Raw genomic sequence first — 143,318 nt, forward strand, 5'->3', positions numbered from 1 at the left:
GACAAGAGAAATGTAACTTATATGTTTTTTGAGTTTTGAATTCAGATAATATAAATCGAAGATCATGCCTGTCCACAAATTTCATTTCAAACGAACTACTGATTATTTTTTTTATATATTGAGTGTAATTTTTATACAACTATTGTTATATAAACCAAATATTAACGAATGTTTAACAAAACTGGTGAATCTTTGCGACATCAAAATTAGAATGTAAAGGCATATTTCATATTGGCCACACGTATGAACAACGATTATATTAAGCGTGTAGATTCGTATCAGCAATATTTATACATATGGTAAGTATGAAAGTTGTTCTTGACTGTGGCCACACTTAATTTTGGGAAAATCTGTCGAAAAATCGCCATTTTTGAACGTTTTTATGAAACCGTCGCATCTTCAAACCACCGCACGTGCCTAACAGCGCATTATTTAACAAAATGAGTTAGGTAAGGAAAAGAAGTATGTTGTCCTCTTATAATTAACGTATAATACCGGCCGTGAATAGAAACTCGATTTTTGTGAAAAACACAGGGCCAGATATGATGATTCGTGGCTTTACCTCTTTGGAATTTTGATTTACTATGGTGAAAACTTTGGAACTTTGATTCACTATAATTGTAAGAACTTTGGAACTTTGATTGACTATGATGAAAACTTTGGAACTTTGATTGACTATGGTGAAACCTTTGGAACTTTAATTTACTATGGTGAAAACTTTGGAAATTTGATTTGCTATAGTAAACTATAGTTAACTAAAGTTTACTTTGGTACTTTTTTCGTTAGGGGACTGTTTAGACTTTTTATGGGGGAAATCTACTAGCAACTGCACAGCGACCCGTTGTTTCCTTTGTTCTTACTTAGGCAACGTGAAAACCAGACCCTATGAAACTTCCGTCAACTGTTACAAATTTGCAAGAAATGCATTTCGTCTACAAATACTGAAAATCAATGTGTATACCTTAAGTGCATTAAATGGTACAAGAAGATCGTTGACAAACTTGTCGTCAACAACTCGCACGTGTTTTTGGCTTTTTAGCATTTTTCTGATATGACATCATACATTTCACGGCTGAGTAATTCGGAACACCGATTTTAATGCATGGTAACCAAGATTCTCATCTGACCAATTTTTATAGTTTAGGGTCATGAGGTGAAAGAAAATTCCCATATTATGTTACCCTGCGTTTCTCTTTCCTTTCAGTGTACATGTACAATGTACTTATTTTACAATTATCTATGATGTTCGCAAATAAATCAATTCATGCAAGATTTCGGTCATAATTTAGGTTAATTAAACACTAGCTGACCTCATCAGGATGTTTAATTCACATCACCAACAATGGAATGAAACATATAGGGTAATATAATTAGAAGGTTAATTACTATCGCTGCTACCGAGTACTAGTATTTACGATAGGTTCTTTTATCAGAAATAACCCTGCGTCTTATAGAAAAAGGTCCGAAGATTACAACAAAGTATATGTAAATATCGATTGCAAACAAAAAAGATTGAATGACTTTTTTTAATGTTGTTTGACGAACTTTTCGAGAATTTTTCGCTCATAGAGGGATGTCAAATTTAGACATTTACTTGGCTTTCTGGATCATTTAGCGGTGATGATTCTTAATATTGCACTAAAACTTACTAGGAACCGAAGCTTTGGTTTTCAAAGTTCAATCAGAATTGTCAATAATTTTCATTCAGATGTATGCCTGTTGCGTCTAGGGTTTGAAACAACAACCTTCCGATCAAGTAGAGAGCGATCTACCGACTGAGCCACCATTACAGTTAACAAATGACAAAAATTATCTGACAACAAAAGGAAAAATTCGTATTCAAACAGAAAATAGAGAATTTCTTATGAAAAGGTCATTTGAAATGACAAGATTTTTTTTCTCAAACATGCAAGTACATACATCACTCTTTTGGAATTCCCATGGGTACCAATTGCGCTCCGTTATTAGCAGTTCTATTTTAATATTCATATGAAGCAAAATTTGTGCAAAATCTTATGCGTGAAAAGAAGAAACCACTTGCTGTGGCCTTCAACTCGACATTTAGATATATCGACGACGTATTGTCAATTAACAATGGTAATTTCCATTCCTGCGTCGATAAGATATATCCTGGTGAGCTTGAGATAAAAGATGCCAAAGATTCTGACACATCTGTTTCATACTTGGATATTTTACTCGAAAAAAGACGTTAATGGTAATCTTACAACTAAGCTTTATGATAAACGTGATGACCTTGACTTTTCGATCGTCAACTTCCGTTACTTAATCATGCAGCAATATATCTTCATCACCTGCATACGGAGTATATATATCTCAGTTCATTCGATACGCGAGAGCATGCTCTACGTATGAACAATTTCTAAAGCGAGGTAAATTATTGACAAGCAAGTTGATGAAACAAGAATACCAGCAGTCTCGTTTAAAGTCATCATGCATTTCGTAAGTTCTATGGTCGATACAATGACCTTGTCAGCAAATACAATTTATCATTGAGTCAAGTGCTAACTGACTTTTCATACTAATTTTTAGTCCATTGTTTATACATTGAATTGACAACGGATTTTTCCGTTATTTCCCGATCATGACAGGGAACACACGGCGGATGTGACCGGTCAGCAGGGGATGCTCACTTCTTCATGCATATGGCACCTGTGAAGTTTTGGAGGTCCGTGTTTGCTCTGCTCCTGTTTTGTATTGTTTTATGGACTTTGATATTGAATGTTGTTCGTTATCTCCATATCCTTTTCATAAATATCATATAAAAGATATGCATATTGAGACTTTTCATTAAAACATAGGGTACGTGCCTTATTTGCGCAGGAAAAAGGATATTAGACAATGAACTATCTGTGAGCAGAAATCACTGTTGTTTACTTACATTGGGAAAATTAATGAAAATAATTAATTAAATGTCTTACTCTTGGTTTTATATAATGCTAGAAATATTTTAATCTATTATAAATCATGTAATTAAGGGTAAATAATAATTTTATTCATCTTACATCTAGGGGCAGATCACTCTAATTGCATAAAACTACCCAATAAACAGAGGTCTTTAGTGTGCAGTGTTTAGAGCGTCATTAAAGTCATCATTTCGTAAGTTCTATGGTCGATACAATGACCTTGTCAGCAAATGCAATTTATCATTGAGTCAAATGCTGACAGACTTTTCATACTTATTGTTTTTTTTTTTAATTCTGCGGCCAAATGTAGTAGAACCACTAGCTTTTTATCATTGATGTAAGTGGAAACAGAACACTATCTATTTCTTTTCCCAAATAAACCGGGGGGTATTGAAGTTTTTACTATGCTATAAGTCTGTATAATTTAAAACTATCAACAGAAAATGAAAGATACTTTTTATAAAAGTATTGTAAGCATTAAAAATGAATTTACCCCGCGGTAAAGCGCGATATATTCTAGTTTTATGCCCTGTTCACACGGAGAGTTTAATTCGCAGTAAATTAATGCGAAGTAAACTAATACGAATTAAAATAATGCGAATTAAATTGCGTTCACACGACAGCTAATTCGAAGTAAACTAATGCGAATTAAAATTTTACTTCTGCAGCCCGGCGTCAGCACGGCTATTATGACGTCATTTGCAGATCACGTCACCTTATGCAGAAGCAGATCCATTTGACATAATGGCAAAGTGTCTGTATGCACATTTTGATGATTAACAAAATTTTCCTTAGTTTTTCACTCAAAAATAGCACAAGTACCTATAGCTGACCAACGACAAGTGACATTTGACTAAATTTTGCCATTACGCATGCGTCAGAATTTAATTCGAATTAGCTTCGCTTAGCGTTCACACGGAGCTAATGCGAAGTAATTTAATGCGCAGTAAACTAATTCGAATTAAACTAATTCGCATTAAATTCTCCGTGTGAACGCTAAGCGAAGCTGATTCGCAGTAAACTTACGTTTAATTCGAATTAAACTCTCCGTGTGAACAGGGCATTATTTATCTTTACTGAACACGGATAATTAGCTATCGGAAAACTTAAGTGACATTAGCATTGGAAAGGGGGATTGTCACTACATGTAAACCTCATCTCCCCCCAAATATATATCTGTTCATGGTAAAAACGACACCAAAATTAGCTTTCCGAAAAAGCAAAAAGAAAAAAAAACAAAAAACAACAAAACAAAAAAAAACCCACAAGCTTCAGGCTTCGCCTCCACTATGACAGCCGCCGGTTTCACCCATTTTGTGGTGGGACTTCAAGATGGCTCAAAGTTCCATGCTATATTGCATAGCTTTATTTTCTTCTACAATAATCTTTATTTTCTCTCTCACGTAGACGATTGTCATCTATGGAGTATTTATCATCAGCACAGAATTATCTTTCCTACAATGATATCTACATGTATACCAATGCTATTAACATATAGTGATATTAATACAGCAATGTACTGGAGATCCGTGTTTGCTCTGCTCATATTTTGTGTTGTTTAATGGACTTTTTATTTTGAATACTGTTCGTTATCTCCATATGTTTTATTCATGAGGGAGTAGTCCCAGAATAACATTCATTTTTCAGATTAAAATCCCTAGGTTTGGGAAGTGGTAGCTTCTTGAAGAAATAGGCAGTTTTATAGTATTAATTTTATACAGAGAAACAGCAATAAAGGTATTATAATAATATTTATTATTCACTGTATTTATTCTTGATTTATCATAATATTCAAGTTCTCTTCCATATTTACTCGTTTCGAACATTAAAGTGTTATAAGTATCGCTCTTTGTTGACATGATGAAATAAGAAAAAAAAAACAAAAAACCTTTTATTCTATTTTTACGTGTACTCGCAGTTTTTAAAGAAAGATTTGCGTATTATGTTTTGAAGCTCCTCTGTGCAATAGAATTTATCTTAAATTTAGGAATTATCAATTTTACCATGGGGGTCAATTGTAAATAGAATTTAAAATTCTTGTTCCAAAGTCTAGCTAATGCTTTTTTCCATTTTTTTTCTTATAATATTAACATTTCTCCCGGTCTCTTAAAAATATTTCACTTCATTCTTTAATTTATGACTAGTAATCATTCGTTTATAATTATAATCACTTGTAATGTGGATGCAATGAGAGTGATCAACGCGTAGACCTGTCCTCATCATATTTGCAACAACCTTTACTCTGTACTTTTGAAACTTAAACATAGCGTCGCCTGAGAATTATAAGGTTCTGTGTGCCAAAATGGTCAAAAATGAGTTATGCATTTCTTTGGAATCGGCTCGCTGAGATCTATCTCGCTATGAAATCCTTTTGTTCCTTTGGACAAAAATGAAGAAGATATTAACAGTAATTTTTGGTTCTATCTCCATTTGATACAAATTTATAAATATTAGAGAGTTCTATCTCCATAATGTCCAATCAAAATTTTTACTTTTGGTCACGTGATCTTATACTTGAAAAACTTGATTGGGGAAGGGGGGGGGGGGGTTCACTGTAAAGGTATTTAAACTTATTCATATTTACTCTAACATGTTTCAATTAATAATATGACAATAATAATCAAAGAAGTGTATTTCTGAATTCAGAGTGAATAATGGTCACCTGAGAATTATGAGTTTTTATTTAAAGCTATTGCCAATTTAGTACAAAAGAACTGCACCTCTGGTCTCACAAAGTTAGTTTTGAAAGGCTTATATAATCACTTTTATGCAGCTTTCCTCTAAGAAATTAAGGCACACTGTATAATAAATTTCAATGCATGAACACTTTAGCCCCACCCTGAGGCCTGAGCGCTGGATACAAATGACATAGGTTTTAAAATTTTAAGAAAGGAATTAAGTACTTATTTTAATTAACAGTTGCCCAGATTGCAATTGGGACTAAGTGCTGGTACCAAGAGCCATACATTTTACAGTTTTTGTTAAGGAAACTACATGTGCAACATTTGTCTTGTACATGTGCATGAGTAAAGAAAATTTTTCAATATGTAAATCATTTCAATTTAAAACCAGTTTAGTCCTATCCTAAGGTCTGAACAAGAGGCTATATTTTTTAGAGGGCTAAGTGTTTATAAAAATCATATTAAAAGCTGCCTGTTTATGTCCATCTTGTAATATATTTGCAATATTATACTTTCATGTAAATTACTTGAATCTGATTCGTCGAGAAACATTTTTAAGAAAAACACTATTACCCGCTGAATAATGAAACCACGCCCTCCTGCGTAGCAACAGTCAACATTGCTTGACGACGGGTGGTATTCCAAAAAATAGCGACTGCGCGGAATTTATGCGCGAACGGTTCACTGTAATATGTATTTGTATAAAACATTCAGTATAATATAATAAATATTGCATGTAGTTGAGTGTAACATTGAAAATTTTCACCCCTCGAAAACCATTGTCAACCTCGGCTGCGCCTCGGTTGACAATGGTTTTCTTGGGGTGAAAATTTTCAATGTTACACTCAACTACATGCAATATTTATATAATATATAACCAATGACAACCATAAAAACTGAAAAAAAACATTGACCCAGGGACCTGGTTTCCACAGTTTTGGTAAAGAACTAAGTACGATTTATAGTTAGCAAACATTTGCCCTGTTAGATGTCAATTATGAAAGGAGAAAGGCTTCTTTAACAACCTTCTCCGTCATCTATTTCCATTGAACCCAAGTATGTCAGAGGCCATGAAAAATCGCAATTATATAATTTGTATGATTTAATATTCAAACCTGTATATTTTTTATTCATTGATAATATGCTATTATACTAAAATTGGTTGAAATGCATTGGCATTGCTGTTCAGGAGTACTCGTAGAAACTGAAAATATTTAGCAATTTATTGATGGAGTTACGGACCAGAACAATGGAAACAGCTGCCAGCAAAACGCACCTGAGAATCTCAGGTGATTTTCTGTTGTTGAACTTACAGAATGTAGCCATTCTAAAATTACTTTTTATCTTTTCAAAAAGGATCAGAGATTTTCTTTCTCCTTTTATTGTGATTTCTTTTGTTGTAAAATGACGTTTCTATACAATCAAAAATGCGCAATTGAAATTTATTGTAAAATATTCAATTGATTGCATTCAAAAAAAACTTTTCTTTAGAGAAAAATAATTTGATTCTGAAGGGGCTGGCAGTTTTTGGAAATGAATAAACTGTCCTCGAAAATGTTGTAAATAAATAATCTGTCCTCAACTTAATCTGTCCATCCCCCGGAAATAAGAGTTTTGGACTTTTAGTATGGAACGCCGTCACTGCCTTATAGCAGAACACTACTATTGCATTGTGTCAACCTTCCATTACATTATGTCAACTCTTTATGACATTAACCCACACTACTATTGCATTGTGTCAATCTTCCATTACATTATGTCAACTCTTTATAACATTAACCCACACTACTATTGCATTGTGTCAACCTTCCATTACATTATGTCAACTCTTTATGACATTAACCGACACTATTATTGCATCGTGTTAACTTTCCGTTACATTATGTCAACTCTTTATGACATTTACACATACTACAATTATATTTCGTCAACTTGCATTTCGTTATGTTTACTTTTCATGCGAACGTAGTTTTTATTAACTGATGTGAAAAGCTCATGCCATACTGTGCGCACTCTTCTACATTATGTCGATTCACTATTACGTTATGCGAACACGGGTATCCTCGGCCTTTATATGAGCATAACGTATTTTCCGCGTTCCGCAAGCACTAAAAATGGCGGGAGAAAAACTGTCGTAGAAGAGATTCTCAGCGACAAATGATTGATGTGCAAAGCCTTAACACTGCGACTGTGAATTAAAGTCACGTCGAAATTCAGTGGTGTTTACTTTAATGTCATAATTAAATAAATCAAATATTATGAGTCGTGCAGCAATAATTTTTTTCTTTTTATTTTGATTCTTTTTTTTTTAATAAAAGTCTTAAACTTTGAAGGACATTGCATTAGTTTCACAATAAGCTTAGCTGAATTAAGTTGAAAACTTTTTTCTATAAAACTATAAAGCCTGAGAGCTTCTCCGCTTTCCGCCCTTGGTCTCCAACAATATACCGTCCCCCTTGTTTCAAGATTCCCATATCTGCCACTGATATGTGCCCATGCCTGCTTACTAAGGCATATTCAATTGATTTAGATGAGTGACCGGTAGATTTTTGTAATAGAATTCTGGCCCTGGAATGATTAAAAAAATTACTAACTCCAGTGACGTAGCATCTTTTTTTGAAAGAGGAGGTCAGCCAGAAAAAAAATCATTTACCCTAAAAAACTTGACAAGCCAAGAAAAAAAAAAGTCCAAGCCCGAAAATCCTATTTCGGGGAGAGGGGTCCAACTTCGATCAGTCCTATTTTTTTTTTCAGATATATTACAATACCCTTAGTGGATTATACTTCAACAAAAAGTGGGGGTGGGGGCTGTACAGTTTCAATGAACATTACATTTTCTATAGTAAAGTTATGTCTGGGAAAAGGGGGGGGGTGATATTATGTGCCTGTAATTTGTCCTAATCAATCAGGACCCCCCCCCCCTTCTTATCAGTCATTAAATCACGGTCGTCAACATTCATTATATACTAAATATACAGCTTTTAGATAATGTAAATGTTTTTTTAACATCAGGTAATGAACTTTTGGAATCAACACGATAAAGAGTTAACACAATATAAAGATATTTTTAAATCACGTAAGAAAGAGTTGACATAACGTAATTATATATCCACATCACGGAATGGAGTTTTGACAGAATGTAATAAAGTATTGATATAATATAAAGATATGTTAACATTATGTTATACACTTTTTACACCACATAATAAAGCACTGACATAAAGGTAAGATGTGTTCACCTCACATCATGATGCCCTCGCCGTAAAATAAAGATAAATCCATATCACGTAATAATGCTTTGATATAATAGAAATATACACTCTCAAAAAGGAATGGGCTTTTGACTTTGTGTAATGATAAGCTTAATTATAAAACACAATTTACTTGACGTAATGCAGTTTTGACCTCACATTTTAAAGAAATAAAATTATGTAAAGAAAAATTCATCTCATGCAAGAAAGTTTTAACACAATGTAAACACATTATCACTTCATATAATGAATTTTTTACTTCAAGTTATGAAGTGCTGACATAATGAAAGGATGTATTTACTTCCTGTAATGCAGCATTGACATGATGTTAAGATATATTTACATCATCTCATAAGAAATGGACATAAAGTAAAGATATGTTCACATCACGTAATGATAAATTGACATAATAAATGCATAGCTGTATGCTATAAGGCAGTGATGGCGTTCCATATTTTAGTTTTTTATGCTTGTTAGATTTTTTTATGTGAAAAAGAGAATAAATAATCTGTCTTTGATGTTATTGGAAATAGATAATCTGTCCTTCACCGACATGGATTATATAAATATTGCATGTTGTTGAGTGTAACATTGAAAATTTTCACCCCAAGAAAACCATTGTCAACCGAGGCGCAGCCGAGGTTGACAATGGTTTTCGAGGGGTGAAAATTTTCAATGTTACACTCAACTACATGCAATATTTATTATATTATACTGAATGTTTTATACAAAAACATGTTACAGTGAACCGTGCGCGCATAAATTCCGCGCAGTCGCTATTTTTTGTAATACCACCCGTCGTCAAGCAATGTTGACTGTTGCTACGCAGGAGGGCGTGGCTTCATTATTCAGCGGGTAGTAGTGTTTTTTATCAAATGTTTCTCGACGAATCAGATTCAAGTAATTTACATGAAAGTATAATATATATAAATAATATGACTAGGTAAAATTTGCCACCACCCCCACCACCCCCTCCCAGACTTAAATAGATGCCCCTTACTATTTTCACATTAATGTTGTGTTCAACCAATGAAGCATTTTATCAGTTTTCTTAAAAAATAAAAGTTCTATCTCCATGAGCATTATAATTCTCACTGAAAAGCAAAAAAATATTCGATAGAAAGTTCTATCTCCATTTTCAATGTAATTTTTTTCATATTTCTGCTCAAAACTATTTATTATTAAGTTGATTTTGCCATAGTTTAGCATATTTTAAGCATTTATGCCTTATATCATCGTCCGAAAAGCTACGAGTAAAAAGATATTGATCCCCGAACTTTAACTTCAATATCCCAAAATTTTGCAAAATTCAGCTACAACCTTATAATTCTCAGGTGACGATAGTCTACTATGGAGAGATTGTGCAAAGTTTACATTCGGATTCCTCGACACCGGAATACAGGCTTGGGTCTATGGTCATGGATGTTGCAAATCATAGGCTTTTACACCGCCACGATTAACAAAAATAGCTAAAACAATTCTCGATTTTCTTAAATCTTCGATCAGCCAACAAAGAAAGTAATTCGGTTAATATAAGTAATATTCTTAACCATAAAAGGGTCCAGTCTTGTATTCCACCATATTTCAAACTTAAGACTACAACATGTATTTCCTACAACAGGCACGTAGTATCAGGGGGGGCCAGGGGGGGCCTGGCCCCCCCACTTTTTCTCCCGACATTACCTTTACTATAGAAAATGTATACTGAAAGGAAGGTTGGGCCCCCCACATTTCAGCACAGTGTAGTGTGATAAAGAAAATTTACCCCAAAAAGTGTGAATTGAAAGATAGTTGGTCTGGAAAAAAAAGTTAGCCACTACCTTAGGGCAAATTTTAATATTTTTTTTTTTTTTTTTTTTTTTTTGCTTGTCAACTTTTTCAGGTAAGTAAAAAAAAATTTTCTTAGGTTGGCCCCCCCACTTTCAAAAACGATGCTACGTGCCTGTACAAATATATATTTTTAGGATATTTATATATATTTATATATATTTATTGCTTCCAAACTTTTTAATTGCAAGAAAACTGAATATCGAGAATTTTAATCAATCCTCCATTGTATTCATATGTTCTTCATCTTACAACACCAGTTTTGACACGTTAAAACTTAAAAAGACGTGAATATAATTGTTAATGAGGACTTTAAATTACCAATTTGAAAGGGCCAACATTTAGTGAACCCTTATTTTTCAAAAAAAATATCAAATTTTATACATAGGTAACATACTGGTCCGAAGGACAGAGCAACATTGTCTTTGTTTGTTAAGCTCATTAATTAATTCTATTTGAATTTTAAAGGGACTGGAATTAAATTCAACAAGTTGCAGTCAAACTTATACCCATACACCCTACATGGAGGAAATTCAAAATAATGTCAAATTATATCAAATTAATATTTTTCAAAATATTTTTCAACAACCATATTAAATTTGAATGACAATATTTATATTTGATTCCGAGACTTTATAAAAAAAAATCCTTACACACAGTAACAAAGCAGGTTCTTGTAAATGTTCTAACAAACCTCTTACTTTCCTCCTCTCTTAAATATTAACAACAGTGAAGAAGAAACTTCACGACCACATGTTATGTGCAACAATAAAATCGAGAGGTGGTGTAAGAAGGATATGGAGACAACAAACATTATTCAGTATCAAAGTCCATAAAACAATACAAAATAGGAGCAGAGCAAACACGGACCTCCAAAACATCAGAGGTAGAATCAGGTGCCATGGAAGAGGGAGCATCCCCTGCCGACCGGTCACACCCGCCGTGTGCTCCTTGTCATGATCAATGTCAATAACGGAAAAATCCGTCGTCAATTGAAAGACTTGTATAAATAGTGGACTAACAATTAGTATGAAAAACGCCAGTCAGCATTTAACTTAATGATAAATTATGATTGCTGACAAGGTCATTGTATCGACCATAGAACTTACGAAATGATAACTTTAAACGAGACTGCTGATATTCTTGTTTTATCAACTTGGTTGTCAATAATTTACCTCGTTTTAGAAATTGTTCATACATAGAGCATGTTCTTGCGTATCGAATCAACTGAGATATATTCACTACGTATGCAGGTGATGAAGGTATATTGTTGCATAAGTAAGGGAAGTTGACTATAGAAAAGTTAAAGTCATCACGTTTATCACATAGCTTGGTTGTTAGATTACCATTAACGTCTTTTTCAAGTAAAATTTTCAAGTATGAAACAGCTGTGTCAGACTCTGTGGTATTTTTTATCTCAAGCTCTCCAGGACATAACGTATCGACGTAGGAATGGAAATTACCATTGTCAATTGACAATACGTCGTCGATTTATCTGAATGTCGAGTTGACGGCCACAGCAAGTGTTTTTTTCTTTTCATGCATAAGATTTTGCACAAATTCTGCTTCATATCAATACAAAATAGGTCTGCTAATAACAGAGCGCAATTTGTATCATGGGAATTCCAATAGATTGTTGAAAGACATGGTCTCCAAAAACCACATAGATATTGTCAATCAGAAACTCAAGCATCTTTTTGATGTCAACTTCAGAGTACTGGTGTGTGCAATCAGAATCTGTTTTAACAAAATAATTTTGCAAACGACCAATGACCAGATAAGTAAATTTACGAGTTCCATTTTTATTGAAGAAACAGCTGTCAATGATAATCAGATGTAGATATTAAAAAAATTCCAAGGAACGCCTGGAAATTTGAAACCCAAAATTTTGCCAAAATCAACAACATAAAAAGTTGTGTCTTGAAAGCTCTATATACAACTATCCCCCGCGAGAAATGATAGTACAATCTTTTTGACATCAAAAATTGACAACTTCTTTTAATTCAATTAAAATGGAACTCGTAAATTTACTTACCGATACCTTGTAATTGGTCATCTGCAATTTTTTGTAAAACTTATTCTGGATGTTCACATAAGTACTCTGAAGTTGACGCTAAAAAGATGTTTAAGTTTCTGGTTAATACGAGTATCAAGTTTACAACAAAGCTCAATGATAAGCGTGATAACTTAAAATATTACACTTTCATGTAAATTAGTTGATTCTGATTGGTCGAGAAACATTTGTTAAAAAACACTATTTTCGCTGAATAATGAAGCCACGCCCTCCAGCGTAGCAACAGTCAACATTGCTTGACGACGGGTGATATTCCAAAAAATAGCGACTGCGCCGAATTTATGTGCGCACAGTTCACTGTTATATGTTTTTGTATAAAACATTCAGTATAATATAATAAATATTGCATGTAGTTGAGTGTAACATTGAAAAATTTCACCCCTCGAAAACAATTGTCAACCTCGACTGCGCCTCGGTTGACAATGGTTTTCTTGGGGTGAAAATTTTCAATGTTACACTCAACTACATGCAATATTTTCATAATGCAATCTAAAATAAAATATGTTTCTTTTAAATTATATTATTATTATTCAAAATAAGGTAAACCAAAAGGGTACTAATGCTCCACACAGATTTTTTTTCATATTTAAAAATGAAATAAAAAAAAAAATTATAAAAATATTCAAAATAAAACTTATTCATTTTTAATATTATTTTAATATTATATTATCTTATTTTACAAAATAAGGTAATCCAATCTATAATAGTGGTTCACATCGACTTTATTCGCGCACAAGCACCTGACGTCGGATTTTTGGGTCGGTAATGGGGTGCTAAGATGACGCTAATACCAACCATTATCAGCTCATTAATTGTCGTGTGTTGTCATGGCTTTTACATTTTTGTTGATCTCTCTCAAACAATTTATATTCTGAGCTTTTATTCCTTTTTTAACAAATTTGTAAGGTAAGATTTGTATCTATATTTCTAATGTTAATTTTAAACAATTACTGGAGTATTTTATTCAATTAAACGGAAAAGTCATTTATGGTTAATAACAAAATAATTTTACATGTATATATTTCAACCTGCATACGTATACCTTTATATAGTTCCTCTTTTTTTGTTTTGTGAGAAATTATTATCACATTTCTTATTTAGATTGGATGCTAGAGAAAACTTGTCTAAATAATGTATAGAATTATCGACAAAATAAAAGCAAATCGAGTAAGTAGTTTTCTAAAAAAAATATTTTTTTCGCCAAAATGTCTAGCAAAGTCACCACAGTTTTCATTTCTTTTATCTATGCTTACGTTAAAGAAACTTATTGGTCCTTTAGACAATTGAATGCTTATAATATGTAATAAACGTGCATTCACTTAACAGACTCACGAGAAACAGAAAACCCTGCCCTGTGATGTTAAATCTCTGGCCAGTTCCATCAACATTGGAGAGGTTTTGGAGGTTACACAGCCTTCCATCATTGGTCGAGGTTCGTACACTTGTTGAACGTCTGAGTTATTATTTATGATAACTTCTAGCATAAATGGAATAAATACATTGAACCATTATGAACTAATTGCTGATGCCTGTAATGTATTTCAAAATTAAAGTAGTGGTCCGAACTGACATCTTGAAGGTTCGGGTAAAAAAAAAGAATCACTGTTTTTATATAGTATTGGCATCAACGATAGTGGGAAACATGGGATAATTTGCATAACGGGCTTCGACCATGTTTTCCACTATCGTTGATGTCCCTGGCATACTATACTAACTTGACAGTGATTCCTTATATTTCCATTTCATTGTGAAATAAAATTGTAGATTTAGACTTTAAAAATGTAGACATGGATTTAAATTACACGAAGACTCCAATGCCAAATATATACATTTGTGGTATCTTTCCATTATATAAACACACAGAGAGAAAATATCTTTAATTTTGTATAAAGTTTGTCAGAGGTCAGAGGTCAATACATGACCTAATCACATGGCGCAGTAATATATACCGGTACACAAATATAAAATGATGACTAGATCTACTTGCTTTTCATGTATAAAAAATGAACAAAATAAGCAAGTAAAATAATTGTTTTATCTTAAACAAGTATTTCATACATTTTTGTCGATCGATTTAACCTGTGTACATTGAGAATATAGGCCTAGCCTACCGATGGAAACTACCCTTTGTTTACACTGTTTAATGTCACTTTTGTTACCTTATTTTTTTGTTTTTTTGGTAGTTTTAAGTTTAATCTCCTTGATAGAGGCTGAAACTATATTTTTTTTTAAATAAAATTCTACTCACGATAAATGTGTATCTGTTAGAAAATATCAAAGCATTGCAATCACGCCACGAACAGCTGACAAACACCTAGATCCGCGCCATCGTACTTCAATGTAAGCTGTCGCCAGTGTCTCCGTGTTTACATCATATGTATGCTTTTAGTTACTGAAATCGTAGATATACTTGATTGCAAATTAACTGGCTCGGACAAGTCTCTCCATCCATCGGATCCATCCATTCCTTTCAGGCGACCAAAATTCCTCCAACTTTTTATCATCAATCTTCGGACGTGTGTCTTGTGTCTTTTCAGCATCGATTATCAATTTTCACAAATAAAAATATTCCCAGACAACAATCTTTTCACTATTACTGATCACAAGTGGCATTTAACAAAATATTTCCTTCGAAATAGAATTCTTTGCCTGATGAATTCGAAGCGTAACCGCCTTTCAAGCCGATTTACGCTTTGCGTACTTTTGTCGGAAATCTACGGCGACCGGTTAGTGCAATATTTATATCCAAATATATTTAATTGTCAATTTCAAATGTATATATAAGTAATAAATAACAAGTTTATAAATTGGGAATTGAAGTACTGATCAAATCTTCTGAGAAGGCCTTCGGCCTTCACAGGATTTGATCACGTGACCGACCTACTTCAATTCCCATTGAAGTTTATAAACTTGTTATTTATTTCTTAATTACAATAGTCCTCGTCCACTGACGTCAAACACAAAGGCAGCCGCACGAGATTTACATGCATATTTGGCCTCCTTAGCGTCAGGCACAGAGATAGATACGCAAGAGATTTGCATGCATATTAGGTTTCCTTAGCTCCTGACCTGTAGACCTGCCTAATTTACAATCCGGTAGATTTATCAATAAATCATCTCCTCTAACTTTTAAAGGGTTATCACAGAGAAAAAAAAGAAATGGAAATATTAGCAAATGTTACACCTTTGTTTTTAATAATAAATTTTGGATACGGAATGCTCCGTCTACTTGACCAATACGTAGGGCTCACGGCGGGTTTGACCGGTCAACAGGGGATACTTACTCCTCCAGACTCTGGCATTTTCTGAGACCCTGTTCGCAGATTTGTATTGTTTGAAGTTAAATGAGATCGATTACTGTTTGTTACTTCATCCTTTTTCCTTCTGACAGGAATATGCCGTGACGAGCCCCTGACAGACTCTGGTAAGAAGCTGCAGTTGATAAAGATGCTGTGTCTGACCGTGTTACCTATCCTAGGGCTCTGGGCCTACACAGTATACACCCTGGCAGACATTATTGAGGCCAAAAACGAAAATGAGTCGGCAAGTTATTAACCTAGTTTAGTCACTTTCCAAAACGTCTTTCAGCTAATTAGTAATTTAAAAAGAGATGAAAGAAATTCTAATAGATAAAAGTGAATTGAATCAAAATAAAATTTTGAGATTTTTTGAGACAAAAATATTTTTTAAATACATCCATATTTGACATCCTTGTACATGCTTCTATTTTTTATACTAGTAAAGCTTTTGCATAACATTATAGGAACTTCGAAAATACACATTCATGTAGAGAACCATTATTTACTTATGCAGACAAGAAGTGCATTGGAGTTCAGCGTTGAGTTGGGTAAGTTGGTTCACCATCTACAGAAGGAACGTGACATGAGTGTGTTATACCTAAGTGCCCTGGGTCCACAAACCAGGACATTCTTACTGGCCGAGTACATCGAGACAGACCAAGCCATCAGCAAACTTTCAAGGTGGCCTGGAAACCTCGACGAACTGGAAAGAGAAAAATTCGACACCCGGGAAAATCTACAACAGTATCTGTCTCGCAGACGACAGGTTCTGAGTCCCACAAGATACAGTCTTCAGGATGAGATAGAATTCTACTCTAGTATTATCGAAGTTGTCATCATCTGGATGTACAACTCAATCAACGAGTCCAAGTTTGCCTTGGTGTGGAAGACATTGGTGGCTTATCAGAAACTGACCAGCGCCAAGGAGGCGGTGGGAGTTGAAAGAGCTTTAGGCACGGTGTATTACGCAAATGGAGGATTCGAAAATCACGCATATTTTGAAATGTACAATAATAGGGTACATAATTTTCGAGCATACTATAAAACGGCGAGAAGGTATTCCAAACGTGTCGTAGATCTGTACACTGTGAATGTAGCCTCCGCTGGTAATAATGTCACCGAAATCATCGACAGCTACAGATTCGAGATTCAACAACACGTCCAAGGCATTAACAACACACAGGCGAATCTGGCCAAAGCAAGATGGTGGTTTGACAATATGACGTTGTACCTCGATACCTTGCTGGACATTCAGCAGGACCTAGGTAACGAGATCCTCTTTGTATTAGACAGTGTTTTAGAGAACGCAACACGGGATTTGGCAGTAAGCGCAATATTCCTCGTGGTGGTCATCCTCATGTGTCCACTAATCATCTTTGTCACAGAAAACTTGACCAGTGTTATTCAGAAGTACGCCTTAACCCTTGTGGACAAAACAAAAGAACTAAGTTTGGAGAAAAAAGTGACAGACTCGTTGCTATATCAGATGGTACCTAAACAGGTAGCCGACAAGTTGAAAAAGTGCGTGCATATCGATGCCGAGTATTTTAAATCTGTGACGATATTTTTCTCCGATATTTGTGGATTCGCCTCCATTTCTACCACGTCATCACCGATGGATATCGTACAACTGCTCAATACGATTTATGTCACCATCGACGATCTTTTAGACGACTATGACGTTTATAAAGTGGAGACAATCAACGATTGCTACATGGTAGCCTCGGGTAAGTATTTTGATTTTTTATTCTTGAATACGATGGAAAAGATATTTTATTTGATACACGCATTATAATAATCGATTCATTTATTTAAGGTTTACCAAATCGGAACAAAGACAAACATGCAGGAGAAATTGCAACATTTGCCTTAGATCTCTTGGCTCTAACAAAGCACAAGCAGTTTACCATACTTGGAGACAGAAGAATAGAACTGAGAATTGGAGTAAACTCTGGTTTGTATTCAAAGAACCAGTAATGCTTTCTGTAAGCAGATATATCAAATCCATCAGTTTGGAGACTTTCATGATTAAAAAAAACTATTTTTGCTCTATTCACAATTTATTTCTGTCCTAGGTCCATGTATGGCTGGCATTGTGGGTTCGATCTTGCCTCGTTATTGCCTGTTTGGTGACACTGTGAATACAGCATCAAGGATGAAGTCAATAAGCTTACGTAAGTTGGAGTTTTTAAGGAGAATTTGTATAGAAATACCTGATGAACATTAGTAAACAACGACAATTTCTATAATTAAACCCATTCTTATACTTTTACTTCGGTCGCTTTTGCTGGAAAAATATGAAAGGTGTCAGATGTTGAAAATAAGCTAGATTTGAATACCTTGAATAAATGCCTTTAAGTCCAAAAATTGTATTCATTTAGTCTTTAGAACCGTAAAAATTTGTAATTAAAATACCGGTATCTTGAATGACTATCTAGCCGATTTTTTTCTTGTATGGACAGCAAACAGAATCAACATAAGCCAGTCTACTTACACAGCTCTCCATAAAATTGGTGGATTTGTTGTTAGAAAACGAGGAACAGTTCTTGTCAAGGTAAGAGAAAGAATGCAAACTACATCTATAATCCATTTCAAAAATACACAAACTTACTGTTTTGATAACGATGGACATGGGTATTTCAGGGTAAAGGTGAGATGGTCACGTACTGGTTGATTGGAAAGAAAAAGTCCGAGGAGGGCGGGTCCTTCCATCTCACTGACTCAGAGTCCACCGAAGATGTTGATGCTCCAATAGAAGAACTACCAGGGGAGATTACTCAATTCACAGATCCGCACCTGCGCTCTGCTCTCTCTTTACCACTTCCGGGTCGCCAAGCTGCGGTGACCTTAAATTATTCCCAACAGCATGGAAATACGCCACATGAGTCCTCAATAAAAACTGAAGAAAAAACAGAGAAAGAGAAAACAGGTTTGAGGGCGCTTATTTCGGAGAAGCTTGACAAAGTTGCTCGTGTTTTGCCAAATACTTTCCAACTGACAGAGGAAAATGGTGAAAAGGAAGAAAACAAGTGAAATTTATGAATCTTCAAGATGCTGAAGAAAACTAAAACTTAACCATTGCATCATTTATATTAATATTTTTGTAAAATGTGATTTGTGTTTGTTAACTTTAACATACATGTAAATGAATATTTTGTTTTACATTTACTGGCATTTAGAATATCATAATAAAGACTCGTTCTAATTTTTTGACAAATTGTTCATAGGGATGGCGAAGTTAACTTTAGTTTCACCAGGAAATAACTACCTTTTACGCTCGACATTTCTAATGTCCTCCTTTCATATCTAGGTTTCCTTTGAGAATTTCTTAACAGTCATTCTGTGTTGTTAAATGATTTTATATATTCAATTTTGCAGCTTGGTCTTTTGGTTTTGCAAAATAAATTCCTAATAAAGGTTATCATTTGTTTAGGTAGTTTATAAACATTGATCATATGAACGTGAATGCTTTTGACTAAACGGAATTAATGCGTTTACTTTAACTGCCATTATAGATATGAGTTTTGAAAATGTGTTAAGTTATACCCTTTCCTTGAAAATGGTTTTAAAGCAAATTGGACAAAATATGATACTAGTTTAATTGCCAAACTTCTTTGACTACAATTTTTTCATATGTATTATAAGCCACTCGAACCACTGGCGGATTTAAGGGGGGGCGTGGGGGGCGCACGCCCCTCCCCCCTAAAATTTTCAAAGTATGATGTGACTAATATTTATCATGCCACATTTTGGTACAAAACCAACCAAACCACTGTTATTCTGCCTGGTTTTACTCTTAAAATACACAAAAATCCAGGAGCTAATACACAAAAATCCAGGAGCTTCCGGGGGCTGCGCCCCCTGGTCCCCCCATTCAAAGTATGATATAACTAGTATTAAACACGGCGTACTTTGGTACATCACTAACCAATACCACTATTAGTAAGTACTGAGTAGGTAAATCGTTTATTATGGTGGCATGTGTTACAATACAATGAGAACTGAGAAACATTCAATACAATATTATCATTCAAACATCCGAACCTATATGCCACTTTTAACAAAAAAAATTAAAAAATATGCACTATCATAGTGACTGGTTTTACTTAAAAACGAAAACCCAGGAGCTTCCGGGGGCTTCGCCCCCTGGCCCCCACCAGGGCTTCGCCCTGGACCCACTGGGGGCCTTAAGGCGGCCCCCAGACCCCTTGCCTCAACAAAGTTATCCACGCCCCCTAACCACAAATCCTGTATCCGCCCCTGCGAACCACCCATAAAAAAACGCTTGAACATTACATATAAAATTCAGAACAAAGCTTTAAACTGCCAGAATATATATTAAATTCAATAAAACAAATATATAAATTAACACCAATACAGTAAATAGTGCAATTAATAACTTTTAATTTTTTCAATATGGTTGTAGATTTTAACTCGAATTTCCTCCATGAAACATATCATTGACATGCATTGACAGAGCTCACTGCTTCACTATGAATTGAACATTACTTGTTTGACGAAGATTTGGCTGCTGTTTCCTTTTGTTTCTGCTTAAAAGCAATCCATCTTGGTTTATGCATAATGAATCCGGTATCTTATACATCGCCACTCTCATGTCTGTGAGAGGAACGAACGACAACTCTGCATGGGAGATTGACACATTGCATGTTTCATCTATTTTTAAAGCGTTTTAAAGGTCAGGGTCATATTACAAAGGTACCTTTACAATGGAGGGTTTTTATACCCCCGCTTGAAAAGCGGGAGGGTATATAGTAATCGTTAATTCCGTCTGTACGTCCTTCCGTCTGTCCGTCCGTCCGTCTGTTACGCTTTGGGGTACCCATCTCTTATCCGCAACTCCTCTCATACCACTGAATGAAATTTGATGAAACTTTCACAGAATCTTTATTACATATTGCCATTGTGCACCTCCTATTTTACTTTTTGATCCGACACATATTTTGGGTTTTCCGGCCACAGCAAAACATGGACTTTGCCATTTTAACTATATGGAGGCGGGGGGTATCATTTAGTGAGCTCATCGCTCACAGTACCTCTAGTTTTGTGTAGTACGTCATCAAAAAGTGGTGTAATGAGCCTCTTTAATCCGAATAGTTTTACTTAAATTGTTGAACTCCCTGAACGATATTGTGAAAAGACAAATCCTTTTTTAAAAATCTTTTTACCCCCCACCCCCCTCCCCTTGTACGCCTTGCAGAAAAAACTAGTAAATAGATATCTTACATTTCTCCCAATGTGAAATTTGTTATCTTGAGATCTGATTTTTTTCGCGAGACTTTATTGGTCATACACTGAAACTCTTTTCTTATCGATATTTAGAATACCGGGTAATTAAAAAGGAGCGCATACTGAGTATTGAGCAAGATTCCAATACTGTTTTTAAAATATGGCTGTTGCACTAGATCATGGACTCTGAAGTTCGGCTGGATTGTTTTAATTTATTTATGAATTAAAAGGTAAAGTGCATGATTCTTTGGACATTGTACGTTTTATCTGCTCTTAGGTATTTAACGGACAAACAAATTGCATATTTTTAATGAAAATAAGTGCTTCTTCCAATGATATAGAATTCATTTACCCTAGGAGTTAGGGTGGGGATCTATAGAACACACAGATATATATTTAAGGAATCACTGTCTAATTAGTATAGTATGCCAGGGCATCAACAATAGTGGGAAACATCGGATAATTTTCATAACAGGCGAAGCCCGTTATGCATAAATTATCCCATGTTTCCCACTATTGTTGATGTCCCTGGCATATTATACTAACTAAGACAGTGATTCCTTATATTTCCATTTCATTGTGAAATAAAATTGTAGATTTAGACTTTAAAAATATAGACATAGATTTAAATTACACGAGGACTCCCATGCCAATGAAAATATTCCTCGCCCACTGACGTCAAACACAAATGCAGATTTACATGCATAGCTGGCCTCCTTAGCGTCAGGCACAGTGACAGATGTGAACGAGATTTGCATGCGTATTAGGCCTCCTTAGCTCCTGACCTATCGACCTGCCTAATTTACATTCTGGTAGAATTATCAAGAATTATCAAGAAACCAACTCCGCTAACCTTCAAAGAGTTATCATAGAGAAAACAAGATGTGTTTGTGAAACACAATGCGCCCGGCGGCAAGAAGTTTTGTGTCGCAGTAGGATCTGACATTTTGAAAAAAAAAACTATTTTAGCATATAGGTCACAGGCAAGGGCACAAGATCATTGACCTTTATGTAATTTGAAAGAATTTTATAAGTGGAATATGCATACCAAATATGAAGAATCTATCTCTCATGGTTCAAAAGTTATGGTAAATGTTCAAAAAAGCTATTTTTAACATATAGGTCACAGCCAAGGTCAAAAGGTCATTGACCTTTGTGTCATTTGTAAGATTTTAATTAGTGGAGTATGCATACCAAATATAAAGTCTCTATCTTTCAAGGTTCAAAAGTTATGGCGAAGGTTAAAGTTTGCAGACAAAGACGTTTTTTTTTTGCATATAGGTCACAGTCAAGGTCACTAGGTCATTGAACTTGGTAGTATTTGAAAGAGTTTAATTAGTGGAGTATGCATACTAAATATTTTAGTCTCTATCTTTCATGATTCAAAAGTTATGACGAAGGTTAAAGTTTGCAGACAAACAGACAAACAAACAGATAAACAGACAAAGAGACAGACAGGACAAAAACAATATACGCCTCGGATCTATCGATACGGGCGCATAATAAAAATTAGCAATGGAAATATTTAAAAATATTTCTTTTAAAATCCTTGTCTATGCTTTCGACCTTTGGTACTAATAAGAAGACAATCTAAATACATGGTCATGATAAACAAGATTCTGATGAGGAAATTGGGTGTTAGGGAGTATATTACTATATATCTCTACTGGTCTTATGGTGATCTCAGCGAGATGTCGTCGGGACTAAAAGTTTGATCTGGTGTCCCTACGACATCTCAGAGCAATCCAATACAACTTTATTAGGGATTTTTGCCCCGACTTGGACCGCTCGTTTCAATCAATATGGATTGAAATGAATTAGCTGTCCGCTTCAACTTTTTTCTTTGGACATCCCTTTCAGTCTCTATCACTATAAAACTTTTCTTTCTTACCTTTAAAGGTTTAAATCAAACAAAATATAATGTTGTTGATTTTTCATAGAAATATCCCATTCATTTAAACCTCCTATGCTGAAGAGTTCTGCAATAGTCTGCTTTAATAATTCGTTCTACTGCTATTTCCAATGGGAATGAACTATAGTACGAAGTATTCCAAGCAGACTATTGCAGAACCCTTGCCTCGTAACAAAGAGTTATCTCTCTTTGATTCCCAAATAAGTAATGTTTTATGAAAATCCATACAAATATCTATAAAGATAATAAAAATCATTATAAAATGTTAACTTTTGAAAATTGACTTTGAGTTAGGCGGGAGAACAATACTATCGATCGCAGTTGTTGTTTTTGCCTATTACAACCTTGTACTATTTGAATTCTAGATGCCCAGGAAAACAGAAAATATTAATGCATTGTTTCGGAGGGTTGTTCGAAAAAGTTTGTGGACGATGTCTTCGTTACACTACTTTCTTGATTCGTATTTATACAAGTTATCATTAGTCTTCTTCTTAATCATTCAAACTGCCGTTCCAGTGGCTATGGATTTCAGAATTTAGGAAGTAACGTCCTTGCTTTTCATAGCAATGTACAATACCAAGGAGCAGAGAGGAAATTCAATAAAATATATGCACGTTATACATAATATGCTCAACGGAGACCTACCCACACACACAATAAACCCTGATCCAGAGGCCATAAATTTTAAGTTTTGAAGGAAGCATTCTCCTAATTATTACAAGGAAAATCTGTTTGTTGCTTAAACACACAGGAGCAAAGAATAAGATTTTTTAAGAAATAGACATATGATCAAATAGCTCAAGTATCCCTGTAACAATTTCAGGCAATTTGTACATTTTTGGTAGAGGGTTCAATGTTTATTACAACATACCAACTCTTATATTGTTTGAAGTCCAAGAGTAAAGAATCTTTTTTGAAGATTAAAAATTTTTGATGGGTTTAATTTGTCCTACCTTTCGGGACCCAGGGGGAAAGAAACCATTACATTTGTATTTTTTTCACCCTTTAACCACATGGCTTTAGCTGATTTACAAAATTTTCATGAAATATTGAGAAATTCCATGTATCATCATTTGGTCTCAGTATGTAAGTTGTGCATTTTTTCATTCTTAAATGCTTCTAATCCTTCAAGGGCCTAGAACAGGCTATTGTTACAGTACACCTGTAGAGAGAATTTAATTTTTTCAAATAGTAATACACATTTTCAAATACATACTTTACAATTTGCAAAGTATTAAGGAAAATCAGCAAAACGTTTTGATTACCCACCCAAAATTCACTACCACTATGAGGCATCAAACAAATGTACATGAAGCTATCTGTGCACATCCTTCAAGGATGCGTAAATCACTTTTAAACAATTTTACGGTGGTATAATTATGATTCGCAAGAGTAGGCAAGTATTTATACACTGGAAACAATTATTAACTTGGTTGATATTGGTTAATGAGCACAAGCGTTCGAAAAACTAACCTGACTGTAGTTCCTATCGGTAGCAAAAGGAGTACAAAGAGCAAAAAATCAAGGTGAACTTTTATAAAAAGATGTTTCCAAAAATTGTTGTATCAAAACAGACATAGACATATATTAATCTTATTAATGGTTCTGGTTTAGGATTGGAAAGTGTTGTTTCGATCAAATTTTTGAATGCTTTTGAGTAATTTTCTCTCCGACATGTTGCAGTACACAAACGAAAGGAGGGGTTTTACACATGTCGACCATTTTCTTTAAAGATGTGCTTCTTTGGTATGCTTTCTTTGACTGGGACCAACATTTTATCAAAGTTTTTTTTCAGTATTACTTTACATTCTATTGCTATCAAACTGATGTAGACCAAATAATTAATTCATTATTTATAATTTAAGTACATGTAAAAAGTTTAATTTTGAAAATTCATTATTTAGAATTTAATTAAAAACTCCATATCTATGATCTGCAATCGGAATCGTGCTAAGTGAGATGAGAAATACTATCAATTATTTCTAAACGTTGTCGGAGCAATTCACATAAATCGACCTAATCTGGAACGATGCAGTTCTAATGGTCCACAGTCACTTAGCGCCTCATTTTTGGCAACTGTTGCGAAACTGCTTATTGTCATAGTAACGGAGAAAAACAAAGCTTACTCTCTCCGAAATTGTGATGTACAGCCATCTTGGAAAAGTTAAAATAAGCTGGATTTTAACGTTCTGGATTATGTAAGTATAATTTAAATACTTAGTTAAAATCTAAGATCTTTTCGGGGGTTTTTAAAACAACAAACCATGCTGTATGGACTCACAAACAATGAGTTTACTTTCATTTAAACAATGTGTTTTCTTTATCATTTCGTTTTTGTTTAATTAAAATTTATAACAAAGTTTATTAAACATTGATATTTTTCTTTACAAATTAAAATACATAGATAAATTTTTACGGTATAGATTCTAATTAAGGAAATTATATGAAAGATTAGAAATGATAACCTTTTTACAATTTATTTGCTTTTTTGTTAGTAAACATTAAACAGTTAAGAAACAGAAAGAAAAATTAAACTTTATATTGTGTTATCTTGTATTTTTGTCGAAGGATTAAATATTAATTTTTTTCTATGAAATCTAGAAATTAATTTTCAGTTCATTGCTTGATTTGAAGCAGAGATATGGAGCAATATACATGAATTTAAAACCAAAAAGCATTTTACATGTACATTTATTTTTTATTATTATCATTATTTTAGATGAATTTGAAAAACACTTTTGATTATTGATATATTTTATTCAGTTTAAATGCACTGTATATAAATTGTGCACTAATTGTGCAATAAAATATGATCGTAGTCTTCAATAATTAATTATTAAATTCTTACAAGTGCCTTGTTTTTATGTTTAAATATCATACGAGTACATGTAACTGTACGTAAATGTTTAACAAACTACAATGTGTTTAATTTGCATTTTACTGCATTCTGCATTGATGTTAACACAAAAATATAGTTGTTCTTACAACTACATTGTATACACTAACATGTATAAATTTATTCTAAGAAAAAGAATAATTGACATCAGCTAAAACTGAGAGGCACGGCTGTCAGTTACTTTTCAGTGACCATTCAGCCACTGAATGACAGGTACATTTCAGTGACATTACTGTTACCTTGCAGCCACAGTTCAGATACCTTTCAGTCACCATTCAGTAAACACATTTCAGTTATAGTTCAGTAACCATTAGAAAATACAAATTGAAGATGATTTAAATTAGATAAAAATCTTTTGTTAATTCTAGAATGAAAAGGTTTTTTTTCATTCAGTTTTTTTCTTTTTTGGAATTCCAGTCCATAATAATTAAAGTTGTAGAGTCTTTTTATTGTAGATGAGTAGCGATAAATCTAAAGTTTCGCCTAAGGCGATCATGGCGACGCCGAAGGCTAGAAATATTTACGTTGATGACGATGCGGGGAAGATGGTGTTCTTGCCAGAAATAGATAACCCCAGCAAACACACAGCATTTAGTCGAGGTAAGAAAATCTAAATCTTCAATTTTTAGGTGAAAATTTAAATTAAAAAGATAAACATATCAAAATAGATAATTTACTTCCATTTTAACTAAAGGTATCTGCTGTAACGCCCCGCCCTTGACGGATTCGGACAAGAAGATCCAGCTGATTAAAATGTTATGTCTGACCGTTTTACCGGTATTAGGCGTTTGGTCCTACAGTGTGTACATGCTATCGGACACAATATCACTGAAAAGCGAAAACGAGGCGGTAAGTTTATCAGATTTTTGTTCACTATTATGAAATTTATAAGTAATTCAATTGGCATTTAAGACTAGTAATTAAAATTAATTATATTGTTGTTGCTTTTTGTTTGCTAGAATGAAGTTGTGTAGAAATTTCATTTTTTTGTTTTGTTTTAAAGACCAGGAAGGCTTTAGTGTACAGTGTCGAACTGGGGAAGTTGGTCCACCACTTGCAGAAGGAGCGGGATATGAGTGTTTTATACCTCAGCGCCCTCCGTCCAGAGACGAAAACGTTTCTTCTGGCAGAATACATTGCAACTGACAAGGCAATAACAAGACTTCCAGTTTGGCCTGGAAACTTGGATAAACTCGACAGGACAGAATTTTCGACACGCGCCAATTTGGTACAACATCTTAACCGCAGACGACAATCTCTTACTCCTTCCGAGGTATACATTCAAGATGAAATTGACTTTTACACTCGCATCATTAAAGTTGTTATCGTTTGGTTGTACGACTCGATCAACGAATCGAAATTTGCCGTCGTATGGAAAACGCTTGTGGCATACCAGAAGTTGACGAGTGCAAAGGAAGATGTAGGGGTGGAAAGGGCGCTAGGGACAATGTTCTATGCCAATGGAGGATTTGAGAACCATTTTTACTACCAGATGTATTACAGCAGGGTACACAACTTCAGGGCGTATTACAAAACAGCTCAGTTGTATTCCGATCGTGTTCGATTATTGTACTCCTATGTCGTAAGCGAGGCCGGAAATAACCTAACAGACATTATAGATTCTTTTCGATCAGAAATTTTACACAACGTGAAGGACGGCAATAATACGTTACCGGAAATGCAGAAGGCTCGATGGTGGTTTGACAATATGACAATGTACCTCGATACTTTACTTGATGTTCAACAAGATCTGGGAGAGGAAATTCTGGCGATTCTGGATACCGTAATTGAAAAAGTCCAGACGGACTTAGCCGTCAGCGCCACTCTCCTCGTGGTAGTCATCCTCATGTGCCCGTTTGTCATCTACATGACGGAATACGTCACATCCGTTTTCCATAAATACGCTCTAACCTTGATTGATAAGACGAAAGAGTTGGCAAGAGAAAAGGCGAGAACCGACTCCCTGTTGTACCAGATGATACCAAAACCTATTGCCGACCAAGTGAAACATAGCAAGAACATCAAACCCGAATACTTCAAAGTGGTCACAGTGATGGCGTCTGATGTGTGTGGCTTCTATAAGATGTCTTTGGAGTGTTCGGCCTTACAGATTGTCGATTTGCTGAACACTCTATATGAGGCCATTGATAAACTCTCGGAGTCCTATAACATGTACAAGTTAGAAACCCTAAATGACTGTTACATGGCCTTATCAGGTTTGTATTCAAACTTTCTTACCATTCTATTCTTATTGTGATTTAAAAGGAATATATATTAATAGGAAAAGGCTTCACTCATTTTATGCTTGTTCCTCTTTTTCAGGGCTACCTGACAGAAATAAATATCACGTGACAGAAGTTGCAAATTTCGCTCTCCAGTTGATTGACTTGATCAGTAAACGACAGTTCATCGTAAACGAAGATCGCATCGTTCAAGTCAGGATTGGAATAAACTCAGGTATGTTAAAAGAATTAACATTGTACGTGTATGACGTATCTCATTTGTCGCGTATTTGTGTCTGAACATTCGTTGACAGTAAGATTTTGTTATAGGACCTTGCGTGGCAGGTATTGTCAATACCGTAATGCCGCGTTATTGTGTGGTTGGGGAAACGGTTAACAACGCAGCAAGAATGATGTTCTACAGCACGGGTGAGTATACGTTTTGAGAGTTGAGTACATTTTTCGATTTGTGTTTGCGCATTTTGTAGAATTTAAACGCTTAACTTTGGAATTATTTTCCAGCAAACAGAATAAATATTAGCCATGGCACCTATACAGCGCTAGAGAGGACTGGAAACTACATTCTCAAAAAGAGAAACAAACAGGTAAGATCCAAGAGAAAACACTCATTTATTTCGATATGGTTCTTTTGTAAAAATTGATGCAACAACCATGAGCAACCATACATCATATAAATCTTATGATTCAATACACTTACGTCACAGTCATCTATATGCAAAACTTTATTTCAGGGTAAAAACAGCATGTACTGGCTGATCAGAAAAATTGAAAACGGGAACAAAGACTCCATTAGATCATCTTCGTCATCAGAATCGGAATCGGAATCCGAAAACTCGGAACCCACTGTGGACCAAAACAATTCTGCCGAGGAAAGTCAGCAAGAGGACATTCCATTTCCTTTTCGAGCCCGACTTCCAATGCCGAACTACAACGAGGAAGAAGACGTCCAACTGAGCAGGAACAAGCAGGACGTGTATGGGGAGACTCAGCAAAAACCGGAAGAGGCGGTACCGCCATCACTGTCTTTCCACAAATCGAAGGACGACAACCACAGTAATCTTAACGATCTTACGAAAGACGTACAGTACAACAACGTTAAGTTAGCACTTAATTTGGTTTAACATACTCAATTGGTCATGCTCATTTAAGCCTATGTTAATAAAAGAAAGAAGGTTCTGACTTAATTAAGAAATATCTTGACTTGGCGGAAATAGAAAAGAAGACCAATATAGTCTTTCAGATGTTTATTTTACATCTTGGCTTTGTGTTAGTTGTTGTATAACGTAAACGTTTAGCACATTTGTATAAGATTTATGTGTTAAAGCGTACAAACTTATACTATTTTACGTTTAGGAAAACTGGATTCGGTAGCTTAATTTGACTCTGTATCATATTTAGCAATGTATATACATGTGACAAATTTGTTTTCATCTATTTACATGAATATATTACTTGATGTATTCAATTAATAACATTAAACAAGATTTTTTGTTCAGTAATTCGACACATGCAAAACGACATGATGATAATACGTGTTGGAATATTTAGTCAAGCTTTCAGAGCCATCACATGACGTTTTATGACTAAACTTCACAACACTACCTAATGTGGCGCACAAGAAATGCTTTTCATGAATACAGGTGTAGAGAAATTATTAGTGCTGGTAATTTAAGAAATTCAACGTTATTTGATTCATAGTTTTCGAGAACACTTTGATGAAATTTATCGAAATCATATGAAGACGTACATTATTTTTATTTTAATAGATCTGTTTTGCATGTACATTGAACGTAGCATTTACACGAGATCTAATAAAAAGATAACCTGTGCATGTTCATAATATATATTTTGATACATGTGATTTTTTTTTAAATAAATAAATCTTTGTTTACAACATCGTTTCCGAAAAAAACAATAATACTTGAAAAGGCACCATCTGTTGAAGAACCAATGTAATAGACTTGAAGCTTTAAAGAAGTCAGCGTTTTCTTCACAGAGTATATTTATCTATCTTTGCATCATTTCCTAAGTCCACAAAGTTTCTGACAAAATCAACAAACAAGAAAGGATTGACAAAAATGTTTATTTAGAATTTTCACCGATTTTCTCATTGACTATCTCCGGTCCCAGAATCATGGACTCCCTGACTATCCCGCTCGGGGGTGGTGCAAGGGGAGGTATTTGATCCACTTTTCTTTCCTCCTTTACATGAAGAACACTGTCTTTTTCGCTCATTTTAATGTCTGAAATCAGTTTATTCACCTGCTCATTTGGCACATTCTCTTGAGCTTTGTTATGTTCTAATGACTCTTTAGTAGAAAGGTCGGTTTTCTCTGTTTGAACCTCGGGTTTGGGCTTCGGTTTTCTTCGCCTTCTCCGTCTCCTTGGTTTCCCAACCTGCATGATCCTGCCATGTTTTATTTCTATGGATTTTATTTCCTTTACTTCGTTGAGCAGATGTACAAATTCCTGATCCACACACACGTTCTGTTTATAAAATAAGTACCAAAAATATTTTAGAAAGGGGTAGGATATTAAGTACAGTATAAATTTTAAAAGTTTGATACAGGGAATTGGAAATATTTTTCCTCTAGTTCCATTGTACCTTGAGGTCCACTTTTTCAAGAACAGTGACTGATTTGGGATCTTCTATGCTTTTCAGAATATGAAGTGAAGACGCGTGCGTCAAAAGATTATCTCCAACCTGTCACGAAAAAGAAATTATCAAGAAATCAATGAAGTCTTATTTAGTATTTACAGTTTCGTAACATAATGGATGAACAGTACGGGTACAAGCACACTCGGCATTTACATAAACGAACTGCAATGCATTTTGTTATAAAGCAGTAGTGATGTGCATCTTTATGCATGTACATGTACCATGTATTTTTCTGAGAAAAGCGTTTTAAGATAAACTGATCTGAAACTCCTGTGTCAGAGATCAGGAAAATTTTTCAACTTTTTTTTGAGAAAATAGATTAGTCATTCCTATGATCGCTTAAATTTAGGTATGTTAAAAAATCCATGCCCACTTCTTGTATAGAACCACATAATTTGCCAGTTGATAAGTTTTACAGTATTTACAGACCACAAGAGTCTTTAACGTATCGTTGGCCATCAGACTCTCGGCTAGGACCGCTATGTCCTCGTCCACCATCCTGTTGTGAGACATGTCCAGTTCCTGCAACGTCCGGTTCTTCAACAGCGCGGCCGCCAAAGCTTTACAACCATTTGGTCCGAACCCGTTAAAACTTATGTCAAGCCGCTTCAGTCCAACATTCTTCTGTGTCATAAAAAGTAAAGAAAAAAATTCGTAAATATTGATAATTCCTCATAAATATAAATGAAAAAGGCTGAAAATGGATTTTGATCTACCTTAACACCTTTCGCAAAAGCATCAGCAGATCTTCCATTGATGTGATTCCAACGGATGTCAAATGCTTCAAGTCTGTCGTTGTTTGCTTGAAATAAAGTAGGTTTTCATATTTAGCATTACTTAGTATACAAGTTATGAAAGTGAATGTCTTTTCTGAAATTCAGGTACTCTTAAAATGGACAGACACTACATTTGGATGTTACATGTTTAAATACCTAACGCTCTTCCGAATTCAACCCCAGCTTTCTCTGCAAAGTGGTTGTGAGAAAGAATAACTTCTCGCAAACTCTTGGACGTCTGCAATTATATAAAATAATTAATATACACTAGACTTTTTCGCAATATGTTTAATAAATAATATAAAAATTCTTTTGATGACAACTGGTCAGTACATGTTAATGTATATCTTACCTCAATGGCATCGGCAAATAAAATCGAATCTTCATCTTTAAACCCATTATCTGAGAACAAAATAAAAAATAGAATCTTTAATTTTTTCCACCTATTACTCGAGAGCAAAATGTACAGCATTAACAATAGATTTTGTTAAAGATAACCTACTGGACAAATCCAAGTATTCAAAAATAGACTGTTTACTAATGGTGTTGCAAATAGTTTTAGCTCCAGCACTGCCTAGCTCATTATCTGACAAATTCTGCAAGTAAAAATCAAATAGAGACGCCGATGAATTCGACATTTTCAATTTGAAATACAGTGTACACATTTAAAGTCATGGCCTACCAAATGTGTAATGGACAACGTCTCTAGAAATGCTTCCACCATATGTTCTAGACCCAGCGGTCCTATACTGTTTCCTGCTATGTCCAGATAAACTATATTGTGATCCAGCTGAAAGTACATATAGGCATAAGATGACTTTTTATAGATAAGGCCAGCATTTTTTTATTTTTAGGTTTACAAACCCGCCGCTCAAGTTTTTGCATTTTCAGAAAAAAAATAAAATTGAGAAAAACAGAATTTTTTCTTTCCGATGTCAAATTTGAGTCGGGATCGAGATTTCAAATTTACGAACTCGTACTTCCGGTTTTAAATGAACATGGCGGGTAATGAAGGGAGATTTGTGTCAAGTCCATAGCAGCACTAAAGCTTGATTTAATGTAAATATTTATCGGTAGGAGTGCCATTCAAAACGTTTCACCCGTTCAGAGAACAATAAAATGCTGACGACTTTGTTGCAAAGTGGCATGTTGGTGAGATAATTATGTATCCGTATTCAAAAGTAACTGTGTCTGTAATTGTAAATTATTTTCCTCCCACAGGTTTAAAACTGCCCATTGTATGTATTGTCAGAGACATTGTTTATGTTTCTGTCATAGCTTACAGTCTTAGCATCATTCTTCAGAAAAGGGTCGCTTATGCATCAGATGTAATGAATAAAACTACGGGAGAAGTTAAATCAATTTGAGGAAGAAATAAACAATAGACTAAAGAAATATTTCAACTATTTAAAAACAAGAATATACAAATATATACAGGCATATAGTAAATATGGCGGCCAGAAAAATTATTTTACACTTAATTGAAAAAAATCCTCCCTACTCCTCAATACTCCTTGGGAATACTCCCTGTCTGTTTTATGAAAGGAATTATTACTTTTATAGGTCTAGAGTAAATTAATATTTTAGATTAATTTATACCTAACACACATTAAAAACAAAAATGAAGATATATTAAAAGAGATTTAAAAAATTGATTTTTTGTTTTAAAAAATCTGTATTTTGTCCATGCAACATCAAAAGATTTATGTCACTGCCCCCAACTGGTAGATGATGAAATAAACAATTAAAGGTTGTATTTTCCCCTTTGTAACCCTTATGTGTCCAGTGGCAAGAAGCCGCTGGAGAGCATAAAAAAAGAAGCAAAAATTAATGTAGAAAAGTCGATAATGTATCCAAAATATAATTTTATTTTTTTTTTATTTCCTCCTCCTACAGGACTTTTTCATTCTGATGTTCGTAAACCTAAAAATAAAAAAATGCTGGCCTAAATAGCAAAAACAAAAATGGAATAACATCCAGTTTACTAAATATATTGAACATGAATAGTCAATTTAGACAAATTTAAAAAATATATACATGTACAGAGACCGTCTCAGTCTACTAATGTTTCTCATATAAATTATCATGTTAATCCATCTATCACCAATCCATTTGAAATACGGAAATAAACATCGATACATTTAAAAACGCGTTATCAGTATTTTCACTGCATGACATGTATACGTCGACCATGAGAAAGCGTTTACCATTAGCGGCGCCGCCAGCGCCATGGCGCCTCTCGGTCCCAGTCCGCTGTGAGGTACCACCAGTACGTTCCTGATGGGGTTCCTGAGGTAGCTACTGAGCGGAATCACATTCAGTTTCCGACACTCTCGTCTGTAGATCTCCTGTCGGACCTCGTGAGGCTCCAGGGCTCGAACGGGGGCTAAAATTGATAATTTGATTTTTTTAAAATTATTTTTTTGAATATACCGAAAATGTACTTTTATGTATTTCACATGTACGCATTTGGCAGCAACTTTTTTTTTTTAATCAGTGAATTTCTAAATGTGAAAAACAAAAATTGATTTTGATTAGTGGCTTTTTGCAAAACAAGCTACATTTATAAATAGAATACAAACTGATATATTAACAGTTACTGTATTTTATTTACAAGGCCATCTACATGTATTTTCAGAAACAATTTACGGTAAACATAGTATGTGTTATTTAGGGTTTATGGACTAATATTATTGAGATTCCTCATAATGGAAAGCAATTGTTTTCTCCTTCACGAAAATATAAAATTTTATAAGTTATTTTTGTCAAATTTTGCCCGCAAGTACTGTAGTTCAAAATTAATTTAATAATCTTAAAACTGAAAACTACGCCGTGATTTTTTCCAACTTCTGATACCACAGTATGATAATCATGCAGTGAAGGGCCCTTGGAAATGAGAGGGGTGGGGGATATACCCCTCTCAATAATTTTACCAGTACATTGTATAAACTATATCGTACATGTACATGTACGACATGAAGCTAACTTACATGTAAGGTTGTGTCCCTATACAGTAATAACCATTGATTATTTTTCTTTGCTTGTCAAATATTTGTATAATCTTTTTCCCTTTCCCCAACTAATTTTCTTAGGTTGAATCCCTATTCAAACTGATAATGCTTGTTACGGACAAACAAAAGGAAAACAAAACAACATTGTATCAAAATAACAAGCAATTCAAAGCCGTGTTTCTTACTTAATTCCAGCCTAAAATTTTCAGGGTCCTCTTTAAGGGGGTCGGCCCTGAGGGAGTCCTCGTGAGTGACAGGTCGGGACAGGAACAGTAACTCTTCTTCCGTTTCCGGGTCGATGTCGGCCCGCTGTCGGGACCGTTGTAGCGTGCTGTTAGCACTGCTTAGTGCCCGGCTCGGAGGCTTCTCCGATACCACGGATTTCTTGATTAATAATATAAACAAATCAAAGTATAAAAAGATAAATACTTATATTTTCCTAATATGCTTTTACCAGAGTGATACACCCTCCCAAACGTCTTTTCAATTCTTCAATTTATTTAGGAAAACTTTAAATGGTCAGAAAAAATAAAATACATTAATAATATTTTCATTACCTTGAATCAATTTCTCGATAAACAAAAGACATAAAAACAATATAATTTAATTTTTAAATAAAAATATATTAAAATATTTTTAAAAACCATTCGTTCTTTTTAATAGTTTGGGACTAGTGTATCATTATTTATCATCACTAAAATATTAGCAATTCGATATTTTACTTATTGAAATCGTTCAAAACAAATTTTTAATACATACCTCTCTAGCTAAAGAAGACATTTTTTAAACAATGGCGAAGGTCCTCGCTCTCTCGTTGCGTCATTTAAGTGTAGCTTAACGGAACGTGCAAAACAATAATAATTCATTATCGACATTTATGCCTTTAAAACATAATAAAGGAGTTAAAAGTCAACCTCTTTTGAACTTAGTCGACATTAAGAGTTGATTTATCTTTTGTTCTACAGTTCTAAGTTTTGAGATACACGTGCTTCTGTCACTAAATCTCATCAACCTGGGTATTCGTGGTGTTCAGTCAATTCTCATAAAACTTATTTCTCTCTCTCTCTCTTTCTCTCTCTCTCTTTCTCTCTCTCTCTCTGGTGTCTATCACAAATCACAACAAAAAGATCTACCGGTACATTTATTTTCATTCGATTCTTTCGTTTGACATGTTTGTATTTTTCAAGAAATGTAAATGGGATTTTAAATATGCACATGTATTTTTATTTAAATTTCTATAAGCTGCAAAAATGCTTGAAATCGTTTTTTTTTTTTTCTTTTCAAGGATTTTTTTTTTAAATCATGTAATCTACTGATCTCCAGAAAGCATTTACACTCAGCATTTACAATCATTTTAAAAGAAAATAATCTGTTATTTAAAGGTTTTATGTTCACGGCAAAAACAGACGGCAAATAAAAATAAATCCCTGGAAAAAACTTTGACCAGTCGGGTGGAGGTCGACTTGCAACTTATATAACTCAATTTTATTTTTTCTTATACGACACCATACTAGTAATCGGATTTTACTGTACCAAAATCAAAATGGGAAAGAAGGAGGGGGGGGTCAATGATCATTTTCAATAGTTTTAAAAAAAATCACAGGCACTTGCCATTTTTCTTTCTTTTTAAATCTGGGGTTGAGTCACCTTTTCCCTATTTTTATATCTCATATCTTTTCGACTGATGCATAAATATATGTATCAGTCGAAAACGATATATTTAAAACAGCTTAAAGATATAAAAGAGTTACATCATTGAAAACATACAGTGCAAATTAAAATACAAAAATAGGGAAAAGGTGACCTCAACCCCAAATTTAAAAAAAGGGAAAAAAGGGGGGGGATCCCATAGTCCAAGTGCTGTGGTTAAACGTTATGTTTGGAAAAAGGGTAACAGCTTTCCCTATTTCTCCTATTGGTACATGCCTGCAAATTAAGAACTCATAAGGTATTCTAAATTGTTCTATGGAACGCCGTCACTGCCTTATAGCAGAACACTACTATTGCATTGTGTCAACCTTCCATTACATTATGTCAACTCTTTATGACATTAACCCACACTACTATTGCATTGTGTCAACTTTCCATTACATTATGTCAACTCTTTATGACATTAACCCAAACTACTATCGCATTGTGTCAACCTTCCATTACATTATGTCAACTCTTTATGACATTATACTATCGCATTGTGTCAACCTTCCATTACATTATGTCAACTCTTTATGACATTAACCCAAACTACTATCGCATTGTGTCAACCTTCCATTACATTATGTCAACTCTTTATGACATTAACCCACACTATCATTGCATCGTGTTAACTTTCCTTTACATTATGTCAACTCTTTATGACATTTACACATACTACAATTATATTTCGTCAACTTGCATTTCGTTATGTTTACTTTTATTGAGATCTTAGTTTTTATTAGCTCATGCCATACTGTGCGCACTCTTCTACATTATGTCGATTCACTATTACGTTATGCGAACAGGGTATCCTCGGCCTTTACATAAGCATAACGTATTTCCGCGTTCCGCAAGCACTAAAAATGGAGAAAAACTGTCGTAGAAGAGATTCTCAGCGATTTGGGAATGAGTGGACGTCCGACCAAATATTTTAGTCCCTACGACATCTCGCTGAGATTAGCAAGTGCAAAGCCTCTGGTATTATAATTTTTACATTAAAAATTTGAACAATTTTAAAGAGAGAGCATGCCCGTCTTGAATCCGATGTGATATCTGCACATAATTCATTTTGATTTCTCATTAGTGACCTATTTTTCCCGATCAAAGTACGCACGGACTAAAGTTGCTCCATCGTTTTGATCAGCACGGACTTCATATGCTTCAGCGGTTTTGATCAGCACAGACTTGTTCACTGTGTAACCGTGATTTATACTACAGGATCAAACTGACCGAAACAAACCGAAATCTCATTTTATTTATTTTTTCTGTGCTTTTATTTTCAATGAATGGATCACAGTGGTACAGAGCAGCTGCAGCAGAGTGCATAGCTCTTGACATGATGTGTATTACTCCGTCCATTGCAGAATACCAGGGGAATTACATTACGTGTAAATTTTCCGTGTTCGAAGATAATCATTGCACGTGTATAAATGTGTACAAATGAGGATTTAGTTTTTCAAAGTCCACGAATAGCCGCACAACAAGCATAGGTTTTATGCACCCGTTTACTGCAAATGTATGCTTGCCAGACTTTTCATTTTTTTTTAATTTTTATTCAAATATTGTTATCTCTTCAATCACACCATGTAGCTTCAACTTTCGTCAGTTCATTAGCCTTCCCCTTCTCAGGTACCAAAACAACTTGATTACAATTTTCCTAATTTAATAAAAACATATATTATAACTAGAGCAAAGCTCGTTGCAAAGCAACGAGTAGGTCTTCCATCCTGTTTGACCGGAAGTAGCTTTCATTTTTCACAAAAATGAGAAATAACGCCCAAAATGCTTTGAATCTTCTAAAGCTATGTTAAGTAATGCAAAAATAAGCCATTTTTGCTACTTCCGGTTTGACCGGAAGTGACGATAACGCACGGAAAATTAATTTTTTTAGCTCCCAGAGACATATGCTACCCAAAAACTTGTCAAAAACGGCAAAAATACGCGTTTTCCGACTACTTCCGGTTTGGCCGGAAGTGACAACGTTGGACGTATTTTGACGACTCCATTAGACAGGTCTGGGCGGCCTCCGTTTTTGGAGGATAGCTAGATTCAATATGGCAGCCAAATTTTTTACCATATATGGAAATCGCAATGCAATGTCGGATAGTTTATCTTCTGATTTCAGAGGATAGCACAGGTAATTTTCAAACGCCGGATGCCTACCTTTAAGGTAGGATTCTTCTCTGGTTTCTGACTAAATGGAATAGTCAAAGTACATTTGTTGATATGTCTTCTATATTTAGATGTAAGAGATTTAAAAGACCGTATTTTTCTTTCCTCATCACAATTATACAACTTTAAATAGAAATGGTAAACTGTGTTTGAAAACTAGCAGGGACTATATTTTTGGAGGAACGGTGGCGTATGAAAATATCTTCTTTTCTGCCTCTCAAAATTATTATAGAACATTGAATTTAGTTATAATTTTTACGCAATCAAAGATTAGACGAAATTTTCAAATGTAAGTTAAATTAATAAAATGGGACTAAAGTTTCAAAATATATCAAATAAATAAGATTTTTCACACATACTAGAACTATGTTGGCTTTTAAATGCTTCAAATCTAAGTACAGATTTGAACCACATATCCGTAAAAAGTGTTATTTCTCTCTTAGTAAACGATCAAAAATTTTAGTTTTTGTGTCATTTTGTACCTTTATGTGACAACTTTACTATATGTGAAAATTGTAAAAAGTTAAATATAGGAAGCACATAAAAATAACTAATAAATCCTAAAAATTAAAGAAAAGTAGAGGAAATTCGGATTAGCAAATATCCATTTTAATTAAATTATCCATGTCAATTTGGTAATATCATCTTATAGGCCCTATATGGTAGTATCTTTTTATGCAAAAAGAAAAACATTCAATCTTTTTAATTACAAGTACGGATTGCATGATTGGAAACAGTATTTTTTATTCTTAATGTCCAGGAAAAAGGTAATGACCTTGACCTGACCTTGCCTCTAATTTTAAACGGTCAAATTTAATCTCACTGAGACCATCACTTAGTGATATTGTCCTCTTGATTCTGTGAAAATTTCATTAATTTTTAAATACAAGAAATGTGAGAAGAATCCTACCTTAATCAAAAAGTGCAAGCACCAGAGTACAATTAAATAAAAGATCAGACATTAAACTATCAATTGTATGTGGCGATTTGAGATTCTATGTCTAGAATTTTTACAATACGCTTTCAAAGTTGGCACTTCTTGCGCTTCATTTCTACTTAATATTTCTTGTTATTTTGTTTAATTTTTATGTTTTTTCCCTATCAGGACAAATAAAAAGGCACTTAAATGCTCAAACAATACATAAATAACATTACTTTCATATTTCTTTTAATTAAAGATTAGAGGAAAAGGAAACACAAAAGAAAACGTACTGTAAAGACAAAATACACTCTGCCTGATAATTTAAGCAAAGATAAAATAAATATTATTTAGAGAAAATAAGAAAAAAAAATCCTACTTTTTAGCTGTGCAGCATCTAAACTTCCGCTAGAGTTCTTAGATGAGGCCTCGACGGGGACCATGCATTCGCAGTATATATATTTCCACGGACAACGTAAGTTTCAGTCAGATTAGTTTTTTGACAACGGGTAGACGCAATTGAATTTATGTCAGTCTTAACTGATAAGGGGGACGGTCTAACCTTGCTGTAGATGGAGATTGATCCTAATTTATTTCAGGGGTCTTAATATTTCAGTTTTATTAGATGTATACACATAAAACAGTATAGAAGACTAATACAGAACGGAAAGTAGCTCCGCCCACTGTAGTCCCGTGCAGAAGAGCAAACTTCAAAGAAAAATTCCTCTACCGTCTTATTAAATGAAATAATAATGAAACTGAATTTTTCAAAAATATGTTTTTTAAAACTTTTATGCTGTTAACACATAATTATGGTACCGGAAAATGAGGTTGGCTATAATTAATTTTCAGACAGGAAAGGGTCTTTAACAAAGCTTTCAAATGAATAATTTATTGACAGCAAATTACCAAAATTTGTTAAAATGATTTAAATACCTATATTTAACCATCATCGTATGAAATTTAACCTTTTATTGGTTTTGGTTGAAAAATCAGAGTACGGTACATAAACTGGGACTTGAGATGTAAGAGTTGCTGTTATTTGTTTGGTTTAGACTGCCCTTTGTTTTGAAAAGTCCGGTAGGTGGCGACACCTCCATCCTCTGTTTCTAGAGGATAAAATCTATCCTCCAAAAACAGAGGCCGCCTAGACCTGTTAGATTAAGCTTGGCATTTTCAACAACTTTGCTTCTTTGATGATCTGGAAAAAACTTTTGTCCCCTCTAAATCCCTTAATTTAGGGGTCAGCCCTTTTTCCCACATATCGTTTGAAAGATATTCTAATTCTGCACAAATTATGTTCTATATATTTCAACAAAATGTTTTTAGTTTAGAAGATAAAAAGCAAAATATGAGTAATTTTTTTTTTTTAAGCGTTCTATTTTTTGACCCCTATATAGCGCCATTTTGAATAGAGAAATCGAAAAACAAAAACCGATGTGCACAACTTCAATCCTTCTATTATCTAAAATCAGTAGAATTTCTGCTCCAGCTTTAGCCGTCTCTGAGCCTTTGTCTGGAAACGGAAGCGTATAAATTTTCGTTTAAAGGGAAATAACTCAAAACCGGAAGTGAATTTTTGAAATTTTAGTCACCATTCTGATAGAGTTTATAAACGTCTATAACATCTGAAAATTTGAGCGAAATCCGTTGAGAAATGAGTGAGATATTAGACCTCAAAGTTGCGGTCTAGGAAGTAGAAGAAAAAAAAAGAATAATAATCTTTACCATCAGAATCAGTAGAAGGTCTTCCGTTGGAAACGGAAGACCTTAATTATTTAAATATTATAATATATTTAAAAACTATTATGGCAATCGTGATTATGAATATTATCAACGTCTTTCTTTTTCCTTCGGATTTAAAGTTTCTGTGTCTGTGCAGAGCCATAACCCAATAACTTCCGGTACCGTGAATAGAATTCAGTGTTATTGTCGTGGTGGACCGTCTCTTGTACAAAATAAACTCCAAGCTTCTAAAGACTACAAATTACTTTTAAAGGTAAGGTTTCTTTTACGTATTTACCAATGCTAAATGAAATGTTTTTGATGGGAAAATTTACTGAAGTTCTAGAAGAGTTGATAAAAAGTAAATTGAGTTCATTTAATTTATAGGTAAGTTTTGTGTATGTGCCCTGAAAATACTAATTGCTTTTTATTTTATTCTAAGCAATGCTGCCTCTTCCAAAATTGTTAATCTCATGGCCCCTGGAGATTCTGGTATAGGGGCGGGGCTCTATAGATTATATAGTGAAAATGCATTATTTCTTTGAACATTTTCTTCTCTGCTCCAGGGTGTTTAGCATATAAACTAAGTGTATAGCTACGACGAATAAGATTGCCTATTCTAGAATAGTGAAAACTGGCCTTAGAATCTGAGGTTGTGGTGTAAGGAAGTTTTACTTAAATTATTATTAAAATGTATTATTTCTTTGAAAAATTCTTCTCTGCTTCTTTGTAGTAAGGAAACAAAGTAAGTTTATAGTTATTTTAACAGTAGCTCTTAACAGTGCTAAGCCTCTTCCAAGATTGTGAAGAAACTAAATGATTGACATTTAATAAAGTTTGTGATAAATATTAATAATTCTGCCTTATTGATGATTGAACTTTCACTTCATACAAAGAAAGTGGACCCTTTAAAGGCAGCAGGACAAAATGCCATTAATTATGCAGCCAGGGATCCCTGATTTTTTTCTTCTAAAACCAGACAAAAAGTGAGTTGTATAATTTACTTTCCTTATATTTCTGTCTGTTACCCCCTTACAATCCTTTCTACAGCACCTTTCTTTTATATTGTTTTTTGTATCCTCATTTGTGTAGATGTATCATGTTTTGTTTAATACATTGCAAACTTTATTGATTTTTTTTTCAAATGCTTACTTTTACTTGAAATAGAATCTGCTTATAGCTATAATGAGTGAGACATTTGATGCAATGTAAGAGAATTAGTATTAACAAAGGAATATAAATATGATTCTTTTTTCTAGTTGGGGTAAGTATTATGGCAGCTAAACCAAACTAGACCTCCTGTATTTATACATGTAGTTATGTACTAGGTTTCAATTCCTTGTAAGTATCCATTATTATTATTATAGTCTAAGATATTATATACAAATTTAACTTGTGACGGCTTTGTGTAGTTATATGAATTAATGTTGGAGCTACATGTAAACCAAATTTCACTTCCGCTGTTTTCTTTTACTTTTTATGGTTAAAATTTCAATGCATCTATTATATATCATCATTATAAATACTCCATATATTTCATATAAACAAAATCATACAACTCATTTTTTTCTGTATTTATAAATGTTTTGAGTATTTCATGTTGATTTGCATTCTATTCTTTTATAATTCATTCTATTCTGTTTTAGCTTTTTTGCTTCTATGTAATTTTTCGTATGAATGAGTAATTATACATATAAATGGTATCTTATCTGACATTGAATTTACTAACCTTACATGCACTTGCATTGCTTTTCTACTGAATAGAATTATATGTTTTTCTTGTTCTCCAGTATCTATTATGATATACACTGAATCTTATTACGTGCAAGTAACTCACTTGCAAGCACATTTCTCATTCTTTTCATTTTTTTTTTTACGAAGCTTGTGAGAGGGACAAATTAAAAAGGAATATCAAGATACAAGTTCTACAGATTAAAATTAGCCATAACGGTAAGAAATAAACTATATTTATGTATTCTGTTATCTAGCATGATCACAAATAAAGCACTCTCGACTCTCTATTACCAGTGTGGTTAAGAGGGTTTGGCTCCATTGTACATCATGAGTCCTACACTTGCCAAAAGAGTCCAAAGAGAGGAGGAATCAAATGTACTCAACCAAGGGAAAAGGTAATGTAGAAAGACTGAATGGCACTATTTTTTTACTTGAGTAAATCATGAGAACTAAGAGAAATAGAATACTATTTAGCATAAATACGAGGGTTGATCCAAAAGTAATGTCACAACTTTGATAAAATTGCTATAAATCTACGAAAAGCAACAAAATTAAATACGATGGAAGCTTTATTTATTTCAAATCAGGACTGAAAAATCCAAAGGAATATGATGTATACTTTTCAAAATATCGTATTTTAAACAATGCGCGTTTATGGTAGTCGCCGCACCTAAATATAACGTCACATGACGGATATACTTTTAAGCGTTTCCCTTTCGTTTCATTAAAAAATATTTGTGATTCGCAAACACTTTCACCAATTCCACTTTCTTTAAGAATTCTTTGTACCATTATATACTTACTCATTTCATAATTAAGCCATCTGTTAAAATGTTTTGAAAAGTAGCATAAAATTCACATGTCACTCTATACGTCTGTCTTTTTTGACAACGTCAGACACCATTGAACGTTTCCGTTCTATCTCCTATCTTTCGGTCTTCTTGTTCTCTGCTAATAATTCAGTGACCAATCACCCGCTAAAATTGCTTAAATCTATTAAGCGTCTCTTACTTACATTCTTTATTCTGTAAGTCTGACTGATTAACGAAAATATCGCTAGTGATGATTCCCATATTTTGAAGCAGAAATGCATTACAACTCGTCGAGCCCTTTTTTTCCCCCATTTCGACAATCCCTTTGTTCAATTCAACAATGTTTATCATCACAAATACCAATGCCGTCATTAAATTTTCAATTAAAGACTTGAAAATGACGAGAGTTTTGTCTTTTAAAAAATTGGGAGATTATGTGCTTTTTCAGAATCTTTTTAATGTGTTTTTCTTTTTCATTCTATAAAAGAATACACTTTAAAACGTGACGTTTCGTTGTGACGCGGCGACACCCCCTATGCTTTATGTTTTAAACATCTATAAAATAAATTCAAATGAACATTATCAAATTAAAATTTCAATGTTAATTAGATTTATATTTGTGCATCTTTTGGTACATTGTATTTGATAATATGACGCCAAATATAAAAGATATGGACACTGTGACATTACTTTTGGATCAACCCTCGTAAATAAGAAAACTTACATGTACGTTTATGAATGTTTACTTTCGTTGAATGTTTTTATACTGTATACAGTTATTTGTGATTGCTTCAAGTAGATATAAATGTTGAATAACCAAGATTGCACTTATGCTGTATTTCTTTACCTTATCTAGTAATAATTTTGATTTCTTCAATACGTTTTTATACGAGTTTTTATATTTCTGGCTTATAAACCAAAATTGTACTAACAAACGAACAGTTGTGTGTTTTATTATAAGTGAATTGCTATTTGTGTGTTAAAAGTATTTCATTTCGTGTTGCATAAAAGATGAATATATTTTGCCCATTTATCGTATATATTTACTTGCTCTAATATTGAATACTTTACACTTATCTATCTAAACCCCCATTAACTAATCTTCCTCTCGCAGTTCTACTTACTATAATTATATGTTTAAGTTCTATATATTAGATTCGTATTGAATATAATCCAAATTTGCATTGAACTATTTTTCTCATCTTTCACCTTCTTCCAGTTGTTTAGGAAATGAACTTATCCTGTGTTAGTATGTTTGACAGGGTCACTTAGGAATTCAAGGATGCAGGGTATCCACGAAGCCAACATTATGTCATTAGCCAAAGTGGTAAATAAAAATATTGAGCTATCTTCATAGTATATTTTGAATTCTATGGTCTTTTTTGTTTGATCCAAGTATGGCATTTGTTTAACCTCTTGAATCTCCATAGTTAAGCTTCGCTGGGTTCAAATGTACAGACTGAGTCCTACGCTAATTACATGTAATAAGGAGTCCAGAGAGAAGATATTACCGAGAGAGAAAAAAGGGTAAGATATAAACTCTTCAGGGTGCTCATAGTCTTCTTCATGTTTTTCAGTCACACTTGAGTTAAAATTTTATTATTTGAATGAGCATTAAACAAGAACTTATGTTTTTGAAAGTTAACTTATGTTTTTTTGATAATAGTTTCGATTTCCTCATATTTGTCATAGCAGTATTTAATATCTGGCATATAAATCTAATTTGTATTTTACAAATGTGCACAAATGTCTTGTATTTTCTGTGTTTTGCTACATTGCATTAATGATTGTTATACATACTGGTATTTCATTTCATATTGTTCTCCTGTTGTATATTACCATTGGCTATAATCATGAGTATTTTTACACTTGGCAACGTATCTTAACTTTCATTTACCAATCTTGAACTTTTGTTCTACTTAATATAATTATATACATGTATTATTTTATGTATCTTTATACTTTCTTTCAGTTGACTTATGTCTGATTCTATGTTTGACAGGGGCAAAGAAGAATTCAAGGGTACAGAGTATCCACTATGTCAACAGATCAATTTGTTAAAGATCGTTATCAAAGTGGTAAGAAATAAGCAAGCTTTATGACACATTTTGAGTTTTATCACATATTGTTGCTTAACCTATATTGGGCAATATATATAGCTATAAATTTGATATCTTGACTCTCTAAATTACCAAAGTGGGCTTAGACATTGCTTAAGCTCTATGTACGTAATGATTCCTATACTTGTCACAAAGAAGTCAAGGCATGGGGTATCAACTACGTACAAATAACAGAGAAAAAGGGGGTAATGTATGCAGTTTTTATGGCGCTGATACTTTATTTTGTTTTCATACTTGAGTAAATTTAAATGAGTATTTAAACAAGATCTCATGTTTATGAATTAGGCTACTTATTTTGAATACTTGCATGTTATATATTTGAATAAGCATTTAGACAAGAACTTACATACGTTTTGAAAGTTCACTAAAGTTGAATGTTTTTATCTTGTATACTGTTTTATGTGATCACTCCAAGTTGCAATGAATTTGGAATCTTAATCAAAATTGCACTTACATTTAACCTTGCAATTTCATTTAATCCTAAGTTTTTAAAAATTACACATTCTTTCATATTCTTTCAATTGTAATACTAATTTTTTTCATATGCTATTTGCTGGACATGGTCAAAGAGGAAAAATACAAGAATACGTAATATCCACTAGACCAACAACCCACTTTTTTACACAAAGCGAAAAGAAAAAAGCTATCATTTGTGAAACATTTAGAATTTTATAGTCTATTATTGCTTATTCAGTGTATGACACTCGTTTGATATCATGGCTTTTTGTATTACTACAGAAAGGATAGACATGACTTGATTCCAATGTACAAAATAAGTCCTACACTCGACAAAAAGAAGCTCAGAAAGGAGGGATCAACTGCTGACAACCAGGATATAAGGGGTGAGATACGTGCATATATACAATAGTAAATGTCTTCACAGAACTGATACTCAGTTATTTGTATTTTGTCATATTTGAGTAAATCAATTAGTTCTTATTTGAATGAATAGTTTAAAAAGGACTTGTATTTATGAAGGTTCATTAAATTGAATGTTTTTATTTTGATCGTAGGCATTTGTTGTTATGAATATTGAATCTAAACCCAAACTAACTGCACTTTTGCTGCTTTACTTTACTTTATTATTAATAATTTCAACCCATTGAATATATGTGTTTGGCATTATTATGATTATTTCATATACAGCACACAAACCAAAATTGATCTTTACAAACTTTCACTTTGATTTTCAATTTCTGTGTACATGTATAACTATTTATAAGTGTTATGTTAATGTCATTCCATTTTTCACCATAAATATATTGCAATTATTCTGGCAGTTTATTTAATGCACATGTATTAATTTGCAATGCAATAAACATGTGTATTTATTACACATACTTTTACTATTCGCTATAATCATGAGTATTATACATTTGGTATATGTATTCTTAACTCCCAAAGTAGTTTAAATTCAATCCAACCTTGCATTTAACATACTTTGAAATTTTCCTATTCATTTCAGTTGTTTTTGAAATGTATTAATTTTATGTCAGTTTCTATGTTTGAAAGGGTCCAAGAAGAATTCAGGGATACAAGATATCTACTATGTATACAGAATCATTAGTCAAATCAGTAAGAAAAGCTTTTTAAAGAAACATTTAGAATTTTATCGTCTATTATTGCTTATTCCGTGTATGACACTCGTTTGATACCATGGTTTTCTATATTACTACAGAAAGGATAGACATGGCTTGATTCCAATGTACAAAATAAGTCCTACACTCGACAAAAAGATACCCAAAGGGGAGAAATCAACTGCTGACAACCAGGATATAAGGGGTGAGATACATATATACAATAGTAATGTTTTGACGGAACTGATACTTAGTTTCTTGTATTTTGTCATATTTGAGTAAATCAATTAGTACTTATTTGAATGAATAGTTTAAAAAGAAGTTATATTTATGGTTTATAAAATTGAATATTTTTATTATGTTTATAGTCATTTGTGATTATGAATGTTGAATCTAAACCCAAACTAACTGCACTTTCGATGTTTTACTTTCATTCTTAATAATTTCAACACATTGAATACATGTGTTTGCTATTATTATGAGTATTTCATATGTACATGTAGCATACAAACCAAAATGGAACTTTACAAACTTTCACTTTGGTTTTCTATTTTCTTTCAACACATATAGCTATTTGTAAGTGTTATATTTATTTCATTTCATGTTTCATCTTAAATACAATGCACTAGTCTTATTCTTGCAGTTTATGTAATATAGTTATTTGCTTTACTATAATCCTGTCTATTTATTGTATATACTTATTCGCAGTAATCATGAGTACTATACATTTGACATTTATTATTTACTCCCAAAGTAGTTTGATTTTAATCCAAACTTGCATTTAATACACTTCCAAATCTTTCTCCTTCTTTTAAATTGTTTTGGAAATGTTCTAATGTTGTGTCAGATTCTATGTTTGACAGTGACAAGAAGATTTTACAGTTACATCAATTTGGTTATTCAATGGGCCAACAGGCCAACAACTGCCAAAGTGATAAGAATTATTTATTTATTTCACATTGATTATATATCTTGCTTCTCTTTATTACCACAACAATTTTGGACAAGGCTTGATCCAATGTACAAAATGAGTTCAACACGTCTTCAAAAAAGTCCAGATGATGGGATTAACTGCATTCAAGAGGTTATAAACTCTTCATGGCCCTGATACTCAATTTCTTGTTTCCTGTCATATTTGAGTAAATCAAGGTATAAATTATTCGAATGAGCATTTATACAAGAATAAATAAATGAAAGTTTGCTAAAGTTGATGTTTTTATTTTGTGTACAGTTGTTTGTAATTACTCTAAGTAGTAATATACAGATGTATGTTGCATCTAGAAAAAAATTGAAGTTTTCCTGTTTTTCTTTCCTCTCTTTAGTAATAATTTTAATTCTCGTAATATTTTTTATCATGATGAGTATAAGTACTATGAATATTTCATTTCATGTTGCATCTATACACAAATTTCATTTTCAAACCTACACTTACTCTGTTTGTTTATTGTATATTGTAATTAGTCTTGAGTATTAATACATAATTATTGCATCTAATCTACACTTGCATTTACCAATCTTGCACTTGAAATTTTTCTACTGAATATAACTTTATATATAAACTTTTGATATTAAAATACATTTCAAACATGATTTAAAGATTTTACTAAAGACTTTTTACATTTATCTCTTTCTTTTCTGTTGGTTTTGAAATGTTCTAATCTTGTGTCATATTTGACAGTGACAAAGAGGAAATCACTAGGCAACCAAACCATCTATAGACAAAGTGGTAAGAAATAAGCTTTATGATATTTTATGGTGCTCTACTGTTGCTTAATACCAGTAGGGCACTTGTTTGATATCTTGAATCTCTGTATTACCACAGAAAGGTTAGACAGACAAGACTTGATTCTTATGTAGAAAATAAGTCATGCACTCTTCTAAAAGAAGTTCAGAGGTGATTATCAACTGCATTCAACCAAGAAAAATAGGTCAGGTATAAAACCTTTATGACACTGATATTCTATTTCTTTTTTTTCTCAATATTGAGCAAATTTATTTGTGCATCATTTAAATGCATATTTACACAAGGATTTACATAAATGAGTGTTAACTTATGTTGATTTTTTTTAAAATTCCATATAAAGTTATTTGTGATTGCACTAAATAGATATGAATGTTGCATCTATTCAGAATTGCTCTCATGTTATGTTACTTTTCTTGCATTTTTATTAATTTTTGTTTATTTAATACACTTTGTTATTATTATGAGTATATTTCATATTGCATATTACCAAAATTTGATCTTAACAAACTTCCACTGACGGATTCTATTTTCTGTATAATGCTATTTCTATGTGATATGGATATTTCATTTCATATGCATCAAAAATGTACTTATTCTGCCATTTTATTGCACATGTTTATTTGCTATAATCTTGAGTATTTAAACATATAACATCTAATTTAAATTTAATCTAATCTAATCTTTCATTTACTAATCTTGTTTTCGCAAATTTTATCTTTTGTATGTAATTGTTTGTTTTTCAAGTATCTATTTAAGTACTCTTTGAATCTAAATACAAACTTGAATTTCACGAACCCATATGCGTGTATTTCCCTCATTCTTTTGTATTCGAGAAATGTACCAATATATTGCCAGTTTTATCACTGACAGAGAAAGAAAAGTAATTCAAGGAAACATAGGTCCACTGTACCAACAAAGAAACATTACCCAAAGGGTAAGAAATAAACATGATACATCTTCATTTCAAACGTCTATTGTAGCTTATTCCAAAGAAGGTATTAGTTTATTAATTATTATCTTGACTTTTTATATTACAACAGAATGGCCTGATTCAAATGTACAGAATGAATACAACACAAATCCAAAAGAAAGCCAGAGGGGAAGTATTAACTGCAATCTGCCAAGAAAATGAAGAAATAAAGTGTGAAATATCGGTATAAAGTCTCTTTATAAATTAATAAATGGAGTATCATTTAATTCCATATTTACCTTCATCTTTACCTTGACAAAGTAGATTTGTAAATTCTCAACGATGAACTGAGGTCAATCTCAAACAATTCAATAAGATTCTTATTATTATTTCTGCTCTTTATTTTATCTTTGTTTTCTTTTACCTGGTTAAGTCCCACTTTGACCTCTTGACTTTCAATTTACAGGATGTAAAGCATCAAAGCCTGTCGAAAATTCAGGAAGTGCCAGGAATCCCTGAATTGGTTTGACCTTTGTCTTAAAGCAGAATTCGGTGAGCAATATTCATTTTTAATTTTTGAAAACATGAAATTTATATCTTACACTATGAATGTAATACAAACTTGAATTTGACAAACCCATATATTATACACTAATTAGTGTATTATTCCCTTTAACATGTTTAACCCTTTATATTATTACTAATTTTTTTGCACTTCGCCTTTTTTTATAGTTTTGTCTCCCATTCATTCTCATGTACATTGAACTTATTTCACAACTTTTTGTCAATCATTTTTGATGTCTTTTTTAACAGTTATTGAAATGTACTAATCCTGTGTCAGTTTCAATTCTTGATAGGGGCATAGGCAAGGAATGGACAAAAGATGAAGGCTGGCCTCAGAACATAGACGAAGAAAAGATTTCAAGGATACAAGGTACATTATATCCATTATACCATGGCTTGACGAGTGAGGGATGGAACAAACACTAAATTACATTTGAATTTTCTCTTTATTGTTGATTAAACAAAATAGGATCTCATTTGAACATTTTTTTCTCGATCATCGTATGTCTCTGTCTAAACCGACGTTGGGCAGAGAAATATGTACCCATCCTATGATCAAAAAGGAAATATATGGAGATAATGAACAGTAATGAAGCTCAAAATCCATAACACAATACAAAATAGGAGCAGAGCTATTACAGACCTCCAGAACATCAGAGATGGGATCAGGTGTCATAGAGAAGTGAGCATCCCTTGCTGACAGGTCAACCCCAGCAAGATGATTTAGAGAAAAATGGACTTTGACTTAGTACAAGTGACAAGATTATTTATAATTTCATAGCACCTAAACAGTTCACATTTTTGATTGTTTCTTACTTGGTATAAATGACAAATTTAAATGCTGTGTTCACAGGTGGAGTTATGTTGTCGTGGAATCTATGTTTAAGTGCAGTTCATTATTTAGGAGGGCTGAGATTGAGGGTAAGGAAAAAAAAATCTTCTTTCCTCTGATATATTGAATGGTGTTTCTGATAATTTAGTTTATCTATGCATGGCTCAAAGGTGGCATTTAGCATCCTCTAGAAATTAATTTGCTATCCATAATTCTCTCCATCTTTTTCTCTTTCTGTTTTTCTTAGAACATACAATAAACAAATCAAGAATGTCATATTTATTTCTCAAATTGAGAATTCTTTCTTCATGTTCTTTAAATTAAATTTAAAAAAAATATTACATACAAACCTGTGTAATACGAGGAAATATAATGATATGATTATATAAAATATAACCAAAAAAAAACATCTAAAGGTAACACATACATAATCCCTATGAAACAGAAATACATAGTATGCTTGCCCTGTAAAGGTACTTGGACACAGATTTGAACTTATTATTTTCTCTATAATATTACGACTTATATATTTTAATAGCATTTCACACAAAAATTAATTATACCCGCCGCAAACGAAGTTTGGGGGGTATATAGGAATCACCTTGTCCATCTGTCCGTCTGTCTAGCTGTCCGTCTGTCCGTCTGTCTGTGCAATCGTGTCCGGTTCATATCTTTCTTACAGAGAGACATTATAATCTACTACTCCACACAAATATTGACCATGACCTAAGGGTGTGTCATGACCTTGACCCAAGGTCATTTGGGGAAGTTCAAGGTCACTGGAAGAAAAATTTCATAATTCGTGTCCAGTCCATATCTTTCTTATGAATAAACTTGGTAGGTTCTCATTTCACACAAAGATTGCCCATGACCGAAGGGTGTGTCATGACCTTGACCCAAGGTCATTTTGGGAAGTTCAAGGTCATTGGAAGTAAAATTCATAATTTGTGTCTGGTCCATATCTTTCTTATGGATAAACTTGGTAGGTTTTCATTTCACACAAAGATTGCCCATGACCCAAGGGTGTGTCATGACTTTGACCCAAGGTATATTCAAGGTCACTAATTTGTGTCCGGTCCATTTCTTATGGAAAAACTTACAAAAATTGGACAGTTCTAGTTAAAAATCTTACTTCATATAAAAGATATTAAAATTTCAAATTTTTTGGCGGGTTTGATTAACGCATCCTTGCACTTTAACAAATTAATTTTATTCTTAATCTTTAGGAAAAGTGGCAATCTCGGTTTGTATAAACGAAAAATATTAATACTATAATCCAGAAAATGTAGAGTAGACATGTTTGAAAGCAAAACAAACACACAATATATTGTCAATCCGTGCAGTTGTGGTAAGCAGACTGTGACGATTGAACGCACCCGGTGAATTCTAAACATAAACAATAACAGAACTCGTGCCTTGTTTACAAAAAACTGTGTACATAACACGAGTGTGCTCGATTTGCTCAACTCTGTACGCAACTCTTAGTTCGGAATGACGATACTTGTGAAGGAATTTTGCTTTCCAATATTTCTACTCCGAATAAAATTATTTTTCTGGAAAAAAAGTTTTAATATTTCTCATTAATACACAACAATATTGCCACTTTTCCTAAGGATTAAGAATAATGTTAAAATTTGTGAAAGTGCAAGAATGTGTCAATCAAACCCGCCAAAAATTTGGATTTTTAATAACTTTTAAATGAAATAAGATTTTTAATTAATTTTTGTGTGAAATGCTATTAAAATATATAAGTCGTAATATTATAGAGAAAATATTGACTTCAAATCTGTGTCCAAGTACCTTTAAATGGATCAACAGCCCTTAACCAAAAATTAAAGAAAGTATTTAATAAATCTTATGATGAAGAGATGAAGGGAATGGATGGTGGGAATAACAACAATGCAGAAGTTTTAATCGTCTTTACACAAGGAATATCAAAAATATAATTATTAGATAGCCTAATAATTGGATGTTGATAATTTCTTAAATTAAAAGAAAACTACCCGCTGTGGAAGTCTAGTTTTTCGCGAATTCCCCGATCATCCTTTCTTCTTGCATGTAATTAACCCTGGGCTGCGCATTTTTTTCCTATGAAAATATTTCTGACCTGCCTATAATCTAATTTGGTCTTACTTTGATCTTTTGTCATTTCAATTTATAGGATGTAAAGTAGCAAGTCCCATCAGAAGCATCAGGATATGGAGTGATTTAAAACATACACCCATATTGCATGCAGCTGTGAGATATACCTAGGTAGGTAAATTACTGAAACTTAGAGCATACGTGATATGTTTCTGCTAGGAATAAGGAAAACTGCCCAATCATGTATGCATGTTACACATTCACCTCCCCACTTGAGTAGATGCAGGTTTAAAGCTCACTGGTCTGAAAAATTATTTCTTGATTTATGTCTCAGCATGTAACAAAATATTACTAGTCGAATATGTTCCTAACATATTAATTTACTACTTGCACAGTAATACTGTATTTGCAAGCGCGTTGGACCTATTGTCTTGCCAGAGTTTATATATCTCGTTGATTCGATACGCAAGAGCATGTTCTACGTATGAACATTTTCTAGAATGAGGTAAATCATTGACAAACATGTTAATGAAACAAGGGTATCGGCAGTCTCGTTGGAAGTCATAATTTCGTAAGTTCTACGGTCGATAAAATGACCTTGTTAGTAAATGCAATTTATCTGAGTCAAATGCCGACTGACATTTTTCATACTAATTGTTAGTCCATTAAATTATTTATACACTGAATTTACGACATTTACGATGGACTTTTTTGTTATTTCCCGATCATGACAAAGGAGCATACGGCGGGGCTGACCGATCGGCAGGGGATACTCACTCCTCTATGGCACCTGATCGCACCTCTTATGTTTTGGAGGTCTGTGTTTGCTCTGCTCCTATTTTGTATTTTTTTTATGGACTTTTGATCTTAAATACTGTTCATTATTTCTCTATGTTTTGTTTTAATTAGGTATCCATGTTATGCCCCCCCCCCAGATGCTATGTACTTTCATTTTTGGGGAAAAAATTGACCACCACCACACTGTACTCCCAGATAAATTTGTTTAAAAATTAATTATAGTGCTGCAATACATTTATTTATATATTTTTTACCTAATTTTAATCTTCACGATGCTTGTTTTTTTACGTTCTGTTATTCTGTTATTCGATACAATGACCTTGTCAGTAGATACAATATATAATTAATTCAAATGTTCACGGATGCCTTTTCATTCTAATTGTTAGGCCAATTTTTACAGGATATATAATGAAGGCTGTATATATCTATATGCAGAATTTTTTGCTATTTTCCGATCATAAGAAGGGACAACCGTAGGTACGTGTGAGTGGTCGGCAGAGGATGCTTACTCCACATGGTACCTGATCCCAAGATCAAAAGTCCATAAAAATACAAAATAGGAGCAGAGGTAATTGTATCAATCTTCTAACTTACACTTTTAGCTCACCTGAGCTGAAAGCTCAAGTGAGCTTTTCTGATCACCTGTTTTCCATCCACCTGTAAACTTTTTACATTTTCAACTTCTTCTCAGGAACCACAGGACCAATTTTAACCAAACTTGGTAGAAAGCGTCCTTTGGTGAAGGGGAACTTAAATTATTGAAATACATGGCAAAGCCCCCTTCCAAGGGGGAGATAATAAAGAAAATACAAAAATAGGGTGCACATGGGGTCATTAAAAAATCTTCTCAAGAACCACTGGGCCAGAAAAGCTGAATCTTATGTGGAAGCATCCTGGGGTTGTGTAAATTCTTAATTATTAAAATCATGACCCCCGGGGGTAGGGCATGGTGACAATAGGGAATCCATATTTTACATTGAAGTATATAAGAAGAAAACTTTTTAAAAAAAATTTCTCAAGAACCACTGGGCCAGAAAAGCTGAAATCTGGGGGTAGAGTGGGGCCACAATAAGGAATTCAAGATTTACATGAAGGATATGAAGATAATGAACAGTATTCAACATCAAAAGCCCATAATAAAGTTGGATTACCACTTGTAGTTCTTCCAAAATACAACTTATATAATGAGCTTTACAAACGAAGACAATGTTGTTACCTGCTTTGTATGTACTGATCATGTAATCTAATTCTTTTTTACACTTCTGGATTATTGAATACAAAAGATACTTATTAGATAGTTTTAATATTGTCTCAATCTTTTATTACGCAATATTAACATGGACCTGATACATTTAATCCATTCTGACAAAGTGTCCAGGTCTTCTTTTCATATCCGGCCCATCATCTGGCGTAATCTTCAACAGAATCCATAATAATTATGAAATTCCGACGCCAGTTGAAGGATCAAGGTTCCGTATATTAAGGACCTTTTAAAATAAGTGATCTAATATAGAAATACAATACATAGGAAAAAACTTTAAAAATCTTCTTCTCAAAAACCAATGGGCCAGAAAAGCTGAAACGTATGTGGAAGCATCCTGGGCTAGTGAACAATCTGAAATCTTCAAATCACGACCCCCGGAGGTAGGGCATGGCAATAATAGGGATTCCAAATTTTGTATTGAAGTATATAGGAAGGAAACTTTAAAAAAAAATGTCTCAAGAACTGATTGGCCAGAAAAGCTGAAACTCATGTGGAAGCATCCTTGAATTGGCTAGTGTAAAATCTAAATTATTCAAATCATGACCCCCAGGGGTAGGGCGAGGTCACAATAGGGAATCCGAGTTTTATATAGATTTATATAGGAAAAAAACTTTGAAAATCTTCTTCTCAAGAACCACTGGGCCAGAAAAGCATTCTAGGGTAATGAAGAATCTAAATTATTCAAATCATGACCCTTTTGGGCTTGGCAAGTTCAAGAAAGGTATTACAAAGGGGAAATCTGTTAAAGAATAGAATGGTCAAAGTTACTCAGCTGAGCGATGTGGCCCACGGGCCTCTTGTGAGCACAGGTAAAAGTCGCTCGCATAATTTTTTTTATCAAATTCACCTGGATTCCAGGTGTATTCATTGCATGAACAGTAGACTTATTACAAGATAGGTGAAATTTATCTGAAACCTCAATAAGATTTTGACATAAGTGCATATGAGTATTGCACAAAAAGCATATCACTTAAGGTAGTCCGATCCTCAGGTTTGTAAAATTAGCAGTTAAGTAATCAAAAATACTCATAAAAGTATCTCTGAATCCACAAAGTTATGTTAATTTATCCACAGTATTTCTTTAAAGTTAAAGATTAAAGTTAATCATATTATAAAGGGAAAATTGTAAAATCTCCGATATTTTTGCAGAAAAAGCGAATTGGAATATCAGCGATGCATTTTCTAATTGCAAATTGATCAACAAATATATTTTAGGTTAAAAAGCGATAGGTATCCAGGCATTCAGAGAGATTGTCATGATTTTTATAATTTGGTATTCTTGTCTTCTAACATAATACTCAGTGTAAAAGGCTTTTGCTATCATTGCAAGACACCACAGATCACTTCTTATTTAATATCATGCTAATAAGCATTGGTATCTAAGTCTGGGTTCAAGAAAATCTTATTTTTTTAAAACTGTATTAATTTTTTCCTTTTATAGGGTACAAATGTCAACTTTTAAAAGACCTTTTCTAAGATTTCCAAAAACCTTGAATCTTATAAAGATGAATAAAATGAAAATTGTTGCATGAAAAAATTTCATTTTCAAGCTTCATTTTGATGCATTTCAAATAAAATATTATTTTTTGGAGTTATCCTTCCTGGTGAGGATCGGATATCCTTAAATATCGTGGAAAGAAAAGTTCACGTAAAAGTTCTAAATAAAAATATCGTACAAACCAATTTACGTAATATTCGCATATAAATTCGCACAAAATTGAGTTGGCTCGCGTAGCGAGCTACTCTCTGGCAACATAACCGTTTCAGAGCTGTAAAAGAAGATGGGGGAGGGGAGGATAAGTCGGGCAGAATGCATATAGCGTCAGATATTCAGAAATCACATTTGATATGTAAATTGAGTATTTAAAATTTACTTCTCATTATTGAAATTTATGAAATAATGAGAGAAAAGAAACATTTACTGAGAGAAAATAAATCTCTTTAAAAAACTCATTTATAAATTTTTAAAGAATTAGATGGTATACGTGGGATTCGAACACCAGCAATAGAATACCGGAGTATCATACCCAACTGCTTTGAGACTAACGCGCTAACCACAATGCTACATGCATATGGCTCATGATGATTAGGGGCATTTAAATCATGTTTGTGATATGACCCTTGACTTAATGGACTTGAAGTATTTCTCGGAAAGATGCGAATGTTTTGTCATAAATATGTATTTTTAAGGTATAGTGGGCCTTCACTCCATTTTTTTGTAATCCAAAAAAATATTTATTTTATCGCAAACTTTTAGTATTCTCTGTCAAAAAATGGAGCGAAGATCCACTCATATTGAAAATTTTTGTTTAAGTATGAAAAAAATAATCGTTTTTGTTCTTTTAAGTCTCTATGCTTTTTCATAGGCTATTATTTTCAGTCATTATGAGATTTTTGTAAATTATAGAGATTTTACATTAAGTATACTTTAATATTAGCTGAAATATAAAATAAAATTTGGATATAATTGAGATTAAATTTTTCACTTCTTATCTGTCGCGCTATAGGCATTCCACCCGCCTTACCCCCCCCCCCCTTATCTTCTATATCACCCATTTATCAAGGTGTATGATTCATACGCCAAATGATAGTTCTAGGAAAAAATACTTTTGTTTGAGTGATTTATATAAACTTAGGAGGTAAAAACTGCATAAAATTTCATACCGTAACATTACGGTTTGGCGTTGACACAGTAAACGACATTTTTGTCGCTTTGTCGTCGAAAGGGTTAAGTCTTCATGCTTATCACAAAACAGGTGAAATTTATCTGGAACCTCAAAAACATTTTGACATAAGTGCATATGAATATTGCACGAAAAGCATATCACTTAAATATCGTGGAAAGAAAAATTCACGTGAAAGTTCTAAATAAATCATTATACCTCTACTGATATAACTCTATATAAAATTAATACCATAATATACATAATGGAATGGGTATGAGGGAAATAGCAAATTTATGGTTCCCCTCGGCAGGAAACTATTTCCCTCGGGGAAACATAAATTTGCTATTTCCCTCGTACCCATTCCATAACTGTATACTAACGTCGCTGTAGTCTTATTGTGAAGTCACTTAAGGACGTTCGATCCTGAGATTTTGAGCGTATTTTGATCAGGTCCTTTATTAATAAAATTCTGCATCATTTTTAAGTTCTAACATTAAATCTGAATTCTACAGTGCAAATTTAACTATATTCAATGAAAAAACCGCGATTAAATTCCATTCAAGTAGAGTTAAGCTAGGGACTATATTTTGTGGCGGAAGGTTTTTTAGACGAAAATGATCAGTTTTTTCCATTTTGAACTATAATAGTACTGTTAATTTTGGATTCCTATTTTACCATCCTGGTTGCACACAAAGCTGTTTTTTGCAGTGAAATGTGTTATGCTGGTTCTGAAATATCTATTAAATTATTTCTTATGAATTCTATCAACAATCAACAAAGTGTGACAAATATAGTAAATATATTCTGAAAATCCGGGAAAAAAATGAGGCAATTTTAACGTAAAATTGACACTTTTTTAGTAATATCTAAAAATTTACATCATCTACCCCAACTTTTGATGTCCTTTTCTATATATTCAAGATAAATTTGACCTATTTGCTTAAAATCAGAAAAAGTTTAAGACTTTAAAATAATTTTCTTGCTTATTGAATTTTCAATGCCAGAAAAATCACTTTTCATTAGTGCAGAAAGGTCAAATAATTGAATATGCGAAACAATTTGAAACTTTTTCTTGGTCACAATTTTTAAGTGTCTTTTTTTAAACAAATCTAGAGTTTATTTTATTTCATGCTGTAATCGGATAAAAATATAGGAGGGAAAACGTCCAAAATTTAATTTTTAATTAAGAGACAAATTTCAGTGCAGAGAGGTCATATTAAATGTACTGTAGCGCCAAAAGAAGCGTATTGACCCCCATTTTTGGATTTGAATTTTAATTAAGCTATGTATGTAGAAACTAAAAATATACTTGGCAAAAAAAGTTTAAGACTTAAAATATCAGGATCGAACGTCGTTAACACACGTTTCTCCGTGTATATTTCTACGCTTGAGATACACGAGAATGGTGTTCAGATCAATTTCACAGTTGGCTTATTAAAAATACACAGCGAATTTCATGCACTTAGTTTTTCTGCATAATACGTAACTCCAGAGAAAAAGACAGAAAGAAATAAAAAGACCCACTTAAGAATGCAAAGATTCATTTTCTCAAACAATAATACATTGTCTATACAAGGTCTTTTTAGCTCACCTTAGCCGAAGGTTCAAGTGAGCTTTTCTGATAAAAATTTGTCCGTTGTCTGTCGTGTCGTAAACTTTTCACATTATCATCTTCTCAAGAACCACTGGGCCAATTTCAACCAAACTTGCCACAAAGTAACCTCGGGTGATTATGAATTGATGAAAAATTAATAGCATCTTTTAAAAATCTTCTTCTCCAGAACCATTAGGCCAGGAAAGATGAAACTAATGTTGAAGCATCCTTAGGTAGTGTAAATTCAAGTTTGTACAAATCATGACTCCCGGAGGTAAGGCGGGGCTACAATGGCTGATCAAAGTTTTACACAGGAATATATAGGAAAAATCTTTGAAAATCTTCTTCTCCGGAACCACTGGGCCAGGAAAGATGAAACTAATGTGGAAGCATCCCCAGGTAGTGTAAATTCAAGTTTGTGCAAATCATGACTCCCGGGGGAAGGGCGGTGCCACAATGGCTTATCAAAGTTTTACATAGAAATCTTTGAAAATCTTCTTCTCCAGAACCACAGATGAAACTAATGTGGAATTATCCTCAGGTAGTGTAGATTCAAGTTTGTTCAAATCACGACTCCCGGAGGTAGGGCGGGCCCACAATGACTGATCAAAGTTTTACATAGGAATATATGTTTTTAAAAAAATCTTTTTCTCCAGAATCACCAGGAAAGATGAAACTCATGTGGAAGCATCATCAGGTAGTGTAGATTCAAATTTGTTCAAAGCATGACTCCCGGGAGTAGAGCGGGGCTCAAATGGCTGATTAAAGTTTTACAAAGGAATACATAGAAAAATTCTTTAAAAATATTTTTCTCTAAAACCATTGGTCCAGCAAAGATGAAACTAATGTTGGAGTATCCTCAGGTAGTGTAGATTCAAGTTTGTTCAAATCATAACCCCTGGGGGTAGGGCGGGCCACAATGGCTGATATCAAAGTTTTACATAGGAATATATATAGGAAAAATCTTTAAAAACTTTTCCTCCAAAACCATTGGGCCAGCAAAGATGAAACTAATGTGTAGGCATCCCCAGGTAGTGTAATTTCAAGTTTGTTCAAATCATGACCCCCGAAGATAGGGTGGGGCCACAATGGCTGATTAAAGTTTTTCATAGGAATACATAGGGAAAATCTTTTTAAAATCTTCTCAAGATCAGCAAAGCTATGATTGGTAATATTAATATGGAAACGTCCTCAGTTTGAGTTAATTCAAATTTGTTCATATCATGACCTCTGGGGGTAAGGTGGGGCCATAATGGGCAATCAAATCTTTACATAGAAATATATATGAAAAATCTTTAAAACTCTTCTTCTTAAGTATTGCAAAATTATACATGTATGTTTTGATGTATGTTTTATTGATATAGTGACATTCTCTGGTAATAAAAAATTCAAATTTCCCCTCCCCCAACAATTAACCTTCAATGCTGAGATGATTTGTGTTTTTTAACTAGCGCATGTGCTCAAGTGAGCGATGAGGCCATGGGCCTCTTGTTTGTTCTTTGTGTCCTTTTGAAAGTTAATTCTCAATTTTGCATAAAAATATTTATTTTTGGTTACCAACAATATGAAGCAAAGACCCTCTATACCTAATGTCATAACATTCACATCTTTTCGAAAAATACTTTGTCCAGCGTCACAACCACAAGCAAGATTCAGATTCCACTCTTTATCAGGACTTGTGTAGTCTAGTGCTTAGCGTTTGGCATTTTTTACAACTTTAACCACATTTCATTAAAAAATAAAAGAATAAATTTTGTCTAGAAAAGAAGATGGGCGCATTTGGCGTGTGATATGCAGGAATCATTTGTACGAAACATTTATGGTTTAAATGTCCATGATTTGGTTGACTGAACAACAGATTACAAACACATCCATAGGTATTTTTTTTATTTCATTTAGTTTGAAAGTGTGAGATTGTAACATTTTTGTCCGTTTTTCCTAGGGGATACTATAACATAGTAATGTTTCACAAAAAATAAACACCTAAAATATTTAATGCATATAGATGCATGATACGTGTACATGTACATTATATAGAATAGAATTGATTTTGCTCGAGAACCAAACTGAACCAAAATTTATCTAATTCAGAATTTTAATACATCAGTACATAAAACGAAACTGACAAAATCAATGGTTGTTTGCATGAAAAAAAAAAAAATAATTAACGCCCCACGCCTGGCTCGAACCAAAAACTTTTCGGTTCCAGTAAACTGAATAGGTAGACCAACTTACTGAGCTATCACCGCTACATATACTTAGGAGATTTTAAAAGGACAAAGAAGCACCACATTCACACATTTGGATTTTTGGGGGGAAAGTTCGTTTTTCGTGGTCTCTGGGTCTTCTCTCCATTTTTTAAAAAAGTGTATTCGTTTCTTTGAATTAAAATACACACAAATAACGTTTAAAAATCATGGAGAGAAGACCCAGAGATAGAAAATTTTTTATAAAAACGTGTTTAAAATGTACCATTTTGTACCAAATGTCTGATCTGGCCAATTTTCAAGTTATTTTGTAGCAAATCAAAGCTCAATTTCAGGAAGATATTTTCTTTTCCTGTTGCACAGGAACCCCATAAATTAAAAAAAATGTTAAAATTTCATGTGACATGTCAATAAAAACTTTTCAATTTTTGTCATCAGTTTTGTTTAATGTCATTATTTCAATAATGAGAATTTTTATTTAAATATGGATTCACAAATTGAACATGACTTTAAATATATATCTAAATCTTCGGACACTCTATGTTCGCCCATCTACTTTCATCGTTTCTAGCCCAGTGTTTCTTAAGAAGATTTTAAAATAACCCCAGCCAATTTTCACTATTTCTTATTTATCTCCCCCTTGGAAGTGTGACTGATCTTTCATTTAAACGAATTTAAATCTCCTTTACTGAAGGATACTCTCTCTCAAGTTTAGTTGTAAATGGCCCAGCGGTTCTTCAGCAAAATATGAGAAGTTTACAACAACAACAAAGATAACGTCCCTCTTAAACCAAAATAAATCATAAACCTGTATCTAGATTTATTTCAATTTTTTATGGTCAAATACTATTTTTTGGTGATGGCCATCTTATGAAGGTAGAACAAAAATTAAAATACAATTTTTGTAAACGATTTTATTTGCATTAATATACAACTCTGTTCACATTCTTTCAACAAAACATATGGCACAAAAATCTCTATATCCAACAAAAAATTACGAAACATTGGCCAAAACAATAGGTAAAATTATCACACCAAGCAAAAGAAATATTGCACTGGGAGCATTAAGTTATGATTGCAATAATGATTCTATCATACACACGGGGTTAAGGATCCGGTATAAAAACACGTACCTGCTCAAACTACAATGATTTTAACATTTATTCAACACACCCACGTACACACCTAAGGATAATCTATTTTTTTACAATATTGAAATTTATTTAAATGATGCAAGAATCAAAAAAAAAAAAACAAAGAAAAAAAAAAAAAACATAATTTTTTGTTCTGATGAGGGATAAAGTATTAGAAGAGTCCCAATTAATATATAAAATTAATAAATAATTACAGTATGTCTCTACATGTTAATAAAGTTGAAATGTATTACTATATAAATGTATGGCCAATCTTAAGGAAGCTCTAAATACTACTCACAGAATATTTCTGTTTAGAACATGGTAATTTGAACTGTTGGAGTATTTTTGTTTTGTTCTTTGATATAAATTATTTTTTGAACCAAGATAAAGAAATTAAGAGGCTGCATCAATATCCCAATGACTTGATTTCAGTTCGGCAACACTTCACCTTTGAACTTTTCCTGGAAAAATAAGGCAGTTAGCCCTTCTTGACAATACATGGATATATATAAACTCAATAAATATACACCTCTTCATATTATAATTTTCTCTAATATCATCCCTTTATAATTGTTTATTAGTGTTTGGAGCTTCTTTAACGATATATGTATGTAAGAATGAAAATACATTGTCGTAATAATATCTACTCTACTGATTAAAGACAAATAACTGTTTTAAATAAAATAAAAACATGGTATATATCAACTTCATCATTAGTTCAAATCACCAAATGAAAGATTAAATATAAAAGTTAAGCCTAAAATATCTTCAGGTATTTAAAAACTTCAAAAAGTTTTCCAAGTGGTGGGTTTAACTTGGGGAAAAGTCAAACAACTTCATGAGTACATTAATAACATGAATAAATTAAGAAATAAATAGAACACTACTATCATGCTTAAATTATAATATTCACATATCCCTTGGAAGTAAATTCATGTATTAATTTGATGAACTTTAATATTAGATTCATAAACATTCTGCTCACTCATATAAAATGTTTAATTTATATAAAATTCAAAAGAAATGTTAAATATTTTATGATTAATATACAAGGGATTATATATCATGATTTGTGGGGCAAAATTAAACTCAAGACATTTCAAATTGACAAATATATAAACATGATAAAGGAATTAGAGATTTGTCATAAAATGTTATCTCCCTTATCAGAGTATCAATGAACCTTAAAGCCCTTTAATGCTTTACAAATAATGAGACAGTGTGGAATGAATTTTGATCTCTCTCTCTCATTCAACATATAAGCTAGGAATGCATGTTGTACATGGTCCAAAAACTATTTGGCAAAAGAATACTGAAAAAAAATCCTATCTCTAACTTCATAGAAAAACGTCGTCCAATCACAACATAGCTTAGAGCCGTGCTAGTCACACTTCACTGAAAGCACCGATATGGTCCACAAATAAAAGCCGAACTCATCGGCTCAGAGTGGCAGTCTCCAAATCACAAGGATCATCAGTAAAGCCAAAGCCTGTGTACTCTGATTCTCATTCTTTGCTCAACATATTTTTTCTTCAATGATTACAATCAAGTTTTGCCAATGAACCCCAACAGAATAGAGGAAGAACTGATTCATAGTTAGTTACACATAAAATGATTGGAAGTCCACCACAAATGGAAATGTCCAGTTTCTGCAAAGCTGACATACCTCTCTGTTATTTCTAAGATTTTAAATGCACTGGCTAACTAAATTTCTTTCACATCTGGTCATTCCACGAGACCATCTTCTGATACAGATTCTTTCTCTGTAGAAATCACAGGCTTTGGTCTTCTCTGATTTTACACATACCATTCCTTAACGTCTTTCTTCTTCCCTGACTTTCCAGCCCCACTACTGTGGTTACCTAGCAATGCTCCGTTACCCTGGTGCTGCTTTTTTTCCAGAAATGCAAAGTTCTGACTTTCGTCTACTTTATACGAGCCTTCGTCACGACTCCGGAATTTATACAAAGCTATAATTAGAATTATCAATGCCACCAACACCCCACCCACAATGCCTATAATGAGGGCGAGGTTTGGTGTTTGTGTCACTTCCTGTTCACGATTTCGATTTGCAGGAATTAACGGATACTCTGTTGAAGATCTGCCATTCTCTTTTATAGGCAAAGAAGAATTTTTGTCTGGTTTCATTAAATTTGTACTCTCTACTTGATTGTCACAAATTAAGGAATCTTTTGGGGAACAGGGTCCAATATCGGTGCTGTGAAATATACAAAACCAGTTTTTTCAAACAACTCACATGAATGAATATTCAAATAATGTTAAAATATAAATCTTCTGAACTAAAAATTAACATTAAAATATGACTTGCTAAATTTGCTAATGTCTATACCATTGGTGTCAACAGAAAAAAGATTTCAGAAAAAAGAGGATCTCTCTACATGTTTTAGGTAATGCATTGTCCTCCAGCAAAAGGACTTTACTGTGAACTTATATATAGACTAAGATAAGGTTGAAATCTTTTTCTTAACCTTTTTTTTTTAAATAAATGCAGAAGCTTAGGTCTTGCCAATTAAATTTTTATTGGATTTGTGTTGTTCTTTTCCTTTTCAGGGGTGGTTTGGCAGTAAGTTTGTATGTAAATGTGACCTGTGTGGAGATGATGTTATCTTTTTACCTTTTCAGTGGTGGTTTGGTGGTGGGTTTGTATGTAAATGTGACCTGTGTGGAGATATGTTATTTGATGGTATTACCTTTTCAGTAGTGGTTTGTATGTAAATGTGACCTGTGTGGAGATGATGTTATCAGATGGGTTACCTTTTCAGTGGTGGTTTGGTAGTGGGTTTGTATGTAAATGTGACCTGTGTGGAGATGATGTTATCTAATGGTTTTACCTTTTCAGTGGTGGTTTGGTGGTGGGTTTGTATGTAAATGTGACCTGTGTGGAGATGATGTTATCTAATGGTTTTACCTTTTCAGTGGTGATTTGGTGGTGGGTTTGTATGTAATTGTGACCTGTGTGGAGATGATGTTATTTGATGGTATTACCTTTTCAGTGGTGGTTTGGTGGTGGGTTTGTATGTAAATGTGACCTGTGTTGAGATGATGTTATCTGAAGCGTCGTCTGAAGCACAATCGTCCTCATCATCGACCGGACACTTGATTCCTCCATCCCCTGAGCCCGCGGGGACAATTATATCATCTGTCACACCTTCCTGAGGAGTGGTGTGCTGTGAAGTAAAATTGTGATACAATCATTGAATAGATTTCCCTCTCTTTCTAAATTAAGGTACAGCAGTACATTTGATGGCCTGTAAATTTTCAACAATATCAATAGATTTGTGTCCTATATAAGGATTGAAACCTACACATTTATTTCCTTCGTAAATTATCTCGCATTTGAATTTGTGCAAATATAATCTGATTTCAACACGAATACTGACACCTATTTTACCTGTAAATTTTATATATATATATATACTGTTATTTTAAATTCAGAGCACAAATTAATATAAGAAAAATTTGTATGGTGAATTAATCACTCATACAATTATAAACATCATGCAATGAATTAATACTCTAATCATATAATTGCCTAATACCCCATATCCCATGCAGTAGTACAATGCAGACATTCAATTTATAAAAAACGGTTTTACAAAGAAATTGGCAAACTACTGATTGTATTAATGCATGATGATGTTCTGGGTATTATCCTATTCAAGTTATTTTTTTTTTACATGAAAATATAAGAAGTTAGGACTGAAAAAAAAGAAATCAAACAGAAATATGCAGCATGAGAGAAAGAGACAGTTAAAGAATACACAGACTGGTTTACATGTAGGCCCACATCATGCATCAGAGAATGAATACTAGCTAACAAACCTTTATAAATTAATTAAAGTGAAAAATATATGAAGCAAGCAGCTGATGCTACAATGCATGTTTGATCAAGTTCGTGATTATTGTCAATCCATTTCATGTTAATATGCACAAGAAAATTTTAGTTCCCATCTGCCTTCAGTCATTCAGTATATGCTTTACCACAGGTAGCTGATATCCAAGTGTATTAGTGTTAGTTTCCCAGACATCCTTTCTAGTTATCCAGCATAATACTTTGGTGTTAGTAGTAACCTCAATACCCATGATCCTCCCACTTACTAGTTCAGTGATGGGAATGTATGTAAAGGGAGTCTGCTCTTTTCCCACAACTACCCTCACTCCCTCCTCCCTGCCAAGTTTGAGGTCTGACAATGGCCTCATATGGTTGGACCTGGATGGTGATTTGGACAACTTTCTAGGAATTACATGATGGATTGAGTCTTCAAACTGAGTCTTCATTTTCTCATATCCTAACCTCCCTTGATCTCTCCATTTCCCATTATTCACTTGTGGAAGGAATGGATTTCTACTACCCAATTTTGGGAAGAGGTTATTTTGATAACTAGATTGTGAGAAAAGGAAAGGTGAATCTTCTTGACTAGTCCTTTCTTGGTTCCCATGCCCTGATCCTTGGTAATCGGCAATGTTATCAAAGTCGGCATCATCACTCATGTAGTCCATCAGAACATCTCTGGGCTCCTTTCCCATGTCACCTGACAGTTTTAGTTCCATGGAATTCATCAATGGAAATTTTACAACACTTTCTTTCTTGTAAGCTTGTGTTTTAACATGTTTTTGTTTTGGCTGCTGAGAATAACTGGTTGTTTGATGAGATGGTGGAAGCAGTGTACTGACTTTAGCAGAGGTTGGTATCTCTCTACCGTGTCCTGATTTAGCACCATGATTGTCATTTTTCTGTTCATTATGTTTACGATCTATCTTGAGAAAGTGACAACAATGCTTTCAGATATTTAAAAATATTAAGAAATCACTTTTTTAATGCAAAAAAAGCAATATTACAGTACATGTAAAACTAAAGGTAACCAAATCTTATCAGAAAGGGGAAAGACAAAAGAAGAAAAAAGAAATATGGATTTGTACATCAATAAATAATATATATACTTGGGAAAGACCTCCTTGCTCTAAGAGAGTAACACATACCCGTATTCCTTCTGTTGACTGCATTTCATGTTTCCTACAAAACCAAACACAAGGGATTCAGATTAATCAGATAAGACCTAATGTTTTATAGAGATTTGTGAATGATTCTGCACTATTTACATTTTAAAATTCTTTGTCCTAGATAAAACTACAAATGGTAAAAAAACTTTATTTCTACATAAATCTACTGGGTGATCGATACGCGTGGTTAAAAAAAATTATGTGTGGGCAGAACAAAAAGACAGAAGTGGAGCTGGTAGCAGGTGAATTTGCGGAATCAAGAGCATGTAATATAAGGAATAAAACAGATTATTTGGTTTCATGACAGTGATTAATCGATATGTTTGTGTGATAATTTTATGCATACACAGGAAAAATGTCCACATGTGTTGAACATATGTTAAACATGTGTTTAACATATATTTTTTACACATGTAAAACACATAAAAGGAGCACACATGTATAGGGTGTTTATTTTTACACATGTTAAACATATGTTTCACATGTGTTTAACATGCGTAAAAATAAACACATTGTATATTTATACATATGAAACATGTGTTAAACATGTGTTTTATATATGTTATACTTTATATGTGAATTATACATGTATAATATTACTGTTGTACTTATTATCATTTTTATACTTTTTTCATGTCTGTCCACATATGTGAATCATATGAAAAGGGCAGCATATGTAAATCATATGTAGTTACATGTGTTCTCTTTCAATATTTATCACAAGGAAAAACACATTCTTGTACACATTTAAAAATCAGATATTTCTGCTTTAGATGAAAATCCATTACTTTCCAATGATCTATCTTCATGGGTTAAATATTTGAAAATTAATATCTTAAAATGCTTACACAACTTTTTTGATAAATTATTTTCATCAAGAGAAATAACTTATTTTTCAGTGTACTTTCTAAACAGGAAAGTATACAAACAAGTCAGTAGCATTTGTCGATACATATATTTTACATATTCTAAGTTGAGTACAATTATAAGATTTCCACAAAATGATTAAATAGTTAAACATGCATACATGTACAAATGAATAACATAATTAGTCCATGTACTTTTTTATAATTTATATGATTTGACATGAAAGTGTCCAAAGCAAAATTGAAATATCAAATATAACATTTGTCATGTATTATCTATTGTAAATTTATGAAAAATCAAGTTATTTGATATTACAGCATACAAATAAGAATGGGAATTAAATCTTTACAGGTCAAATGCAGACAAGATTGTGTACATCCTCCCAATTTCATAATTATTTCATATATTTTCTTGTTCTTTTTCCTTCTGTATCTTTCAATCTGATCTTCCATGAGCTTGACCATTTTGAACTCTCTTTGAACTGTACCCAAAATGCAAATCCACCATTTCTCCCTTTTGAACAATTTCTTTGAGGCACAGAATGGTCTCTACAAAAATTTCAAAAGTAAAAATAAAACAATTCTTAAATTACAAAATCAATTCTACAAGTAATATTAAAGTTCGGCAAACAAATATATGCCCAATTCACCCACAGAGATATGATAAGAGATAAAACTAATGTTATATATGCTATACTAGGTGTTTTGTGGAATCCTATGATGTAATTTGCAAGACAATTACACTGTTGGAAGGTATGCTTCATAATAAAGTCATAAAAAGCATTTTTTTTTTGACAATTAAATTTGGAATGTTCAAACAGTATTACTAATTCATATTGCCAAAAATTAAGAAGATTCTGACACAAACATTTTATTTTTGGACAAAAAATACTACAGAGAAGTAGACAGGCAGAAAAACATACAGTGTGATTCCAGGATATCCCAAACGTTGTTGGGAAGAACATAACAAAGTTTATTTAACAGTGTGTAGTTACCTTAATTAAGCTTTTCAATCTTGGAGGGTTATGAGACGCTGACTGTATATTGAACCTGTGAAACAAATATTCACGCAGTAGATATCTTCTAAGCAAAACTAAAACTTAATTAAACTACAAAACTACAACTACAAAAAAGAGAGAGTACATGTTTGTAGGTTCTTAATAGTCTTAATTAATATCTTACATTTTACCAGAAACTATGTTCTCTAGTGTTGGAAAAAAATAATACATGTCAGGTAATGAATACCGGTACATAATAGATGTAAATATCCAATGGATTAATTAGCTAGCTGATGTACTGTCAACAATCAACACATATGCACATGTACTTGTACCTTGAAAGTTGGATGTCACTGTTATTATTAATTTTTAACTGAAACAAAAACACTGAAGTCATTTACAGTACATGTACCAGTTTCAAAGCCTGCAAATTCTATTCATACTTTCCATATTTTAAAAGTGCACTGGATTAAAACTGTTTTATAATATAGAATAAAATTATTGTAGTATTGAGTTGACTTATTATTTATGAAGTCGTGCAAACAACAAATGTAGAATTATAAAGGAACAAAAAGAAATTACAATGTATCAAGAAATATTTTGTCATGAAGGAGTCATTACAGATGTTAACCTTGATTTTTTATTGCAAGTATTTATTTTTATAATACCTTTAATGTTGTGAAGATGCAATCTTCTGTCAAATCAGCTTTAGGATCAATCGCCAGTCTTATCAGCTTTGGGCTTTTTAGACGCAACAATGTGACACTGAACTCAAGTTACTGCATGCATCTATAGGCCATAAAAACAAACACTTGTTATTAAGTTGATGAAAAAATCGACTTGACAGCCATCTCAACATATACATAAACACCAACTGGTTTCAAGGTTTCTACTTTCACTTTCATATCAGTACGTAACAAAAGGAAAACCAATAATGCCTTTAAAAATAGCCTAACATGTAATGTTTACGTTCATTCAGAAACAAATTTATCCAAAATTACTTACCTGTATACAAATTATAAAAAATAGTAATGCCTTTAGCCTAACATGTAACCGCTTACATTCACGGGCACTGGAAGTTAATATAAATATATAGTATGTGTATGTATAAAAAAGAAGGGTCTTTTTTATACATACACATACTATATATTTACATTAACTTCCAGTGCCCGTGCTTACATTCAGTCAGAAACATTTTTCACCAAATTTACTTACAGATCTGATCACTATCGTTAGGTTTACGAAATGCATGACAAGTCACAATAATAAGAGTATTACATGTATATAGAAAGTTCATACGCACCTGTAACTATAATGAAATGATATTTAAACAATATGAATTAAAAGTCTTTTAAAAATTGTTTGGAGATCACTTACCTTTCCAATACACCCAGCACGTCTGCTGCAGCAGTGACGTCAAAAATGACGTTCATTTTCATCCGATAAAAGACAAAACCGGCCCGGAGACAAATACGGAATTATTTTTAATTTTACTCAAGAAGTAAGCCAAGCCCAACAGATTTAAAATGAAAAGAAAATGAATTCATTCTTTATCAATTTTGTCTGATAATTGCATTATTACAGAAAAAAAATTGTAAAAGTTTTTTTTAGAAGGGAAAGGGGGGATAAACAAAGTAAAACTTTACATGAGTAAAATTTTACTAACATATACAAATTCTTTTGAATTAATGTACACACATATATGAGATAAAACTTAACATGTTATAACATATGAATACACATATATTTTATATAAATTAAACATGTATAAAATTTTCGCACACATATATTACATATATATAATACGTGTTATACATGTGTGGTGAAAAACATGTGTTTAACATATATATTATCTCACAGGTGTATAACATGTGTATATTTTATATGTTTTACATATAAATGAAACACATATTTTACATGTGTTTATTTACACACATGTATTACATGTATAAAACATGTGTTGAACACATGTGAAACCAAACATATGTTTAACACATGTGGACATTTTTCCTGTGTAAATGCCTCTAGCATTTATGCAAATTATCAAGCAAGCCAATCGGTTGATCACATCATGGACCAAAAAATTAGACAGTTATCCCTTTAACAAAGTTAAATCTTTCACATCCCTACCTGGTATCTGTAGGACAGAGCTGGACACTGCCTCGAGTGACAATGAAGGGATCTAAATCACAGGCCAGGTCTATCACTCTTATACCATTAAACACCAACCCTGGAACAAAGGAAAATAAACACTGGTAATTAAAAATTATGAAGCTTAATTAAAAATATGGTTATGTATAGTCTTGTTTAAATATTAAATATTCAGTAAAATTAATGCAAATTTATAAATGTAATTATTGTAGGCCTTGTATTATATTTTTGTTGCACCAGAGATGCTCAATTTAGGGTTTATTAACTGAAATTATATATTGAATCTTAGACTGATTATTGAACACACTCCACTGTTGTTCATTTTCTGAAAGAAATAAAAGAACATCCTATGACTGTATGCTGTCATGCCTTTCTTAACATTTTTTTTCTCTAGATTTTCTTAGTTTTATCAGAATAATCTCCGTTTGCATATGTTTTCCCAAGTACTCCTCAATTGTCAGTAAAACCATCAGAATTACCCCCTTTTGCCTAACATAGGTTATTTACCTGCAAATTCATTCATATAATGCATTCATGCCTGATGAGAAAAAACAGCTAATAGCCAATCAAACACTCTCACACAATACCTAATGCTAATACTGTAGATCACTTTATTATTTTCCCAACACTTTTTTTTCACGAGACAGACATTAAATCTTTAATAGCCAAACAAAATTTTCACAAATCATGGTTACTGCTCTATATAATCTTTAGCAATATAAATATACCCGAGAATAATTTCGCAAGCTCATGCACTGTCTTGCTTACTTACACGAAAATAATGATCTCGGGAATAAAAAGTGATTTACAGTTAAGTACAGCATTGAAAAACAATTTGGTACTATCTGGCCATCACTCAAGGTTTTTCTTCTTTTAACTGATATTGTAACTGATTTAAAATATTGGCTAGCTCAGTTAAAACTTTGAATGAGTGAATTTTAATTCTGTTGTATTATCAAGATCAGTAACTTAAATATAAGGAATTCAGCCTGATGGGAAATAAACCAACAATTATTTAATTTTTTTTTCAATTGATCTTTGAATAAATATTTTATCACATATGAGATAAATTAATAAATTCAATTATTGAAAAAAATATGATAGATGAAAAGTTCTATCATAACCCAGCAAAATATAAAATATTGAAGTGGGTATACATATCAAAGATTGTGAACATACAAATTTAAACCTAACTTAAATATATCTGAAAATTATAAGAAAAGTGAGATCATACAGTGAGTGTATAAACATACGATCATTATCATTTTAATGATGATCATGCACCTAAGTTAGTTCATTAATTAATAAGTATAACATTGATCCACTTCAGAAAATTTAATTATTAATTTCTGCATACCAAAACTGAATATTGTTTGCAGTATGTGCATTTAGAGATGAATCTGTGTCAAAATACAATGCATGACATTGTGTTTATATCTCTGCATGGGGGTATTTCAGCATGCACCTAATCTTAATGTGCACAGTCATAATTTCAACTTTTAATTCATTAATGTTAGGGAAATTAAATGTGTAATATACATGCTAGAACTGTGTAAAAAAGAAAAACCAGGTGACTTCCATAAATACAGTATATGTGTTGCATGCAAAAACTTGTGTCTAGGTTTGTGCATTTGCAGCTATATATAATTGAAAGAATACTTGTGTTAAAATGAGATCTGTAAAAATCAGGTTATCATTGTAACCTACACTGTCACATCTATAGATACAATAAATACAAATCCAATCAATAGAAGTACTCCAGTATTAGCAGAGGGAAATTTTGTCAGAATTAGTGAAAACAAATCTTAATGAATTCCTTATATGTAAATTATTATAACAAAATCTTAATGAATTCCTTATATGTAAGTTAATAATTATACAATAAACTAAAAATAATGAAACAGCACTACAATGTACTTCTGTAACAATTTCATTTCACCCACATGAAACCAAAAGAAATAGAACTCATTTACTTTTGACACTTTGAAAAAAAATGTACATACAATTATATGATTGTAGAGTTAAAATTGTGTACTTCACTTGACATTTTATAAATAATTACTACACAAAGTAATAATCTTTTTTTCTGCCTCAAAAGGAATACAAAGAAATAAGAAGAACATATCTTCATCAAATTTAAATCATTTAATTTTCTAACAGAGGTTGGAAATAAGAATTATCAAAAATTCAAATTCAGTGTACCATATGGGGTATATTTGATGAACAAATTTGTTGAAGAGATGACAATCTTACACACCCCTACTAATGTGTTCAGAACCTTTTCTTTTTCGGTGTTCTGCAAATTATAAAATCCGATGAGTTCAGAGTAGCTCTGACAGTGGCTCTGGTGAGAGTTAGCGAGACTTCAGCGAGATAGGGTAAATTATTCACGGAAATGTGGCTAGGAAGTGACTAGCAAATGGAGACATGGTAAACAGCAAAGTTATGTTGCGTTTTAGTTTTCACCACCCTATAATATCATTCTGTTAAAATGTACTTCAATCGATCTTTCTTGAATTCATTGAAGTTAAATTATTTTTAAGTATTCTCTATGATACAATTTTCTGCTGTCATGAATTAAAATTTCTTTTTGGACAAATATTTTGCATGGGAACCGGGACTATATTTTTTGGCGTCAGATTAGCAAATGAGGCACCAATGTGGCTTTAACTGACAAATCAGCTGAATGAGAATTGCATTATGGGTTACTACGAAACTACAGGAATTTTACGCTTTAAATTCCTTTATTGTACTATCGGTGAATACAATTGCCAGGTGGATTCCCTGGCCAACACACGTGATCACGGGTATAGTTCTGTAAAAAAAATGTTTGTCCATTTAAATGCATACGAGAAGCTGCTCACTTTCCTTAAAGTTTGTGTTCTGAACTTGACACTAACTACGTATACATTTTATTAAACATATTTTTCTCTAGTAAACAACAAATTAAAAACGCACGTGATATTTTTCTTAGTTTCTAATGTTTGCATTTTGTTCATAAGAACATTTTTTTTATTTTGCACTCCATTGACTTGATCATAGATTGACCTGAACCACGTGTTCGAAGTAACATGTAAACATGTATTTGGCGTAAACGTATTCAATTAATAATTGGACAGTTGCTCGTGGTAAGCTGTGCGCATTAATAGCAATAGCCATATAAGGCAAACAAAGGTTTGTCAGTGAAGATGATATTACACTTTTTTTAACCAGAGTACCGGGTATCGGTCGCTAGTGAGCTGCAATTTTTGCAATTAACTATAAGATGTATTAATTAGTATTTAACCCCCCCCCCCCCCCCCCCTTAAGCCAACCATTTCTGTTGAAAATCATGAAAGTCTTTCAGAAAGGTGTGGAAACACATTTTTCACAGGACATGTTTTCAGAAAAAACAGACTATAGCAATTTCCTGTTTACTGTCAATTTTATTTATAAAACCGGATCTACCCTATAACCTTTGAACAGGTAAACCTAAACCACGTGTCATGAATTTAAATCACAATAACATTAGTAGGGGTGTTACAAAGAAACATTGGTTTATCAACTCTTAATTAGAGTTATCTTTCTTCGAAGAGGGTCAAAGCACCTTGATATTCCATAAAACATTCACTCCATTCAGACCGGTATATGTTAATGTCTGTCAGACTGTAGCTGATGATTCAACTCAACCAAATTGAATAAGCTCTAAACTCCAAGACATATAAAATTGACTCTAAGGGGTTTTTTCTCGCACAGCAGTATTAAATGCTAATTCGATCACCATACTCGACCAAATATCCCAATAGGCTATCTTTTTCAGAATTGTTTTTATGGTACGTAAACAGTGATCAGATTCCACAAATATTTACAGAAGACCTCATGATACACACACATCCAGTTAATGTTTTACAAGTATTGTTATCTCTGCATCCACAATATAACTTTGCAAACAAAATCTATGGAATATTGACACTTGATCAATATCAATGTACACATGTATTAGAACAAATCTATTGATAATTTTCAATTTTTCACCAGTTTACTGCTTTACTGGAACAAGAAGAGTCAGTGACTGGCAACAATAATTTAGCGATCAGATAATATTAAAAACTTAAAAATCGAAGTTTTCTTTGATTACGTAAACATGATATAATTGAACACAGTTTTGTGCATGGACATATGAGGAAAAAATTTGTCACCAATCATCAGTAAAAAAGAACTTTTAAATTAATTAACATGCAAAACATGTTGATTGTTTAAATACATGTATGTACTGTAAAAGCACATATATTCATGGGGTCAAAGGTTTGAGGAAAAGATATATTGGTTTGTGGGGTATTGATTTCGTTGTTAAGACTGTTTAATAGTAGTAATGCACAAGAAAATTTACATTTCATAGTGGACATAAATTTGTGGGTCTCCCCATACTTTGAAAACAACTAGAAATTAAACCCCATGAAAATAAGTGATTTCACAGTATCTCAAACATTGATTACAGTATACTTATGTTAATGTTATAACAATCAATTAACAATTTCAATCTTATTCAGTCCATGATACAGACATGCAAAGAGAAAGAAATGTCAAACTCCTTAAAAAAATACAGGCATACTTTTTCAACTCCCATTCTTCTATAGCAATTCAATGCAAAAGTACATTGAAAATTTACTCATAATTGTATCAACTTTTATGATTTCATTTTGAAATATCCATATTGTTGATCATTAAATGAAGGATTGCTACAATTTTGTTTCAACATATATGTACACAAACTTGCAGTGACATCTGACAATATGTACATTAGAAGCAATCAAACCCTCTTTTGTATAGCTGAGTTGCCTCCTTCATTCAAAATGGCTTTCAATCCTTCATTCAAGACTACAAAAACTCTTTATTACACAAGTACCACTTACTGCTGGGGTTTTTCCTGATGACGTCATAGTTGTCGATTTTCAGCGTGGCTGCCGCCCCATCACGTGTTATTCTGACGACATGGTAGTCTCCGTCGTCAACTCTGATAAAATGGTCTCCAATAGGAATGGTCATCTGGGATCCCATGTTATAGGAGACAAGCACCGAACCATCCACCTTAACAGAAGAAAATCCCATTTTATAAGAATTAATTAATGATCATTGACCTTAATAGAAGAGAATCCCATACAGTGTATTAAATTTACCTTCTGAGAAAACATTTTTCATAATAGATAATTCAAATGCACATACAATCATGTATTTTTTACTTAGTATACAATAAAACACACTTTAGTGATGTGTCAGGAGTGTTGACACTTTATAAGTATAATCCCATAGAAGACTTTTTACTGTTTCTAATATAAAGGGATATAAAGAATCTTCAAGTTGGTTTTAAGTATGCAACATTTTAAAGCAATATGAGCTGCATTTTTGAAAGTTTTATTTTCTGGGTAAAATGTGTTACTATGATTAATTTGTATGTAATATAAATCATTATGAGAAATGAGATCAAAATAAAGTTTAAAAATGTTTCAGAGGAAATATTTCTGTAGAATCGAATATACAGTATTACAAAAGAAATCATTTTTGTACAGGATGACAATAATGCAATTTTGCTTCAATCGAAGCTTATAAAAAGTTCTTCCATCGCAAATATAAACAACAGACGTTTATAAATGTTCTATTTTTCTATCATTGAAATTGTTAATTCCAAATTTGCCAAAAAAAATTCTGATGTCAAACACGCAGCTCATATTGCTTTAATAATAAAAAATTAGCATGAGTTCTTTATAATCAAGTTAATTTAACTGTACTGATTATTAGAGATCTAAATATGAGAAGTCACAATTCCCTAGCTAACTTACGATTTCCACTTCTAGGAAGTCTGTCCCAGTCTCACTCTCCACTCGGAGGAGCGTGATTTGTTTATCTAGGTCAGAGGTCGTCCTGAACCCGAAGGCCAGTCTGTCACTGGAGCGGCTGGGGAGGGAGTTAGGGGGGAAGTAATACGTGATCAGACCGGGACCCGGACCAAACTTCACTGTCTTACTCTCTGAAAAAGAACAAAGAAGCTCTAATTAAAAAGTTTACCTTGAGCACTTTGCATTAATATCACCTTAGTATAATGTCTGTACCATTGCAAAGTAATACACTGCATGATTATAATGAGCTTTACACATTGTGAATCTGTCTTTCTGGTGTATAAATTCACATGTCAAGGTCATATTGATTAACATACCATGTGAATACGTCTATCAGTAAAATACCTTGTGAACAAGTCTATCAGTAAAATACCTTGTGAACAAGTCTTTCATTAACATACCATATGCACAAGTCTGTCATTAACATACCTTGTGCACAAGTCTGTCATAAACATACCATGTGAACATGTCTGTCAGCAACATACCTTGTGAACATATCTGTCAGTAACATACCTTGTGAACAAGTCTGTCATTAACATTCCTTGTGAACAAGTCTGTCATTAACATACCTTGTGAACAAGTCTGTCAGTAACATACCTTGTGAACATGTCTGTCATTAACATACCTTGTGAACATGTCTGTCATTAACATACCTTGTGAACAAGTCTGTCATTAACATACCTTGTGAACAAGTCTGTCATTAACATACCTTGTGAACATGTCTGTCAGTAACATACCGTATAGCGGGTTATTTTAGCGGGGTGCTAATTTTGGCTTATTTTGGCGTTTTGATGGCAGTCCGCTAAAATTTTAATCGCTAATAGTTTAATAGTTAAATATTAACTACTATTTTTAGTGTTTATCTGCAAAGAACTAAAACCCTGTGTCCGCTAAAATAAATTACGCTTAAATTATTGCGGTTCCTTTCAGCAGGCAAAACGCCAAATTTTACACCCGCCAAAAAAACCCGCTATACGGTACCTTGTGAACATATCTGTCATTAACATACCTTGTGAATAAGTCTGTCATTAACATACCTTGTGAACAAGTCTGTCAGTAACATACCTTGTGAACAAGTCTGTCATTAACATACCTTGTGAACATGTTTGTCAGTAACATACCTTGTGAACAAGTCTGTCAGTAACATACCTTGTGAACAAGTCTGTCATTAACATACCTTGTGAACATGTCTGTCAGTAACATACCTTGTGAACATATCTGTCATTAACGTACCTTGTGAACAAGTCTGTCATTAACATACCTTATGAACAAGTCTGTCATTAACATACCTTTGTGAACAAGTCTGTCAGTAACATACCATGTAAACATGTCTAACATTAACATACCTTGTAAACATGTCTGTCATTAACTACCTTGTGAACATGTCTGTCAGTAACATACCTTGTAAACATGTCTGTCTGTAACATACCTTGTGAACATGTCTGTCATTAACATACCTTGTGATATTTTTATCATTAGCACACCTTGTGAACATGTTTGTCCGTAACATACCTTGTGAACATGTCTGACCGGTGTAAGAAGTCATATCACAGTCACACTGGAAGCTGTTCCACTGCTCTATACAGTACCCTCCATTGTGACAGGAGTCAGAGCGACAACTATTACTGGGGCCTGTGATACAGAAAAATACAATCATCCAAATAAACTCTCCTGTTTTCTACAAAATGCCCTCTAAGATGGATGAGAAAGTTGACTGGTAGAAACTTTGATGACCTTTAATTTAATGTCTCAGGTATCACAAATAAAATGTGAATTACAGTACTGTATTTCATGTTAGAGTCGACAAATCATATATTAATTCACTGTTACCTTGACAACCTTCTTCAACAGCGTAAATCTTCATGGCCTGTCTCACCAGATTCGGCCCCTGTCCATTGAAGTCTACGGAGGCCATACAACCCTGGAAGCCATGTCGGGAGGAGTATGGCATATTGTTATACATGGACTTACTGACTCCCCCCACATAAAGATTTCCCGTCAGATCCAAATGTACGCTGGTGGATCCAGACAAGTCGCTGATTGTGGGGTGTTCATCGTCCACACGGATCTGCATCTGTTCCAGACCGGGTCGTTGTATGGAGACTAGGTGCCACTGGTTGTCGTTGAGTCGTTGTTGGGTGTTGACCACCACCCTCTGTGATCCACCCCCCATGTTGAAAAGTAAATGGAGGTATCCATCCTGCAGCTCTACAGCTATGAAGTCCTGACCCTGTCCACCATTGTACATTAATAATCCGTCTGATTCTACTGTCTTAAATTGGAAGGAAATGGAAAACTGATTCCTGGCTTGTAGCTTGGGAAGTGCAACATAAGAATCTTTTGATTTAAAAGTCACAGTGTCTCTCAACACTGGTTTGTCATTATCAAACTTGGCAGTTATATTGGTATTGGGAAGAGAGTTTGTCTTGGCGAGCTGGATAATTTCTTTGTTGTTGAAGTACAGCTGTTGCATAGATCCCACGAATCCCGGGATCTGGCGTAGATATAAATTGTCCAATGGTAGGCTCCCTCCAGCCTCCATCTGAAGAAGATTCATAGACTGGTGCACTCTGGGATACGTGTCTAGAACAGCAAAGTAAAACTGGATTTTAAAAAATATCGAATTCAACACATACGGTTTGAGTAATATCTCTTATTTGATAATATATCATTTGCTTGTCAATAAAACTATATTTCATCTTGCATAATTATTATATAATACTGATAATTATACGTATCCCAAGCCACTTAAACATTTTCATTCCAAGGTTGTAATTCTGATGCATTATCCTTTGCAAACATAATGCGACATTAACACAATACTAATACCATGCAGTAAATTGTTATTGCAGATCTAGAAATGCAATTATTGGAACTTTTAATGCATAGCAATTTAACAGCATAAGCCAGAACTGTTTTACCAGGAATATTAGCAAATTATAAAAGATCTAATATGACCACCAAGACCATTAAATAGTTGCTCCAATATTTGAAAGCACTGAGGAAATGGAAAAGAATTGAGATGCTGAATCAGAAAGGGTGAAGTGACTAATATCATACTGTCTGTGTACTTGTGTTTAGTATATAAGTCAAAATATTTGCATGTACAGTCATTGAAAATTTTGATACAGTGCTATAGAAAGATCCTGTTTTAACATATCATACATCATTTATATATTTTCACCACAATTCATGGATTTGTTATTAATTTCCAATGCCAAAAATGTTAATTTCACTAAATATCAGTACACAAACAGTGATCATGAACTAGCAAAAGAAGTTAAGGGTAAAAAGGAGAAAGTGACAAATCTTCAAGGGGAGGGAACTGTGTAGGTGGTAAGAATTGTAAGGGTGCCTCTAAAGGGAAACAAACACATAATTACCAGAAAGCATTGGGCCAGGGGAACCTAGCAACAAGATTTTTATGTTCATGCCCTTCACATAGGAGGAAGAGAACGCTACTGAAAAATAGAGAAGAATGGATCAATACAAAGTCTGCCTAGAAGGACTCCGAGATCGCGCCTGGCTGCTAAAGCTACAGACTAATGTGTCATGTTCAAATCTTTACGTTATTACTGCTATTATCTGATTTCTGTAAACAGACAAGGCTACAAGAATGCCTCACGATTTTTTTTTTGCTGTTGTTTTTTGCAGAGAACAAATTTTATATCTGTTTATGTAATATGACTCAAAAATAAAGGAAACAATTTGACAAAGGCTTTCTAAAGGAGTTTGTTACTTTTAGGATTATATCCATAGTTAATGGTATCTATATAAGAGTGCAAAAAATGAAAACATAGGTGTGGATGCGACATTTAGTGTACCTGCACTTGGATCATTGTTGTCCACTTTCAGCGTGATCGTATCCCCTCGCCGTGTAAAGTACACTGTGTGCCAATCATTGTCATTTAGTTTTTCACGACCAATTGTCATTTGCTACAAAAACCATATTATAACTTTAGCAAAACCTAAAATTTCTTTAAAAATGCTTAAATTTTAATAGAAAAATTTTCTAATAAATTTTATATTTAATAATTTATATTTAACTTCTTTTCAAACTACACATAATTATCATTCAAAATGATGATCCAAAACAAATATACAGTAACTTAAATGTATGTCAAAAGTTAAATTTCCACCCCAAAATTCCCTAGATCCCCACCTCTCTCTTTCCGTTGATGTTGATCTCCAGTCTGATTTTTCCCCTGTCTAGATACAGCAGTAGGGAGTCCGCGGATTTCTGGGAGGAGGTCACCAGCAGGAGTCCGGATTCCCGCTCTGTCTGGAACCTCAGGGAGATGTCCTCCACCTCGGTCTCACACTCCTCAGGAAAAACCACCTTCATGTACTGACCGCCATCAAAGGACAGGCTTGCCGCCACTGGAAAGCAGAATTTTTTATTAGATGTTTAAGTGGAATTTTAATTATCCAATGTGGATTATTTTTTCAAAAAAATTATTTGATTTTTCTTAATAAATCTTTACATTTTATTTTGAAAAATATTTAAAACTTCAGACTCTGTATTTGGCATATCAAATTCATATTAGTACATGTACAATATTTGTGTGTTTCAGATTACAGTTGCTTATTCATAAGCAGTCTATCCTATATTTGAAGAAATCATGTGACAAATGTACAATGTAAATGTTCAAAAAGCTGAAATTTGAATAGTTACACTAAAATAACTGGCTGTACAAATATTTCTATGCACAGTTAGGAAGTATAGTTTTCTGTACAGTCATATTTGCATGTCTATAGTTGAAAAGATATTGATTCCCGATTATGTAACATTTCTAAAAGATTGGCCTCTGATTGGCTTAATAGTCTAACAAATGTCATACCATTTGATTTCTCTTGATTTCCATACCATTTAGAGAAAATCAAACATTTCAAACAGACTGTAATGCCCATGTTCTCAAGTGTCTAAATCAGTCTCACCAATACATTAGTCCACATGCAATTTACTCGTTCTATAAAGGATTAGGGTGGGTGTACGTAACTTTGAACCCAGATTAAATGGACATCAACGAAGCTGAAATTGTGCAGGCCTAATTTATATCAACCCTAAAAACAGATCCAAGCACGATCTCCCATTCCTACATGGACTAGAATTTTTATTTCTTTGGTGTATAGTACTACTTTCTTGTATTAATACAATTACCAACTCCATAAAGAACTTGGTTCAATAGATGTTCAAAAATTGCTCATACAAGCTGACTAATTCGTCGACATACCATTTTATAAATAAGTTATTTTTGAGCTACCATAAAAAGAAACTATTTAAGTGCTAGGAATGGAATTGGAAGACATTATTCACCAGACATAAAAGTTCCAGAACTGCAGCATTCTAAAATTAAATAACTGTCTGTATTTTTCATTGGTAAGTCTTAGCATACACCAAACCTCTGAGAAATCAATAACGGAGCATCGCTTTGTTAACCAATTTCCATACATTTTGTAGATTACTAATAGATTAAAGAAAAAGCTGACAGACATAGGAAGAGAGACCTTAAAGAATAGGATATGAACAGTAACAAAAGTTAGGACTCTCTCAGTGAATATGAGATTGGAGCAGACGTAATGGCCCTATCAAGTTTCCTGAGTTGTTCCAACCTAAGATCACAAAGAAACAGAATCAGATATTTAGTACAATCCTCAGGAACTGCTAGATTGGAGAGAGAGTACATTTCAGCACTGATTAATCTTCTAAATCTCGGACAATTTTTGCCTGCGTTGACATTTGGGCATTAGAAGAAGGGGATCCTAATATACAACTAATGGGGATGGAAAGGGCATTAAACCAAATCAAGGCAGCTAAACTGATGCCAAGACCCTGATTTGATGCAAATTCAGCAAACAAATTTGTTGTTCTGAGCTGCTAATGAGCAGTATAGTGCTGGCTCTAAGGCATCATATAAACCATGATTCTATATAATCTTCAGGCATCCAATTGCAAAATGAGAGAGAAAGCTTCACAGCAATTTTTCCAATCCTAGAATTTCTCCTAAAATCAGCATTTTATATCGAGAGTTATATTTATTTATAATGGCTACCTAAAAATCCGGTCTCTGTAGAGGTTATTTTAAGAAATATTAATTTCCCTCCAATATGTGTACTTATTTGCCAGTGGTTCTCCATTAATTTTTTTTTCTTTCATATCACCTATTATGACCTATATGGTATTAATGTTTCAAAAGTAATAAAAGACCTCAAATTCCATCCAAAATTTATGTTGGAGATAACAGTTATCAATCCAGATATCTCCAATGCTGTCCTAAATTACCAAATGAATGTAATATTAAGTATTCATGTAATCATCCAAAAAAAAGACTTGCCGACTCTCAATGAAAGATCTTGCCCAGGATTGCCGAACCTGGCTATATAGACTTAGTGACTACCACTTCACAAACAATTGTCACTTGTAAATGGATAGACTTCTTCAGAATCAGCCAATTGATCCAGATAAGAAACCTGCTGGGAATTCTTGGTTTTGTCAGTAGCTATCTTTTTGAACTACATCAACAAGATCTATGTACATGATGTAGGATATTGTACCCATTTTCTGTGTTAATGATTGGTTAACCATATATGGAAAGGACCTTCACCCACTCTTATCAAAGCTGTGTAGCTTTAACCAGTTTGAATTGTTGGAATACTCACTATGATACTTATTCAATGTCTATGTTGCATTTTTCAAAAATATGCACAATGCAAATGGTCAATGATTTTGGGTGAAAATTCAATGTCACTCCGTATTCTTTGACAACTTCTGATTAAAGAAAAAAATTATGTTGAACACACCTTTATTCTGTTCACCGTATGTTGATCCTAATATTGCTACAAGCCACCTATGTAATAAATTATGATTGTACTCTTCTGTAAAGAACTCACTATAGTCTCCATAGCAGTACAACACACTTGTGCATAATTCTCCTTTTACAGATTTTTACATTAACCGCTGACATTGTGTGCCTCTGTGTGAGGTACCATGTCATTCACCTGACTAACACTGTATTTCCCTGTGTAAAAAAACCCCTGTCATCTCCTGACTAACACTGTGTTAGGTATCCTGTAACTCACCTGACTGACACTGTGTTAGGTATCCTGTAACTCATCTGACTGACACTGTGTTAGGTATCCTGTAACTCATCTGACTGACACTGTGTTAGGTATCCTGTAACTCATCTGACTGACACTGTGTTAGGTATCCTGTAACTCATCTATCCTGTAACTCATCTGACTGACACTGTGTTAGGTATCCTGTAACTCACCTGACTGACACAGTGTTAGGTATCCTGTAACTCATCTGACTGACACTGTGTTAGGTATCCTGTAACTCACCTGACTGACACAGTGTTAGGTATCCACCTGACTGACACAGTGTTAGGTATCCTGTAACTCATCTGACTGACACTGTGTTAGGTATCCTGTAACTCATCTGACTGACACTGTGTTAGGTATCCTGTAACTCATCTGACTGACACTGTGTTAGGTATCCTGTAACTCATCTGACTAACACTGTGTTAGGTATCCTGTAACTCATCTGACTAACACTGTGTTAGGTATCCTGTAACTCATCTGACTAACACTGTGTTAGGTATCCTGTAACTCATCTGACTAACACTGTGTTAGGTATCCTGTAACTCATCTGACTGACACTGTGTGCCCCCGTGTGAGGAACCCTGTCATCAGCTGACACTGTATGACCCTGTGTGAGGTACCCTGTTATCAGCTGACTGACACTGTATGACCCTGTGTGAGGTACCCTGTTATCAGCTGACTGATACTGTATGACCCTGTGTAAGGTACCCTGTCATCAACTGCCTGACACTGTATGACCCTGTAAGGTACCCTGTCATAACCAGACAGACACTGTGTACCCCTGTGTGAGATACCCTATCATTACCTGACTGACACTGTGTGACCCTGTGTGAGATACCCTGTCATCACCTGGCTGACACTGTATGACCTGTATGGTCCCTGTCATCATCTGACTGACACTGTGTGCTTTTGTGTGAGGTACCCTGTCATCATCTGACTGGCATTCTATGCCCCCTTGTGAGGTACCTGTCACTGTCTTGTCTTACACTGTGTGCCCCTGTGTGAGGTGCCCTTTCATCACCTGACTGGCACTGTGGACCCCTTTGTGATGTACCTGTCTGATACTGTGTTTCCCTGTGTGAGGTACCACGTTACTCGGCTGGCTGACACTATATGCCCCTGTGTGAGATACCCTGTCATCACCTGATTGACACTGTGTGCTCATGTGAGGTATCCTGTCATCCTTTGATTGACACTGTGTGCCCCTGTGAGGTACCCTGTCATCCCCTGACTGACACTGTGTGCCCCTGTATGAGATACCCTGTCATCACTTGACTGACACTGTGTGCCCCTGTGTGAGATACTCTGTCATCACCTGACTGACACTGTGTGCCCCTGTGAGGTACCCTGTCATCCCCTGACTGACACTGTGTGCCCCTGAGAGGAACCAAGTTACTTACCTGACTGACACTGTGTGCCCCTGTGTGAGATACACTGTCATCACCTGACTGACACTGTATGCCCCTAAGAGGAACCAAGTTACTCACCTGACTGACACTGTGTGCCCCTGTGTGAGGTACCCCTGCAGTCACACCTGTATCGATTCCATCCCTCTGAGCAAACACCCCCATTCAGACATGGTCGAGTCAAGCACTTGGCCCACGGTTCCACCTTGCACTCATCCCCAATTCCTGACTGGCTGTTCTTTCTAGCCACCATCAATAGATCCACTTTATTTCCATTTACCACTAGATCTTGCATGCATCCTACATATCCATACCCCAGAGTCCCTGCCCAGAGGTCCTTAGGAATGTCATCATTTGAGGTTCCAAACCCTCCCACATACAGCTCTCCATCCAAGTTCAAATTTGTACTGTTCCCTGGCACAACGTAGTCCTTTGTTTCATTGTCCAATGTAAAAGAACCTGATTTTCCTGAAGCAGAGTGTTTCAGAGACACATGGTGTTGCATTTTATCATTCACTTTTGTGTTAATTCTATCTTTGAATGCACCAGAACCTAAATCTATTATAAACCATAAGTAGCCATCAAATATCTCAAAAGCAAAGAAGTCTGAATTTCCTCTTCTACTATTGTAAATAACCACTCCTTTGTCCTCACTGGTTTGAAATGTGAATGAGAGGGTGGCTCCCTCCCTGTTTACCTCCCATCGGGGGAGGGGGATGAAGGACTCAGGGGTGGTGAAAGTGATAGGTTTGGTTTCCAGTATATCTTGACATTGGTTGAAGGTCACTGCTCCCTCCACTTGGACAAAACTGTTTTTGGTGGAAGCCATTTTGCTCAAGTCAAGCTTCATGCCATCTGCGGTGTAAATAACCTATAAATATTGGAAATAACAGTTCATATTAATGTAATATATCACAAACAACCTATTCCAATGGATCTTGTATGACAATTTAACTTAACCTCTGTCACATAAATATGAAAATGGTTTCTAGTTGTCTAGGATATTATCTTATCTTGGACTATTTCTGTCACTATTTTGATGTAGGATGGAAAAATCTGACATTGATATACTACTCTTAGCCATACAAGACTAATAAATGACTGGTCTAAATATTTGATACTCAGTTTATTTCTTGTACAAGTAAATTATGCCGTAAATCTGGAAATTTTATTTTGTGAATTCGGGTCAAAATGGTGTTGATTAATTTTTATGTTTCAAAGTTTTGCAAATTACCACTGCTTTGTTGGTAATTTATTTTTGAAAAATAATTGTGAACTCACAAATTTGTCAGCAAAAATTTCATAGGCCAAAACAAATCTGCTGTTGCTGAAATTGTGTCCTTGACCATTTTATATGACCTTCAATCAACAGGAACCCCTTGACTTTGACTTTAGACATAAAATTTCTTTATCTTGCCTGAAGATTTTGATTTTTATTAACTGAATGTAGTTATGGTCATTAAGTGCAAAGCTAATGAAGAACAATAATGATGTGGTGATCTTAGCTCTGGGTGATCTCAAGGGAAACCTAAAGGAATATCGTAATGTCTCTCTTAACAGAAATACTATTAGGCAAAACAAATATTTGAAGACCAAAGGAGTCAGTAACTCCTATCTTTTTACATTTCTTATCCAATTATCAGGAAATTGCATCAACTTTATCAAGGAAAACATTGATTATTTTTACATGGATTGTGAATTCCACTGAGCTGACATTCTTTCAACACATAAACCTAGTTTAATCTGAGAAAAGTTCTTCAAAACTGGACATTAAAGGGTTATAAAAAATTTTTCTCAGTAAACTGTACTCTAAAGGGTTATAAAATCTTCTCAATAAAGTGTCAAGTCGAAAAGAAGTTGATGAGCACATAGAAAGTGTTATGATTGCTGTACAATGCCAAGTCAAAATGACAAGAACGAAACTACATACTCGGAGAGAAAAAAAATCAATGACCAAGATCTAACATTATTACACAATGTCCGGAAACCCTGTCAGTATTTAGTGCTGCATCAGGGAGCTCTGTAAATCTCTAAATAGACCAGCTAAGCCTATTCTAGCTTTCTCCCAATTTTTTTGTCCCCCACTTTCTCAAAAGCGAGGGGACATTAAATCTCATTCGTCTGTCCATCTGTCAGTCCATCACAAAAACTTTAACCTTGCCCATAACTTTGATTTAGTGGAGCTATGACTTTCATATTTCACATGTGTATTTCTTGTGATAAGACCTTTCTTTGGGTACCACCGAATTTGACCATTTGACCTTGGAGTTTGACCCACTTTTACAAAAAAATTCCAAACTATTACTTTGGCCATAACTTCTGAATGGTAGATAATAGGACTTTCATATTTCACATACATTTTTTGTGACAAGACCTTTTACTGGATACCAACAACTTTGACCTTTTGACCTTGACCTTGGAGATTTCCGTACTTATGAAAAAACTTAAACCTTGACCATAACTTTTGAACAGTAAGGGCTAGGGCTTTCATACTTCGTATAAGTAATTCTTGTGAGAAGACCTTTCATTGGATACCAAGAACTTTGACCTTTGACCTTGACCTTGGAGTTCAGTAGTGATTTCTAAATAAATGACATAATAGGGTGTTCATATTACACACAATATGTCATAAAAAATGACCACAATTCCTTGAATTTTTTTTTTATTTATGTGCACCTTTAAAATGCTTGTCACTGACTTAAATACATAACAAAATGATTTTGCCTTACTATTAATTTTTGAATCATTTTTGTTTTAACCTAGCTACAATGTAAATGCTTAATAATGATATGTTTTCTTTAAAAATTACTTTTGGAGAAAAAGGATCTCTTTATGTATCTATACGGTCGCTAATAATAGTTCATTGTTTACATTCATTTATAAAATCAGAAAGAGAATGCTGCTGATCGACAGATCAAATAACTATCTGGCCTTCACTTATGGTAGTATAGACTTTCAAACAAATAAATACCTCTGATCTTTGGGAAAGCAATAACCCAACAAACTTTCCAATTAAATAAAGATAATGCACTTTTATTTGAATAAGAGATTGCAACAAATACCACAAAGCAATCAAAAAGGTAATTTAATGCCTTTAAAATTAATAAATGCCTTTCCATCTATTTACAAAAGCCGAGTGGAAATCAATTTCACTTCATATTTTTAATTAATAAAACAGGTATTATCTCTGTCTGCCTAAGGGATTGTTAATCAATGAAATCTACATATGAAAAGAAGAAAAGGAAAAAAGCATGTGAAAGAGGTATCGCACTAATTCATAATCAAATTTTTCCGAAGAATTCATGTGGTGATAATGAAATATATGCTGCCCTTACAACTTAAAAATACCACATGTACTTTTAATCTGAATATCAAATTCTCAAGCTAATGCACACATAGATTTTATTTTATATCAGATCTTGTTAGGCAATGATATATGGTTTCATACTTTATAGTTACAAACAGTAATGAAGCTTATCATCTAGAGTAAAGAAAAAAATCTAAGCTAATTAAATTAAGGCCCAATAAAATTAAACTAGTTTTCACTTTAATTCATTAATCTCTTTAATGTGCAGAATAAGTTAAATAGAAAAAAATGTACTGCTGAAAATCTTATGAATTCAATTTACAATCACTACTGTAACAATATAATCAAGACAATATTTTTGTTTATTTTTCCCCTTTGCTTTTTATTCAACTTTTCTTTTAAACTAGAGGACTTTTATCTTTTTCCACCTCCCACTTCCCCATCTCTTTTTTTATCCAACCTGGATTATCAAAAAGTTTGTGGACTGGAAAAGCAACTTATGATACATCAAGAATTAAACACTATTCAACATACCTTATCTATGTACAGACTATGTTATAAAATATATGTTGATATGAACTTTCCACAATTTTGAATACCTTAATGATAATAAATCCCATAATTCCTTTACCATTTTATTCTCTTGTACAACCATTACCTTTTTCATGCATCCCTTGAAGTTGTTGGGGACGATGATCCCCTGTCCAAGTCTGGTGGCCTGGGGGTGCCCCCCGACGTACAGCACCTTACTGTCCAGCATCGTAAACACCCCCACCATACTGCGCTCCGTAGAGTGGATACCGTCCACCGTCAGCTGGACCTGTTATCCACAAACAAGAAAAATGTAACTCTATAAATCATACAAAATACAGGCAAACATCATTATCAGGAATTTGTTGGCATCACTATTTATTTTAATTCAATTAACCAACATGTATTTTTGATCAGTTGATAGATATTCTATGAAAAATGGTGTTTTTGCATTTATTTATCTGTAAATGTGCATGCTATATAGGTCAAGTCAATAAATCACTTTTTTGTATTATTTATATAGAAAATACCAAATTAAAAAAAAATGTAAGTTATTACTGTGGAATGCAAGCTCTTTGAATTTGATCCTATTTGCAGAAATCAAAAATTCTCTTAGATTTCATCCTATCCTGTCCTTTGGGCAAAAAACATCTATTTTTTAGTGTATTCTCAGTTCTAACATGAAACCTTTTCATTAATTCTTATTGTCTATAAATATGATTGATTTCTTCCAAAATCAATTGAAGCAATACACAGGGGGGAAGAATGCACACACAGAGAACAAAACATAGAGAAATCCCAGAAGTCCTCAGTCAACATGGCTGACAGAATGGAATCAAATCAGACCAGCACAATTATCACTTAAGTCCATTATAGCACTACTCTGATCAACTGGAAAATTAACCGAACACCCCTCATCTCAAGTCAGTGGCCCCTGAGTAATGAAAAAGACCCAGTCTTTAGTCAGGAGGGCTTATGAAACATGCAAATATCAATTACATTTCCATCCGCTGACCACAGTAAAGGAGAGTCCACTGTTTTATTGGACTTAACATTGATGGGGAGATTCAGGACAGGCTTGATTGACAAATCCTAAATGATGTCCTGGTCTCAAAACAAATCTGATTATAGTCATTCACACACGGACTATTTTTTATTTTCTAGCCCACGGAATACCACATTCCACTTGGATTTTTAGATAACAAAGTGAACAAACCTCCATAAAAAGGCTAGCTTTACTTAAATTAAACATTAACCTTTACTAGTTGCCACCTACAAAACAATCAGGGGCCCAATTAAGCTTTGTCTGATACAATTCTGATTGTACAAACTCTGAGCTTCTTATAAATCTACACAATGCCTGAAATGTCACTTTAATTTGCTAGTAGCTTTAATTTTCAAATAGAAATGTCAAAACAACTAATAAACCACATAAGAAACAAAAATATATAGGTAACACTCAATGTTACTCAATGTAAATTGAGTTAAAATACTTTGCAACCCATCTCAGCTAGCTCACCAACCATGCTGCATTGAGACACCATGCTGTCAAACAAATTTGTTTAATTCATAATTTATCTGCAAGTATTTATCCAGAACAATCTATATCAGCTTACTAACAACCTACCATTTCATCTCACTAACCAGGTGACTTTATAACAGTCATCCTTTCTTAGTAAACTGATCAGGCACCAGCTGTCAAACAACCACAGTATCTCAGCTAATTAAACAAGCAACTAACAAAATTCACCATATATATCTCAACCTTTTCTGACCAAGCACCTGTTAAACAACCATGCTATCTCAATTTACTGAGCAATATGTCTATCAGAAAATCTGGTTATTTCAGCTCACTGACCAGACAACTATGAAACAACCAGGCTATCTCAGCTTACCTGACCAAGCAAATGTCAATAAACCGAGAAATCTCAACTCTTTAACCTGGCACCGATTAAACAGTAATGCCTTTTGCTAGCTTGCTGGCCAGTCATCTTTTTCAAAATCAGGCTATTTTAGCTCACTAACAATATATAAAAAGCCATGCTATCTTAGCTAACTTTTCAGGCACTCAGCAAATAGCCATGCTATCTCAGCTTGCTGATCAGACAGATGCCAATTAGTTATGCTATCTCAGCTCAATGATCAGGCACTTGACAAATAGCCATAGTATATCAGCTTACTTTCCTAGAACCTGTTCAACAACCATACTATCTCAACTTTGTCAAAGTAGCTATCTTGGCTTCCTTACAACATACCTTTTGAAGAGCTAAGCTACATGTATCTCAACTTAATATCAATTTTGTCAAGGAACCATTTCATCTCAGCTTTGTAAGCAGGCAAGCATTTTCGCGAGATAGTCATTGGACAAAATTTTCACGAATTATGGCTATTGCCCTATATAATCTTTAGGAATACTATTATACGAGAATTAAAAATCTTTTATATTACAACAAATCTTTTATATTTCACTGATAAAACACTGGTCAACAAAACTTTAAACATGTATGGCCACCTAACACCTGGCTGTTTAGCAGAGTCAAAGCTTTCATACACCAGAGTCAATGTACCTAATATAATAAAGTGTGAATGACATATAACCCCAATTATCGGTGTTCAATCAAAAGAAAAACCAGGTATCTCACAACAGTATGAATTGGAGGTTTGACATTTTCATCAAATGTTTGGATCAACAATCAACAACACCATGCAATACTAACAACAGTGAGACAATTTTGCAAACTGGCAAAAAAACAAGCCTAGAGGAAGGGTTTTTCATGCACATGCTACCATGGTAACTTACCATTGCCATGGGTACTTACTATGTACTTGGCATTTCCTATTGTCAGCTTTTCAATAAGTAAAGAAACTGAACTCAATAGAGAACAAACAAAAAGTTAATTCAAAGAACAGGGTTAGAAGTGCAGAGTGATTGCAGTAATAGCTGCAGAGTGTGATCTAATCTAACCTGTGTAGATCTATAAATCGTGCTTAATACTTAGTAGCTTCAAGTCATTTCTTAGAATCCAGAAAATTTCATTTAGAAGTTTAACTTTTTAAAAGCTTCCACTCAGTGCTAAAACAGCAGTCTTGTATTAATCACTTAACAAGATGTAAATGACCATAAAGCTACCAGTAATCTCATAAAAACATTTCCCTACACATTCAACTATGAAATGGTGCTAAAAGCAAATAATATACCAAAACTAAAATTACATCCAAAATAATTGCATGACTGCAAATACTATTTATTATTTAAAGTTCCATCCCTATATCCTTGCAATATAAGACATATCTACGTCATGTGTAGAGTTACCTTTCTTGATTGTCTAGTTAACAGTAGGTGGTGCCACTGGTTGTCGTCAAAGCGGTAACCACTCGGACCGATATCCAACTTAGTCTCACCACCACCCAGGTTCACTATCGCCATGACTCTTCCATTCTTCAGAGCAATGCTGATGTAGTCACTCTTTTCTCCTGAAAAAAAAAAATAGGAAAATAGGAAATGGGCAAGACAAAAATTGATACCTGGAAAGTCAAATACTATTGATAAGGAAGTTAGATAACAATCAATGTTCATTAGAAAGAACTATTTCAATCTTACACTGAAGTTCAGTAATATAGGCCTTAATTCATTAAACAACTTGTATTACTTTTGATTCAAAAATAATTTTACCAGCTCTTTGAGTACAAGATATTAAACTGTCTTTAAACATTCAGTAACCATTCAGGCATTGCTGACTTGCTGTACAGTTTTAATTCATATATATTTCATTTCAAGTGTCTTTTATTTATAAGAAACACAGGTATTTAAGCAAATAAATATATGGCATAGAGTAACTTAAAGCACCAAAACCTTTGATTGGTTACAGCTAGTGCTTTGATTGGTTGCAATTGTTCACAAGTTCATACCTCATAAAACACAGCAAGTCTACCAAAGTTAATTAGAAATAAATCAACTGTAATATCATACGGGTCTACAGTCTTGGCACTTATTAGTCTGTAGAAGTACGGATCTGGGCAATGCAGTATAATATTGACCTTATAAGCTCTCAAAGGGGGTAAATAATTGACTTTAAAAAAATAAGTCAATGTATATAACCTGAAATCTCTGATTAGACAGTAGCTCTACTGCTTAAAACATTTCATAAGAGAAAATTAGTATCGTACGTAAAAGTATGCAACAGCAACAAAAAGAATAATGATCTTTGGTTTTGTTTTATTGTGTACTTGGTAAGATTAATTGCAGTAAGACTAAAAAGAAGTGTTTTATAAGAATATCAAACAAAAGAATTGAGTATCTTAGTGTAGTCTAGCTTATATGACAGTAAGTAACATTGAAAACAAAGGAACATAAAAAAAAAAATAGAAGTTTTTTTTAAATTCAAAGCAATTTAAAAAATGTTTAAAAACGGACAGACAATAAACAGTATTAAACACCTTACTATGACATATAAGCTCTTCTGGTCTCTGACAAGGAAAAAATCAGATGAGTTTACTCCCAGTGCCTTCAAACCTGGACATTTCTGCATACTGGAGCTTTTTTTTTTATTTCAATTTAAGTATGGATATCTAGATTTGGTCTAGGTTTTTTTTTTACCTGTGTATAGATGAGATCTGTTTTTTTTTTTTACCTGTATAGAAGAGGAAGCTGGTGTGATGCTTGGTTCTGAAGTAGAATTCTACCCTGTCTGTCTGACTGCTGATAGGATCCATTCCCTGAGCCAGGAAATCATAGAAGATGTACTCCGACCCAAAAAAGGTCACCTCCGACTTCTTAGATTCTGTGTGACCAGAAAAAATATTATTAAATCAATTAAAAACTAATATACTTTTAATCAAACCAAATACCTTTAAAAAAACATTTATGGGGGAAAAATCATTAAAGTCATCCAAGAACTAATGAGGTGAAATCAACTTGGGTAAATTTACTAGAAATAAATGTTCTTTGAAATTTCCCTTTTGCTCCTTCTGATACTTCTAAAATCAAAAGAATTCTCATGTCTTTAATTGTAAGCAATTAAATGCACATTTGATAAACGTTATCACAATTTCCCAGCAAGATACTGACTGACAGAAACATTTTTGTGGCTTTTTTTTCTTGATAAGAAACCTTTCAATGAAACAACGACTATTAGCTCAATTCATGTTCCTCTTCATTCCAAAATGTAAACACTTCAAGACAGATTGCATGACATATTAATTTTCCTTCGAATCAAAAATTTCATTCTTAGAACATTGAGGATGTCAGAAAATGAATTTCTTGAGATAACAAACTTTAATTTTAAAGGAGGAAATCTCTGGCAGCCTCACAATGAGTTTTTCATATTAAACCATGCTAGTCTCCAAATTGTTTGTCAGATAGGCATCGGAAAACATGCGGGAGAAAAATATGAATTTTATGCTCCGGACGATTTTATCTTTCATTTCTGGGAAAGAATAATCCAACAGATATAAACCTGAAAGCAATTTCCTATAAATTGCAGATAAAACTTCAATCAAATTTTAACATCAAATACTGTTTTGTAATATGCATTGGAATTAAAATATATTGCTTTGTCTCTTAAAAAATACGCAAAGATATGCACTGCATGAATTTATCCAATTTTTAATTATTCAATTACTGACATTATCAAACTAACTATCATATATACAGATAATATGAAGTATCAGAATACAATTCTATTGAGAGTTTTCTTTTGTGGGTACTCATGAATATTACACCCAAAAATGAATGCAATTTTGTTTTGAAAATGAGATGATCCTTTCTCATGAAAAAATTTATAATTATATAAAATTTACATTTTTACCTTTTTTTAATGCATAAAAATTGCATGAACGATAAATCTCACTTAAAACTTAATATTAACTTTAACCTTTGCTGAATGCTCAAGTCAAGATGTGCCACTTAAAAATTGAAATCAGGCAAAAATAATGGTTATAACTTATGATAAATCTAAGAGCTAGAATACTTTATCAGTTGAACAAAATTGTACCTTTCTCTTGAATAATAATATTATGTATTAATGAAAAAAGAGATGACTCTTCTTCCAAATTTTTGCATTAAAGTTCTGATATTTTCATAAGATGATGTTACATATTAACCGTATAAGTGGAAACTTTAGCGAGACAAAAATTTAGCGATTTCTACCTAAAATCTGGTATATTATAATTATTTTTAGCGAGAAGTACTTTTAGCGATTTAAAAATGCTAACTTAAGAAGCTATTACAGATAATACGCAATTTCTTTTTAGCGATGTCGATCAGCATCCTCGCTAATAATGCCAAAATTTAAATCCTTGCTAAAAATTCTACTTATACGGTAATTAAAGGGATTCGATTGACATAGACACTCTTTGCATTGCTGTATATTTTGTTTCTGAATTTTGCTTTCTATGTTCATTTGAAAATAATTTGACTTTACAATAATTTGATCATGCATACCGGCAAACGAAAATTCTTAAATAGCATTTATCAATTCATGTGTGGTGATTTTGCTTATTTATCACGTAGTAAATTTTGAAAAAAAATTAATTTTCTTGAAAAGTTTTAGCCCCTCCCCCCTTTTTAGCTCACCTGAGCCGAAGGCTCAAGTGAGCTATTCTGATCAAAATTTGTCCGTCGTCGTTGTCGTTGTCGTAAACTTTTCACATTTTCATCTTCTTCTCAAGAACCACTGGGCCGATTTCAACCAAACTTGGTACAAAGTATCGTTGGGTGAAGGGGATTCAAGTTTGTTCAAATGAAGGGCCAGGCCCTTTTCCAAGGGGAGATAATTATGAATTAGAGAAAAATTAATGGCTTTTTTAAAAAATCTTCTTCTCAAGAACCACTGGGACAGAAAAGATGAAACTCATGTGGGATCATCCTCAGGTAGTGTAGATTCAAGTTTGTTCAAATCATGACCCCCTGGGGTAGGGTGGGGCCAAAATGGCCGATCAAAGTTTTACATAGGAATATATGGGAAAAATCTTTAAAAATCTTCTTCTCAATAACCACTGGGACAGGAAATATGAAACTCATTTGGGATCATCTTCAGGTAGTGTAGATTCAAGTTTGTTCAAATCATGACCCCCGGGGGTAGGGTGGGGCCAAAATGGCCGATCAAAGTTTTACATAGGAATATATAGAAAAAATCTTTAAAAATCTTCTTCTCAAGAACCACTGGGCCAGGAAAGATGAAACTCATGTGGGATCATCCTCAGGTAGTGTAGATTCAAGTTTGTTCAAATCATGACCCCCGGGGGTAGGGTGGGGCCAAAATGGCCGATCAAAGTTTTACATAGGAATATATAGGAAAAATCTTTAAAAATCTTCTTCTCAATAACCACTGGGACAGGAAATATGAAACTCATTTGGGATCATCTTCAGGTAGTGTAGATTCAAGTTTGTTCAAATCATGACCCCCGGGGGTAGGGTGGGGCCAAAATGGCCGATCAATTAGTTTTACATAGGAATATATAGGAAAAATCTTTAAAAATCTTCTTCTCAAGTACCACTGGGCCAGGAAAGATGAAACTCATGTGGAATCATCCTCAGGTAGTGTAGATTCAAGTTTGTTCAAATCATGACCCCCGGGGGTAGGGTGGGGCCAAAATGGCGGATCAAAGTTTTACATAGGAACATATAGGGAAACCTTTTAAAATCTTCTTTTCAAGTACTTCAAAGCCAGGCTTCGTTATATTTATAGGGATTCATCCTCAGGTAGTGTAGATTCAAGTTTGTTCAAATCATGACCCCCTGGGGGGTGTAAAATTCAAGCCCCCCCCCCCCCCCCCCCCCCCCCCAGTTTACTTTCAGTTCTGATCTGATCTGTGTTTTTTCCTAGCCAATTGCTCAGGTGAGCGATGTGGCCCCTGGGCCTCTTGTTTAATTTGCTTCCAACCTTTACATTAATCTTGATAATTAATAAACTAATTAATTTCAATTAACACTAAAGACAAACATGAAGTTGTCTCATGTTGACAAAGACACAAAGTATTATGTTTCTACTTTAGATTTCTTTCATTTCTTACCATCAAAGTAAAACACAGCCTGCCATATTTCAAAGTAAAAAAAAAATTATACTTAAAGTCATCATGGTCATGCAAACAAATTAATTGTAAATAAATACCCTTTCAATGTTACAAGTGCTCTGCTTCTGAAACCTGAACTCCCCACAGTGGGACAATTAACCTTTTCCATCTTTATCCGTGGATCATGCTCATGTGTAATATAATTTATTGAGACTTAAAAAAAATCTCTGAAAACATGCAATAATTAATCATATACAAAAAAATGAACTTATTAACAACTCCACAAAACTACTGGAACTGATTGAATTGTGCTGTTTTGTTTATCACGTTTTTTTTTATAAGTGCGTTGTATCAATACTGCTGCGACTCTGTGAATTTTAACCAACAATTACTCCCTTTCCACAGACCTCATCAGCAAACATCAAAGACCCCCACCAAGAGTAAATATAATTAATATCTCTCATTGTCAATGAACATAATATCTGTGTGTTTATTGATTTCGGGGTCTTTTATATTCAGTATATTGTGATGTTGACTGCTATGTCCATGTGCATAGGCCATACTCTTTGAAATCTTGGGGACCCTTGTTTATGAGGTGATAGTGCCGAGAACTTGGTAAAAAAAAAATCTGCTAGATAATGATGAACTATTAGATCCTCCAGGCTATATTTAGCATTAATTCTGCCAAATATAATGACAATATGTTGACAGATTTAGATGATCGATGCTTTTATTTTCAAGTTCATGATCAGGTTAACTAATCTAAAATGTGCAAAATAGTGACCATGCATGAACTATTAATGGTCTTATGAGTCATACTAAAATGGTCATGTTCATGAACAATTTTAATATGAAAAAAAAATGAGTCAACTTTTGTTCAGTAAAAAGACAGACCATCATCGCAAACCATGGCCATAATTAATGTACTATCCTCTCCCTTTCTGGCCCTGGTTGAATGACAAGAGAATTTTTCCTAGCTCATTAAAATATTGACCAATGCGAGTAAAGCATAGTCTGATGATGAACTTTAATTGTCACAACCTTTCAATATCCTATCGCAGTATACGAAATACCCGGTATTTCTTGTATACCTGGTATACTGTTGATGTCAATTGTTGATTTCAGTTTCAAGGGAAATGAACATTGTCAATCAGACTAAATATGACGTCACAATAGAGAGGCAATTCAAGATTACGACACTCTTTGTGATCAGGCAGCAGGAGGGTAGGAGAGAGCTATATGGACTCCGGACCGTGGCTTGAGACAATGCAGACAGACAGGCTACAGCAAGGAATGGTTATGAAGGAAAATTTTTACATCTATCTTCATATGAACATCAATCCTTTAAATGGAATTTTTTTTATCATACTCTCAAACAGAAGCTGACATGTTTATGAACCTAATAGATATACGAAATCGCTTTAAAATATAGTCCTGCAAGATTTTTATGTATAGCAGTAATTATTTTGTATTAATTGACACTCCATGATGTCAAATTCACTAGACGATTAACGGAGAAGGAAGCAAAGAAATTATTACAAATTGTCGATCATCTAGCTCTCTTATTGCCCACTCACTACAAAGTACACAAGGTCTGCCAGTAAATAAATGAAATTCTAAAATTACACTCTCCTCATGCTTCCCTATTCATTTCCTTTAATGTTTAGTTCTATGCAAGATCGAATTGAAAAAAAAATCTCCCTCCAACTCACTATAGATACATGTACTTCTGAAGAATAATTAAGTGTCCATATGCCTCCAATCCTTAAAGAATATATCAATGACAACAATATCATTTACAAGGAAGTCTTGTTAACATGCAATCGGGTATTCACAGTACCCAATAAAAGCCAATCAGATTGCTCAAACTCTACAAAAGGATAAAATCCCATAAACCAATCAGAATCATTCTTGTAAAGAATGCAACAACTCGAAACTGCCAATCAGGTGATGCCTAACAAAATTAACATGGATTGGTGGGTTTATTATCTTCTCCATCAATCAAAAAAGATTTAAAACTGTTTATTCAAAAAGTTGCCCCTGGTCCACAGTACTCATATGCATCATGTGCATAAAAAGGATTTTTTGCAATTGAATTTATATTAAACAATATGAGTTCTTATAACCCAAATTAAGGGGCAATTACATGACCAAAACTGCATGTTAAATTTATGGGGATGATTACAGGAAATATAATTCTAGTCTCCATCCTAGCCATTTTGATCCATGGTCTTAGAAAAAAAATCATGACCTGTCTAACATTCATTATTTCTTTTAAATTTTTTTTTTTTTTAATTTTCCATTCCTTTAACCAATCCATAGACATATGTGCACCTTCAACATGTTCAATAATTAAGGTGCGCTACAATATGATCATTCAACAATTAACACAGAAAATCTTTAAGAGATTCTGTATGCAATTAAAGCTACCCAAACGGAAAAGATTTTTAACAAACTACTATTAAACCATCAACAAACTACCAACAAACTATATTTTTGTGGTTTGTTAAAGTAGTTTGATAGTATAGCATTTAATGAAACACAAACATACCACTGTTTCTAAAAATAACTGCAGTGGTTTGTTAGTCTTTCATTTCTGCTGATTGTGATTTCTTTATAGTTTGTTAGACTTGGTATCTTGCAACAGTGTTTTATTAGTATAGCATTTGCATCTAACCACATGGGAAATTACTTTACAGACATGTTTAGGGTTGAATTATCTAAAATTGTTGAAGTTTCCAAGAACAGCTTAATCTTTACATCCGGTGTTAGCTATTTGCGCCAATTTTCAAACCACCAAACCACCAAGCAGGTCAGAAACAAAGGAAATGGTGATTTAGGGACATTCAAATTGTTAGTATCATTCTATAAGATTCCTGACTGGAAAAAGCAGCAATTAACACTATTAAAAGATGGATCTGGATACAGAGGAGGTATTTAATGCATGTCATGAAGTTCCTTTTTACCTAAAATAAGGCTGGACTACAGTAATTAACCTTCTGTGGATGTGGATGTGTATGGTTTTTACTAGCTTTGGGTTTTTCTTTATTTTCAGATTGACCTTTAATTCCTTTACTAGTTTAGATCAGTTATGCATTGGATTATTGGAAGAAGACAAAAAAGATGTCTTTCAAAGTTGCAATAAGGCCAGAAAAAAGGAAATATTGCAGAATTTTCCATGCCAGATGAAGCAGGGAATATTTAAATGTCAGCTTGAAGAACATTTTTTTGGTGAAAATACTATGAAGATGTGCACAACATGAGGGGGAATATGTGATAAGTATACATGGACATTGACTTGGAATTGCATCTCCTAAACAAAAGTGAACATGTTGGAATGTTGCACTTGCATTGGCTAAACTTGTGAATCCTGGAATTTAAAATACTCGGAAACAGGACTTGTTGAATATTTCAAAATATGACTGTTTTAGGTGTTTTCAAAGACTTGTGGATTTGTAAAGGAAAAATCAAATCTAGTGTTTTGCTGATGGATTTGTTACCAGTGATTTGTTAGTAGTTTGTTAGAGTGGTTTGATAGTAGTTTGTTAGAGTGGTTTGATAGTAGTTTGTTAGAATGGTTTGATAGTAGTTTGTTAGAGTGGTTTTAATAGTAGTTTGTTAAGAGTGGTTTGATAGTAGTTTTTTAGAGTATAGTTTGTTAGCTCATTTTCATGTGATTTGCTATACTATTAAACTAGTGGTTTGTTAGTAATTTGTTATAGTAGTTTGTTTGCCCTTTTTTCCGTATGGGTAGCTGTGTCAATGTGAAGGACATTTTGAGGCATTCTCCCCAGGATTAATTTTGTTGCTCAAGAGTGCAGTCCAATTAAGCATGGACAGAGGTGGGAGACATGTCCAACTCCGTTTCCCAGCAGATCAAGTATTATTTTATGACATAAAAGTCAGTTCAATGGCTTAATCTGTAGAGAAGCAGTTACAGTTCTAAGAAACCAATTGACTAATGTGGAATGAACAAATAATCCTGTTTAATAAAATCATTTAATGGCTTTTTGTGAAATATTGCTTTGAATGATGTGGAAAGCAGATAAAATGTTCAGCTGTATCACTTTATATTGTCAGAGAACAATATTGCATTCTTTTAAAGGTAATCAATCACTTGTGATTTGAGGAAAAATCAAAAAACAAAATCCTGGCTCCAAAAAATATTTTCAGGAGAACACATACAATTACAAATCCATTTCATGCTATCTGATCACAAATAGGGTTTGCTAGGGCTTTCAATGAGTTTCTCATTTCTTCAGCAATGTAAAATTGATTAGATGACAAATAAGATGAATTTGACAAAGAGCCGGTTCTGGTCTAGTTCCATGTTTGGGGGTTGCCATAATTAACGCTGTGTTCGATAATCCCAATATTGTTCTTTTTGGAGCCGAAAAAAGGATAAAAATCAGCTATCCACGGTACAAACATTTTTCTCATCGCTAAAACGTTTTGATGCATTGGCCTTGCAAATTATGACAGAAAGACATGAAAAAGAAACAGATATTACAGAAATTACAGCGATATTAAACATTAAACTGCAGGAGTACATCACTCAATATCATAACCATCATGGTATTAGGAAGAAAATTTCTCCGAAATCATAGTTGTAAAACGTAGTCGGCAAGTTGACATGCAACTGTTCGATAACCTCCAGGCAAAGCATTAAAGGATGTTCGCAAAGAATTATCTCCAGGAAAAATCTTAACGGGGAAGCACTCAACTACCTTTTAAAGGATTACAGCTAATTTAATGAAATGCATTTAGATGATTATTTCAATAATTGCCTTTTTTCAAGTGGATGCAGCCAGTCTACAATGTCCACATTTGATTCTACATTTCCAAAACTAAAAAAATCATTTCTTATGCGTACTTTACATTTGCTTTTCCTTCGATCTGTTTACCATGGAGGGAAGTTCATTGACAAGTTCATTTTATTCACCCAAACCAAGATTGGTACATGGGGTGCAAATAACATATATACAATATATATACAAACTGGTCAGAGGTACATAATTTCTATATAACAAAAGAATGATATATGAATAAAAAAATAGGAGTATCAATTTTTGTGGATTCTGCGAGTATCCACCCTATTAACTCACAATTTTACAACCAACAGGGATATTAGTTGATTTATGAGACATTTGCTCAGGGATATTGTGCCCCCCAAAACCCATAAATTTTAAACAATCAATAAAAATTGGCCACCTCAAATTAAAATGAATGTTCAACAGTACATGTACTTATATTCCTAATCCCTGTAATATTAAACTATATATACAGGATTAATTTTAATCATTTTACGAATTACAGTAAATTCCATCTCACTTTTGTGGTCTTTTCATCCCTATTTCTGATTTATCTTTGAAATCTTTTACAGAAAAACTCCTTTGGATTATATAAAATACTATTTCAATTAAATTTTGCAAAAAGATTTGTTTCTTAAACTTTTATTGTTGGATGACCTTGAAAATCAAGGCTGAAAATTAAATCCACTCATTCTAGAATATTCAGGATCTAAAAAACAAATCAAACCAGAAGCTTTGCCTTGCAAGCATTGTGTATGTCAACGGTGAACCCGACCTTAAGAAGAAGGTACAGTTTGAACTTTAATGTGCCCTAAAAATTGAATGGTCTTAAAAAGTTATGATATTGGCTTTAACAATAGTTGAGTAGATAAATATGATTAATCATGAAAGAATATGGCATGAATGAGGATGCACATTAATTTGGTGCATTTTTAAGTTTCATGCAGAAAAGCCTCAAAATGACTCATTTCTGTGCTTATTTTCCTTTAGAAAATAGTGTAAAGGAAAATGGTGTCTGCCACCGTCGCCCACTTTAATTTTTGGATATATTATGTAAACTGTTATGAAAAATCACATATCTCAAAATCTTTCCGGGTGACGGTGGCAGAGTATGTTTTCTGAAAGAAAATTCCACTGAAAGTTGATGTCTTCTGCAACTTTTTAAGAAAATACGGGAAAATGCACAAGTTAATGACGTCACAATTAGCATTAAGGAGGTCATATGAGAAAAACAATTTGTATATTCTTGCTGCAGGGAATTTCTATGATTAAGAAAGAATGAATTTTGTTTCCTTACATCACTTTCATATTTTAGAAAAATATCGGGCTTACTTTGTATTGAAACTGTACCTTCTTCTTTGGCAATTAACAGTGGCCATTTAGAATATTGCATGCACAAGTCCACTTTATGATATAAAGTGTTACTGAAAAGTTTCATTAAGATTATCAAGCCATCTGAAAGAATTCTTGCAGACAAAATTAAGCGGAACATTGATAATACGTTTCCAAAACTGAATTCATTCAGGGTGTCATGACAAATCTAAACCAAGTTCTGTGGTTTCATCAATATTTGTTGAGCACTAATTTTCAAGGATTTCATTGTTGAGATCCACAAATTCAAATGTTCATTGAATTAACAAATACGATATTCATTTGTATAGGCAATGCTTTTGTCCATGAAATTACGTATCCTTGAAAACGTCTGTTTTACAAAATCAACGAAAATTGATTCCAACAAAATTTGATGAAACCACAGTAATTGTACACAATTCTAAATCCTTGTCATTTATAACTTACCGATGTCACAGAACGCTCCCTCATAATTGGTCCTGCTGCAGTCACAGGTGGTCTGCGTATCCTTGGTGATGCAGACTCCTCCATTTTTACACAGGTTACGCGAACAAAGATTCGTCTCTCCCACAATTCCACTGGAATCCAACATTTCTGGCCGAATCAGCGACTCCCCGCAATTACTATACAGAACTTTACGAACATATCCATTCAGGAATGGTTGGTATATAACATGCTGCAAAGTTAAATCTGATTGTCTGTCAAGGTATAGTGAAGGAAGACCTCCAATAAACACAGGGCTGTTTCTCCCTCGGCCGAAATCCAAGTTACGTCCGTAAAACTCCTGGGACGTGGACAGCTGATCTACAGTGAGCGTCACAGTCCTACCCTGTCTGAACACACCAACCTTGTGCCATCGACTGTCATTCAAACTGTTCCCTAAATTCAACCTAACCTGGCTACCCCCTAAATTGACCTTCAATTGAATGGCCCCAACCAGCAGGGATAACTCGAAGTAATCCGTAAATCCCCCATCATCCATGTAGAGGAGTAGGGCACTAGCCATGGAAGTCTGAAATTCGAAATGAAGCGATCCATTTTGACAGGGTCTCCATTTCTGGAATTTTGCATAGGAGGAGGAAGATCCCTCTAGTTTGAAGCTTAATGTGGAGGACATAGAAACTAAAAACAAAAAACCACAGAGAACACAAGAGGTGGAGTATTCAGGCGACATCATCACTGATATAATGAAAAACCTCACAGCCTATTGATTCTACAAGTCTTCTTTTCAAGTCTTAATTATTTTTAACTGCTGAAGGAAAAAAAACATAGCAGTCATCTTTTTTTTTTCTCTTCACTTAGAATTTATAATTGGAGCTGTTGAGTAATTATAATTCCTATTGACTGTGGGTTTTTTTTTCAGATCAAGGCCCACTATCTATAGTGTATATTCCAGGCATGATGTGGATATTCCACACTCCACTTTGATCCTGTAACACTGGGAGGACAGACTTGCTTTTATCTGTGTGCCGTTCCTTCAGGCCTCTGCTCCTGACATGCAGCCCCGATTCTGACTTCCTGCTGCTGTGTCACATCTATAAGGCATGATGTCTCTTTACCAAGCATCAATTATTGACAGATTCACACTTCAGTGTGATGTACCTGTAAAACATGAAACGGAAAAAAAATCAGTCGACTCGCATTCTATCATTATTGGCTATTGTCACATGTATATATATCTCTCTCGGAAGAATTTCATAATTAACCAGGTGAGATAACATTGGACACATTACACAATTAATTGATAAAGCATTACCATAGTTTCCAAGATAATTAACACATATAACATTGTCATATGGCCGAGATTGTAAAGGACCAATAATCAGGATCCATTATTATGTAATAACAGTGCACTTGAACCTGTCTCGATCAGGCTTTCAAAACTTAACCGGGTAACCAATTCAAAGAAAAAGGAGTGACACCAAATAATAAAATCTTAGTTATGGTATTCTATTGTTTTAAAAAAATACATATATTTTAAAAATATTTTTGAATTGAAAGAACAATTTTGACAGACAAGACTTCTTTTCATAAGATTATCTCATATCAAATTAGGGTTAATGTCCAAGAAAAAATGATTTTTTGAACTGTCTTTAGTTCATTTAGTAAACAGACCACTGAAAATGAAATCCCTAGAACATACTAGGGACTTTCATTATAGTTCTAAAGTATTTGCTCTCAAATCAGACCCCAAAATTCTGCAAGTGAAGATACAGTGAAACTTGTCTAATTTGGATATTTTTAGTCCAAAATCTTGTAAAATAAAACATATGGAGACAATGATCAGTATTTAAGATCAAAAGTCCATAAAACAGTACAAATAGGAGCAGAGCAAACACAGACCTCCAAAACATCAGAGGTGGGATAAGGTGCCATGAAGGAGTGAGCATCCCCTGTCAACTAATATGGTGTATACTTTAAATCCCATTACAGTTAATCTATTTGTTTAAAATGGTGTGACTGTGTCTTATCTGAAAACCTGTCTAATCTGACCAATTTTTTGGGGGCCAGTGGTGTCTGGATTAGACAAGTTTTACTGTATTAATTCACTCAATTCATAAATAGAAAGGGATCTGGAAAAATTTTGTCTTTTACTGAACACTGAACCAAACTGCTGCTAATCAGCCTTTGACATTGAAAAAAAAAGATTTTTGGCTCTGTCAAACCAAATATAGTAGGTCAGTCCCAAAACATTGCCATTTAATAAATATGGTTAAATTAGCTCAGTTGAAACAAGTTACTTAAGGGAAATTATGTCTCCTTCTTTAGGACAGATGGTTACTTGACGTACTATCCGAAAGCAAATAAAGTAACTATATACAAGTTTGTGTCCTTGACATTTGTACCTTTTTAAATCTTCACAAAATCAATAGGGGTCATACATGTACTGTAAATCAACTTTCATTCGCATGCAAGAAATATCCGCGAGTTCCGCGACCACCTTTAACTCGCGAATATTAACCGCCGCGAACCATTCATTTTGCTAAGGATTTGTAGAGAATATTTCCTCGGTCGCGGAAATTAATCGTCGCGGATTGATTTTAAACTGACGAATCGTGAATAAAAGATGACGCGAATAATAGTTGGTTTACAGTACATGGTTTAGCTACATGTGTACATAGTATGAAGTGAATCTAGAAACTATTTCATACCTACATAACTCTGAACTCTAAGTTTTCACCTTTGGCTTCCAAAGGACTAGGCTAACCACCTGATCTATTGAATGCGTTATTAGCTAACCCTTTAACAGTTCACTGTATAAACTGTAACCTTGAAGTTTTGACCTCAAAATAAATAGGGTCTTCTTTAAGCCACAGGTACATTGTAGTTATGAAATGAAATTAAATTCCAACAGCTAAAGGACTTTTTGAGATTTCATCTGGAATGTTAGTGTACAGTGCATAGTTATATAAATTTGTGACCTTGACCGTTGAACCTCAAAATCAAATTTAAAACAGTTTTCTCTAACAGACTGGGAGAGAGACATACAGATGGACAGCTAAAGACAGAATTACAGTCACCCAAATTGATATCTCTACTTGACAGCAAAAGCAGGATACAAAAAAAAAAAAGGAAAGCAAAAAGATGAAAATAGATAATAATTATTAAAATGCATAAATAAGGCCATCTTTAAAAATTGTTTGCTTGTCCTCTCCTGACCAAGTGGCTAAAAATGGCCAGACTCAAAACATCTTTTTAACCTCCAAGGAACAATTTTTTTTAGTACTCTGGAAAATACCTACCGACCCAATATTTTCAGACCAAGTCGGGAGAGGGCAACCAAACAATTTTTTTTTTAAAGTGGCCTAAAGTATGAATAAAATAAAAATCCTATTGTTTGAAAATATAATTCAGGAAATTAGTCAAAAGTCATTATAGAAATCATTAGCTGCAGATCTGTAGCTCTCCGAAAAAACTTATTGATAGACCGGAGAGCTACAGTGCCACCCATTGTAAAAACTGTATATTTATTGCACACAAAAAAAAGCACTCAGTTCTCGATTTATTTCTCCATGTTTTTTAAACTGTGATCTCAAAATATTACTAACCCTGTGTTCCTAACATATTCTTAATAATTGTTGTTAATAGTCCTCTTGACCCTGATATTGTAATCATAGATCATTTCACTTATTTATACTGCCATTTTGGTTTCAAAGATAATTCGGTCCAATATGCTTCATTCAGATGTCAACTACGAGTCAGAGTACTTGATTGTGGAGATAGGAATGTTTTTAAATCTTCCCTTTTTTGCAATTGAGGTAAGACTTTGGAAAAATTAATCAAGATCCGAGCGCACTTTTTTGTGCACAACAAATATACTGTGTAACAGTTTTTTATTGGGTGGCACTGTAGCTCTCCAATTTTTTTAAAAGTGGCCTAAAGTATGAATAAAATAAATATCCTATTGTTTGAAAATATAATTCAGAAAATTTGTCAAAAGACAATACAGAAATCATAAACATATATTCTATGTGTCAATACTATTTGTAGGACCGAGTACAAAATTTACACCACCTTCATGCATCATCCCAGAATTTTTGCAGCGATCTGTGGGCAGATGCTTACCCTTGGCTGTGTTCAATCAAGAGATGTCCGATTTTCTATTGATTCTACCGTTCCGTTACTTTGAAGCTTTCCTTATAGTGCAAGATGTCAGAATCATCTGGGGTTTTGGTTTATTAGATTCGATCTCTATAGAAATAAAGGACATGCCATCTTCCAGCACATCGTCAGCTTCTTCTAATGTTGTAAGCAAGGCACCATTATCTTGTTTGTGACCTGCAATGCAATCAGTGTGTGTATATTAATGCCTCATCAAAGACTGGTCCAGAAATCTCACTGAAGAAATGTGTGAGGCAGGGGACCGAAAAGATTAAAATTTACTGGTCCAATGGAAAAGACTTCATAAATCTAATTAGAGAAGCCTGAGTAAGAGTAACGTTCGCACAGATAATGTGTTGATATGAATTCCTACCATTGTTAAAGTGTGAAAAGAAGAGATCGCGCCTGTACGGTAGGGCAAGCTTTGATTACAAAAGCTTAAAAGATACATAATCAAAGTTTCCTATCAGTATTGGTGAGAAAAGTCTTGAATCTTCAAGTGACACTCTATGACACCCTAAGTAAATCTAATATCACTTCGGAAAAAAAATTCCATGTTTGACTAAACCATCAATTTTTAATACCCATGTTTTAAAAAAATGATAAAAAAACTTAAACTGGTATAACCCTTTTCCTGAAATGCTGTAAATAAATCAAATTTCAATCAACTTTAATAACCTTTTGGGAATTGCGGCCTTTGAGAGAGAGAATCATTTCACCATAAAAACTCCCACTTCTCTCACATTTCTTGGCACCTTCATATTTAACAACACGATAGGCTTACACACCCACCTCATCGTTTTAATCCATTCTGACATATATGTAGCATTTAATTTAATAATTATGTAGCATTTATAGTAGTCTCTTGATCCTTTCATCATATCTGAATGGTTCATAACAAATGTTTACTGAATTATTAATAAAGAAATATATTGTTCAATTCAAATATCACACCGAAATTTTTAAATGCTGTGTTGTCTTGTTTAATTGGTGATCGTTTGTTTTATCTATCACACTTTTTTTTATTTTATTATTTTTTTTAACATGTTTAAGCCTCAGTGGTAATCCAAGAACTTTTAATATGAAACAATTTATCATAATACATTGATAAAATAGATTGTATCTGTTTCTTTTATGAACATTATCATGACTATACTAGAAAATTCAATTCTATTCATAACGTAAAATTAAAAATGTAAAATTAAAACTTAACTGCTTGCAAAAAAACATCATTTAAAATTACACTGTATAAAATTTGCAGTAAAATACTCTTATCTATAGAAATATATACAAAAATTAGATGGTAATTTTTCTATTTCAGTTTCCTAAACATCATACAGTTGTGTGAATAAAATTTAAAATTTCAAAATTCAATAATCCATGCATATGCACTTTTCCTGGTGACTACTATGAAGTGATAATTAATAGAACCATTCAATGCTTCATTCAACAAATTCTTCATTCAAAAGTTAATTTTTTATACCAATACATCTTTTTAAAAAAAAAAAAAACATTAAGTATCCATTACCAATGAAACCTAACAGTTAATTCATAACCGGATAACAATAGAGCTAATATAATGAAAGAATCTTTCTAATCTGTGAAAAATGACAGAGAGAAGCCACAGATAAAATGATTCCGAACTCCCGAGTAACGACATGTAGAGAGAATAATGTGGATCTTACCAATCAGTGCCGAGTTAAAGCCTTCCCCAATCAATGACACAGCATCCCTGATTCAGACACTATTTACTACAATTAAGGAAAAACAAACGTTGATGGCGGTGGTCCACGATTGGATGATTCAGAGGCTAGCACAGATAGAGAGGGGGCCTATATTGACCACTATAAAGCATCACAGTGTATAGATATACTGTCCTACTGCCTCACGACTTCTCAGCTACGTGTGTAGAGAGAGAGAGTCAAGAGGAAATTTTTACCCAATACCATTACTGTATATTCACCAGGAATAAATCAGGTATTGGAAACTCACTTAATCTTGCATAAACAGTCAGCATTATCAATCAGGCATCATAGCGTATATAAGGCTCGAGATTGGCCCTCACCAAATTCCACCTGTCTGAGGAAGAGTTCCCACCTACGTCTTGACGATTAATTGTTAATTAAACAAAACTCACTGCTCAAAATCACCTGCGTTGAAGAATTCTCAATCAACTTGAAAAACTAATCAATACAGATTCCCTGATATGTCTTATATATACAAGATGTAACAGCGCAGTTTCGATGTGATAAAGTATATATGGCAGCAAGACACCTCAATATTTCTTTGTTAATTCTACGCTGATGTTAATTCTACAATGATGCTGAGTCAAATATTCTCAGATTTCACGAGGATTATGTCAATGCTATCACATTCTGTCATCCAGTTCATCATTCTGTAAGACTTAGACAATAATTACATCCCACAAGAAAATACACTACACTTAATCTTGGCCTGCCCTAACGAGAATCAAGGGCCTTTAATATTCCATATGACATGATTAATTTTTTATTCTGATTAATTATTTTTAAACATGTATTAATTTCATCATATTTTTTAATGAAACTCTTCATTAGGCCTACCCTAACTTCCATCAAATTTTATATTTTATAATACACTGCAGCTGAACATTGAAAATGACATGGCATTAGATTTGTAACATTTTATACATGAACCATGTCTTTTTGAAATGTGGGTGTCTTGAACCCAATTTGCTCTTTAACAGATTTTTAGCATATCACAGGATTTTAATATTCTATATATTTTAAAAACTGTGTGTTTTATAAAGATCTGTAAATTTAAAGTGTAACTTTTCTTTTAATAAATTTAAAGGGGACAAAAATCAGAAATTTTACAGTAAACTCGATCTACAAGCGAGTTTTAATAATTAACACAGACTTTTAGTACCTTCAGAGGCAATGGCAAAACCATTAACATGGCACACATTTTCATTAACGATTCTGTCTAATTACAGGTTTGGAACAATTGACCAAGATCTTTCAGATAATTACATGTAACTGCACTGATGCAGCAATTTTATGCGCAATTTTACCATTAACAGTTCCAGCACAATGGAAGCATTAAAGCATTTTAATGTTTATTGATTGCACTCAAAAGGTAAAAAAAAGAAAGAAAGAGTAAATATTTCATCTCAGACTCCAAAAACTTGGGTGGGAACTAGAGTATTTACGTAACAAAAGTCATCTCAAAAAAACTAGGCCATGGAGACTCAAATCTGTATACTGCATCTCACCTTCATAAATAATAAAATTTGTAATTTTCCACTCTAAAGAGTGATTTTTACGCTATTTGATTTGATATCTGCAGGGATTAAAACAAATTCTTCCTTCACTGTTAAGGCTATCTATATATTTCTTAGATTTAAAATTCTCAAGTGAAAGACAATAAAATGCAGCTTTAATAGTATTGTAAATTTATAAACTTTATTGTTCCTCAAGGAAAAGTTAAAACTAACATTTTGTAAGAGTTTCTTTCATTTGAAAGATTTCATTTGTGTGTGTATTTAAAAGCTTTTAAATTATTAAAATTTTCAACTTCTCTGTCTACCCAATACATGTACCTGTACTCGGTATTTGAGTTTTCTTATTCACAAAATAATCCTTTTTTTTTTTAATTCTCCTGCAAGCATTTCACATGACAACTTTTTAAACCTTTTTTTTTATTATTTTTTGTTGAAAGAGTACATGATTGTCTCTGCCCTAGATCGAAATTTAACATCTAGCTGCTTTGAAATTAATAAACTGTACAGGAAATATGCAAATACCGATTCATTTCCTTGCAATACATTTTGGAAGCAGATACAACCCCTAGCTCTCCTCCACTTCTGATTGAAAAGCACTCTGTAGAATTATTTAGCCTTCCACAAATTTGACCAAGTTTACAAATATGTGGGAACAATTCACATCGATATCTGTGCTATTATAGAGAATTCTGTGATATTTAAACAAGACAGAAAAAGCAATTGTTAAACCGCGCTATCTGACTGTGACTCAAGATGGATTAATTCTGCAAAAATACAACATTGATCAAACCTTCCCACACAACCTTAAATTCAATACAGCATACCCATACATTAATTTTAGACCAACCTCACAACCCAGTTTATGTGCACGTTCTTAATTTGAATTAAATCTAAGAAAATTAATGATGTGCTCTAAATTAAAATAAGAGGTTTTCCATTTTCAAGAAATGTTAAAAATGATTCATATTTTCAGAACACAAAGAAACTATTGAAAATTTGATTTCTATGGTAAAGGAAAATTAAATCTTAAAACTTGATTTTAATGCAACTTAATTATAACGTTGGAACAGAAACCATGTGAAATCTATCAAATTTCACAGGGGGGTAAATTAAAATCCTTCATCTCAATGTTCATGTATTTATCGTCATCACCAATGCTGTAAAACTAAAAATCTCTACAACTAGAAAGATCCCCATAGGATTTAGAACAGAGTGTCTCCAATATTTCAAAACCATGTGATAGAAAATTCATTCCAGTTTTTCTCTCTCATACTGTAGTCACATGTACAATGATATGCAATTCATGCAAAACAATTTATCAGGCCTATATAACCAAAAAAAAACAACAATACCGAAGGGACGTTGGTATGTAGAAAACAAATTTACTGCTGGATGTCGATAGAAAACTTGTCTTGAAGACTATTATCAGATCTCGGAATTAAGTTTTTGTCATGCAATGCACGTCTCGGAATTCTTCAGAACCGAGACGGGCCGTAAAGCCCGCAAACAAGCCCCTGTAGTCGGCAGTGAAGACACCGTATTGATCAGACGAAGACAAGGAAAGGAATATTTACAGGCCTCAGTCAGGCAACACCAGTCTTTCATACCACCAACTCACATCGCCAAATAGTGTACATTCCTGACAATTACAGCTGATTATTTTTAAGTTGTCCAAAAACACAATCAATCATGCAACGCTTTAATTAAAATATTCTTTAGTATGATAAACATAGAATTATGGCATATCAATATATGTTTTTATGTTTTTGCATGTATTTTTCAGAGGTAAGGGTTAATTAGTTGGTAAGTGGGGGTTTGAGGTCTTAGAATTTAAGACATAATGTACAAATACTCGGTATTAACACATAAAGCTGAAATGCAGTCATCAATTGAATATTTACTTATATCCACATGCAGCCAATTTTATTTAAGGTAGGTCCGTACTTTCAGAATTTTCTGTCAAACTGATAATTTTTCAATTTGAATACTTTGAACAAGTCTTTAAACTTACTAAAACACCCTTAAAAGACATATCTTTGCAGATTGATTTTCATACAACATGTCTCAGCACACATACCTCTAAAAACTCAACAGCCAAAATTGCACATAAAAAAGTGTGATATCATATTTCTCTTAGTTATGCACCAAATCACATCAAATTTATGTTAAAACTTATGAAGATCAAAAATATTCATTTACCTGGAGAAAATTTGAAATTTTTACTGCAAAACATTAACAAATCGGTGTTGAATCTGTCCATGCCTTTCAGAAAAAAATCTCAAAATATCTTTATTTTTTATAATTCTTAAAATCCAATATGTTTAGATGCCATTTTTTCTTTAAAACTATTGAGAATTATATCTAATGTTAACAAAAACATCTACTTTATTATGATTGACCAGAGAATTTAACAAAACAGTCTTTTGAAGACGTAAACCCCCCATTTTTGAAATATCAATTTTTTCAATTATTCAATGTAAAATTTTTAAATAATAAAAATTAAATGGATGATATAGGCTCTTTATCAATAAAAATAGATCTCAGGTTAGTTTGCTTAAAAGAAAATTAAAAAGATTTAGGTCCTTAAAAGCAATTTAATTAAGAATTTTGTGTCTGGATAAGTTCTAAATGACATATAGGTCTTATGGACAGAATGCAAAGTTTTAATTTCCATAAATAATGTATATTATATGCTTCATATGCACAATAACACTATAATAAACAAATATTTACTTGCTAAATCATTCTCAATCAATCAAAAAGATTTATATCAATAGAAAAGTGAAAATCATAATTTTTTTATATTTTATTTTATATGTGTAAAATTAGAACCGGATCCGTAAAAGTGTGGGCCTTCCTTAAACCAGAAAATCATATCAAGGAAATTTTTTATGTCATTTGCTGTGATTTAAAAACCACAGATTCTCATTATATGAATGTGCTGTTTAATATGCTCAAATATTTTAACTTTTTTTTTTTTGATTCTGCATACATGTAATTCATATCTGCTTAACTCTGGGGTGCTTAAAAATAATTTGCTGTTAATATAGACCAATACCCTCTGAATTATGGAAAAATCTATAATATAATGACACCTTTAGATCAATGACACTTTATGAACTGCAATTACTTAATATTTAAATTGACTGTGAAAATTTACCCATTATTAGGTGAAAACTGATTCAAATTCTCTCTAGCCAGTACTGGTTTGTAACATGTACACTAATCCCGCAGGACCTTTAATCTATTGTTAAATGTTACCTATGGTAAAACTATATACATTGTACATCAACTAATGAAACTGATCCAGTATAAAGCCATAAGTGAGTCATATTTGCATTCTTACACTGTTACCAAAGACATATTTCACCAAAAAAATCAATTTTCAGAAAAGCTTGTAGTAAGGTCAATTTTAGTTTATAATTTCTGTATTTATTTCACTGAATCAAGAAGAATTGTTCAAATTTTTTGCCTTAAAATTCTAAACAAAACTATACATTAATCATTTATCATAATTCATGAAATCGTCAAAAGAAAAAATTTCTAACCTCAAATTCAAGTTGTAAAATTGTAAGGTGGAGGATTTATGGTGTGCACTTGTACGTATGTATGTATGTGTTAGTTTGTCCATGTGAGAAACAAATTTACATGTAACATAACTTTCATCAGAATTTATGTCAAATTGCTGTCTTCATTTATAGAAATGTCTTTGTGAGGGAATGCTCTGTTTTGAGATGCCTTACTTACTATGAAATATATGTAATGGGAACAAAGTAAAATAATGACTGACACTTATGGCCAGGTAGTCATGGTAGTGTAGGTGTGTTCCCAAGGTGATAATGACCTTCACATGATTAATGATGACCAATTGATTTAAAAAACCACCCTCCCACCTCTGATTATTTCATCCATTATTGAGAAGACTGCTGTGCTTTACTCTATTAAAAGACAAGTACCGTAATACATCAATTAAATTACAATTTTTTTTTTTTTTTTTTTTTTTATTGAAATTTGAAACTTTTACACATATTACAAACATTCAAACTTCTGTATGGAAATATGTACAATCAAAATCAAACAGGACTAATTATGGTTGGAACATACAAAATTAGTGTAAAAGTTTATGAAGAGAGAGAGAGAAAAAGAGAGAGAGAGGGGGGAGAGGCAGCTAAGCATTACATATTATGCCCTAAAACATAATCAGTTTTCTTTAAGCTTACCATATGAAATAAAAAAAAAAAAAAAGAAAAAAAGAAGAGAGAAAAAGGAGGAAGCTAAAGAAAGACTAGTGCAGTGCAGTTTTGAGGGATTTTTCTAATAATTAATATTTAAAAAATTGAAAAAAGAACTGATGATAATAATTACAGAGAAGGTAAATTAATTAAAGTATAACAACCCATTTCTGCCAGAAAGTATTAAAATCTGTCAGTTTTTTATCCTCTATTATGGTGTGTTTTAAAGTTTTAAAATATGAATTAAATAAATTTAAAAGACCTTGGATAGATGGACATGTATTCTGACAACGAACTTTATAAATATAATGCTTCATTAATATCAACATAGTGTTGAAGTATTCTGAATTTTCATTTTTGTCATTTTCACCAAAAATAAATGATTTTGCATTGAGATTCAATTCAATGTCTTTGGCTTGACATAAACGTATGAATTTTTTTAAGAATTGCTGAACAACATTACATTCCCAGATTAAATGATAAATTGTTTCCTCTTCATCTTCACAAAAAGTACAATACTTAGTATCAGATTTACCTATTTTATACATGAGACTATTTGTAGTTAGAATATGATGATTAATTCTGTATTGAAACCATTGTAATTTACAATCCCGTGTCACGAGGAATGGAAGATTATAAATTGTTTTCCATTGTATTTTATATCAGTTATTTCAAAATATCTAGCCCACTTATTTTTACCAGAAGGTTTGATAACTGGCTTATTTAAAATATCATACATAGGTTTTGATCCTTTCCTGGTATTGATAAATATTTTGATATTAAAAGGAATCATTGGTCTTTGCATTAATCCATTTCTATAAAAATTGTATTTCTTTAAGTCTGCTAGTATTGTCTGTCTAATACCATTATATGTCACATAATTTATTTTAATTTTAAATTTATTTTGTAGATCCTCTAATGATAGAAAATTGTTATGTTCATCTGGGAGATCTAACACATGAGTAATACCATTTTCATACCACAATTTATAAAAGACAGATTGTTTTCCAATTTTGAAATTTTTATTCAACCATAAAGGTTGGTTAACATATTCATTCCAGTCTGTAATTTCAGAATTATCTTGGATTTCCCGAAAAGCATTGAATGTATCCTTCCAAAACTGATTGTGTAAACACTTATTAAAGTTTGATAAACATACTGATCCTGTATTTATTAGTTTGTTAGTATCAATTATATTTTCAAGCAAAATTTTCCATTTGGAGTTTTTGTCATTAATAATTCTCCTTATCCATGTTGATTTCAAAGCTTTTATATAACAGCCAATATCAATCATTTTTAAACCACCATGTTTATATTGCTGTGTAACAACATTTCTTTTAATTTTATCAACATTTGATTTCCATAGAAAATTGAAAAGTATATTGCTAAGTTTTTCAGAAAATTAATTTGTGGGGTTGGTAAGGATATAAATAAATGGTTAAGTTGAGATACAAGAAGTGATTTGATTAGAGTTATCCTAGCTCCCAATCGGTGTTAAGTTTCTTTTATTCCACTGATCTATAATTGATTTAATTTTAACAAGTTTTTTGTCATAATTTAATCTAGTAATCTTTGCAAGATCTACATCATAATAAATTCCAAGAAGTTTGAAATTGGTTGTCCAGATAAATTCCATCTCTGGACAAACTCTGTCATTAGAATATTTCTTACTACCTATCCATACCACTTGGGTTTTTGACCGATTTATCCTTAGTCCTGACATATTATAAAATTCTATTATTTCCTTTATTAAAGCCTGAAGTGATTTTTCTGACCCACCTAAAATTATCATTGTGTCATCAGCATACTGTGACATTAAAAATTCAGTATTTCCTATTTCAATTCCCTTAATATCTTTATTGTTTTTAATCTTTATTGATAATATCTCTGCACAAAGGAGAAATATATATGGTGAAATTGGGTCCCCTTGTCGACAGCCACGTCCTAATTTGAAAAAATTGGATAAAAAACCAGCCTGGGTCACACATGAATTTGAATTACATTGAAAAGTTTTTATCCATTTACAAAAAGATTGTCCAAAATTGAAAAAATTTAGGGTTTTTTCTATAAATTTCCATGACACTGTGTCAAAAGCTTTTTCAAAGTCTATCATAACTAACATTCCAGGGATTTGCTTTAGAGCCAATCGCAAAACCCCTAAAGGATTACATTGTTTGTGACGAGCTGACGCTTTGCTTGTCGAGAACTTTAAATTCTACGTCACATTCTCGCCACATCAAAGGAAGTAGCCGAGATAGCGTCTCTCCCACGCTAAAGTCGGTCAGCTGCAATACACATCGCCGACGTTTAACGAGTTTACAAAAGGGGACAGAAAACACAAATCTTATTAAACAGTTTAAAAAGAGCATAATTATATTATATGCATTTTTTAGAGTCCATAATAAATTAAAGCCTTGAAAATTTAATTTTATAGCATTTACCATTTGTGTATATGGCACGGTATACATGCGATATAAAAGGATGTACATGATCAATTTAAATTGCTGGATTTTAAGTATTCGTCCTGGTCATTCTTGGATTGTGTAGTATTTTAATTGTTTCAAATCACTAGTACTGTTGATGTGAAATGATTTTTCTGTGGAAAAGAGAAATATTCCGTTTAAGTATCAAACCATGAACTTGAGACTTAAGAACTTAGTATACATAGATTTTTTTTTTACATGTATACCCCAAACAGCCGTATTATATCAGTATAATATGTACTTGTACTTTAAGTATCCATATATAAAAGAACATTTCTGTCAAGAAGAGAAGTATGTCTATTCACAATTGTCAATAATTATGTCAAAATACTAAATTAGAACGGGTGCATAGTTTTGCTTTAAAAAATACACACATGAATAATATCTCTCTCTCTCTCTCTCTCTCTCTCTCTCTCTCTCTCTCTCTCTCTCTCTCTCTCTCTCTCTCCAGGAAACGTTTCAGTGGATATATATGTATTTCACTGTTGCATCAGTGATGTTTAAAATATGATCAGGTATTTTCGTTAATTTAGCACTCAGTCTCTGATTTTTTAATTATCAGTAAGCACACATTAAATCCATTCTGATTGATCATATACGACATACATGCACTGCTGCAGAGTTTTTTAAATACTGTGCATTATGTAGAAAAGTACTCAAAAGCACATTTTTGCAATCCTTTATAAAACTGAGATTTCTATAAGAACATGTAAATACCCATAACAGGGAACCCATACTGAGCACTACGTACGCAGAGTTTTTTCAAACAGCAACATATCCTCCATATATGGGGGGGGGGGGGGTTAGCATGAAAAAAAAACAGGTGCGATTTCAGCAACTGTGGGACAACTTTATCAAATGCTAAGACAACTTTTAATAATTATGCGATTCAATGAATATTTATATTGTACTAACGCAGTGGAACTACAAGAGGCCCATGGGCTACATCGCTTACCTGAGCACCGTGGCTAAGAAAATAGCAGAAATCAGCTTAGTATTGAAAGTTTAAATCCATTAAATCCATAAGTGGTCCCAGGGAGTATATGTGAACAAACTTTAATCTTCACTTCTTGAAATTTTCTTCCATAAGTTTCAACATTCTTGGCACTGTGTTTCTTGAGATGATTTTTAAAACATGTCATCAATTGCAAATTTTCATATTTTCTGAATTATCTCCTTTAAGAAGTCGCCCTTCATTTGAATAGACTTGAATACCGTTTACCAAAAAATGTTGTGTTGCAAGTTTGCTTAAAATTGGCCCACTGGTTCTAAAGAAGAACTCGAAAATGTGAAAAGTTTAAAAACGGATAAACGGACATCGGGCAAAATGTGATCAGAAAAGGTCACTTTGAGCTTTCAGCACAGGTGAGATAATAAAGACTAATTGATATTAACTTTGTTGTGTTACATACAGCACAGACAAGTAAATTGATGACAAAAGTGTAAGGGGGAGGGGGTATGCTCTCGTTTAAATCCGATTCCTTTTTTCCCTTCAAATACGTTAGATCTGACGGGCACATAACATAAGGGTCAGCCCTCGACCCACCCTACTTTTTTTCGTTTCAAACATATTGTTCGAAAGGTTCATTGAAAGGCTTTAATTAAGATACTTTACAACCGCTTAAGTAAACAGTTCCATGTTATTTTAGTACATGTATATACTAAAAATATCAATTCGTGAAAATTATTGTACATTTATTTTTAATTTTTTTCGAGAACAGTCTATTTATTTTTCAAAATCTGCCAGGTCCATCTCTAGGAATTAGATTTAGGCTTTTTGACATAGGCGTCGAAACCGGGCGAGCTGAGAGGGGGGGGGGCCCATACCGAAAAAAGTTATAACTAAGTTACAACTAAAGTATAACTTAGTTATACCTAGCCTGTGAGGTACAAAAAAGTTATAACTAAAATGTAACTTTTTTGGACTTTGTCATTTTCATGTATAACTAAAATGTAACTTTTTGGACTTAGCCATTTTCACGTGTAACTAAAACATAACTTTTCTGGACTTTGTCATTTTCATGTATAACTAAAATGTAACTTTTTGGACTTAGCCATTTTCATGTATAACTAAAACATAACTTTTCTGGACTTTGTCATTTTCATGTATAACTAAAACATAACTTTTCTGAACTTAGCCATTTTCAAGCATTACCAGTATAAATTTACAAGTTTTGGGGGTTATTTAATGGATACTACTTGACACCGACTTTTTTTTTTTTCAAAAATAACATTATAACTAAGTGTTAATTTGAATGAATTTTGATCATGTTCAAAATGGTTTTTTTTTCAAACACTGCAGCAGAAAACTTTGTCAATTCCTGAACAATAATATTGTTTACTACCAGTGATCGACTTCTCATTCATAATAAATATGCTGTCCACAGCCATGTCAAGTTCAACAGAAGGGATGTGAAATAAAATCTTGTCTCTCTCTTACATCTATAAATCTCTCTCTCTCTCTCTCTCTCTCTCTCTCTCTCTCTCTCTCTCTCTCTCTCTCTCTCTCTCTCTCTCTCTCTCTCTCTGTGGTGTTTGAGGGTGTGTACACAGTACATGTCATGTGTGTGTAATAAATATTATTGTCTATTTAAATTGATATTTGTCATATAAGTTTCAACTAAAGTTGAGAATAATTAATTTCTCTCTCTCTTTCTCTCTCCTTCTCTCTCTCTCTCTCTCTTAGAAAATACGTATTTATTGAGACCCTGATGAGACATAATATTTGTCTTGTAAATTATAATAATGCACTTACATCTGAAGTTGGGAATGAATATATTTCATAATTCTGGGGAAATATAAATGTACTGCAAGAGATATAAACAGTATGAAATGTAATCTCATGAAGTCATGTGAATTTTGCACGGATTCTTCGTGTGCAAAACCGTGTAAATTTCCCTATTGTTTTCTGTGAGACAGGTGTTTGTACTAGGTGACCTTTGTGGCCAACACATCGTAAATATTTCAGCTTGGGTATTACACAATCTCTGAATGGTACAATTCTACACAGGTTGTTTGAAATCTGAAGAAAATCAGTCGTAATATGGGTGGCTAAAAAGATAAACAACAGCATAGAGTATGTGCATGTTCATGTTGAACAGATATTACGATGTTGTGAATAAAGACTGCCAGTTATATTAAGATTTAAGCAGATGACTAGTACATGTAGATTTTATTGTTTGCATAATTAAATAACCCAGTTATAATAGTTATTTTCACAAATAAACAAATATTAAATTCAAAATGGCGGCAACAAAAAATATGGCGGCCTCCGATGTCCGTTTTGTTGATACTAAGATAAATTCAAAATTTTAACACCAACTGGTATTTATATTTTTAATTTAAGTTTAAAATTACACAATTAGGTTTATTTGCATTTAAAATAAATTAATTATGAATTATTTATTTATTTTTTTCGATCACGTGACGTTTTTGAGTTCTATGATTGGTCAATAACAGAGCGCGGATTTTTCCATGGAGGATTTGAATGTTTGGATGTTGAAAGTGTTGATAGAAAAAAAAGGAGATAAAACCAGTTGGTAAGGCGATATTTATGCTAACATTTTATTGATTTTGGTAAAATATACTTAGTACCTCTGGAATAACATTCCAAAAAGAAGAAATATTGGGAATGAACAAAATTCTAGGTGTGTGAATCTTAGATTTCTTGTTTGTTTTGATTGGTATGTCGAATGACAAAGACTGAAGTAAACAAATTGAAAGTATTTGAAACGCATAATATTTTTCAGCATTTAGTATATTAATCAAATATGTTGTTCTTTGTCATATTTATTCCCACAATTGTTTATAGATTCCCTGAACTGTTAAAATATTGTGAAGCCTTATACGCATCAGCATGATCATAACATGATCTAGCTGCAACGTTATATGCAATGAAATGAGTAATTTAACATTAATTTTCATTTTTTTTTTTTTTATAAAGCAGAATATTGGTACATGATGTTTCCATGAGCTGAATCTGTCCTGACCTGGAGTACATGAAATTCTTCAAAATATTACTTGTTTAAGGTAAAGTAAATTTTTTTTTCATTTCAAAATTCAATAAATCTTTCAATCTAAAACTGATACCTGTAAGTATAGATCTTAAATTAGTCTTGTATTTTCCATGTTTTGGATGAATTAATGAATTTGAATTAATTGATATGGAAGAGTGTTTTCAATTTGATATGCAAATGAGTGCTGGAAATATACTATCTAAATATCTATAATCTAAATTTTGAACCTTTACAATTTTTTGCAGAATTGAAGAAAAGGTTAAAATTGCAAGCATATTTCAACGAAAACTTAGCCGACTACCAGTCACACTGCCCGCCAGCCAAGACGTCTGACCAGCTAAAATGAGGGACGCAGACCACCAGCCAAGTCCCTCGGCCAGCTCGGCTGACCCAGTGCGGCCTGTCAAGGGATGACCAAGTCCATCAACTAGCTCGGCTGACTACCAGTGCAGCCTGTCAAGTCCTTCAACTAACTTGGCCTATTACCAGTGCGGCCTGTCATTGAACAACCAAGTCCATCAACTAGATTGGCTTACTACCAGAGCGGCTTTTCAAGGGATGGTCAAGTCCGTCAACTAACTTAACCTACTACCAGTGCCGCATGTCAAGAGATGGCCAAGTTCGTCAACTAGCTCGGCTTACTACCAGTACGGCCTGTCAATATAGGGACAGTTAAGACCGTTGACTAACTTGGCCTTCTACCAGTGCGGCTTGTCAAGGGACGGTTAAGTCCGTCAACTAACTTGACCAACTACAGATGCGACCTGTCAAGGGATGGCCAAGTCCGTCAACTATCTTGACCAACTACCAGTGCGGCCTGTCAAACGATGGCCAAGTCCTTCAACTAACTTGGCCTACTACCAGTGTGGCCTGTCAAACGATGGCTAAGTCTGTCAGCTAACTTGGTCTACTACCAGTGCGGCCTGTCAAACGATGGCCAAGTCCTTCAACTAACTTGGTCTACTACCAGTGCGGCCTGTCAAACAATGGCTAAGTCTGTCAGCTAACTTGGTCTACAACCAGTGCGGCCTGTCAAACGATGGCTAAGTCTGTCAGCTAACTCAGCCAACTTTCAGTGCAGCCTATCTTCAAATAATAAAGATAAACAACTGTACACCAGCAAGGATACCTGTGCAAGGAGGGTGGTATGCAGCTAGAAACTGTAACTGAAATCACTGTTTAGAACCTTTCTTTTTTTTGAAATACAGCTAGATCAAAAATAAATAGGGTGTTAATATTTAAAAATTAGTGATGTCTGTTTATACAATTAGCAAGAGTAGAATGCAGTTTGCTAGGTAATTTTACAAAGACCCTAATTGCTATATGCTAAAAATGTATTCTTTAAAACAACCAGAGAAATTTCAATCTGTTGTAGATGACATGATGAAAAATAAGGTACACTTGAATTTTGAAAACAATTGCATGTGCATTCATTTAGTTGTATTTGACAATAAACCAAGCTATCTTTATCGTGTTTGTTAGGTAAAATTGTTATTGCCTTTAATATGTTTTAATTAATCTTTTTTGTATAAATTTCAAAAATCTTTTTTTTTTTTTTAAATTTTAATGAGTAGCTTTTTAAAAGCTTATAACTGAGTAAATCCACAACAGGTTAACATACAGTGTATAATTTCACTGGAACTTTTACGAAAGTTTTTATTAATAGGTATAACTTTTTATAGTTATAACTTTTTGCAGTTATAACTTTTTTTAGGTATAACTTTTTCATAACTTTCTTGGGGTATAACTTTTTTGTAACTTTTTCATAACTTTATAATAGGTATAACTTTTTTTAGTTATAAATTTTTAATGGGTATAACTTTTTTGTAACTTTTTCATAACTTTATAATAGGTATAACTTTTTTAAGTTATAACTTTTCCTGGGTATAACTTTTTCCGGGTATAACTTTTTTGTAACTTTTTCATAACTTTTTTTGGGTATAACTTTTTTGTAACTTTTCCACTGTTTATTTGGGTATAACTAAAGTATAACTTTGTAACTATTTTATAACTTTTTGTGTAACTTTTAATAAGTATAACTTTTTGTAGTTATAACTTTTTTATAACTTTTATGTACTTGCTGTATTTATGTTGAATAAAAGGTGAAAAGTTATGCAAAAGTTATAACTTTTTTGTAACTAAGTTATAACTAAATTATACCTCACTTAAAACATGCCATTCCAAACTCCGATAACTTAGTTATAACTTTTTTGTAACTTTTTTTAGTTACAAAAGTTATAACTAAGTTATAACTTTTTTCGGTATGGGGGGGCTTATCCAAAGTTAGACTTAGTATAGACATTGAACATTGCTGCGTAGGTATACCCACGAAATAGGAGTTTTGTGTTTTGAAAATACACATCCCTTGTTTTTGTTTGTGTGCTGGTTTTTTTTTTTTTTTATTGCTTCTCAGGTTATTTTGGGAGGTCTAAAAAAATTTCTTATATACCCTTAGCCCCCACTTTAATTTGCTTCCGACGCCCATGATAATTAGATATTTTCCGTCGTTTGGTATTAATTACCTTGTACATACAACATTCGTTAAAACTTAAAAATAAATTGAACTTCAATCGTTAAAATTTGAAGGTAAATAGACACGTCTTCCCAGGCCTTCCCTCTTTATCTTTTCTCTCGAATATACGCATAAAGAGGGTATCAATTTTTCACCAGTATATTTTGTACCAAATTGCAACAATCTCAGCATGCATGACTTGGGTTGATACGCGTAACTAATAAAACTAATGATCAATGAATCATGCACTACTCGACTTTTATACTTGTTCGCAAATATGAAAAAAAAGTAAATATTGCGATAATAGAATAAAATAATCGACCAATGAAATATTCGTAATGGACTGAAAAAAATCTTTACATTTTTAAATTCAAGGTTTAAAAAAACTTTTTGTTTAATTCAAGGTTAAAAAAACTTTAAACTTTGTAGGTAACATTCAAGAAAACGACATCGTGACTGTCTACTCCATTTTTTGAACCCCGAAAACAAGCTGTATGTTGCAGCTGACCGACTTTAGCGTGGGAGAGACGCGATCTCGGTTACGTCCTTTGATGTGGCGAGAATGTGACGTAGTATTTAAAGTTCTCGACAAGCAAAGCGTCAGCTCGTCACAAACAATGTAATCCTTTAGGGGTTTTGCGATTGGCTCTAATTCAGTATAATCCATCAGATCGTATATACGTGGGTATTCTATTTACTTTACTTTTCTAATTCTTTGTGCAGTGCAGCTGTATACGCGTACAATAATGAGGGAATTGACACAATTTGCAGAATTTTGATACTTAAAATAAACATATATCCATATGTCAGAAATTAAAATAATATCTGTCAACTGTCAAGGTTTAAATGATGCAATGAAAAGAAAAGATATCTTTCACTACTTTCGACAAAAAAAATGTAGTATTCTGTGTCTTATTGACACTCATTTTATAGAAGAAAACGAACAAATCATTAGAAATGAGTGGGGATATGAAGCTTATTTTAGTTCCTATATGTCGAATTCAAGAGGAGTTGCAATTTTTTTCAACAATAATTTCTCATTCAAGGTTCATGATCAGTTTTTAGATACCTCTGGTAACTACTTGGCATTAGAGATTACTATAGAAGGAAAAAAAATTACATTGATAACTATATATGGACCAAATGATGACTGTCCAACATTTTTTGAAAATATAGCCAATATGATTTCTAGACTAAATAATGAGGTCATTATTGTTGGAGATTTCAATTTAGTTTTAGATCCAGCTAAGGACTATTCTAATTATTTGCATGTGAATAACCCTAGGGCAAGACAAGTAGTACTTGAGATAATGAACACATATAATTTAGTGGACATATACAGAGAATATCATGTTGATGACAAAAGATTTACATGGAGGAAATCTAATCCCTTAAAACAGGCAAGGCTAGACTTCATACTTCTTTCCAACTCTCTTCTAAATAGTGTAAAAAAATGTGACATCTTAGGAAGCTATAGATCAGATCACTCAGCAGTGGTTTTACATCTTAAAATTAATGAAATAAAGCATGGGAAAGGTTTATGGAAATTCAACAATTCTCTTTTGAAGGATCCTGACTATATTGAACTGATAAACAATCATATTAATGTAATTAAAAAACAATACGCTGTTCCAATATACGTAGAAAATTCTATAGATGAAATACCAAACTCTGAAATTCATTTAATTATTAATGATCAATTATTTCTTGAGACGCTATTAATGGAATTAAGAGCTAAAACAATATCTTATGGAAGTTATGTTAAAAAAAAGAATGTACAGAGAGAGAAAGTATTAATCCAGGATATATCGAAACTAGAAGAGGAATATGCGTCTTCTATAGAAAAATTAACTGAGAAAAAAAAAGAGAATTAGAACAAATAAGACAACATAAATTAATGGGAAATGTGATAAGGTCTAGAGCCAGATGGATCAGTGATGGTGAAAAACCAACAAATTATTTTCTAAATCTTGAGAATAGAAATTTTACAAACAAAGTAATTCCTAAACTTATTAAAACAGAAAATAATGAACAAGTGGAGATAACAGAACAATGTAAAATTCTCTTAGAAGTGGAAAATTTTTATAAAAGATTATACATGCCTCAAGAAGAGGATCATAATTTAAATCTTAGAAAGTCTTTAGAAGAGTATAATGTCCCAAAGTTAAATGAACATGAAAGTTTTCTATTAGAAGGAAAGATTTCTTATAGAGAGGCATCAAATGTGTTAAAACAAATGTCTAATAATAAAAGCCCGGGTAGTGATGGATTTACTGCAGAATTTTTTAAAGTATTTTGGAAAAATCTGGGTCATTTTATTGTTCGATCATTAAACTTTGGTTATGAAAATGGGGAACTCTCCTCCACACAAAAACAGGGAATAATTACATGTATACCCAAAGAGGGCAAAAGTAAATTTCAGCTTAGTAACTAGAGACCAATATCATTGTTGAATGTGATTTATAAAATTGGATCAGGTTGTATAGCACAAAGAATAAAACAAGTTTTACCTAAAATAATAAGTTCAGATCAGACAGGATTCATACCTGGGAGATATATTGGAGTAAATTACAAATTTTGTTAAAGATAGAAGTCTTAGAAAACAGAAATAGACACAAATGAAACAAATGAAACAAAGAAATTAGGATTTGGCTATAATTAGAGCCATAAATGTTCATGAAATTGACTTGAGGGAAAAGAGGGGGGAGGGGGTTTGAAGAAGTTGGAGTTTAAATTTTGGACCATTTTATTGGATAATAATGATCTACTTTTTAAAAAAAATTCAAAATGAAGGTACCTATTTCAATTTGAAGTTAACTTTTAATAGATCTTTTATTAACAATGGATCAAAATGATCTGTACTTAAAAAAAAAATCTACTAAAATGAAAGTACTTATATATAAGTAAGCTTACTTATAGTCAGGATGATGACACTAACAAAAAGAAACAGTAATTTAGTGTACTGATCAAGACTAGCTTTATGGCTTAATATACAAGTAAAATGAGGCATTCTACAGTGTAAATACACAAAGATAAAAAAAAATGTTTGCATGCTAGTGTTAAACTAGGACCAAGTACCTATAATGTTCTTTTATTAAAAGTGAGCTTTGTGATCAAAGACCAAGGAGAATTCTATTGTACTTAAATTACTCCAACATTCCTTACAACAGAAATAGAAATCTAAGCAAATCTTACTGATCGCAATCTTCCTCACTTGTGAAAAATAGTTTTTATATCCATAAAACAATGATAGACAAAGCTCAAACTCAGATTGTTGTAAAAAAAATTTAATGATAAAACAAATGGCAATTCTTTCGAACATCTGAGGCTTTTAATTTTTTTCAGTAGCAATTGATATTAGCTGGAGAATTTATCCTAGCTGATATAAAAACACCTCTTGTTTGTAGAGATATTTTTTGGATGTTCGAAGAAAGTAAGGGTCTTGTGCAAGATGTCATCCCAGATAAACTTGTGCGATGATTATCGAAACCTGCTGTCATCACCCATAAACATAAAACGCCCCTAATGTCTTTAGAGTCTGTCGAGATAAGATTCCAGGAAATCAACCCAACACTTGTCATGCAAGAGAACTGTACTGTTTTCACCATTAAAAAAAGATTACCAAGTGTGCGCCTGTTTATCCATTCATATACCCCACAACAAAGCACTCTTCTCTCCTTGGGATCTAACACCTTGCTGGCTTGGGTTTTTGGGATTTCAGACATAAATCGCACATTTTTGTCAGCATTTGCAGTACATTATAGGATGATTTTTGTCTGACATAAAATGGATATGAAGGTAAAAACATCACCGAAATCAGCAAAATAATTTCACAAATTAAGGAAAGTACTTAGGAACAACACATTTCTTAAATTGGAAATGCATAAACAGGCAAAGAAAATGAAAACTTTATTACCCCCTACTTATAGTACATTACACCTAGAGACTTGGAGCTATCAAAGGCTCTTTTTGTCTGGTGCACTCTTTGGACTTTGTATAAACAATTCTTTACAAGTCCTTTTACTGAAAATTAACTGCAGTACACTGCACTGATATTGTTTATTTATGGCTCTGACCAAATAAACTTCAAAGTTATATAAAAAGACCTTGAAAGTACAAGGTCAGTGAGAGCAATTCTAGGTCTTTGAGTATCTATCTCACTTGCTTACAAAGTGAATACTTGAAAGGGAAAGTCCACTAAGTGAACATTTTTAGGAAAATTAGAGACTCATAGGCCACTTTGCTCACCAGAACACTCTGGCTAAGCACAAATGAGTTTGGCATTGAAAACTTTTACAAATATTTAAGTTATCCCCTTTCATCCACGGGGGGGGGGGGGGGGGGGGGGGGGGGGGGGAATGTACTTGAATCTGCACTACATTGTATATGATAACTAAGGGATGTTTTGAAAAAAATATTTTCTATACATTCCAGTTGTAAATATTGGAACTTTTTTGTGGCCCAGCCCAACCCCACAACACAAAAGATTTGAACTACCTGAGGATGCTTCCATAATATGACTTACATTTTTTTTCAGTTAACAATGTGTTCAGTGACAAAAGACATCTGTGTACATGGTGCACTATGATAAAATCTTTTCCACTGCCTTCTGTATCCAATCCTATTGATTGTCTACCACCTGATGTAAGCCTCTAGGACAAGATTTGGCAATTCTGATCCAAGACCGATTGGGAAATGCAATTCATTAATCTTATCTGCAGCTGTACATGCATTAACACATCAATAAGAAACACACTTGATCATGTTTTGTCAAATTTCTGATGCTTAAGCTTGACATATGACACATTTGTTTTACTCTTTGTTCTTGCTTCTCTAGACTATTACACAGTACAGACATAAGGATATATAGCCTTAAAATCCCTTAAAGTCAATAACTGCACATATTATAGCTGGCCAGCATAATACTGTTAACAGGTTTATTTTCACTCTGTGTTATTTTCGCCTTTACACTTGCAGACAATTTTGCCCCCATTTAAAATTTGCCCAGTTACAGTTTTATTTAAGAAATTATTATGTATTTTTTTATAATTCACCCATTTTAAATTCCCCCAAATGAAGGTAGGGCTAAAGGGGCGAAAATAAAATGGTGGCCAAAATGTCACTGTATATAGTAAATATTTTAAGCTGATCAGGCACAAACTCAAGGCAGAGGTGGGGGCCTGGTCATTTTCTATTAACCAAATTTAGACAACTGTTTCAAGTATGCAAGTTTTTCCTGTCAGTCAATAATATAATAAAAGTAATATAACAGATATTTTCGTGCGAAAATGAGGTTCTTTTTTTTGCACAATTATCAGTCTCTAGGATCCTATATCTGAATATTCTTAAGTCTTCTCAATGACACAGTTTCCATCTCAAGTCTATATACTCAAAGCCACTGAAAACTGGGCCAATGGTAGTTAATTAAAATTAGACCTACAGTCTTTGTAATTGACAGCGCCCAGTTCCCTGCTATTCCTCTACATAATATTGACCAGTCTGATCAGAATGTGAAGCATCATTGTTATTATTCCACTATTCCTACTCAGCAGTAAATGTCTCGCTAATTGCTTTCTGATAACAACAGGCGGAATGCTGGCATCTATTAAAACTATTTTGGAACCAGGAACACCGATACTCACTTAAATATTTAAAATTTTACACTTTAGGAAATACTATGTCACACTTTGTGATAACTTTACTATTAAATTTACATAAAAACATCTTATCTTGGTTAATGTGACATTTCACAATGGGGGGTTATTACAAGGCGGATCAATATATATTACCTAGCTTACAGATGTAAGACTGACATTTGAGATGGACAGACTTCGGGGTCAATACTTTGAAATGAAATAAAATACACAAAGGAATTAAAACCTGTTATAATGACCAAATACCTTATCAATAATGATATTCTGGTGACAGAGGTGTCAATCCAGCAAAGCTCTTAGGATCCAAGAGGAGGATCCAATCCTATGGTTGAAACAAGATGTGTTTGCAAATCACTGACGGACCCATAGGGCAGGACATTGCCAAAGTTTAGAATTTTCAAAAGTAGGCCAAGCCCTTAGGTCAAGGTCATGTTCAAGAGGTTAAAAAATTTTGGTAAAGGTACCCAAAGAAAGGTCTTGTCAGAAGGAATGCAGGTGAGATATTTGAAAGCCAAAAGCACCAACTTGGAATTTATGACCAATCTTCAAGTTTTTGCAGATAAACAGATGAATGGACATATTTCCCTGAAATCTAATATTAAAGGGGGCATGAAATGGATTTTTTTCTCTCCAAAAATTTAAAGATTTTAATTTAAGCAATTATAGTAATTACTTTGCACAATTTTAGCACAATTTCTTAATTTTTAGTTTTCTGACATAATTTTTCTCAATCCAAAAGCTCTTGGTGCAATAATTAAGGCAGTTAGACTACCCCAAGTGAAAAAAATCCTCAAACAAATCACTCTAAAAAATCACTTATGAATCAGTGATTTGAAGATGATTTGTAAGTGATGCAAATTCCCATGCAAATGAGCTAACAAATCACTCCTAACAAATTGTAAGCAAATCACCCTGAAATCACAATGAAATCACTTTGAATAAATCGTGTAGAAATCACTTCTGTTGAACAAATCGCAACCAAATCACTCCAAATAAATTGCAAACAAATCATTTCAAATAAATTGCAAACAAATCACTTCAGTTTAACAAATCACTTTCAAATCACTCCAGGTGGTTACACACTTGTGTGTAGGATGCTCATGTAACCGTCCCTCAAATATTTGAAACACACATGCATGCATACCGGTATTTGTTGTATATGAACAAAAAACTTTTGGCAAGTGTATTTTAAAATATAAACTTTTACTAGGATGTGTCCTCATTAAGATGGCATCATGTATTTTAGATATATACACATGTACTTGGCTCCAAATTCAGAATATGATATAGGCATTAATTGTTGACTTTTAGAAGTTGATAAATGTTTTCTTATCTGAAATAAATATTTGTCTAGACACTTTGAAAAAGCCAGTACTTTGCTGAAGCTTATAGCTTTACATAGCTTTTGTTTTAAAACATTAATTACCACCGACTTTGTTGTTGGTAGAAGAACAATAAATTGCATGTGAACATAGGGAATATTAACTGAATCTCAAGAGAAAAAGATATAGCATAATACAGTTATACATACCTTAAAACTATATTCTGCATGATTATTGAAAAAACATCAGTTTCAACAAAAGAAGAGAGGTATGAATCTAGAAGAGCACAATGTAGCTCCTTTCATTTCAATTCAAATCTGATTAATGAAAATTGGCGGTAGAGTTTCTAATACTGACCAATCAGCAAGCCAGGCGGAAGTTATGAAGTAAATCGTTCTCAAATCACTCTGAAGAAGGGCCATGAGATCAAGAAATCATTTAGAAATCACTTTGAAGAAAGACTAAGTTAACAAATCATCTTCAAATCACTCTGAAGAAAGACTAAGTTCCAGAAATCATGTTCAAATCACCTTGAAGAATGGCTAAGTTCAACAAATCATGAAGAAATCACTGTAACAATTTCCTAAGTTTAACAAATCACTCAGAAATTGTCTGAAATGGGAAAGAAATCACAAGCAAATCACCCTTTTATAACAAATTGTAAGCAAATCATAGTCATAATTTTAGTAGAAAGTGATTTAAGCATGATTTGTTAGATGAATTGCTTACAAATCACTGAAACAAATCACTTTAAAGTGATTTTAAAGCAATTTGTAGGCAATTTGTGAGTGATTTGTTTGAAAAATTTTTCACTTGGGACAAGTTCACTTTCCAATTAACCTACACAGCCAGATTTTGACAGCTTTAAACAGTACATGAACTTCCTTGTCTAACCATCAAGATCAGCAGCTCGGGATCCTGTTGTTTGCACTTCTGACAACAAAGGTTTCAAATTTCAATTTCATATCCGTATCATGAGGGGAGCTTAATATTTAATGATATTCGTCCCACGTGCTTGTTGTTACATATTCAGGAATTCTGTGATTCATAGATACCCTGGCCATTCATCAAGTACACAGCCCTGGCTAGAGTACTGTAGGTCTGGCTTATCTAGCCCAGTGCTCCGCGGTCCTTCACGGAGTATTGACTATTCATTACATTTTCCCACATTGATTGTTTAATTATTAATCAATTAATAACTGATGATCATCGACCAGACAATGGAATAAGCTAGAGTTCCAGCTAACAATCTGTACTTGTCATACATTTTATTGGTAATTCTATACCTCTGAATGTAAATCTAACCTTACAGGCATGTAATATTTATAATATTCAATCAAATAGGTTATTTTTTAGCCTTTTTTTCTTTCTAGTTAGCTGTATTGGAATTTACAACTTGAAAAGACATTTTTTCAATGACATTTCATTGAATTACAATTGAAAAAGATTTTAATGACATTTCTGACTTTTTCTCTTCCTTACAGCATTTTTTTTTATTACCCCTTCTCAACAATTTTATTTCTTAAAGTAAAAGATTATTTTAACTCTGGCAAATCTCTCCACAACAATTTCCATTTGACAAATGATTAGATATAAAAGAAATCTGTAATTTTCTAAGCAATTGTAAGATCTAGATGTAGACTAAACATTCAAAGAAATGCTTTGGTGCATCAATCTAAATTGTAGCATATGAATAGAAAATTATACTCATAACATGCCAATTAGCCCAATATGTAAACTAACTCACCTTCTTTATACAAAGCCTAAGATTTATCACTGAAAGGTTCCAAGGTCACTATTACTCCTGATCTACACAATCAACCATTTCCATAGATTCCAAAGGTTACGACCTTTCACAGCAGTGAGAATATTCCTACAGACAATTTCATTATGATCCTCCTTCACAATGCTGGACTGCCCAAGTCTGACTGTGATGTCAACATGTGGCCTATCTGTAAGATGCAAATGATGACGCTCTGTCAAAATATAGTGGGAATGTCAATACAGTATTGTATTGATTGCACACACAGGCTAATTAAACAGTAAACACTTGACAATGATATGGTTTTTACGGACTAAGAGGACCAACATTGATTCTTGATCATGATTTAAGTGCTGGCATTCAAACCGCCCCGTCATAGAAATATTCTGATACAATAACAGTCAATACTTTATTTAATGCCCGAATCCCTTCATGTTTTAATATCTCTAGAGTAGGCTTAAACAATTTTTTGATACGACGTGATGTAAAATTGGGTTTGATAATGTGAGAAGGCTATAATCATGTTTAATTATTAGGGGGACTTTAATTTCATCAATAATGTTTTGTGACATATGAGCTTCTATCCAATAAATATTGATAGTATTTTGTTAAGAGGATAAAGAACATTTAAATCTTTCTCTCTCTGTGTAATACTACATTCTTTGCTATCGACATGTGACAAATTGCACCATATGTTATATGCTATAATAGTAATACCTTACCATTTAACATGTACATATAGTTGCATATAAAATATCTAGTGGGCATTCTCTATAGAACTTCTATCATAACTATAACCCAAACCACTTCCTGTCAGGAGTTACATGTAAGCAGTATCAGTACTAAGATAGGGGCTTTTTTCATATATAATCTTTTACTGTTGAAAACCTTAAAAGACTGTTCCTTCCTAACCTACTTTTTATTGCTTATTGCAGTATATAGTATATGTAGTTACATCATACAAAACCTTCTAATTGTGAGTAAACAAAGACCTTGGTCCTTTTTCCAAACTGTTACAATCATGTTAGTTGGTCTTGACCATGACATTCCAATCTCTCTTGGGACAGCTGTAAAGTGACCACGACTTGCACATCAAGAGGAAGCTGAAAAATCAATGTTAACTTAAACATTCACAAATTCTCCCAGCTAGGTGTTAAATGTGTCCATTAATTTACAACCTGCATGCACACTAATTAAATTAGAGGCCTAATAATTACAAGTCATACTTTTATGAGCATGTGATTAGAAAGTTTAGCAGTTAAATTGTTCTCTATTATGTTTAAAAGGGATATATGGTAGTGATGGGACATCGGTTAATTTTCAAAATCGATCATTGGTTGGAATCGGTTACTGCTTCCGATGCGATTTTACCGATTATAATCGTATGTCATAGTTTGGTATATAAAAAGCAGACTGTTGCATTTATTCCATATCATTTCTTTAACATGAATATATAAAATATGTAATTCATTGTTTTCTTTCTTGTTTAGCTTATTTCACACTTTCTACATACATGCATGCAGGTTAAACTTAACTAAAGTTTCCACAAGACACGTGGTCTCCTAAAGTTTTAAATTTAGGAGCCTTCAGCTAAATCTGTTAAGCCACAATCTCTGTGATTTTTGAACCCTTTGAATACATCACTGGGTCAATTAAAGTCTAGATATAATTCAAAATAAAATACACTTGTGCATTTGTTTAAATTGAAAAAAATTCAAATTCAAATTACTTTGTAAAATAAATGTTTGCATAAATATTTCATCATAGGAAATGAAATTGAATTTAATTAACAATTTTACTATCCTTTTTTGCAAGGTTATATACTTAATCGCCTTTTCCTGGTCATTGGATTATATATTAGTAGCTAACTGATGACACCATTTATATTTACATGAATAAGATTTTCTTTAGTTTCAATATTTTTGAAATTATAGATTAGAAAAAAAGACGGTCGTTTTAAAGATTTCACAAATCATGTAGTACTGGTAAATGGATTATATGAAGGGTTATTTACGAACAATAGGACCATAATAATTATTTAATTGATTGGGAGTTTTAATGCAAAAAACATGGGGAAAGCGTCTGTTTTCAGTAAGGGGACTGGAATGGTCCTGCAGATTTTTTTTAAAATTCGCCATTTTCCTTCTTTGTCTTACCACGTTTAAGAAAATATAGCAGAAATATTTGGTGGAAAATCTTTATCAAATAATTTTTTTTAAATAAAGGGGGTTCCTAAAATTTATATACTTCAGAAAAATAATGATTTCTAATTCAAAATTGCAAATATAAATATTTAAATTGGTTGAACAATGAAGAAATATGAGCATTTGGACCTCCAGTATGGCAACCAATGGGAAATAACTCTCGCTAAAATCTGGCCTATCGAAAACTATCTATTCAAGTACACTGCAATGAACACACTTTAATGATGCCCTTCATAAAAAAAGTCATCATATGAAAGCACTTTGTCTATTTTAATTAAATGTCACAGAAAAAATAACAGTGTATTCGGACTTCATAGAATTTTGATCACTTGACCAACTTCATGTCAAATCCCAATGAAACTCTAAAATAAAAATCATACTTTTTTTAAATGTACACGTTATCTCCTGCTTTACAAGCAAAGGCAAAACATTAAAGGAGAAACATGAAGGACCACACTAGGACTGAACTCTAGACCCCAGCTTAGCTACTAACTAAGATTATCTGGTTACAAGCTTCGTAACCTAGCCTGTTTTTCAATACAGTACATGTAAGCTTGGACCAAAATAACGCTAGGGTGCTGAGGCAACCTTGGTAAAGTTCGGAACTGCTTGCCTTGGACAAAAAATACATGTGTAACCGGAATTCGTACATCAGTATATATGGTATCGTGGAATTTCCTAAAAGTAAATTGCATTGATACCACGTAGCGATCGAACCCGGCTGACCGCCACAAATGTACCTCAGAGAGAGGCAGCTCGAAATCCCCATTTTAATTTCAGGGCAATCTGGACTTTAAATAAATAAAAGCACTTTTTGGTAGCCCCTCCGAACCTCCCGCCAGCTGCGGCAGCATCTCTTGGACTGTATATCGTGCCCGATTTTAAATCATTGCACATTGAACCCGATGTCATTTTATACTACAGTTCTGTGGATAAAAAAATGTGAAAAAGAAAAATGAGTCGGGCCATTTTTAGGCAGTTGATCGGGAGAGGGCAACCAAACATTTTTTAAAAGATGGTCTTACATATCAGAATTCATATTTATGCAAAAGTTTCTGATTTCTGCTTTGAAGTTTGCAGTCTTTAAGGTTCAGGGTGTCTGCATGACATTCACCAATTTTTGCATTTGAAAAGTTAATTTTTAACTCCCAAACCCCATTCAACCACAAATTAATAAATTGAAATTGATTCTCACACACCACGCGTCTATCCCCTAATGCTGACGCTGACCCCCCCCCCCCCATACTACACGTAGTCCCCTTGAGCAGTGCACGTAGCTCCAGCTTATTATGCTCATTAGTTAAGTAAATAAAAATGTAATACTAAAATATTAGAAATAGTAAGGTTAATATTATTGTAATACTTATTTTATTACTGAAAATTTCGGTAAAATTACGGGTATGCAAACTCTTTTTGATACACTCAGATACATCGCAAGAAAGATAACCCTGCGTAATATATTCAATAAAGTGTTCTATATAGAATATGTTGACGATTAACAAATAACTTTTAGATAATTGGAAAAATAACTTTACAAAGACTGTTTATGGTAGGCATACCGGTAATTTATAGAGTTTATCTTTTCCAACCTGCTTGAAGCATGGAAATGGTCACATCTTCAATTTAATTTATAACGTGTAAAATTTGAAGAATCCAAATTCAGTTTTTATCATAATGATTGATCTCGATTATAGCGCACATATTTTCCAGTCAAAATGTGTCGGAATATTCTTTGTTCATGTTTATTAAACAAACAAAATGAGAAGGGTGCAAGCATTATTTGGGAAAGTTTATAAGCAAATAAATTATACAGTGTTACGCCTGTCGTGAAAATACTTTTAAAATTGATTCGATGCGTTCAGATATAGTGAGCTAAAATCAACGACCTAACAACTTGTATGAAATATGACCCGATGATAAGTGGTGTTTACAAACGAGATTATTATAACAGCATGTTACATGTATGAGGGGAAAAAATTAATGAGGTTGCTCATATCCTATAAATATCAACTAATTTGTCAGTAGTTTGCCTCGGCTTAAAAAGGGCACTTCACAACTTGTCTTGCATATTGAATCATAAACCCATATGCAAGGAGATGTTGGAGTATCATTATATACTAAGTAAAGGGAAGTTGAAGAACAGGTGAAGTAAAAATTATCTTTTTTGCCGTAAAGGTTAGTTATTAGCTTGTTATTATCGGCTATTCTCAACAAATTATCATCCAAATGTGGCTGAACAGATAAGACAGACTGTTTTTATTTAGAGTTTACTGGGAGTCGTCGAGTTAAAGTAAATCATGAAATATAAAAAAGGTATATGAAAACAAATCTGCTGATAACACAGCACAAATGGTGCCATTATCGATCGTTTGACGACCTACACCCGAAAACCAAATACTGTACTATATCTTGTCAATGAAGAACTCGGACAGAATATTTTTAAGATGATCATATTAAACATACTTGTTTAAAGACGTTCGATCCTGATATTTAAAGTCAAACTTTTTTTGCCAAGTATATTTTTAGTTTCTACTTACATAGCTTAATTAAAATTAATCAAAAAACGGGGGTCAATATGCTTCTTTTGGCGCTACAGTACATTTAATATGACCTTTTTGCACTGAAATTTGAGTCTTATTTAGAATATATTATAGCGAGCGCAGCGAAGCGACGCTCGCGAGGCGAGCTCAATAGACTAACGTGTATGAACAGAGGAAATTCGGATTGAAATCTGTACATACGTCAGCCAAATTTCTCTGTGCAACATTCCCAGAATTCCTGCACTACCCAATGTCCTTTGCGCGAATAAATCAAAAATAGTAAAAAAACTAGAGCCGAGCTCGTTGCAAAGCAACGAATAGGTCTTCCGTTTGAGCTAAGGATAATAAGACGTAACCTTGAGTCTAGGTCAAAAGCCACATTCTAAAGTTGTACAAGTGAAGATTTAATCCTTGTAAGAGAAGCAACTTGCAATGTTTAGCTAGGAAAAAGACTGCAAAGGAATATATATGTGACCTTGAACTCTCCAAATGACCTTGATCTAAGCAATGACTAACTTTCGTTATAAAAATATTATCTATGTGTTACCGTCTGGAAAATTTCAAACATTTTATTTAGATATTTTCTTTCTGTCCATGCATCCAACCAAAAACATCTTAACCTTGGTGACTTTGAACTTGAGTCAAGGTCACTTCCCACCCTGCATTATATCAGCAATATTTCACTAGTAGAAAAATGGTAGCGAATTTACAGTTTCACTGTCACTAACCTTGACTCGTCCAAATGACTGGATATGTTCAGCCATGTGTTTTTTTTCTGACCAAAATCGAAGCAAAATAATTCATTAGGTTCAACACAATGTCGAGACTATAGCTCTACTTGTTTGTACTTATAACAAAGGAAGAGAAAACTAGCCATTGCCATCAGACCAAAACTGTAGAAGGAGTAGCGTTTTAAAGGAATTTTACAGAAATTTCTATTTTTAGTAATCAAGACAACACCGTTCATCGAAATTAAAAAACGATGTACTTAATTATGTATCACAGATTAGTCTACTTGTGTGCCCAGTTATATTGAAATCAAACTAAAACTGTAGGAGGAGTAGCATTTTTAAGGAATTATACAGAAATTTCTATTTTTAGTAACCATGGCAACACCGTTCATCGAAATCAAAAACGGATGCACGATATTTTGTATCTTAGTAAAGGCTACTTATGTGCCAAGAAATATTGAATTCAGACAAAAACTGTTGAAGGAGTAGCATTTTAAAGCATTCAAAAACCGATGCACTATATTATGTATCTTACAGAAGTGTACTTGTGTGCCAGGTTATATTGAAATCAGACCAAAACGGTAGGTAGAGCATTTTGAAAAATTGTTTACAGACAGACGGACAGCTAGACAGATGAAGAGACGGCGGACACTTTACTATCGCATAAGCTCTTCCGAGGAAAAATGAGTTCAACACTAATTTAAAAGGAGTGAGGTCAAGGTCTAAAGAAAGTTCAAAGTCAAAAGAAAAGTCAAGATCAAAAATGGTGATATATGCAGTTGAATAGTTCTCATCAGTATGCATCAACATGTAAAATTTGTTATTAAGGACCATTTTGAATGGTATGCGCAAGTATTGAAATTATCTCACTTGAGGGGAGTTTCGTTGCCGCGTAAACAGACAGGTGGGACAGATATTTATGTATTTGGATACATTGAATCATCGATATACTGTAGTTTATCATCACTTTATAATTGCCAGGATGTACTCTACAACTCGAGAATAACCAAAGTAAATAAAGACATCATTTTTAAAGCATTATTTAAATCGTAGCAAAAAAGAAAATATCAATGGATGTGACACTTTTCAGACGAGGGAAGAGATATGAACCCCTCATAAATACGGTACACATGTATCAGATCATTGCACGTCGGCAATCTAAAAGACATATATTAATTCTCTTCCTTATTATAACTTTTAAAAAAACTAATTTCTTAGAAAATGTTTGTACAATCAAGAAAATCGGTTACTTTTCATAAAGACTACGACGTTTCTTTCATTTTCAAGTACCGTATAATAGAGAGCGCAGCGAGCTCAATAGAATAACGTGTAAGAAAAGAAGAAGTTCGGAATTGTACACACGTCAAGCAAATTTTGTTGTGCAACATTCCCGGAATTCCTTTACTACCCAATGTCCTTTGTGCGAATAAATAAATAAATAATAACACAAGTAACAGCTTTTTAAAAAGCTTGCCTGACTAATGTCATCAATATCTATAGAATCTATATAAGCATGATAAGCTATAAACATTTACATTTGGGGAGGGGGGTTAAATTATTTCACTAGAGTAAATTATGGCGATGTTGCACAAAACATCATGCATTCATTTTAAGTTGTAAGATACTCATCAGAGCAATGGAAAAAAACACAATTTATATAAACCATATATATTGTTTGTATATAAAATAAAAATTTAAATGAAATCATGATCATGTCCCGCTGTAGATTCGAAGCCGGGACGTAAAGATGAACACCTCCCTCCGCGAGTCTAAAAATGGTTTTAGAGGATGATGTAAATATAAGGGAAAACACTTGATTAATGCTTGAAAGCATGGCTACATATAAAGGTGACAGCTGAAAATATGAGAACTACAAGAAATTGGGAATCGTAACAATTATGACTGACGTGCAGAATATGTTTAATAGTTTCTTGGGTATGCCAAAGCATCAAAGATTGTTGGAAACGTGGGAAAAATAATTAAAGCTTTAAATGACCCAACAAACTTGACGACGATATATGAATGGTGCGGATTCAGGAAGTTTTTCCCAGGGATGAGGGGTCAACATCAAAATTATTTGTCAATTCATGTTTTCTCAATCCTGAAATTTGTGAGAGGACACTTTCATAAGTCTTACTCTGTGGAGGAAACCCCTGGGGGGGGGGGGGGTATGATCAGATGTTTTATTACTTTAAATGATGTAACTTCTAACTCACTTCACAATGTCACCGATTTTTTTTTTCCAAAGCTCGACCAGGATTCAGACAGAAAAGAACAGACTTTACATAATTCATGCAGTTTTCATTTTCATTCAATAGAATAGTCGAGGAAAAGGGCGCAAAAACCTACACGTGACATTTTGGCGCGAAATAATAGTGTCACCCCTTACCCAATCGCAACTTCTCGGGCCTTTCCGACTAGCGGAAAAACGACCTCGAATATATATGGTAGACGCCATGACAACCCTCCCTTTTCACGATCTTTGAAATAAATGAATGGAGACCTTTTATCTGTGGAATATGGAGTTTAACTTTATTCAATGTACTGATATTACCTAAAATATACTATAGAAGGGACTTCTAACTCTGTCTATGCCTATATTTGAATAAACAGGAAAAGTATAAAATTTTAAGGTAAGGTTTGCGTTAACAGGGAGATAACTCTTGCGAATCACCAAAGCGTTTGAAACAGGCGACTTTAAACCAGCGATGCTAAGCATCTCGGTAACGAATTTCCTCTGTCATACTTGATGTTTGTTGTCACTTATTGTTAGGACTAACAAGAATAGATATGGGTTACCCCATATCCAAGATATTCGACTTTTAAATTTACTTGAATTTTCAACAAGAGAAATAGTTGTTACATATAAAGATGTATTTACATGTGTTCAAATATATGATTGTAAATATTGTCTATGAGATGTAAAATGTCAGGGTCCTCCATGGAAGGAGCAGGAGAGACAGTCCTCATTTTACTGGCTGTGTTCCTGTGTTTGATTTCCTCATCACTGAGTTCACTCAACTTGCTCACCTCACTGTCCTGAAAATCACAAAATTAAAAATGTTTTACAATGAAATAAACATGTGTTTAATTATTTACAAGGCAGTAGATACCACTTTATAAACACATCACTTATTGCTTTAAATATACAGATAAAAACAGGAGAATAGCTTGGCAGGTGTGATATAATTATTATCGCAGACTAATTTCAGTTCTTACTG

The 143,318-nt window shown here is 33.2% G+C and overlaps 4 protein-coding genes and 1 long non-coding RNA gene across 5 annotated transcripts; 3 read left to right on the top strand and 2 right to left on the bottom strand.

The window, feature by feature from the left end:
* The first annotated feature begins 13,833 nt into the window (after positions 1 to 13,833).
* Positions 13,834 to 19,246, top strand: LOC134272607 (soluble guanylate cyclase 88E-like). The gene is made up of 8 exons (XM_062754822.1): positions 13,834 to 13,924; positions 14,084 to 14,189; positions 16,149 to 16,300; positions 16,571 to 17,783; positions 17,873 to 18,010; positions 18,132 to 18,230; positions 18,519 to 18,610; positions 18,700 to 19,246. Exons 1-8 carry the CDS (start codon positions 13,889 to 13,891, stop codon positions 19,087 to 19,089), a joined length of 2,226 nt encoding a protein of 741 aa, XP_062610806.1. The 5' UTR covers positions 13,834 to 13,888; the 3' UTR covers positions 19,090 to 19,246.
* Positions 19,247 to 26,635: 7,389 nt separating this feature from the next.
* LOC134272612 (receptor-type guanylate cyclase gcy-19-like) lies at positions 26,636 to 30,253 on the top strand. Its single transcript, XM_062754829.1, has 7 exons — positions 26,636 to 26,711; positions 26,806 to 26,960; positions 27,115 to 28,327; positions 28,434 to 28,568; positions 28,664 to 28,762; positions 28,856 to 28,938; positions 29,086 to 30,253. Exons 1-7 carry the CDS (start codon positions 26,657 to 26,659, stop codon positions 29,473 to 29,475), a joined length of 2,130 nt encoding a protein of 709 aa, XP_062610813.1. The 5' UTR covers positions 26,636 to 26,656; the 3' UTR covers positions 29,476 to 30,253.
* Positions 30,254 to 30,285: 32 nt separating this feature from the next.
* On the bottom strand, positions 30,286 to 35,633 carry LOC134272613 (leucine-rich repeat-containing protein 74B-like). Its single transcript, XM_062754830.1, has 11 exons — positions 35,560 to 35,633; positions 34,986 to 35,184; positions 33,997 to 34,175; positions 32,472 to 32,579; positions 32,292 to 32,385; positions 32,142 to 32,191; positions 31,946 to 32,027; positions 31,730 to 31,815; positions 31,443 to 31,637; positions 30,960 to 31,058; positions 30,286 to 30,841 (listed from the first exon to the last, which is right to left on the bottom strand). Exons 1-11 carry the CDS (start codon positions 35,578 to 35,580, stop codon positions 30,437 to 30,439), a joined length of 1,518 nt encoding a protein of 505 aa, XP_062610814.1. The 5' UTR covers positions 35,581 to 35,633; the 3' UTR covers positions 30,286 to 30,436.
* Positions 35,634 to 63,106: 27,473 nt separating this feature from the next.
* Positions 63,107 to 111,309, bottom strand: LOC134272615 (neurexin-1-like). Its single transcript, XM_062754831.1, has 21 exons — positions 111,065 to 111,309; positions 109,344 to 109,556; positions 105,225 to 106,379; positions 95,235 to 95,384; positions 93,917 to 94,077; positions 93,423 to 93,449; positions 90,731 to 90,892; positions 86,847 to 87,636; positions 82,421 to 82,638; positions 82,083 to 82,194; positions 81,642 to 81,719; positions 80,089 to 80,841; positions 79,771 to 79,890; positions 78,202 to 78,389; positions 77,278 to 77,452; positions 72,638 to 72,710; positions 72,365 to 72,484; positions 68,350 to 68,383; positions 67,468 to 68,127; positions 66,355 to 66,536; positions 63,107 to 65,566 (listed from the first exon to the last, which is right to left on the bottom strand). Exons 3-21 carry the CDS (start codon positions 105,952 to 105,954, stop codon positions 65,146 to 65,148), a joined length of 5,154 nt encoding a protein of 1,717 aa, XP_062610815.1. The 5' UTR covers positions 105,955 to 106,379; positions 109,344 to 109,556; positions 111,065 to 111,309; the 3' UTR covers positions 63,107 to 65,145.
* Positions 111,310 to 122,615: 11,306 nt separating this feature from the next.
* Positions 122,616 to 125,633, top strand: LOC134272614 (uncharacterized). Its single transcript, XR_009993239.1, has 3 exons — positions 122,616 to 122,895; positions 123,300 to 123,385; positions 123,618 to 125,633. It is a non-coding gene; the product is annotated as an uncharacterized LOC134272614 (long non-coding RNA).
* Positions 125,634 to 143,318: the final 17,685 nt, after the last annotated feature.

Source organism: Saccostrea cucullata, unplaced genomic scaffold, assembly GCF_032062105.1.
Source record: "Saccostrea cucullata isolate Sc308-1 unplaced genomic scaffold, CSIRO_AGI_Scuc_v1 ctg1073, whole genome shotgun sequence".
Taxonomy (NCBI): Eukaryota; Metazoa; Mollusca; class Bivalvia; order Ostreida; family Ostreidae; genus Saccostrea; species Saccostrea cuccullata.

What these genes read in the sequence shown, in the direction of transcription:
- LOC134272607 (XM_062754822.1), top strand. Translation starts at nt 13,889, where the DNA reads ATGTATAGAATTATCGACAAAATAAAAGCAAATCGA. An exon ending in GCCTTCCATCATTGGTCGAG is followed by an intron (nt 14,190 to 16,148) that starts GTTCGTACACTT and finishes TCCTTCTGACAG; the next exon opens with GAATATGCCGTGACGAGCCC. An exon ending in GAGAATTGGAGTAAACTCTG is followed by an intron (nt 18,011 to 18,131) that starts GTTTGTATTCAA and finishes TTTCTGTCCTAG; the next exon opens with GTCCATGTATGGCTGGCATT.
- LOC134272615 (XM_062754831.1), bottom strand. Translation starts at nt 105,954, where the DNA reads ATGATGTCGCCTGAATACTCCACCTCTTGTGTTCTCTGTGGTTTTTTG. An exon ending in TGTTGAAGAAGGTTGTCAAG is followed by an intron (nt 79,891 to 80,088) that starts GTAACAGTGAAT and finishes TCTGTATCACAG; the next exon opens with GCCCCAGTAATAGTTGTCGC. An exon ending in ACCAAACCACCACTGAAAAG is followed by an intron (nt 65,567 to 66,354) that starts GTAATACCATCA and finishes TATATTTCACAG; the next exon opens with CACCGATATTGGACCCTGTT.
- LOC134272612 (XM_062754829.1), top strand. Translation starts at nt 26,657, where the DNA reads ATGGTGTTCTTGCCAGAAATAGATAACCCCAGCAAACACACAGCATTT. An exon ending in ACACACAGCATTTAGTCGAG is followed by an intron (nt 26,712 to 26,805) that starts GTAAGAAAATCT and finishes TTTTAACTAAAG; the next exon opens with GTATCTGCTGTAACGCCCCG. An exon ending in TGAAAAGCGAAAACGAGGCG is followed by an intron (nt 26,961 to 27,114) that starts GTAAGTTTATCA and finishes TTTGTTTTAAAG; the next exon opens with ACCAGGAAGGCTTTAGTGTA.
- LOC134272613 (XM_062754830.1), bottom strand. Translation starts at nt 35,580, where the DNA reads ATGTCTTCTTTAGCTAGAGAG. An exon ending in CGCTGGCGGCGCCGCTAATG is followed by an intron (nt 32,580 to 33,996) that starts GTAAACGCTTTC and finishes ATGTACTTTCAG; the next exon opens with CTGGATCACAATATAGTTTA. An exon ending in ATACGTTAAAGACTCTTGTG is followed by an intron (nt 31,059 to 31,442) that starts GTCTGTAAATAC and finishes TTTTCGTGACAG; the next exon opens with GTTGGAGATAATCTTTTGAC.